We start from the raw sequence: 144,179 nt of genomic DNA on the forward strand, positions 1-144,179 counted from the left end.
CACACCTTTTCTCAGGATATGTTTGCAATGAAACAACGCGGTTGATACGAAGCCTTTATCTACACAGCACAGCATGTCGGTTTACTATGCAGGGACACGCCGGCTACACATTGTCCCGGTGCTACCGCCACTGCTGTAATCACTCTAGTGTATGTGGTGCAATCCGAATTGTCGGTGATTTCTTGTCTGACTGTAGGAAAGGTCAAAGGTGGCTGTGACATGTCTGAATCTGCTTTATTCTATATTTACTTTCTGATACTACAGATACCTTTTTGTTTATTGTATCGTCAGTATACTATGTATCTTGGCACGAGGTGTCTCAGGAAGAGAGAGAGAGAGAGAGAGAGAGAGAGAGAGAGAGAGAGAGAGAGAAAGAGAGAGAGAGGGAGAGTGAAGGGGAGCGAGAGAGAGAATATGTCTATATTGACTTTCTGATACTACAGATACCTTTTTGTTTATTGTATTGTCAGTATACTATGTGTCTGGGCACGAGGTGTCAGAGAGAGAGAGAGAGGGAGAGAGAGAGAGAGAGAGAAAAAAAAGTGAGAGAGAGAGGGAAAGGGAGAGAGAGAAAAAAGGGAGAGAGAGAATGGGGAGAGAGAGAGGGGAGAGAGTGAAAAAAGGAGAGAGAGAGAGGGAGAGGGAGAGAGATAGAGAGAAAAGGGAGAGAGGGGGGGGGGGGGGGGCAAGAGTAAGGGAGGGAGAGAGAGAGAGGAATGTGTCAACAGCTGGGGATGCAGCGAAGTATGAATGATTTAGAATAGAACACATGCTTATCTTAAACCTATCTATATATTCCGGAAGGTCATCAATAAACTATTTGTTTCTTTGTCATATATTTGAACATATATCAAATGTTAAATCTTGCTACATGTATCACAGTTTGTAGCACAATCGATCAGAAGTGTTTTTGGAATCAATGTAACTTTTGAGGAAAGGAAATGAAATGTATGAAACTGCACTTAGTGCAGAACACTGCAGCAGTGATGTGATGTGATTTACGTCACTTTTATACATATGTAGCAATAACATCTGCAGTAACTCATGTCATCCACAAACACATGCAACACATGCCACCCTCAAACACATGCCATCCACAAACACATGCAACACATGCTACCCACAGACACATGCTACCCACAGACACATGCTACCCACAGACACATGCTACCCACAGACACATGCTACCCACAAACACATGCCATCCTCAAACACATGCCATCCACAAACACATGCAACACATGCTACCCACAAACACATGCCACCCTCAAACACATGCCACCCACAAACACATGCCACCCTCAACCACATGCCACCCACAACCACATGCCATCCACAAACACATGCCACCCTCAACAAATGCCATCTACTAACACATGCAACACATGCTACCCACAGACACATGCTACCCACAGACACATGCTACCCACAGACACATGCTACCCACAAACACATGCCGACCTCAAACACATGCCACCCACAAACACATGCCACCCTCAAACACATGCCACCCACAACCACATGCCATCCACAAACACATGCAACACATGCCACCCACAAACACATGCTACACACTACCCACAGACACATGCTACACATGCTACCCACAGACACATGCTACCCACAAACACATGCCACCCACAAGCACATGCCACCCACAAACACATGCCATCCACAACCACATGCAACACATGCTACCCACAGACACATGCTACCCACAAACACATGCCACCCACAAACACATGCCACCCACAACCACATGCCATCCACAAACACATGCCACCAACAACCACATGCCACATGCAACACATGCTACCCACAGACATATGCCACCCACAAACACATGCCACCCACAAACACATGCCATCCACAAACACATGCCATCCACAAACACATGCCACCAACAACCACATGCCACCCACAACCACATGCCATCCACAACCACATGCCATCCACAAACACATGCCACCAACAACCACATGCCACATGCAACACATGCTACCCACAGACATATGCCACCCACAAACACATGCCACCCACAAACACATGCCACCCACAAACACATGCCACCCTCAACCACATGCCACCCACAACCACATGCCATCCACAAACACATGCCACCCTCAACAAATGCCATCTACAAACACATGCAACACATGCTACCCACAGACACATGCTACCCACAGACACATGCTACCCACAGACACATGCTACCCACAAACACATGCCACCCTCAAACACATGCCACCCACAAACACATGCCACCCTCAAACACATGCCACCCACAACCACATGCCATCCACAAACACATGCCACCAACAACCACATGCCACATGCAACACATGCTACCCACAGACATATGCCACCCACAAACACATGCCACCCACAAACACATGCCATCCACAAACACATGCCATCCACAAACACATGCCACCAACAACCACATGCCACCCACAACCACATGCCATCCACAACCACATGCCATCCACAAACACATGCCACCAACAACCACATGCCACATGCAACACATGCTACCCACAGACATATGCCACCCACAAACACATGCCACCCACAAACACATGCCACCCACAAACACATGCCACCCTCAACCACATGCCACCCACAACCACATGCCATCCACAAACACATGCCACCCTCAACAAATGCCATCTACAAACACATGCAACACATGCTACCCACAGACACATGCTACCCACAGACACATGCTACCCACAGACACATGCTACCCACAAACACATGCCACCCTCAAACACATGCCACCCACAAACACATGCCACCCTCAAACACATGCCACCCACAACCACATGCCATCCACAAACACATGCAACACATGCCACCCACAAACACATGCTACACATGCCACCCACAGACACATGCTACACATGCTACCCACAGACACATGCTACCCACAAACACATGCCACCCTCAACAAATGCCATCTACATTCACATGCAACACATGCTACCCACAAACACATGCTACCAACAAACACATGCCACCCACAAGCACATGCCACCCACAAACACATGCCATCCACAACCACATGCAACACATGCTACCCACAGACACATGCTACCCACAAACACATGCCACCCACAAACACATGCCACCCACAACCACATGCCATCCACAAACACATGCCACCAACAACCACATGCCACATGCAACACATGCTACCCACAGACATATGCCACCCACAAACACATGCCACCCACAAACACATGCCATCCACAAACACATGCCATCCACAAACACATGCCACCAACAACCACATGCCACCCACAACCACATGCCATCCACAACCACATGCCATCCACAAACACATGCCACCAACAACCACATGCCACATGCAACACATGCTACCCACAGACATATGCCACCCACAAACACATGCCACCCACAAACACATGCCACCCACAAACACATGCCATCCACAAACACATGCCACCCACAAACACATGCCACCCACAACATATGCAACATATGCCGTCCACAAACACATGCCACCAACAAACACATGCAACACATGCCACCCACAAACACATGTCACCTAAAAACACATGCCACCCACAAACACATGCCACCCACAACACATGCAACACATGCCGTCCAAAAACACATGCCACCCACAAAGACATGCAACACATGCCACCCACAAACACATGCAACATATGCCACTCACAATCACATGCCACCCACAAACACATGCAACATATGCCGTTCAAAATCATATGCCCCGCACAAACACATGCAACACATGCCATCCTCAAACACATGTCACCCACAAACACATGCAACACATGCTACCCACAGACACATGCCACCCACAAATACATGCCACTTACAAACACAGGCCATCCACAAACACATGCCACCCAAAAACACATGCCAACCACAAACACATGCCACCCACAAACACATGCAACACATGCCGTCCAAAAACACATGCCACCCACAAACACATGCGACACATGCCACCCACAAACACATGCAACACATGCCACTCACAATCACATGCCACGCACAAACACATGCCACCCGCGAACACATGCCACCCACAAACACATCCCATCAACAAACACATGCCACCCACAAACACATTAAACACATGGCGTCCACAAACTCATGCCACCCACAAACACATGCGACACATGCCACCCACAAACACATGCAACACATGCCACTCACAATCACATGCCCCCCAGAAACACATACTACCCGAGAACACATGCCACCCACAAACACATCCCATCCACAAACACATGACACCCACAAACACATGCAAGACTTGCCGGCCAAAAACACATGCCACCCAACAAACACATGCCACACTCAAACACATGCCACCCACAAACACATGCCACCCACAAACACATGCCACCCACAACACATGCAACACATGCCGTCCACAAACACATGCCACCAACAAACACATGCAACACATGCCACCCACAAACACATGCCACCCCAAAACACATGCCACCCACAAACACATGCCACCCACAACACATGCAACACATGCCGTCCACAACAAATGCCACCCACAAAGACATGCAACACATGCCACCTACAAACACATGCAACATATGCCACTCACAATCACATGCCACCCACAAACACATGCAACACATGCCGTTCAAAATCACATGCCCCGCACAAACACATGCAACACATGCCACCCACAAACACATGCAACACATGCCATCCACAAACACATGTCACCCACAAACACATGCAACACATGCTACCCACAGACACATGCCACCCACAAATACATGCCACTTACAAACACAGGCCATCCACAAACACATGCCACCCAAAAACACATGCCAACCACAAACACATGCAACACATGCTACCCACAGACACATGCCACACACAAACACATGCAACACATGCTACCCACAGACACATGCCACCCACAAACACATGCCAACCACAAACACATGCAACACATGCTACCCACAGACACATGCCACACACAAACACATGCAACACATGCCAACCACAAACACATGCCACCCACAAACACATGCAACACATGCCGTCCAAAAACACATGCCACCTACAAACACATGCGACACATGCCACTCACAATCACATGCCCCGCACAAACACATGCCACCCGAGAACACATGCCACCCACAAACACATCCCATCAACAAACACATGCAACACACAAACACATGCAACACATGCCGTCCACAAACACATGCCACCCACAAACACATGCGACACATGCCACCCACAAACACATGCGACACATGCCACCCACAAACACATGCAACACATGCCACTCACAATCACATGCCCCGCAGAAACAAATTCTACCCGAGAACACATGCCACCCACAAACACATCCAAACCACAAACACATGCCACCCACAAACACATGCAACACTTGCCGGCCAAAAACAAATGCAAAACATGCCACCCACAAATACATGCAACACATGCGACTCAAAAACACATGCCACCCACAAACACATGCAACACATGCCACCCCCAACCACATGCCACACTCAAACACATGCCAACAACAAACACATGCCACCCACAAACACATGCAACACATGCCATCAACAAACACATGCAACACATGCCACCCACAAACACATGCTACACATGCCACCCACAAACACATGTAACACATGCTACCCAGAACGCATGCCACCCACAAACACATGCAACACATGCCACGCACAAACACATGTAACACATGCCACCCCGAACACATGCCACGCACAAACACATGCAACACATGCCACCCACAAAGACATGCCACCCACAAACACATGCCACCCACAAACACATGCCATCCACAAACACTTGCAAGACTTGCCACCCACAAACACATGCAACACATGCCACCCACAAACACATGCCACCCACAAACACATGCAACACATACCACCCACAAACACATACTACACATGCCACCCACAAACACATGCCACCCACAAACACATGCCACCCTCAAACACATGCCACCCACAAACACATGCTACCCTCAAACACATACCACCAACAAACACATACCACCCACAAACACATGCCATCCACAAACACATGCCACCCACAAACACATGCAACACATGCCACCCACAAACACATGCTACACATGCCACCCACAAACACATGCCACCCACAAACACATGCCACCCTCAAACACATGCCACCCACAAACACATGCAACACATGCCACCCACAAACTTATGTCCCCCATGCTACCGTTCTGCGCTCGAAGCAAAGCACTTAGACTAAGGTTATCCCAGGACTCACACACACATGACCTGCCATAAATTACTCCTGGTAGGACGTATGGCGTTTGGCAAGACACCATCGTAATTACAGGCCAAATTATACAGTTTAACAATACCATGATATAGCGTTAAGTGTGGTTGTTTCCTCGCTGAACCATATTCCATTGTTTTGACTGGTACTTGTAATGTGTAGGACATAGGTATGTAGATGTTAGAAACAGTAGTCTTTGAGCCCACTATGTCCTTACCATGCTTACAAAAGTAACATCGTTGGACAAATCGTTTTTTTTTATCCATATGACAAACAATTTTGACATCTTGCTACTTTATCAATTATAGGATAGACTCTTCCTGGCAGGTATAGGGGCCGGTGAAGCAAGGGTCTCTGTTACAACCAGTGCAACTGCCATGCATCCATGTCACACATACTGTCTGTAACATGTATACATTTGTCATGCATCTATGTCACACATACTGTCTGTAACATGTATACATTTGCCATGCATCTATGTCACACATACTGTCTGTAACATATAAACATTTGTCATGCATCAATGTCACACATACTGTCTGTAACATGTATACATTTGTCATGCATCCATGTCACACATATTGTCTGTAACATGTATACATTTGCCATGCATCCATGTCACACATACTGTCTGTAACATGTAAACATTTGTCATGCATCCATGTCACACATACTGTCTGTAACATAAACACATTTGTCATGCATCCATGTCACACATACTGTCTGTAACATACATACAATTGTCATGCTTCCATGTCACACATACTGTCTGTAACATATATATATGTGTCATGCATCCATGTCACAAATACTGTCTGTAACATATATACATTTGTCATGCTTCCATGTCACACATACTGTCTGTAACATGTATACATTTGTCATGCCTCCATGTCACACATACTGTCTGTAACATATTAACATTTGTCATGCATCCATGTCACACATACTGTCTGTAACATATAAACATTTGTCATGCATCCATGTCACACATACTGTCTGTAACACATATACATTTGCCATGCATCCATGTCACACATACTGTCTGTAACATGTAAACATTTGTCATGCATCCATGTCACACATACTGTCTGTAACATAAACACATTTGTCATGCATCCATGTCACACATACTGTCTGTAACATACATACAATTGTCATGCTTCCATGTCACACATACTGTCTGTAACATATATATATGTGTCATGCATCCATGTCACAAATACTGTCTGTAACATATATACATTTGTCATGCTTCCATGTCACACATACTGTCTGTAACATGTATACATTTGTCATGCCTCCATGTCACACATACTGTCTGTAACATATTAACATTTGTCATGCATCCATGTCACACATACTGTCTGTAACATATAAACATTTGTCATGCATCCATGTCACACATACTGTCTGTAACACATATACATTTGTCATGCATCCATGTCACACATACTGTCTGTAACATATAAACATGTGTTATGCATCCACGTCACACATACTGTCTGTAACATATAAACATTTGTCATGCATCCATGTCACACATACTGTCTGTAACATATAAATATGTGTCATGCCTCAATGTCACACATACTGTCTGTAACATATAAACATTTTTCATGCATCCATGTCACCTCGTTCTGTCTGTACATATGAACACTACTCCGTAGATCGCTTAAAACGTCACTTTATTTGTGAGATAAAGTAATGTTTACATATTCCGATTTGTAATGTCCCGGGACCAACGCAGCATTATTCTCTGGATATAGTATATTTTCCTAAACATTAATATGTTGTAAAGAGAATGTGGCAGAGTGAGTGAGTGGTTTTTTGCAATATTCCAGCCATGTCACGGTAGGAGACATGTATACATTTGCCATGCATGCATGTCACACATACTGTCTGTAACATGTATGCATTTGTCATGCATCGATGTCACACATACAGTCTGTAACATGTGTGCATTTGCCATGCATCAATGTCACACATACTGTCTGTAACATGTATACATTTGCCATGCATCTATGTCACACATACTGTCTGTAACATGTATACATTTGTCATGCATCCATGTCACACATACTGTCTGTAACATATACGCATGTGTCATACATCCATGTCACACATACTGTATGTAACATGTAAACATTTGTCATGCATCCATGTCACACATACTGTCTGTAACATACATACAATTGTCATGCTTCCATGTCACACATACTGTCTGTAACATATATATATGTGTCATGCTTCCATGTCACACATACTGTCTGTTACATATAGACATTTGTCATGCTTCCATGTCACACATACTGTCTGTAACATATATACATTTGTCATGCTTCCATGTCACACATACTGTCTGTAACATGTATACATTTGTCATGCCTCCATGTCACACATACTGTCTGTAACATATTAACATTTGTCATGCATCCATGTCACACATACTGTCTGTAACATATAAACATTTGTCATGCATCCATGTCACACATACTGTCTGTAACACATATACATTTGTCATGCATCCATGTCACACATACTGTCTGTAACATATAAACATGTGTTATGCATCCACGTCACACATACTGTCTGTAACATATAAACATTTGTCATGCATCCATGTCACACATACTGTCTGTAACATATAAACATGTGTCATGCATCCATGTAACACACATACTGTCTGTAACACATACACATTTGTCATGCATCCATGTCACACATACTGTCTGTAACATATAAACATTTGTCATGCCTCAATGTCACACATACTGTCTGTAACATATAAACATCTTTCATGCATCCATGTCACCTCGTTCTGTCTGTACATATGAACACTACTCCGTAGATCGCTTAAAACGTCACTTTATTTGTGAGATAAAGTAATGTTTACATATTCCGATTTGTAATGTCCCGGGACCAACGCAGCATTATTCTCTGGATATAGTATATTTTCCTAAACATTAATATGTTGTAAAGAGAATGTGGCAGAGTGAGTGAGTGGTTTTACGCAATATTCCAGCCATGTCACGGTAGGAGACACCAGAAAACAGACTTCACACATTATACCCACGGTGTGACGAGCTGACGATTTAACCACTAGGCTACCCCACCACCCTTCGTTATGAAGCGTCATTAGTGGTTAACTGGTGCACAGTATATCATTCAAGCTTCAAATCATTGTTTTCAGCATTTGCCTATCATATCCCTAGCTTGATCAGTTCATATCTGAAGCAGTTACTGCTTAAGTTGTATGTACTCAAATCCTAAATGAATTATGTACATGTTCTTAACATATATAATAAAAACACCATGTCGTGTTACCAATGTGTTGAATAGGCTTACCGTCAACGATGACTACTAAGGGTCAAGTGATTCTTGTGTGTGATCTTGTTGTTTTGTGTGTCACCGTCTCCTGTCGGTAAGGAATGGTTTTCATTATGTTAACCATTGGGTTGTCGAAACCAGGATCGGTTATTTGCAGGACGCGAAGATATTGGTGGAATATTGTTGACGACGGTGTGCGGAAAGCAACATTCACTCGTGCACTGTTTTTGTGTGAGAACTGTGACATGAATATCGAAATGATATATTCTGGACGACATATGGTGGCAGAGGGTTGAAAGTAGGCCTTAATACGAATAATATCCTATTATATTACATGGTACTGATGACATTTCCAGTGTTCTATCCATTTTCAATCATGAATTGAATGAAAATGAGATCAGAATCGAATGACTTTTCCTTTTTACTTCTCTTCTACACATAAATTCCCGTTTGAAGAGATATTTGTAAAGATCATGATCAGTTCAGAGGTGTTTGCTTCTCCCACGTTCAGATCCGCGATGAATGCAAACAAATTGATATTTCTAAATTGTTGTTTCGTATCGAATACGACATAAAATGTAAATTCCATATTTGTCACCATTGTGCAGTTGGGATCAATCAGAATTGGTTCCCACTAACATTTTGAAGAAACATATTGTGAGTATCATATTCGCTCTTTGGTTGAACTATTGCCAAGACGATGTAAGATGTTAACTGAGCTCTTATGTGTAAACGTTATGGACTCAGGGAAAGACTTCACGGACAACCGCATTGTAAAGATGGCCTTCTTGTAGCCGTATCTGCGAAACACAAGGGATAAGTACACCAGCAAAGCATTCCTTTCATGCATCACGTTATATCTGTGTGCAAAGCTGTCTGTGAACTATCGATGCTCAGCCTACACAATGAAGTCAAACAACGTCTTTTCGGCTTTTCAAGATTTCAAAATGCATATTGATTAAATCCTCTAGACGACCATCATGATCTGAGATGAAGCTGAATCAATACAGAATATGAATATTCTAGCAATCTTTTGTTCCGCTTAAGTTCACATCCTTTTTTGAGTTTTATTTTATTGACCAGTTTGTTTTTTTAATTTATAAATCCATCTATGTACCTTTTCAACTTTATTTTTTTATACGGAATTCGACATATTTTCCGAAGGCATATATCGTTTATAGGCAGTTAACTGTCTTAGTGTTATAACTATCTTATTTATATTTTATAAAAGACAACTAAAAAGGCATTGTGTTTTTTTTTCAAGCTTAATGGCATACAAATATAGAGCGAATCCTTGAATAAAACATGTCCTTATTTTTGGAGTTTTCATAATCTTATTTTTGATATTTTTTGAAACACTGTTAAATCAGAGTGCAGTGACAAATTCATGAAAAACAAACAAACTAGAATCAGTGTAAGTATTGACACCAAGTTTTGGAAATCTGGTATTAATAATAATTGATGTTTCATACTATAATGAATATTTTTACAGTTACACGAAGTTATGTTTGTCTGCAGTTTACTGTTATGCCTTTATGTCCATATATGATGACACTCGTTCACACACCATCTATTAAAAGGGGGACCAGGTTTATGGCAGTCCAGGCAAGATTGATTGAGTTCATTCAAGGCATCATTGTTTGTCTGCTGATTACAGTTTATGAGATACATCCGTCTGGAGGTCAAGGAAAACATTGTACATATTTACATATACAACATTCAAGGCCTTAGCAAGCCTTCAAAACGTTTAATGTTAGACACGTGGACGGCATTTCCAAACTTGACGCATCGGTGACAAAAATGATGTCCGATGCAATTAGCTATTAGGACTTGTACCATATGCTCCCGTATTTATTCAGGGTAATACTTCACTTGCCTTTGCATGTGTTTGTGACCGAGTCACCGGTGGGACAGGATACGCTCACCTTTTCGCGAACACCTGGTATCATCACTAATTGATAGTGATTCATAACACATGCTCATGATACAGTCGGAATCGTGCAGTCGAGTCTGCTTTTGGTATATACTTCTTGTGAATATGGAAAGGGTTATGTCTTTATTTGCATAGACTGCATTTGGGCGTACAGTCCCACTTAAAAGAGCCAAAAAGATAATCGTTTGCCTACAGGTTAGAAAGAAGCACTCAGCTCTACGTCTTCACGATAACAATGCACAGACCCATTTTAATTAATGTACATGCACACGTTATGACGTATTGTTTCGGCATCATGTGGCAATGTCACGCCAAAATATTCTTTTTGATACCCTGCTTAATGCTCGGCATTAAGGGGATAAAACAGGGATTGGTGGCTTGGATAATAATATGTGGTGCATTCATGTTAAACTTATCACATAGAGAATATTGTACACGAGGCACACTACATACTGTATATTGCAATGGATATACCGTATACTGCATGTGTTTGAGGGTGGCATGTGTGGCATGTGTTTGTGCGTGGCATGTGTTTGAGGGTGGCATGTGTTACATGTTTTTGTGCGTGGCATGTGTTTGAAGGTGGCATGTGTTACATGTGTTTGTGCGTGGCATGTGTTTGAAGGTGGCATGTGTTTGAGGGTGGCATGTGTTACATGTGTTTGTGCGTGGCATGTGTTTGTGGGTGGCATGTGTCTGAGGGTGGCATGTGTTACATGTGTTTGTGCGTGGCATGTGTTTGTGGGTGCATGTGTTTGAGGGTGGCATGTGTTACATGTGTTTGTGACATACAGTAACTTCAGAATGGGATCTCAGTGAGCTTGCACTGGAAAACGTCATGACAAGTTCGAGTAGGCAAACATATGTATGCCCGTCGCTATGTAAATGAAATAAGTTTAACGCCAAACCCCGTTTCACCTCATTGGAGATTATAACGCCTGGTGTTCAAGAAATGAATGAGACCTTTCTATGCCGTCAGATACAGATACAACCACGTCTTTTGGACGCTCTCGGTGTTTGATATACAATATACAACTGTTATTATCGACGGTTTTATTACATGAATGTGTGAATACATTTATTTTATGCATGAATGCAAGCTTTTCTTTTACGTGAAGAATTAACCAAACCTTTATTGCCAAGTCACACACAAAACTATAACTGATAACTTTTGTCAATGACGCTCAATCAAAGGCAGCGTTTGATCCTGGTTGCAATATATATATATATGTATGTATGTATGTATATATATATATATATATATATATATATATATATATATATATATATATATATATATATATATATATATATATATATATATATATATATATATATATAGTGTGTGTGTGTGTGTGTAACCTGTAAATTACGAAAAGGGGCCGGCACACCAGTAGTTGATAACACGGGTGGCCCAGTCGTCTAAGGCGACGCAATTTGCTGTGCAGAGTTGCGTCCCTCGGACACGCCAGAAACCAATGATGGTGGGTTCGAATCCCGGTTCGCCCCGATTATGTTTCTAGGTTTATCAGCACCATACCCGTGCTCGTGGGTTTCACCAAAGTGGTAAACGTCTGAAACCTGCATCACTTCGGACTTTCCTCCCACATTAAGCTGACATGCTGTGATATGACTGGAATAGAGTTCAAAGCGGCGTTAAACACAATTCACTCACTCACTCAAAATGATCGGTTCACAATATAAACAGATGAGCTAAAGCATACTGCATACCAACAATTACAGTAAGCTATGTGGATGTCTGTTCCGCAGAATAGCTTCCCAGTACTCGTTCCAAGGTCCTATTTTGCCTTTCAGAGTAGTGAAAACATATTTTACAGCTGACGACCGAGCACGTGCATGCTATGATAGAGCATAATGATACATCTGAAAGTTTGAGGCTGATCAAATGTATATTATCACATCTTATCATACAACATTTGTAATCATATACTTGTATACGTGCAATGAGATAAATCCACCATTCCGCTGGAGGGCGTCACGCCTTAAGAGCGCCCCCTACATGGATAACGAGCAAAACGAACAATTCACTGTCGGGCTGATGATAGTCACTGCGCATGCTCGTCACAGGATACTGGTGTGTTCATGTCGGTGGGTTATCGTTATCAAAATGTATGGGTTTGTAAATGAAATATACCGGGAATATTATTAAATATAACAGTGAGTGAGGTGGTCTTAACGCCGCTTTCGGCAGTATTTAATGTTAGGGGTGCGGTGGTGTGCGGTGGTGTGCGGTGCGGTGCGGTGCGGTGGTGTGCGGTGCGATGCGGTGCGGTGCGGTGCGGTGCGATGGGATGTGGTGGGGTGGGGTGGGATGGGGTGGGATGGGATGCGGTGCCGTGAGGTGAGTTGCGGTGAGGTGAGGTGAGGTGAGGTGAGGTGAGGTGAGGTGAAATTTGATTAAACGTCATGTTAAAGATTATAGCACTCAAAACGTATTGCTCTCCTGGAAGACGCTCTACCCATTAGACCACGATGGCGGTCATGTTAATGTTAACTTAAGTGTCAGGTCATATATGTTTACCACTTAACCCTTCCAGCACTATAGCACTAGCACTAGCACTAGCACTATAAATCGGCATCAGTCCGGACTAGTACAACCAGCCACACACACACGTGCATGCACGTTACGATATGAGTGCAATAATCTTGAACGCGACGTAAAACCCAATTTCACCTCACCTTTTACGTCCAATGGTATCTGTTTCAGCAGCTATAGCTAATCCAGACCGATAATTCTCTGGCGTTGATAATAATATGTTGAATGTTAATATAATTACAATGCATTGTACTTCCAGGTAACGAATCCGAAGCAATACAAGATTTACAAATGAGTAATAACATGTCGATGATCGTTCTTAATTAATCAAAACACAATCGCCATGAACACGTAAATCGTAGGCTTCAGTTACAAACATATACATTTCAAAAGTATTATATATGGCCTAATCAGACCAGTAATGATGTGAATCGAGCTTTCTTTTTAGTAATTCATATACTCTTATTGTCAATATAAAGGTTAATGATATTTTATGATACTTAGTTAATGATACCATCTCCTGCTGTATGTCATAGAAATAGAAAAACGGTAAGTACAGTTAGATTGTTCGTAATGTTAACAGAGAAAATCAATACTTATCTATAAATAAATCCCAAAAATTCACACAAAAGGATCATATGACATTGTATTATCAGGATAATGATAATAAAGAAGAATGGAATAAAAATCCTACACCACCTGTCTGGAGTCGTGGTGTGTAAATATGCAAATTTTGTTCAGATGCTGTTGAAGATGAAAACCATTTCCGACTTCAGTGTTCTTTATACGATGATATCCGTCGTAATGAACGCCCGACCTCATTCAGTGATTGCTCTGCAACTACCGTATTCGACGTAATAAGCGCCCTGCTCTAATAAGCGCCCACGGCGGTATTTGCTAATATATTGGCTAGTGAACAATCCCAGTTAGCACCCCTTCCGATTGATCAATGTTCACAAGACTTATTAATTCACGTACAATGCGCACTCGTGTGTTATATGCACCCTTAATTATGGGCAATTAAATTCTAGAAAAATATATCTTTCGTACATAAACATTTCAGGCTGTCAGCATAAACCACGAAATGTATCTTTCAACTCTCTTTTTTTTCACCAAAATAATATTCTAATAAGAGCCCCCTATTTCTAATTTTGAGGGCGCCCTGGGCGCTTATTACGTCGATTACGGTAACTTGAATATATCGCTTAACGATAATACCCTAGTCCCTTCATTAGGTACAACGTGCTTTAAAATATTCACCCGTAGAATACATTCTATCATTCATAATTTATATATATATATATTTCATCTTTTATTATTTTTTTGTTTTTCATAAATTTATTTAATTTATGTATTTTATTTCTTGTACTTGTCCCTCCTCTATGGTGTATAAAACGCTGAGTTCTGTATATGTACTCATATCTTTTATACCATATGTGTATGTAATTTTAATGTTTTTATCAAGAATTGTTCTTGATTTTACTGTCTCTCATAACCCGTTTGGGTGGCGTCTGTAATGTGTTTTAATGTATCATGCTCTTCATCTTCTTTATGTACAAATGGTGTGCCAAAATATTCCTCTTTGTATTGCATTGTTGTCCAAAGTTAAAACTTACCGACAGAAAAACCCGTTTGTCGTGCGAGTTCTAAACGTACAAAAATTTGCAGTATTAATTGGTTCATCGATATAACGCCCGTCTGACTTCAATCAAGTCTTCTAACGTCGAGTACGATGAAAACCTAGTACACAGGGGCGCCCACACCAGGTAGGATGTCACGTGTGCCTCCCTGGGACCAATTATACCCCGATATCACGCCGGTTGGCCGATGGAGGCTTCGGCGGCACAAGCAACACCGGCTGTAACGAACTTCAATTGACGAGAAAAATCAGTCCGTTGTATGCGAAATCGTTTTTCATGTGAACAGTATTGTTAGTTTCCACGCCTTGGGATACATCGTTACAGTCAATATATCATCCGAAGTTCATGGGGATACATTGGATCGTTACAACCGATATTTCGGTACATCCGAAGTTCAATTTTCAGACAGGGATACACTGGAGCGTTACAGTTGATATATCGGTACATCCGAAGTTCGATATTTAGATTGGGATACATTGGATCGTTACAACCGATATTTCGGTATATCCGAAGTTCAATATTCAGACTGGGATTCATTGGAGCGTTACATTTGATATATCGGTACATCCGAAGTTCAATATTCAGGTGGGGATACAATGGTTTGTAATAACCGATATTTCGATATATCTCTGTCGTTACTTACCCATAAAAATCCGGGGTAGAATAGGTCTTCAACAACCCATGCTTGCCGTAAAAGGCGACTGTGCTTGTCGTAAGAGGCGACTAACGGGATCGGGTGGTCAGGCTCGCTGATGTATTTGATGCATGTCATCGTATCCCAATTCCGTGGATCGATGCTCATGATGTCAATCACTGGATTGTCTGGTCCAGACTCGATTATTAACAGACCGCCGTCATATATCTGGAGTTTTGCTGAGTGCGGCCTTAAACAACAAACAAACAAACAAACTCTATCGTCACTCTTCTTAACCTGTGATAAAGTATGAACCATATATTTCAAGAATCATTCCTGTACACTACTATTTAGTATAAAGTAACTGAGAAAACGCATAACAACATCCATTATCACAACCCAACCGTGTGCACAAGAAGCTCACGAGGTGCTTCGTGATTATACCCTGTAATTCGATAACAATGGGGGCGGTCGGGTAGCCTCGTGGTTAAAGCGTTTGCTCGTCACGCGGAAGACCCGGCTTCGATTCCCGACATGGGTACAATGTGTGAAGCCCATTTCTGGTGGCCCCCGCAGTGATATTGCTGGGATAATGCTAAAAGCGGCGTAAAACCACACTCACTCACTCGATAACAACGTATCCCGGACGTTATTAAATTTAAATAAGTATTTCAATAATCAAAACTCTCTCTATGCATTGTTCTAATACCACGACGCCAGCGTGGCAATATTTCTCTGTAAGACGATAATGTCATATTGTCCGATATTCTGTAATAATAACACTAGTTATATTATCGATATTAACTGGATATATAACCAAGGAAGTCTTCATTTCAGTTTCAGCCTTCTCAACTCGTAAAGTGGCATCTGATAGCAAGGCAAGGAACAAACTTGATGGATAGCCGCGCAATAGTCGGTTTAATTAATCAGTTCCTGGTTCTACGTTTGTACCTGTCATCAACCATACCAACCCGTCCTTCGTTAAATATGACATCCTAAACGTGTAGTCTGTGTTCATGGGCTAGACAGCATCGGTTCCATTTCGGATATAGCATCATCGAAAGATGATCAGGCATCTCTCAAGAATCATACTAATTAAATCACAAAATTCACTGCACATTCCTGTCATTTTATATCAATCAAATGAAAGAGGTACGGTCGCTATGTGGAGTTGCGTGTATGGTAATGATATTATTTACAAAACATACACAACTTGATATTGTGTATATATTCATAACCATAATATTTTCTAAAGTTTGGAGTTTGTTTTACTTATATAACGGTTTGAACCAAATTGACCCTCCGTCCGTAACGATCTACACAAACACAGGCTTGTATCATTGCAGCGATCAAGGTATGCGGCGAGTAGTTTTTATGCCCGGTCGCGCTAGGTAACCACAGCGAGCCTCGCCGTATCGTTCCCCATGTACTGTGTATAGTTAGCAAGCATGAAGCGATTAGACGTCGTATACAATAAATCATGAATGGTTGTCTACAGATTCAGTTCGAATAGTCGCGACGTAAGCGTTACATATCTGCTCCATAAACTTTTCTAAATGAAAGTATACGTTTTAATATAACCGATTCATGATCACGAGAACAAAGAGACGTGATATCCATACATGACGTTCCACGCGGTTTCTCGCAAGCACGATATTTTCTTCCCAGCTTTGTCGTTACCCATGTAGACCTATTTTTGTTATTCCGTATACATGCGAGCTTCGAAACAATAGCTTGACGCCTATGCGCTTACTCACGTCCCACGTATAATTACTGATCAATTCCCCGCCACTGGCTCGCGCTCGCTTCCATGTTTCGCCTTTCCGATTGGTCGCTTGAAGTCACGTGGCGTGTATTATTGTAGGTACCGCGAGCGACTCCACGCTTGAGAGGCTTTCAGTGTGAGGAGAGTAAACGATCACTGCTCTCACAGTAGTCGGTCAGCTAACTTGGGTCTCTCTCCCTTCACGGATTACACACGGGAGGATATCGCCAGATTCAACTCAACCAGCTGACGCTTCCTCGTCTATTCCAGATTGATCCCGCCTCAGTCGTTGAGTAGGCCGGCGTTCGCGCATGTAGAAGCGTTGGATTGACAGAACGCGGAGAGTAGGCACTAGCGTGGCACCAGAGTACCATGACAGATCGGGACCCCGATTCTTCCAGGAATTTGTTGGAAGGCAAACAGAACAATCTCCACAGAGTTAACAACTGCGCCATGAAGTCGGAAAAATATCTCGAGGACTATGAACGCTTGAGGTCCAAATTGGCCCAAATTACGTGCTATCTGTACGGTTTGGCAGCGGTTGTTGTAGCCGGGATGTTGATCCTCATCGTTATTGTAGCCGTATTGTATGGGAAACTGAGTTATGATGTGGCGCACCATTCACACCAGCCCAAGGTGGGGGAACAGATCGCCAAAATTCTTGAACGAGGAAAATTATGTTTACCGTGCAATGAACTCAGATTGGGACCAAGTCCCGAGGAAGAGAATATGCTAAACAAGTTCACACGAGAAGAACATGACAACGTGGAAAAGTGTTGTGTTGAAACCCCCTCACAACTCTTAGAATTACTCGAACTGGTAAGTCTCATTTATATGAAATACATCTTTCATCCTACACATCCACACATCCAATGTTACAACACATCCACTGTCACCGAACACCGTACAAGCATCAGTATATGTACTATAGGAGTCCCTTGAATCCCTATGAAGTACGCCTGGTTTATGTAATTCGTATATAGAATCGCGTTAACTCATTTAGATTATATATTGGCCTATGTTCTGTTTGGGGAATTGGACAATGCCGTTCTGTTCCGACACAGTTGGACTACTGTTCCACTGTTTCGATTCCAAGACGGATTCATGTCATGTCTGTGACGCATACGTATATCATGTTTCGCATATGTGGGTTGTCTGACAAGGCTTGAATGTAGACGCGGTGGTGGAACTGATTTTTTCCATAACACCGTCCGCTTTCATTCTCCCATGGAACTACAGTGCTCCCGGGGTGTGCATCTGTCCATTGCAGGAATCCCCTGCTGAAGGCGCATTCTTCCACTCGTGAAATACGATAACCGGAAATGGAGCATAACAGCCAACATGTACTTCAAACAAATTTTGATTTTAATCACAATTCGTTTCGGGTTATCCCGTTAGGAAATTGATAACGTGCTGACTGAAGCACAGAGCTAATATAATTTCCAGTGTTAGACCAGATTGAAAAATGACACTTTTTTCTCCTCATCCGTTCGTCCCGTTCTACGCGCCTTGTCCGCGAATACAATTGGCATAGTATAGTTGGGTAGCGTTTTAAATCATTATTGGAAAGCCGTGCTATTTTTGAAGGTAAAATCAATATAAACAACACATGCAAGTTGAGAGCGTTAGGCTGACTGATAGAAGTGACGTCGACTCAATGCTATCGGAATGTGTTTGAGAGACTCTCATCAATTATTGACAGCAATATCGGTAGGTAGAGACCACCTGGTACGATGGGGACATGCTTCAGGACCAATGTCGACATTTCAACACGGGAAACAGTATCAATGCAATAAGCGAGGCTAATTAGTCAAGATGGGGACTGAATACATCAATGGGTGACAAGGCACATTAATATTTTATTGCGCGTTTTCATCGATATTATGGAAATAATTGCCACAACGAAACTTCTATCATTGAAGTGTTGAAGGGAGCAGGTGGGTCAATGCGGCGCTCTAATCGATAATGTTTATCAGAGACACATGTGATTTTATAGATGTTATGATAAGTAAAAATGAGAGAGAGAGAGAGAGAGAGAGAGAGAGAGAGAGAGAGAGAGACCGAACATTATGTAAGCTACATGCGTGTATTATATGAAACATGAAACAGTTTTGAGGTACATCAGACACTATTTCTACACAGAAACAAGTAAACCACTCAACCAACCCAAAAAATAAACAACAGCGTTGTCCCCTACACCCATACGCTCGAATTACAATGGTCAATGTATCCGATTCAGAAGTTATTCTTTAAATCCCTGACGGTCAGAGACGTAATTCTTACGGAATACATGAACTAATCAGAATATGACAATACAGCTGTCGCACCCAAAACAAAGAGTTACTAGCGATCTCTACAAAACTAAATGGGTAACATAAGTGTCAGCGTCCGGTGTCATGCCAAGGCCCGAGGAACCCATCAACTGATCATAAGAGCTTCAGCTGAAACGCATCTTCTATGGCTCCTATCTCGCCCTATTTTGGTGTGTTGTCTTCATACCTTGCATCACAGTATCAAATATGGGTATAGTCAAGGAAAAGTTAGCTGACATTCGTTTATCAAACAAGGAAATTAAATAGGTGGCATTTTAACCACGTAGAACTTATTACTCATGCAGGGGAGGATATAGACGTGCCTGTTTCGGAAATGACTAAGGCCTAGCGTTGGTGCAGCCCACAATGCAGTGTCTACTATTGGTATTTTCACGAAATAGTTACATGACATTCGTTTTTCAAACGAGGATGTGAAATAATGAATTAAACAATACCTGGAAATTCTTACTCATAATTGGGAAGGATCAACGTGCGACTGTTTCGGATATGATTTAGACGTAACGTTGTCACAGCGAATATACATGTGTGTCATTCTCGTATGGGCTTGTTGAATAAAAACGCTTCACATTTGTTGCCAGTGTCGCAGTAGTCTTAACCTGGACCAGGTGTGTTTCTTGTTGCTGGGTACTCCTGAATAGAGCGCACTCCTCAGGCTATGTATATGGCTGAATATGATATTGTGGGGATTGTTAGCAATACGAGATAGAATTGATACTTGACATGTATTGAATAAATATCCTGTACATTCGTAATTCAGAACGTATTGCCTTAGGGTATAATTCGTAAAAACGATTGACGTTATAGTTCAAGATTAGAACTGAAAAATTCAAACATCCCTTTTTTGTAAGTAGCTGAGATTTGTTTTGGACTGGATTTCAATTCCTCCGCAAAGTGTCAACAGATGCAGCCATGATTATAGCGTTATTTCCATATACAAACACATCCAGGGGATATGATATCAACCGAGAGTACTTCAGCCCACGCCTACACACACTTTTTAGGATCTGTGATGCCAAATTATTTACTTTGTCCAACAAGTTTGAAAAATAGTAAGGATATTCGTTATGGTAAGCAAGTTGTAGCCTTGGTTTTAGAATTATTACTTAATATATAGGTTTTTATAAAGTATGAAAGTTGTCCGTCTCGAGTCAGCAGCTCTCCCTGTCCCAGTCCCCTCTGATACCCGCTACCCACCTGCTTGCTTGTTCCCGCCCATTGACAGGTACCTGGCGATGGGTGACACCCCTCCCGTGGGAGGAGGTTCTGTGATGACGACTATCAAACGTCACGTGACACAGGGCGGGACTAAAAGTCCCGGACATTTGCAAAGCCGCTGAAGACATCAGTAAATATTATGGTCTCGCAAGGGGTGACGTCTAACGAGATAGATTCATAAAGGCTCACATTATTTTCTGATATATTCAAGTTACAGAGGTTATTTTGTTAAGGGGTTAATTAAAATATCTTAAATCATATCAATGAGACAGACAATTTTGTGCTGTTATTTATATTTGGTTGGTACTTTCTTTCAAAATATGTCATTACGCTGGCATTGTTTGGTGTTAATGGAATTATCAAGGGGTTGGCAATTTCTTGATCTTTATTAAGGATGATTGACAGCGTCTGCTTGACCACAAGGTGTTGTGTGGCGGACACGCGAATGGATGACCTTTAGTACCCCTGACCGGTAACGTGACACGGACTTGTATCACCGTATTATCCCAATGTCTGTCATAGTTTATACTGATTAACTCTTTCATGTCCCGGTTCACAGTTCACCGTAACCTTATACAAGATCATCTTGCTTATAGATCGAATTCGACCTTCGCACTTTTTTTCTGACATTTTCATGACCAAGAGGGCTTCCGATCGTGGTCATGAAAAATTCAGTTAAAGATCAATATTTTTTAGAAAGCAAATTAAAGAGCGTGCGTTTTGGTAATAATGCTTATCAACGTCCCCTGTACTTTAATTAACAGTTAAAGTTACATTATTTATACTCGTTGTTAGGTTTATATGGGCAGTTGAATAATGCATCCCACAGAGGCTCTGTATCTTCCGATCCATTCATCGTTCTTACAGCAAGCTCACAAGCTCTTGTTTGACCCGCAATAGCTTGATCGATTTCTCACTCACAGAAAGACTTCTTAGTCAAGGGCTTTTCAGTTGTATTTTGTTATCTTCTAGACTTATTACAAAGAAGAGGCAGTTTATTTGATTAATGATAAGCTGTGAGGGTGTTATTGAATTATCAATTTGGGAATTCCTCGTTCCGTGAGACAGCTTGATTTATGTCACACATCTTCGTCAAGATTTTAAGGATATCTAAAGTTGTTGGATGCAACACAGCGCCAACTACAAGACAAAACGACGCTTTGAATGATAAATTTCAAGAAAAAAACAGACTTTTTGAACGCTTGTACCGACTGTTGAAAACAGGTTTGGGGAAACATGTAGACTTGCTTAGTTTCTCAAGATCTATTCCTAAACCAAAAATAATGTAAACTTAAAAAAGGAAAACAACCGAAAATGTTAAAAACCGCATCCGTTTTCCTTTAAGAGAATTGCATCCATCTAAACCTGCAAATTACAAAAACCGAAATCATATCTTTCTTTTTTTTGTATTTTTTTTTGTATTTTTTTTTTTTCTTTTTTTTGGGGGGGGACTTGCAGCAAGGCTAGGCGAACTATGTATTATCTTATCGTATCATGATCATTTCTAGTTTCTGTCGGATAATGTCGGGTATTGTTCTTGTCAACTCAGTGATGTGTTCCTGTAAGCAGGAAACGATTAGTGAGTTACGAGTTTCGAGTTTAATCCGGGTATTAGCGTTCCCAAACTTTAATATGCTACATTATTAATACGGCGGTTGTTGGCTATGTGTGCAGATTCCATCTGGACAACAGCGCAATGAATGCAATGTAATTAATATCACTTGATCCGATTGATCGTAGGATAAGTGAAAACCCAGCTTCACACGCAATATATGCGTCCTGCTATTTTATCCTTATTCGTTCTGTTCTTGACATTCCTTTGAAGAGTAGGATAAAATATGTAGGGCTTATTTTAGGTTTTTTTTGTAACGACAACGACGGTGACATGTAACGACAACGAAGATTACAATGAACAGTATTTGCACAATTAGTGTTTTGCCTGGCAAACGTTAGTCAGTGTTTATTATGCCCGAATTGTCGTATGAGGCGACTAACGGGATCGGGTGGTCAGGCTCGCTGACTTGGTTGATGCATGTCATAGTATCCCAATTGCGTGGATCGATGCTCATGATGTCAATCACTGGATTGTCTGGCCCAGACTCGATTATTTACAGACCGCCGTCATATAGGTTGAATAGTGCTGAGTGCGGCGTTAAACAACTAACAAACAAAATATTATTCCCACATGTTGATGTTGGAATACATTAAAGCCCACTAGACAACCATAATCTGATGATCGGGGTTCGGATCCCGGATTCGACTCAATCTAATTATGATCCTTGGTCTGTCAACGCAATAGCCATGTGTTTTAATTCTTCATGAATGATCCAGTTGTCTGAGGCGACGGAGACTCCCTCCGTGGTCTACTGGATAGGGCGTCTGCCCTGAGAGAGGAAGGTCGGTGGTTGGATCCCCGGCCGCGTCATACCAAAAAATGTTAAAAGATGGTACTTGTTGTTACCCTGCTTGGAGCAGGAGTCAGTGTACTGTGTCTGAGTGGGGTATTCATGTGACATGCGGCATGGTATTGGTGTGGGCTAGCACTATAAAACCGGCGTAAACCCTGACTAGTACTAGCACACACACAACACCACCCACACATACGCACACACAAAACACACACTACACACACACACACACACACACACACACACACACACACACACACACACACACACACACACACATACACACACACCAAACACTAGATGACCGCCTCCGTGGTCTAGTGGTAGAGCGTCCGCCCGGAGAGCGGAATGTCCGGGGTTCGATGCCCGGCCGCGTCATACCAAAAGACGTTAAAAGAGGATACTTTTTGTTACCCTGTCTGGCGGTCGGCATTAAGGGGCGAAAACAAGGACTGGTCGGCTCGGGGTCAGTATACTGTGTCTGAGTGGGGTATTCATGTTAAACTGCGGCATGGTATCTCAGTGAGCTAGCACTATAAATCGGCATCAGTGATGATACTGCAGTAATCTAGACTTGCCAAACATTATAGACTTGCATGGGCTGTATTGGATAAATTTGTTTCAGGGTCTGTATGACAGACTACACACCTCACCTACAGCGCCATAATGTCGGGTTCGAACCCTGAATCTTCGCGTTCCCCTAATGTACAATGTGTGAAGCTTATACTGCGCGTCCCCCGTAGGACGTCAATACAATAGTGCACAAGCTCTCAAACACTGCTCACGCATCCATGAACCGCCTCATTCTGTACTTGAATAACACCCGCCTCAAACATGCATTCCTCCTACATTCGGTTGAAACTCTTTAAACTTGAAAGCAATCAGTCCCAGAATAGCCCTGCTTGTTCTAGCTTGCTCGTCGACGCAGCACAGTTTGATTGATTTGCTGTATGAAAATGTATAACAGCCTTGAGGCCGATCAATGAAGCGAAACGGGTCTCACTCAGGTAACGCGTGGCGTCATCTTGATTCATTCCTGCTCAATCTGTCTCTTGCGGTATCTCATTACTAATTTAAATACAACAATACAGGACTATCCAATATATTCAACTTGATAAACACTAAATCCTTGCATATCTAGCTTCATAACGTCATGAAATAGACCAACATTGATATTCAACCCATGCATGGTCACATAGTCATTCAAGCGTGACTCAGGTGTACGTTTTATCGACGTCCGCCCCTGTATTAAGGCAACACAGAATTCTCTCTCCCGTGCCTCGTCTATTGGGAAATGTATCGATCTGTGTAAATATTAATGTGTTAATTCAAAACAGGTAATGTTTGTAGGTTGTCACCACCTTCATATACGCGTCAGGAAAATGGATGTTTGAATAATATTTGTCAGATTTGAAAATATTAGCATTGAGATTAAATCACAGCATGTTGCTTTTCTAGGTTCATTTCGTGATAACAGCCCGTGTGTGACATATTTGTGTCAATGCTTATATCATTTCAATAATTATTTTCATATATACAATCCTGTCCGCGTATTGATTTTTAATAAACATTACAATATGCGCAAACCTTAGATTACTGTGCTTGTGTTAAAGTTTGTGACATCAACCGGACTATGTCCATAATATATCCATTTGATTTGTTTGTTGTTTAACGCCGCATTCAGCAATAATCCAGCTATATGACGGCGGTCTGTAAATAATCGAGTCTGGACCAGACATGAGCATCGATACACGCAATTGGGATCGATGACATGCATTGACCAAGTCAGCGAGCCTGGCCATCCGATCCCGTTAGTTGCCTTTTACGACAAGCAAAGTCGCCTTTTACAGCAAGCATGGGTTGTTGAAGACCCATTCTACCCCGGATCTTCACGGTTAAAGAGCGTGCACAGTAATGCTCAATATAGATGTGTTAAAAATGCCCTTAAGTCTGAAGTACGTGTATGAATGTGTAGAAACTAGGTACAGCGTTGAATAAACACACCTCTACACGCCCCACAATGGCTGCCTAGCGAGGCCTTTGGTATGACACGATATGATATAACGTACGGTATATCTTTTTCAATACCTTTATTCACAGTGCTCTTAAAAGGATACATAAAGTCACTCACCAAAGCAACGACATGCTTTATACACGGTAATATATACTTTATGCTATTTTCAACCCCTTCAAGTGATATTATAGTATACTATACAAAAGAAGTTACAGAAGACCCGATTTATCATACGACAATAGTTATTCTGTCACAGCTGGTGGTTATAGCTACTGTGGGTTTCATGACTTGTTTGGGGTAGTATATGCTAACAGCTGCACGAAAGGAAATAGTTGTAAAATATTAACAATCTCATGTTTTCCAAATGGCAATTTTACTTTGGACAAAAAGGAGTCGTCGAAATGGTATAAAGCTTTCATTATCAACTTAAAAACCTTTTGGCATGTAGGCTTTTTATGTGTATGATTACTCCATTTTAAACGTGAATAGAGACTATGGGGCATTAGCTATTGACCAAATTGGGGTGTCGCGTGACGGAGGAGTGTCTGTTACTTCGCGGAGCTGTTTGTGACAGCGTTCCTCGGACAGCGTTCCCCTCACGAAGCTTAAATAATACAACTCGGGATAAATGACGCGAACACCTGGTGTCATCACTGATGCTCAGTGATCTTTTCCCACGTTTGCCTCCCACTCCCTATGGAGATTGTGTTGACAGAAAACCGAGAATGAGTATTTTCTGGCGTTAGCGTTTTGAATCCACTAAAAAATTAGACATGTCGTCAGAATCCGACGCCAACTTCTTGAGAAGACGTTTGCTAAGACGTGACGTCTCATCAACGGAACTGACGTTAGTGAGCGCTGTTAGGCACGCCATTACTCCTGTCATTTTGTATCACGACGCCCATCATTGTACATAATACAGCTTCATTGGTGCTACATTGTCTCGTCATAGTGCTCTATGATTTCGCTCTTAGCTGAAATCCACTTTAAGTCACTTTCTTTTTCATGATTCCGTTTCCTTATGACTAATATAAATCTGGATTGGACGTAACATGAATAATAAAACATATATCACTGATGTTGGAATCATGTTAATTTGCTACAATGATTGAAACATGTCACGATGAGAATGAAAAATGCATGGAATAAATAAATAAGACTTGAACTACGAGTATCCAAGACGTTACATGTATATGTACGAGGATAATAAAGGATACTTCTGTGTCCTGGGATGTCACACTAAAATGTCACCTGTCTCCTATGTCGTGGGGTAGCAAAAGTTTATATCTATACGCATATATACTTTATTTCTAACGAATTGTAATGCGAATGTTTATACCGTTATAATGGCTGCACCTGATGTACCAAGTACACCTTGATTCAGTTGAGCTGATAAACATAATGTCCATATCGCTATGCCAATAAACAACAAATAAAACAATGATGCATATTAAATTTATAGAATTGTATATCGGAATTATGCATTTACTTTCCTGTCGATTGTTGTTTTACGTCAATTGATATGAGGCCAAAAAGGAAATATTTGTTTTCCGGTAAATCAACCGACCATCATTTCACTTGCGACCATAAAATGGTTATCCCTTATATCATCCAAGGCAGCTCATAAAAGCGACGAAAACCTTTACATATTCATATATTTGTTTGTTTTTATGTTTTTAACGCCACACTCAGCAATATTCCAGCTATATAACGGTGGTCTGTAAATAATCGAGTCTGTATCAGACAATCAAGTGACAATCATAAGAAAGGTCGATTGTACGATTCCGATTATATTATGAGCATGTGTTTCTGAATCGTTATCAAATAGTGATGATACCAGGTGTTCGCGATAAGGTGAACGTATCCTGCCTCACGTGATGCACCCATCACAAACACATACAAAGGCAAGTCAATTGTGGATATAAACAATTAGTGCAAATGTGCATGTCCAAGATACCCATTCCTCCAGATATGTCACCTGAAACAGAAATATTTTATTGTTTGGGCCTGAAATGCTAAACACATCACACGAACAGATATAATATTACTCTCCCGTAACCTGTTTTAATTAAACACGCTCCACGTGTGTGTATTTATTATCATAAATAGTCTACAGTCAGTGGATGCTAAATTACCTCTGTCACATCTGGATTGTGTATTGCTATTGATATGAAAAGGGATGCTGGGATGAGTTGGGATGATAGGAAATGCCTGAATATGTGGGGAAATTTTGGGAGAAACATTAATAACTGTAGCAATATAAGCCTGGAAATATGATTGCGAGTTGTTCAATAGGAATGCAGACAGATGTCGCGAGATTGAGGTCAGCCAGTCACAATAACTACTGTTTATAAAACAATGAATGCTCCACGTTATTGCCAGTCATAATAATACACAAGAGAACCATCATCATAATACAACGTATTTCAGCTATTATGAGTCGTCAACCCTCCTTCTCTGGAACAACGGTTATGTAGAATTGGTCCTATTTCAAGGAAATACATGTAGATTTGATCTAAATTATGCAACGATATGTACGATAAATTGTCATTAATTCATTTCGGTGCACGGGTGGCCCATTGTTTAAGGCGTCACAATTCGTTGTGCAGAGTTGCGTCCTGTGGGCACGCCAGGAACCTCGGATCCTGAGTTCGAATCCCGGTTCGACCCGATTATGTTTCTAGATTTGTCAGCACAATAACTGGCTCTTGGGATTCACCAAATTGTTAAACGTCTGAGACCTGCATCTTTCGAGCTTTTCTCCCTCCGTGATACTGAATTACTATTCACAGCGGCGTTATACTCCTAACTCACTCCCTCACTCATTGGCGTTATGATCTGCATTGGCACTTGCACTCGAACAAAGGAATAATCGAAATATATTATATGGTATCTACACTTTTAGTTTAATTTTATTAAAAGAGGTTTCGTAGTAACAATTGATGTCTCGTTTCCCGTTCTCAAATACAGCTGTGATTAAAATATAAAAATGTTTCAACACTCGATAGTCCATCCTTTGTGGAATAAGAAAATTTCAGGAGAATATCCAGTGTCTCCTTTTAAGTATCCCCCACATCTCGACCCTCACACGTTGAGGACGCTAACATCTAAACACACAGACACACAGACTGGCAACTCACCAGATTGACCCCGGAGGTGCTTGGTGAAACTTTGTTTTGGGAGCATGACATAAGATGCTTTAGATATACGAACTCTTCATTGAAGGTGTCTTGTTTTGTTGACTGTCATGTGACCGTTGGTTGGCTCAGAGCATGTCATGTTTACTGTAACATGATTTTTGATTGGCTTACATCATGGCATGTTTACTGTTGTTGTCTGCTTAATTCAGCCTTGGCTAGGTGGCGTCACGATCGTTCCTCACGGGATCAGGCACATGTGCACATCTAAATCTTCGTGGACGTTTTTGCACTGAGACTTTGGATAAAACTGGATACTGACGATGAAAATATAAAATTGACTTTTAAAGATCAATAAATCCTGTTTTAGGACCAAAGGTAGTTGCTTGAACATTAAAAGGCTTCTAAGCCGATCAGTCAGAACATATGCTGTCTCATTCTCAGAGCATTCTTTGTCATTACGCACAAAGCTTTAAAAGGGTTTGTTCGTCTTGTATTTAACGTAACTGATCATGCTACTTAAGTGTAACTCATAAACAGCTTCCTTACGTTGTTAACCCTCGTACCACTTTTGTGAATTATTTCACCTAAATGTAAACATATTGTTGATATGACGATCACGACTTTCCTTAGTGTTCACCAGCTTTTAAAAGTGCACATGAAGACGTGGCTATTTTCAAAACAAAAACCCAGAATGTGGGTCACGAATTTCACATGTCACCTGACCTCTTGACATATGACCTTCGACAGGCCATTGTTAAACGTCCTTGAATCACGTATTCCCGGACAGGCCAACGACCCACGCGGTACTTCACCTGAAGGTCATATGCATAATCATTGACGTGTTTTGTTATTTTGAAAACTCAAAAATTAGGATGGGTGGGTAGCGGAGTGGTTAAAGTGTTCGCTCGTCACACCTCAATCCGGGATTGTTTCACTACATGTGTCCAATGTGTAAAGCCTATTCTTGGTTTTTCTCCGCCACTATAATAGCTAAGAGCAATACTTCCATGTTACCTTCACAAGATATTATACAAAATACGCCGTTGTCGGTTACTATGGGCAAGAAAACGCCTCATTATGATATCACCAACAAGATCCATTAACAGAAATCTCCAGATTCACATCATATGACTGTATAAGAAGGTTTTTGCACCCTCCAATGCGAGCTGCAAAAAATAATAATATGCCTGCATAGAAATTTTGTCAAACTAAATATTGAGTCATGCTTAATGATGGATTAAATTATTACTTTTGACAACCCAAGTTTTAAAGCGGATGAGAACATTTCTTTGAAGTGAAAACGATGAGTGGAGTTCTCATAGTAATCTGTAAAAGCTGGTTCGAATCATCAATAGGCCAACGTCAGACCTCGAGCTACAAGATGCAGGCTATTTCAACACATCAGGAGATCAAAACACAGTCTTCTATTCCTACATGTAAAGTTGTACAGTGAAGATGAGTTGGACAGAGAAGATAGCTGGAATCCCTGGTTGACAGAGAAGGAGACAAGCCGTTACGCGTGTCAATGGCGGAGCTCGTTTGATGTCGAGGTAGCAAAGGCGCGATGGCGCCGGTCTGACAATTGTAATGTGCTCTTCATCTCGCCTCTGATGGTACAGGCGATGGTGGCTATCGCTACAGTCGACCCATCATAAGTTTCATATTTACATTCAACCACTTGCTGAAGTTTGTCAATCAAGATTGATATGTACTTTACTCTGCATCCGATGAAGTACATAGATCTGAATCCACGTAGAAATCATTGTTTCGATTCCTTCTGAAAATGGACATCGTGGTACAAATTCGTTTTGAAGGCATTCGGGGCATGGAAATAAAAAGTTACGTTCGTTTGTTAATCATTATGTCCCACGTAATGAAATGATATTCACAATTTCTAGTTCTCTACAGCTTGAAAGCTTACTATATTTTCCAGTCATATTAGGTGACCAGGCCTTTGAAACATGAATACAATGCGTTAATTAGCTATTGAAGCGACACACATGCTATTCAATTCTGGCTCGTTATGCAATTATGCCAGTTCAATTTGTAGGATCATTTGCGAGGGAACATGGCTCGTGACATTAATTATCCAAATGAAAAGAAACTGGATGAAATCCTGTTTCGAGTCTGTACCAATTATACATCCATAGTACCTACTCACTGTAGGACCAGGGAGGAAATAATGAAAATTAGCCTTTGAAATGGTCAGCTCATAATGCCTAGCTCATGGAATTGTGGGTAATCGTTATCTAGTTCAAGCCCTTCGCTCTAGACTGTACCAATCCAAACAGAATTAACCCAAGCGCTTGTTCCTCCTGCAAAGTGTACCATGTTGAAGACTCCAATTCCAACCCGGTGCTTGTCCTCCCGCGGAGGTCTATTAGTCCTCATCGATTCTGTCCTCCCGTTTAAGACTGGTTATTACAATCCCTTGACGGATTGACTTTGCAGGAACCATTGTTGCGATGGTAATTTTCAGCTTCCAGAAAAACGAAAAAATCTTTGGAGGAAGTAATGGATCGGCATCACCGGTGTCATGAGCGCGTAACGACGTGGTCATAACGAACATACTCTTCTACAGCCTTCTGTAGCAGTTGGTGCAGCAGCGATGCTTTTAGTGGGGGACAGATAAAAAGGAAATGCCAATAAGTAAAGGTTTACGATCCTTTGAAGGGGCCGTAGATCCTACTAATGTTCTTAGACTATGACAATTCGAGAACCGAAACATTTGGTCTATGGTGGAATGTGTACTAATATAGTACCAGCTCGCCCAGAGCTGTTTATGTCTTGACTAAGGCCATGTCATTAACAATTACACGGAGTACACCTTATTCTACATCAAGGAAGATAAACGATACGTGTGTTGCAATGCTGCAGCTCCGGTATGACTTGGTATTAAAGAGACACTAGGCTGAGGCAAATTGGTAGTGCCAATTAGTTTGTTTTAAGTCACTTATATTCCGTTTTGTTTATTATTTATGATAAACCAGATCGTTGTTTATCCTATTCCAACAGATTCGCACTGGGCACTGATTACAAAGTCTACACGTAGATTGAAAAGGGATATGAACCTTAGATCCTTACCTAATAACAAAAGGGCATGCATGTGCTGTGATATATTGCGATATATGAAGATGTTTAAGCTGATTAAAGTAATTTGGCCAGGCGATGAAACTACTCTATTGGGTGATCTTATGGCGAAGATGCTCGCTCGAAAACATTGATTCTTCACTTGAGTGCACTATATTAAACTCATTTTGGTTTCGCCCTTAGAACATGTCTGTAAGATTGATAACCGATTAATATTGAAGACACGGAAGTACCTAACGCACACCCACTACCAAGTTTGGTTACTTACCACTATATGTCTTGAACACGCCCCTTATGGTGCTTACATTATTATATAACACGTGAAATATGTTAGGCAGCATCTTTCACAACAATTTATAATTACTGGCCATGAGAGCATATCCGATTGTATTGCAACAGCAGACCACGTTAGGCAAGTCTGACAATGACATCATGCTGCGCGCGCATATGTTATTTGCATAAGAACACGTGTTGCGTGGTCAAACATTGATTATTAAACAGGACGTAGATGAGATGTGATTTGATTTGGATAATGCATGTTAGTTTCCTCGTGGCGGTATTATCAAATCTACCTCTACACCTGTAAAAACAAAACATTCATTTCAACATTCCAAGATACGCATGACGATAAACAACTTAAAAATAGAAAGAACACTATGGCCCTTTTTATAGGTAAAGAAGTGTCACAGATGAATCACACAGGCTAGCAAATTATTTCTGTTTCCAAGCGCCGGAGTATCGAGTTTATTCCAGATGTACTTCGTTTCATGTCCCTTTTCTTATCACTCTCCGATACCAGAGCTGTCAGTATCTACGTATACAACCACGATCGCTTGTCCGTTTCTAAGACGCCGTGGAGGGTATGGCATAACACATGTTACAGATATGTACCCGTTGTAATATATCTGTCACGATACGGATATACTGTGACATATGGCATTACACAATGTGCATGTGGATCTGCTGTACGAGAATCCAATGTCTGCACAGTGTTATATCCTATCAATACTTACTTCTGCGTGCAGGGTGCCTAGCAATTGGTAAGAGTAACGGGGGAATAGCGGCACCCTGCATAACCACTATTTAGTGCAATAACAATTCTGTAAAGCTTTGGCGGTTAATGATCCAGATAACACGTCCCATGCCAGCAGATGTGACTAAGTGCTTAAAGGATTTGATATTGCACAGATCCAGATTTACGCGTATGTTCGATAGCGACATAAATATATAAAATATGGTAACAGTGGCTACTGAAAGGTTAACAGGCACATTTAGGAATAACAGCAAATAAGTCGATATTGTATAACAGTACTTATATCGGGGTAGTATCACACAAAACAGACCCTAAACAAATAACAATCATATTATTTTTATCAACATGAAGTGGTATTACACACAACATACACACAACGCGAAGTCATAACAGTTATAAATATCGGGGTGGTATAACACAAAAGAGACGCATAACAAGATGGAATGAACTTATCAATATGGACGTGGTATAACACAAAAGAGAGACACAGAACGAGATGGTATAACAATTATCACTATTAAAGTGGAAAACACAAAACAGACACACAACGAATCTTACATTTTTCAACATCGAGATGGTATAACACAAAACAGACACATTTACGAGATAGCACAAAGCAAGAAGATATATGTCGAGATTGTTCGGCTTCAAACAGACACATTTAAATGATGTACAATCGTTGCTACGACATGACATTAAGAAGCTTCACTGAAAGGCAACACAGCTTCTGTAAACTGCTGATACGCTTACTGATGCAATGTTAGTAACAGGGTCCGTTGACAACGCTTAAATCTAGAGGCATAAAACAGGTATTCTGTAACATTTAGATATCAGTGAGTTCACACGTGTGACATTTACCACAAGCTCTAAGTTACGCCTCCCTTTACCTTTCATTGCCCAGTTCTCCTGCAACTTGTAACTAGACATCTTATTATCATTTTATGGGCTAGGTCCCCCTTTACAATCCCCAGTTCTGTCTGTGTCATGTTCATCCCACTATTTGGATTAATGGCCAATTTGCCTCTATGAGACAGAATATTCATTGCCCATTAAAACAAGCGCTTATAACATTTCTGTCAGACTATGGGTTATGGGGGCTTCCCGAGAATGTTAACATGTACAGCTGGTGGCACCATTGGTGAACTAACGGAGAGAATTGATGCATGAATAATTAAAATGGTCTGGGAATTTCATGACTCTAAGGCTAATCATGTTCATGGAAGTTGTATGACTTTCGTCATGTCACGTCAAGTTCCTGTACATTATGTAGAGTTAATATTATCAATTATTCATGGATGTAACTTGAAAACATTTGGAAGAAGCAGAGGAACTCATAAACTACAGTACGTTGCAGCGTTGAGCAATAGACACCAGAAACAAATATGTCATGCCAAAGGGAACTGTACAGGGGAAAGAAACATACGTATTTAATCCCGGGCCCTGGTCTTAACCATTAACTTATGTTGCAAAACAATTAGTAATTGGACTCCTTGAAGAAGTATAACGGTAAAATATCAGTGGATATACGTGTACATAGCTTGTTTTAAATTGTTTTGAACCGAACAAAGCCTGGCTATATGAAATAGAAGAAGTAGTTCCTGGAACCTTTTTGAAAGCCTAGAAACTTGCACAAGATATAAAAAAAATATTTAAGATCTTTTAGCAATGTTGTCATTTTTAATACACCAATGCTCATGCGTGCCAAGAAGCTTCCTCCAGACGTTTACAGGGGTATGATTATAATAGCATCACCCTGTGTGTTATATCGGCACAATTCCCATGTTCGAGGATTCTGGTCTTCGTCAATGCTTCCGTTGAGACAGCAGTTACGACAGGTTTTGGCAACGAAGGTCAAGTTAAACTAAATTCAACTCGCCCCTGTTGTGCAACAATCGCTTTATGATCAACAGGGAAGGATGTATATGCGCATACCAGTCCCTTCCCATATGGTAGTCTGATCATCTCGCATGTTCTCGTGTGTTCTCGCCACAGGAGGATCACTAGACCGCCATTTTTTGGCGTTAGATTCCGAGTTCGTCATTTCTCATCCTCACGTTAACACATACAACAGCCGTTCTCGGTGTTCAACAAGCGGATGTATCTCACCTGACAGAACTATTGAAGTATTTCAGATTGCAACAAAACTTCAGAGACCTTGTTTTTAAAACAGCACAGGAAACCTAGATCCTCTTCTAGCGAACAGGCGTGAAGCGCGAAACCATTGTAAACAGCCAACGTCACAGAGTGCTGAACATGTATGGCTTTTTTCCAGGATCATTTTACGAAAAGTGGATTAGGATATTTTAGGACCGAGTAAACATTTTCCCGTATCCAGGTTGTGTAAAATCAAAGTAATTGAAAGTATGGTTCTGCATGTTTATAGTTCATTCCGAGTATGTGAGAGCAACACGAGTCTGTCATAACATATCACCTCGGTGTGACGTCAGAGCACGGCTGTCGTAATATAGGCGAGGGCTTAATATACATGTCTAGATGGAGGGGTCTTGTGTTACCAGCACTTCGGCCAAACTACAAACATGATTTTCGTAAAAGCATGGCAAGTGCATATTTATTTTGATGTTGGAGTCGCGGGAGAGATTAGACTTCCTTTGCTTTTAGTCTCAGTTTGTACAAACACAAATTCCGGATTCAGTTCATTCAAACAAGATACGAATCAATGTCACCTCATTGCCAGATTAAAAACGTTCATTTTCTCCCAAAAGGAACAATGTTCTTGTATTTCATTTTGTTTGTTTGTTTGTTTGTTTGTTGTTTAACGCCGCACTCAGCAAAATTCCAGCTTTATGACGGCGGTCTGTAGATAATCGAGTCTGGACCAGACAATCCAGTAATTGATATCATGAGCATGGATCCGCGCGATTGGGATACGATGACATGCATCAACCAAGTCAGCGAGCCTGACCACCCGATCCCGTTAGTCGCCTCTTACGACAAGCATGGATTGCTGAAGACCTATTTTAAGCCGGATCTTCACAGGTGACTTGTATTTCATAGCTCGGAGACAGCGATAGCTTAAATAAGTTGTCACGGGATTTATTTTTTCGTGATATAATAGTCAAAACTGAATTGATACCAAGTCTTGTTTTTTAAATTACCCACACAGCCATCATGTTCTGTAAATAAATCCATCAACCGACAAAATGGCTACATGCACACTTAAGGCAAAACATATTGACTCTGTGTTAGCTTGAACATGTAAAACGGTCTCCTTCGCGGCAAGGATAGAATGTTCAACAGTCGTTTCAAATTATGGCCGAAAAAATGATCAAAGGTAATTCGTCCAGTCGGAAAATACATTTGCTAGGATATCACTGCAAGTCTCAGAGAAGTCTCTTGATAGTTACCGAGGTGTGTAATTAAAACCCAAGTTTCCTTGTGCATGTTCCTTGAACACCTTGCACATAATACAGCAGAGATTTGACCACTGAGGTCTGACACCACTGGTGCTGCACTGTAATTGCCGATAATGGCGGACAGAAGCGCCCTCTACAGTGTTTCCTTCAAAGGTCGGCCTATGCATGTCTGTTCTCCACAGGGAGCCAAGTCGGATCGGTTGTAACACAAGGCATTGATTCGTAGGTGAACCTTATTTCCATGTCTTGTGTGGCAATTTGGCAACAAACGCAATATAGTAACTGAAATAAGGACGGTCTATACACCCTTACACGTAGAATGTGTTGGAATTTGGTAGTTGAATACAAATGATAATGCAATCGGCTTGCATGCATGGTTTGAATTTAAAAAATACATTTAGACGTTTGAGATCGTGTAATTTGCAGGTCTGATTATTAGCTAGAATTGTGTCGTGGTTGGCTGGTTGGTGTGTCAATTGGTTGATCAGCAGACTGGCCATTAGATTTATCAGTTGGTTGATCATGCCCATGGTCTGTGTGTTGACCATTTGAATGATCAGTCTGTTTGACATAGACGTCTCTTGGTTGTAGAGGGTTCCATGTCCAATTTAATAGGAATGTAACCATCAATCATTTGTACCCTTGATTATTGTTTTGGGTCCTTGACTGTTCCATTTGTTGATGACATTCTTCAGTTGGCGGTTTCCAAACGGCCAATTTGTGTCAATAATCTATTACTTGTTAATATCACTTAATGAAACAGTCAATATGTTGGTGATTAAGCTGTCTTGTTGCGGTCAACCTACATATACGCCTTCCAGACACTGTCTTAAAAGAATATGTGAGAGCAAGAGAACTGCATATGAGATATGAAATGGTACAAACATTTACACGCTAACTATGGTTTCTTCCGACCCTGTATTTCAAAAACCCATTTATCTTGATCAAATAGCGCAAATGCGCGAACTGTACTAATTAACCGTAACGTGACTGATGAGAATCTACTAAGATATTTAGCTGAATGTTTACAATAACCAGATATCCTGTGAAAAAAATAGTTTTCAAAGACACCCTGAGGAAATTAGCTTGTATGTTTGGACAGCTAGGCAAGGAGGTTCTGGTTGGCTTTTGTCTGAAAGTGGGAATTAAGGGTTGGCGTTTGACTTGTTTAACAGCGACAGTAACTCCTGCTCTCGATCATTACCTGGTGTTACTGTCGACTTGGGCATCATCCCCCACACCCTCTGATCGACCGACTGATTGGTGATAGGCCCAAGGCAACAGCCAATTAGCGGGCTCTAACACTTGCGAGCTGCACAGCAACGCGTGGTGTTGGGAGCATGTAATGAGGGCTGTTTTGGGATGTATGTATGCCCTATACAAATAAATGTTTGGTTAACAGTACCCGAAAATATTTTCTTTTAATCATCGGAATGATAAAGATAGCCTAATCACAAGTCTGTTTTTTGGACTAAGATGCCTGGCAGTATTTGCCTACATTTTCAAATCTATGATGCTTCATGAAATCATCTTCTTCTTCCTCTTCTTCTTCTTATTATTAACAACACGTTTCATATCAAGACAAAATTCAAAATGATAATGATAGTTGTTTTGTTAATCACTAATTGCAACTTAGTCCAACTAAAAAAATTATCACTGGTTTATTTTGTCAAGATTCGGTTATTTACAGGCCATCGGGGCTATTGCATTGGGGTAGAAGTTATTCAACCCTTTTCGCGAACACCCGGTGTTATCACTGAATTTCAGTGGTCCATTATATAATTTTCACAGCTATTTCCCCCTTTACGTCAAATTGAATCTGTTTCGGTGGATAATCCTGACAACGCACTACAACGGTTTATCATAATCTCATGACGTTATACGGTCTGATACGAATGTCTCAGTTGCTATATATAATGCTAGTCATAGCCTGTTTCATTCATGTTATCAATGGGATAGACACTCCCATGTTCAGCCCTATTAACTACTGTAATGACAAATAGTTTTCTTCAATACCGTTAAGTCATGCTGTTGCGTCGTCAAAACAAAACTCCAGATTTACTGCTAACATTCTGAGGCTTTAAACGCCTAGCAATGGCGCTGTACATGTAAGAACAGACATGCACGTTACACCAACCATGGCAGTAAGCGTACTTTGAACCAGCTGTTTTTCGTCTCTAATCCTTTACCTTATACCAGGTGTAATGCCGACTGCCTGCTTACCGTGTGTGTTCCCAGAGCTCCTGATAGAGGAACGTTGAATAAGCGAACTCTTATCAGACTCCTTAAATAAATCCTTGAATGAATCTTATCAGTTTATTCATGGCTGTTTCTTAAAAGAAATAAGAAGTGTTTGAGCTTTATTACCCGACGTGCGTTGAATGACATTCAAATGCTGTCAATCACAGCTGCTAATATCTTCTCCCAAACTGTATGACACAAGGATTTGTAAAATGTAGAGCCAAGCTCATTTGACTGCTCTTTGCAAAATGCATTCTATTTCAAACAAACGACAAACACAGTGCATATCCTAGAAGCACAACAACAAGCATGTTTCCATAGTTTACGTCAGCATTAATGACGTCATTTTTATAAATTGTAGGGTAACCTTCAACTTCAATGCCCTGTTTGGACGATGACATGATAGCTTTTAGGTGATTAGAACATTGCGACACTTATGAGATTTGAACCGAACATCTAAAAGATTCGCAGTGGGTGAATTTCTTGCATCAATAATTGTTGATGAGCAATTTCTCCTCTGAAAAGGAAAACTGTGTTCGGGATATTGTCAAAAGTACTTTGTACTAGGGACACGAATTTTGACATTATGTCTAAAGTTGAAGTCACATTAGTTCTATCAGGTGTAATCAATACAATTTAATTCCGTTGTCTATCAATTAGGCCTTACATTAATCTTCCAACGAGTCAGTTCACTTTTGGATGTTTCACCTGAAAGACCGACCCTTTGATCTATAAGTCGCTTTTCCATCCAGGTAATTTGTTGCAGGTACTCCAGGCCGTATAATCGTGTTATTAGGTCCAGTAATTGCTAAGTACTTTCAGAAAGACCAAACCTACACATCCATTCTGTGGCATCATTAAAAAAGAAAAGACTTAATTTATACCTCATCTTGAGGTTTTACCGGATGGTCTTTTATCGTGGAACTAGATCTCCAGACCATTAGTTTAAGTCATTATGATCCGCAGTATATTAACAAATTAAGATGTAAGCTACCCCTGATACTCATGGCGGCAGTTTGTTGTTTCCGAGTAGACATAAGTCGATGGCTGATTTAGTAGATGCAACAATATATCTCATTTGACCAAAGATTGGTTTGAAGGCATTAGTTGCAGGAGGATCATTGGGATTATTAAGTAAAGGATTTACTCGATGTTGTGTTTTAGGTCTTTGGTTAATGGCTTAAGAGCCCACAAAGCTGATGTCGATACCTAAAAAATGTCAGAAGGATGTGAATCGATTTGGCTTCCAGACTTGTAATGGAATTCTGTAATTAACGTCCGCCATACGTGAACACAAGACTGAATCGGATTTGAAAACCTATAAACAACTACGTAGCCTTAATGAAGTCTTGTCCTTTAATCAAAGGATCGGAGAGACGTTCTCGTGGTGAACAAATCTTCTTGGTTAAAAGTTGTAGACGATTTTGTGTGTCTCATCAAGTTTAAAAAAAACCCAAAGACAAATATACATAAGAATTAAGAACTGCATCTGTGACTTCTGTCTCGTCATATTATTTGGGCATTCGATCTCCTTGAACATCATCATCATCATTTATTATACACTCTAAGGGATGTGCTTATTTATACAAGAAATTGTCAATCGAATGTATATTTGGGTTTTGCCTTTGTTTTGCAAATCGAATATTGACTTGAAGGTTTTTGCTTTAAAGTTGGCATAAGAATGAAGCCAAAAGAAATCTGAATTCGCCATGCCATTTCAACAACACTTATTCAGATTATCTCGCGACAGTTCCAAACACGGGTAGACGTATATGTCCTCATATTACTTCATCATGGCTGGAACAAGTATAGATAACTATTGAAGCCTAACGTTAGACCTTGGAACTTGGCCAAGAGGAAATATGACTCGTTTCCTAGAACTGTTGTTGCGCGACCTTTTAAATATTCAGCTATGTCTTTTTGAATGCCCCAGAAGCCATAATGAAACATTTACACTTTGTTTAAATGGAAACCCGGTTTTGTAGCGAGTGTCGCCATTATATGTTCTGCCATTAGGTGCACCTGCGGTATTTGTGGTTACAGTGCCTGCGTAACGTCCAAAACCTTAGTCTGCTCGCAGCGTATATGTATTCACCAAAGCATCTTTGACGCCCGGTGTACGCTCGTCGGTGCTCCGGTGGAAATACATGTCGATGCCTCTTGATGAACGATGTCTAGCAGAGGGATTTGAATGTCAGTAAATGAGCTACTGGAAGAAAGGCAATCTCAAATAACAGACAGTTGAAACAAAAGCTAAATGCATGGGCACAGATACTAAGATTTTGTTCACTGGAATCCAAGAGAATGCCAAGCATGAATTGACTTTTAAGTAACCTTATTTGTCCCAATGCATATACATACACATACATTAAGATGTTTATCTAGTACCGATTGCTCACGGGCAGTTACAAGGGAAAGGGTTAAATAGTCAGGCAATAATGTGACCACAAATGAGAAGACTGTTCTCTCGCGTGTTAAGTTTCATTTTCCATTAAGCAGCTTCTCAAGTCAATCATGTTTTCTGTATTGTGCAATTTCCCCCAGTGCTGAACGTGGCGAAACTTTGATGAACTTAAGCCATTTCTAATTCCAAGATTACGATGTTTTCACGCATACTTGGGAATATGTTTGGTAGAAATATTTTCCTTTTTCCCAAGATAAGCTTAAAGACTTCGCACTAATCCAAGTAAAGATACTTCAATTACACCGGCTACACTAATCAGGACTAATAACCAAAGAACCCAATTTCACTCATAAAACCTCTCCCTTCGCGCCAGAAGATATTAGCGTATCTCTACGCGTCACGTGTTCTGCGTTAAATGCCCGGAGATCACTTCTTTCATAATTGTATTCTGGAAGATTTCTGTACAATTTGATCCGTGAAATTCGTTTAGCTCCGAATCGCAAATCCTAGAATAGCCACACATGCAGCCTAATTAACCAAACCATCCTTGTACAACCAAATAGGAGATGCTTCTTGTCTAATGATGCCCTGGTGATCGGGATCGAAATGCGGCATGGAATTATTTGATCCATTTGTTTACTTCTGGGCGAGAACAACTCAAATACCAATTCTGGACATCGCACTTCTCAGCATGATGTACACTCGGATGAGAATGGTAAGGCTACCTGATGTAACTAAAAAAATACCCACCGTCCTTCTTTGTATTTGTCTTTCTTTGGGGTCGACAGCGAGTGTGATGCTAGGCAGAGGGTGTAGACATGTTAATTGAATAATAACGGTGAGCCAGCGATCACCTAGACACTGAAGAAAGTTCGTGTCCTCTAGTTTCTCGTTGAATGGTTGCGGAAGGCTCACGCGTTACAGCCATCTGATACGATGCAGCCGCAGACAGACGTAAGAACTATTGATCAAAGTGCAACTCACTTAGCCCAGGACTAATTACAACTCTTTCGTGACTTCTTTTTCGAAGTATCTTGTCACGCATGTCCATTATGCCACAAAGAAGTCCGAATGTCGTGCGGGCATAAATGCTTTTCGCCCCTTTCACAACATTGTGTGCGTGATGGTGGCTTTTACTGTGTTGAATACACATAGTTAGGAAAATATCTAAATTTAATTCTAGAAAAAGATCAATTCTGGCATATTTTGGCACTGTTGCTGAATTGGATGAGCCGCGAGAATGTGCAAATAGGCCCACGTCTCTTGTTTCTCAAGAGGGTGTCTGTTCGATCGTCTTTTTCGACTTGGTCACTTCTTTTACTGATCTATCGCCATGTTTGCCAACACAGATTACGACAGTCGTTAAAGCTAGATCGAAGCGACTACCGTAATCGGGTCGTGCTTGTCGTAATCGGGTCGTGCTTCCCTTCTCGTCCCTATTGGTGTCGTAATCGATTATGTATTACTCCTTCAAACAGCTGCTAATGCCACTTCGATCCCTGGACCTCAACTCTGCTTGCCAAACTTTACCCTCCTCAGTATTAGGATGTCTCTGTCGATGGCCATGTTAGAATATTGACCTTCCCAAATGTAACAGCGACTCTAATTGGTCAGATTGTTCTCAATCCGCCTGGCACCATGGAATCAAACTGGAGTTTAGTTTCGTACTTCACTTATCTGATTTCCCTTCAATAATGACTCGAGAGCTTTGCGTTTCGTACGTAAGGTATAGGGTTTCGAGCTTTCTAAATGCTGACGAAAACTACAAAGCAAGTATTGATCAGTGTTCGTGTCCATATCTGTCAAACCTCTGAGTCATACCGAGGAGGTTGGGAACCTCAACTCACTGAGTCGGGGCTGAATATCTAGCCAGGCAGAAAAATATCTTATCCATAGAATCTCCACTCCTGCTTTATGTAATTTGGATTCTGTAACAAACCATCCCTACATGTACATGTAGTGCGTCCCCTCCCATGAGAGATAGTGAAGATTTCTAATAACGGGATTTCTGCATGGGTTGAGGTTAAAGTGACCCAAAGGAAATTCAGAACTGTTTTATGTGAGACAAAGCTATCAGATGTTTGGGGGCGGGGTCCTGCCTCATGCATTCAAAATAAGTCTCTGTAACAAGATAACAAGTTACTAAATACATTTTACTTGTATTTCTGGAAACGCTTATCGATACTTGAGGATGCATGCTTCGTTGCTTTCAGACGTGTTAAGACAAATGTTTCGTTTTAAAAGAAACATATGCCAGCGCTTATAGATGCTGCGGGGTGTTATATAAATGAATATATATGTGTTAACATGCATATCGACATGTGGATATATTTAAGATATGAATTTCACGTATACGTACACTATATTTTTAGCTGAAATATCGCCGTTGCCTCGTTAAATATTTACCCACTCACTCAGATGCATATAGATACATGGATATTAATACAAGCCTGTAGATATAGATGCAGATAGATGGATATTCTTAGCATATGATAATTCATGTATGCATTATGTATGTAGGTTTTAAAATACATTGTGCATGCCTACTGAAATCCGTATACTTCGATTTGGTTTCCATTTTAGGGGAGATCTGTTGATGTAATTGTCTAGCATGACTTGATGATCATACACACATGTAATAGACACCCAAATCTCTGTCCGTGCACTCAAATGTCGATTGTACGAGAGCACCACGACGACCGCCGTTACGTACATAACCTCAGGCAGGGCCTGTGATCGATTGAGAAGGGCCCTTGTCAAGCTACCAATTCACTAATTTCTGTACTCTCTGCATGCAGTTGATTTGAGAGTGTTTGATCTCGCAGCAGAAATAAATGATACGCTTCAAAACGAAATGTTTATATTTAAAACCGATAGGATCCATATAAGATCAATTTCTAGATGAGAGAGCAACCTTACATGTTATGATTATTGCACAACATATTAATTGATACGGTCATTGCATGACTAGCCGCCATAAGTGCCTGGTTATTGCCTACGTAAATCGCAGGCTTAACTTGCGTCCATTATGGATAATTGCTAACAGTATTAACTGTAAGAAAAAAATATTACATTATGTGAACGTCAAACGAATGGGAAGGGCATGCATATTCCATGCGTGTTTTACGTGTACTTGCACCATGTACGTCTAAGCTTATGGTGACAATGGCGTAATTACTTGCACATGATTCCATTCTAATCAACTATAAACCATGTATGTAATAAACATCAGTTGACGTGGAAAAAACACAATTTGAATATATGTTTATTCGGCTGTGTAAGTCAATAAGTCTATACATGCTCTACAATTAAACAAAACTGGACCCATACAATATGACACATTATATCTACATTCATTGTAATACGTCAAAGTTTCATTTCAGGCCGATTTTATTCAAATTTCATGCGTACCTGCATACCATTTACCATTACTGACTCGTGTGACATGTTTGCTGACTGATGTTTTAAGCGTAAAGGATTGTGCAAGAAAACGTATTTGGCCTTTTGTCAATGTACCGTAGGCATCGTCATTAAAAACTACAAACCCCTGGTAAAACATGCATATAAGGTGGGGTGAAATGGGGTTAACGTCGCGTCCAAGATTATTGCACTTATATAGCGGCGTGTGCGTGTGTGTGGCTGCTTGTACTAGTCCGGACTGATGCCGATTTATAGTGCTAGCCCACTGAGATACCATGCCACAGTTTAACATGAAAACCCCACTCAGACACAGTATACTGACTCCGAGCCGACCAGTCCTTGTTTTAGCCCCTTAATGCCGAGCGCCAGCCAGGGTAACAACAAGTACCATCTTTTAACGTCTTTTGGTATGACGCCACCGGGGATCGAACCCCGGGCCTTCCGCTCTCCGGGTGAACGCTCTACCACTAGACCACGGAGGTGGTGTTAAAACATATAATACATTAAAGGAATGCTTGTGTACTCTGTATGCATATCCACTTTATTAATGCTATAGTCTACACATTGTATCACTGTAGGGCTCTTATGCATACAAATATGGGCGAGCCGGGCTTTTAACCTGCCCCCTCTCTATTATCAGAGATGAAATGTTACAATGTTGTTTCTGTGTCGGCTGCAGAAAAGCGCACTGACTGCATCAAGCGCTATGAGTGCAAGCAGCAGATGCAGCGGAAGAGATATCAATATGTGTGCAAATATATTTGTGTGATATAACATCGATTTTACCTATCAATGCATGTTACACTCTGTTAATCCTTCGTGAAATTCCAATTTGCCATAAACTGTTTTGGCTATGACGGTTTCACCTTGAACTGATAAATGAATGTGGGTATTTGATAGATATCTGGCAGTGTGTGTCCCTGCCTGCCAACACATATGGACGTGTATTGGTCGACCCACACCTTTTGATCAGACAGAAGCAACATATGGTGGTTATAAGAGAACATATGCTCACAATGTGAGATTCATATCACGGAGAACGGCGATGTATTGATTTTGACATCTTGATAGAACAGGTCTGTTACCTTGATTTAATAAATATCGATATAGGTTGTGCGCTGGTTTAGGTTTTAATTGATGATATGGTCACAGAGGGACACTCACAATAGCGTGTGCGCACTTGACGCATTTTGTGCACAATACGGATCAATATAGCGTTATAAAGCATGCACCTTGCTTGCTGCATATACACGACGTCGGTGTAGTGTTATACAGGAAGCTGTAGCAGAGATTTCGGACGTTAATATTTATTGACTTATTCTCTTTCTCTCTATCTTCTACTTATCGTCCCCTCTCCCTGATTTTCCCTCTTTTGCCCGTCACTCCACTTTCTTCGCATCTTTTGATCTTACCTCTTCTTTCCTTCCATCCCCGTAATCGTCGATTTAATCTTCATCTTGTCCATCAATCCAGCTTTTATCCTTCCCTGTCATCGTCCCTCCGCCCATCTGTCTCTTCAACTTTTGCTCGTTCCCTCCCCCTTTCATTCAGCTTGATATCTCCTTTCTTCTGTTCTTCTCATCGATCTTCCCGGCGTCCTTTGATATATTCTGCATCTTCATCCCGCCTTCTTTACTCTCTCAATCTCCACTCTCCATCCCTACATTCCCTTTCCCCATATGCTCTCGTCTCTCTATCCCTACATCTAACGCTTGAAATAAAATACCCTCATCAATTTCCAAAACGATTTGGCGCTGATGTACCGGCCTAATTTTAAAGCATTCTGTCTTCTCCTCGAAGACCAGCGTTGGAGTCCTACAATGGCTAAAATATGAGAAGCACATTCTTCATGTCCCCGCCTTGATATTGTTGGGAATACACTGAAAGCGACGTCAAATAATACCCACTCACTCAACGCTGTATGTACACCTGACACTATGTCAGTAAAACTTCGTTTGAAAGTGTAGTAAATGCTACCGACGCTTTTTATTCCTCAACTGTTGCAATCCTAATGACATGTATACATATTCCACAACACAACCTACTTTCTGACCTGTTGTGACACACGAATGGCGCAAAATACTTCAACAATTATGAGGACATTTTCTAGCCGGAATTATGACAATCATCTCCTTCTCTTTGCATAATCACCGGCAATTCGCGTTCAAGATCGTATCCTGTTTGCTTTACCAATGGGTAAATATCACAAATTATTAGAAATGTGGAGATGGCTTGAATAGAACATGCTTTTATCGGTTACAGACGCAGTGCAATTATAGGCCGCGGTGTTAACTGTTTATGTATTAGCTTTATTGCTTTGTGAATAGTTAATCACCCGATCTTCTTTTTTGCAGTTCATCGAGAGGACGTACAGAGAAGAAATGGCTAAAGGTAAGTGGTGTGACTGTGTTCTGATTGTATCTTTTCAGACCATTGCAAATACAGTAACCTTGAATTGGGCCTCTTCAAGGTACATTTAATGTGCAATTTATTCAGACATTAGAAAAAACTACTATTCACTCAGTTCCCTTAGAACTGGAATATTATGAAACCGAACGTAGAGAACAGTAGATAAGCATTTTGTCAATGAGCTCGTGTATTTTTATCGATGTTATTGCGTATTTGAATAGCGAAATTCAGATACGTCGAATGACCAGAAGTTGCTTATTAGTTGATTGTATTCGGAACCGGGATGCTCAAAAGGATGGGGTTGTGATGGGAAGAAGATGGTGACTTAACCACACGGTATTAACGTAACATCCATCATCGTAAGTCACTGTACGTAAGTAAGATATTGTTCTGAAACTGTAAGATCGCCTGCTGAAACAGCCACTGGTGGAGCAACGATTGAGGAATTCGAAGAATTGTGTCGATGATTCCACGAACAGTTTCATCAGTCAGTTTATGACTTGCCTTTGCATGTGTTTGTGACGGGTGCGACCGGTGGAGCAGTATACGCTCACCTTTTGCAAACACCTGGTATCATCACTTTGTGATAGTGATTCATAAACACATGCTTATGTTATTCAGGGATGTCTTCAACACCAGCAAAACTTTATCAACCTACCTTCCAAGACATTTTATAATAGTCCCCGTGATAACTTAATCAGACTGTTAGGATATATGGCCATAAGAATGATCAAATAATTTGTAATGTTTTGCCGAACTCAAATACAACTGTTCATTATCATATAGGTTTCAAGCTGAACACACTCAATACCCTGCACGGCATTTAACGTTATGTTGTTACCGACATAAAACAACACGTCTACAACTGCGGTTACACACTAGAAGAAAGCTTTTTCTGAGCTCTTTTCAAACCGAACACAGCCTACCAGGGCTCTGAAAGGTAAACCTGGCCTCGCCATTGTCTATCTTAGGGATACGGTGGTCTCGAGTTCATGACCGCCAACTGCCCGTAATACAATAGTTAACTCGACCCGTAATAAACTTGCAACCATATCTACCGGCAATTGTTGTTTCTGAATTTATTTATAAATAGATCTGTATAGTGTTTACTGTTTTAATATTCGCCTGTATACTCAGTACGTAAAATAAAAAATAAAGGATTGTCTTTATCAAGTATACATATTTACATATAAATTGAAAAAAACCCCAAAAAACTGTTACAAAATCATGCATGCGTATTTCAGTAGCGGTTGTAGTGAAACGGTGCGCAGAGAGTTTTGGAATAGGATATTCTTGATCGTGGCCAGAGATAATTACAAACATGTAAATTGTGTAATCCTGTAAACGTCACATACGTGCATGTTAACTAGGCGTGGATTCAGATCAATATATGAAGCTTCAAAACATAGCTCAACATTTGAAAAACAAAAGTATAGACGCCATGCTCGCTGATGCGAATTGAAATTCTCCTTTTTGTATTCTGTTGCACGAGTAATGATTGATTTTTCATGAAAGCTATAGTGTTGAACCGGAGTGTGATATGTTTTAGCACAAGTTTCAACAAGCTTGTGTTTGTTGTTTTGTTGACGGGATTAGACCGTTGAAACTAATACGACATGCCTTGGGTTCGGTCATGACCTTGGACACAGTATTGACTCGACTTGGTAAGAGGGTTTACAAATAAATATATGTGACAACTGTAATGCTGTATTGTACTCAACGCCCAAAAGGTTATTCAGCTCAACTGACAACACCTGTACATACCATCTGTTTCTCTGGTGTTGTTAACGACTTATGAGACAGCTGTCTCAGTGTGACTAGATCTCTGAATAAGTCCCCGAATATATTTGTCTACCCGTGTCTCGATATGCCTGTCTCGATATGCCTATCTACCTTTGCCCGAATATGTTTATCTACCTGTTCCCGAATATGTCTGTCTACCTTCCCAAAATGTGTCTGTCTACCTGTCCACGAATATGTCTGTCAACCTAATTGAGTTGTCCTTTAATATGCCTTTTTCCTGTCTCTGAGCTATCAATCTGTCCGGTATGTACATGTATATCTTCTTTGTCTGTATCTGAACATGTCTTTTTATCATCCAAAAATGTCTCCAACAGGAGATATCGCTCGGGTGAGATCAAGCGATATCTTCATTGTAGATATCGCTGCAATGAAATTGAATCACAATGCTTTGCAGACCATTGTGACGTCTTTGTTACATGACGTCACAATCCAATGACATCACTAATGACGCTACTACTGAAGCTGTTAGCAGTACATTTACACTTAAGACACTGTTATAACTGTCAACAAACTGAAAAAGGTGGAAGAATGATGTTGGATGACAAATATAATCTCACCCTCCTGTCTTTTGATATCAATTATATCAACGAGTGTTGATATATTTAATATCCATAGACACTCGGGTGAGATTCACTATGTATCAGACTCTACTGACTCTCTATTTCTGACTGTGATGTGTGTAACAGTGGGCAGTGGACTGTGTGGTGAGCAGGTGAATCTGTCACAGCTTGACGCTATTAGCTGGATTATGTCTTCAACATTCAGCAGCTATGTAAATCTTCTCACAATATCGCAATCTAGTTATTTATCCATCATTGTATTTATACCGTATCCATAAACACAAATATCTGTCTCCCTGAATATCCATCTGCTGATGTATCTGTGACGATTGGAATATGAAAATATTTCCTCAAGGTACAGGGGTGGTGAGGTAGCCTTCTGGTTAAAGCGTTCGCTCGTCACGCCGAAGACCCGGGTTTTATTCCCCACATGGGTACAATGTGTGAAGCCCATTTTCCGGTGCCCCCCGCTGTGATATTGATGGAATATGGCTAAAAGCGGCGTAAAACCACACTCACTCACTCCCAGGTAGAGCAGTTCTCATTCCCTCTAGAGATCTTTACCAACCGCTACAATCCACCCATACACTCATGCATGCATCCGTTCATCCGTGCATGCAACATCCATTCATCCGTGTATTTATTTATCCATCCGTACCTTCCCCATAAATCTATTCTCCATGTATCTTGGAAAACAGAAGCTGCTTTGATTACGTCATTTGCTATTCCCTTCATCTCAAAACAGTCTGGATTTTGAAATTGAATTATACAGTAAGCTTCGTGAACAAGTATATCCAATGTTCTCTCCAATATACACGCCAATGCATCTCAACAGCCATTCCACCGAGACTCAGCTGATGACATTGACGTTAGACACTGAGCCGATAGATTAAGCGCTATCCCCCCTGCAAATAGATAAGTACTTTACCTGTATTAAGACAACACACAACATGCCGAGGCCTCCCAGGAGAATGACCTTTTGGCATCAATGAGTTTTCTTCCTGCTGAGCACGACTGGTGGGGATGCTTGTTTGGGATAGGAACGGTAGGGCCCACCGAAGTAGACGGCATCATATATGCTTTAGACTTTAACTGTAATAGAAGCAACGCAAGCTGCCTTTATGTGTACACAATCTGAAGTATTTATCATGTTTGATGAAATAACTGCCACGTCAACAAAGGAGAAATGGCGGTTGTTATGTCAATATTAGTACAAGGCATGTTCAGAATACCATTCTCGCACGAATCAATCAGATGTTTCGTAAAGGAATTGGGCAAAAGAGTATAAATCTCTTCTAAAGATCTAAGTGCCAACTGCACGTGTTATGTAGTCTCGCGAGATCTCGCGTGGCAGATTTCCATAAGAAGTGACGCGAGATCGATATTGTGTGGCGATCCGTCTGCGGTGTTGGGAATGTACACAGACAACAATGGCCTCCTCCTTTCAAAGTGACCACCACTGAGGCTGTGCACACTGTTGTGTTTGGACTAATTGACGGTCAATGCTCGGCACTAGTGGTCGGTAGCCTCAAGAGGTTGTAGTGATTTACAGCATTGTGATAGCTGTTAGTGTGTGTTGACCTGGCTGGAACGGTCATCAGTCCTGGAGAACAGGACTATCTATTGCTCTCAGCTGGATGGAATTGTTCCGTCATTCCATACCCATCTGTTTTGACCATAAAAGTGTAAATACTGGTTGTGAAGGTTGTAGTCCCTGCTGATGGCGACGTTAACCGACTTAGGCACCACATTTCCCTCTCCTATTGACACAATTTGTTTGCGTGTGTTCCAAAAGAACTGCTTCACGGGATAATATAACACCGATTTTTACATATTTCGAAAAAGTTGCCATGTGATCTATTAATAATGAGAATCACGTTTTTAGTTTTACCGTTGGTTTTGAAACTATATGTCTGTTGAGATCGGGTGGCTGTACTACGAAGGTACATTCTGATGTATGGTCACAGGTTGGCTGGACTGACCCGCATCATAACGAGATATTCATACAATATGGCAGCTCAGACACTGTATACAAGAAGGTTATCATTCTTTCCCTCTGTGTTGGAACATAGGATGGTAATAGGTTGTACGCTTCCCTTTGTTGTCCAATGGTATTGAAAATAGTTGGTCGTACCACCTCACACCTGATATAACCACAGCTGATTAAGCTACACTACAGCTGCAACTGATTTAGCTATATTTGATACAGATTCAGCTGATACAGAGCTACAACTTATATGGGTGAGGTGAAATTGGGTTTAACGTCTAGTCCAAGATTGTTGCAGTTATGTAGCGACTACAACTTTTTGTCATACATACAACGGATAACAAGATTTGATTACGTTACAGCTGATATTACTACAACGCTTAATAACTAAAGTTGATAGTGAGTGCGGCGTTAAACAAACTATATATATATATATATATATATATATATATATATATATAATTTTATTTAAAGTTGAGGTATCATAAACCAAATCGTGTTTCAAGGTTATATCGATGTTACCCGAGTGTTCCATGTGTAAAATAATGCTGGCAAAACGACTAATTACGTCACGACAGACGTTATTGTACTTGCATTGAGATTCAGCGTGAAATTCGTCTATGATGTGTGTACGTTCTATTGAATTCTTTCGGAACAAACACATACTGTTCTGTAGGCAGCGTTTTGTGTGAAGCCTTCGCAGAAAAACACTGATTTGTTGGCGTCCCGCGGTTTTAACACATGCTGAAGTTCGCCGCAGCTGTTACGGTGAAAGAAAAACAAATACAATTCGTTGTTTCCTACTTACAAGATAGGTTGTCGGTGTATTTTATCGTCAAGGGATTTTTGTAAACAGCCGCCATTGCTGGAATCTAGTTATAAAAAGACTGTTTTTTTTATTCGATTATTTAGGGGCGGTGGGGCAGCCTAGCGGTTAAAGCGTTTGTTCGTCAAGCCGGGTTCAATTCCTCACATGGGTACAGGGAGTGAAGCCAATTTCGGGTGTCCCCCGCCGTGGTATTGCTGGAATATTGGTAAAAGCGGCGTGAAAAAATACTCACTCACTCACTCACTCACTCACTCACTCACTCACTCACTCACACACTATTCGATTATTTAACTTTACAGAATCAGCACACTCACTTTGAGAGAGTTTCATCATTCATATCAAACTGTCTCCCTCTGCTATCATGCCTTTGCCCTCAGCTCGTCTTCTTAACTTGATGTTCAATATTTACCCGTTATTTCCATGGAAACAGTTAAAAAACAAGGAAACGAAGCATTAGCGTGCCGGAAATGCCCCTAAGACCCGTTTCTTGGAAATTCCCGCTGGGATGTTTCTCCAATCAAGTTTGAGATTGTTGTAGGTGATGGTGTGACAGGCCTTGACGGACGTCGATTTCTCAGATTGATGTCAGTGTTAATAGCTTATTGAGGTACTTTTTGTATTTTTAAGTTCTTTGCTACTTTGTCAAAGAATCTAAGAGCAGGGTTGGGCAGATTCTTATGTTCTGGATGATGGAGAGAGAGGATTTAATCTTTGAGATCATCTGGAATTTATGGAGGTCGGTCTCCTTCACGATGATGTTGAGGACTTCGCGAACAGCAACACCATCACCTTAACCTTTCATCCTCACCGACCGTGGACGTGGTGGTGAAATATTCGTTCTGGGCTTCTCATTGGAGTGCCCCTAGATGTAACAGAGGCGTCAACATTGGTACCAGCGTCGGCTACAAGAGGGTCGATGAATGAACAAGTTATTAAATATCGGTGTTTCAAAATCGATAAATCTTGTGAAGCTCTACAGCACTACCGGAATCCATTTGCTTGGAGGAATGGGGTTGATGTTTTATGGAGCAGGGCACATCAACCACCATCAGCAACGGCCACTGAAGAGCCGTAGTTTATGAACATCGCCGACGATAAAGGCTGCTGAAAATGTCCCTGGCAAGTTTAAAATGTGTTGTTTTTGGAACCAGTTTTACGCCGTTGAATCTTTCATGTGCATGTCGAACAACAATGAATGTTTGATGCAGCATATTTATGTCTATTGAAGACCGATATATTACTCGGGATCAGACGTTTTCATGTATAGTAATTTCCAGTTTATTTTCGCACAGCGATGCTCATCGCCCTTAATTATACGTAAGGAAAAACGAGTAGTTGTCGTTGTAGCACTCCGATCCTGTACGCTGTTGACCTCCTCTGTAGAAATATAATTCGTTTCTGAAAGTGTTGTAATATTGACTGTAATAACAATTGCAAGTGTCCCTGTTTAAAAGGCATATGGTTCGTTTTGCCTTCAAGCCTCCCAATAACCTAAGATGTTTGAAATAAGGACACATGGTTGACATTTATACCAAGCTGGGATCCATAGCAAGCTAAAGATTCATTCACAGGCGGAGTCCTATAAACGCCTTGCCTTCATATATCCACGTTGAGCCAACAAATCCTCCTTGTAATGAACCCGCATTGATCTTTCGGCAACGTCTGTATCTATCTGTATGGTGCTGAAATTTGATATAGGTCAGAGCTAAGCGGAATTTGTTTAGTAAACCAGATATGTGAAAGTCACAATGGTTGTTTACTGTATGGGTGCCCTGAGCAGACACTATGCATAATACGGAGTTAGGAAAATAGCACATGCGAGGATGGTTGTATCTGCTTCCGATGCATGTGCCATCCATGTTTATAAATACCGTATCTGTTTCACGGATCGCGTGGAAGAGGAAACATGTACATGCATAACGCCAGGAGAGTCAATATTCCATGACATTATGCAACATCCCATGCAACTGGGTCGTTTTGAGTCGCATATAACGAAATATCGGATATAACGAACCAAAACTCCGAGGCGGGGTAAGGAAAGGAGGAAACGGATGCCGTTGAGTTTCGACAGAGGGCATTTTCATATTCATCTTGGCTTCAACCAGCACTGACTTTCTTATGCATAACTGATACAATGTACTCTCGATAACTCGAAGTTGTCAACTAAAATGAAAGTTTCGAAATAACCAGAGTTATGGTTTTTTTTTAAAATAGAAGGTATGATGTAAACTCATATGAATTTAATTCTACATCGCTACATTCTACATTTCGACATAATATTTTTTCGAGATATTCACTTTGAGGTTCTATATGTCGACTATATGTAAATCACAAACATGTAAACACAGGATCGGGTCTGTTAGAGAACGTAAAACCGTATTAAGTACTGCCCTGGCTGGCTTTGTGTAAGTTCGGGGACAAATACTGATACACATCACAAACAATGTGTGATGATTTTACAAATTCTACTTCTGAAGCTGATGTATCGATTTATGTGGACGAGGGGCACATGTGTTTGACATACATACGGTGTATCCTTCTTTATAGCCGGGATTTCGCGCATTCACTATTAATAGTGATTTACACGTACAACAGGTGGCGCTATCATATATCTTTTGTCAGCATGAATATTGATATCATGACAAAAAACAGATTTGCAGAAGGTTCGGAGCCGGCTTCCCCGGAGACAACCGTATTTAATATGTGTGATTAATATGAAAAGAAACACTGGTCACATGGTCGATTTGACATGTTCTTATCGGCTTGTTTAATTCCATTAACTACCACTATCGTATTTATATTCCAATTATTACAATTTTTATGGTATATCCGTCTAGATACCAACACATGGTAATAAATAATAGGCATGTCTTTGTGGCGTTCCCTTTTGCTAATGTCAGCCATATGTAACAGACTACACTATTCTTACTATCCCTGCAGCCAGGGAGGCGATCAAAATTGATTGTTTTCTAAATCGTAGCAAATCATTCCTTTCAAATATGCCATCGTCTTCAGTATCGTTTAGCTGTGACACACGCTTTTGCAGTTATCCCCCTTTGTTTGGGTAGATTCTATAGAGCAGCGTGAGGAAGAAGTTGACGGATGCACTCAGGTCCGGCCTATTGATTGCTTTATATTGAATACTTGATTGTATGACCGATACGCTAAAACACTTTCCCGTTGTAACAAAACAGTCGATAATGATAAACTGTATTTAACTTCTCACTTGGCCTAATGGGGAAAATTATGTCTTGTCTCCATGGCAACGGCTTGCCCGGGCATCAAACCTGAAGCTAAACTCATTTAGCCACGAGTCGCTCACTTCCGGCAAGTATCGAACAGGACATTCTGCAATTTGACCGTGTTTTGACATCCCTGCAATAAGTACCGACAACAACGACTTGGAAATAGAAGAGATGATAGTCCCTGGCGGCCATTTTGGTCCACTTCCGCCATATCATACCCTGATTGCCCGGATGTGTGCGTGTGGAGGTCTAGTAGGCAATTTGCTCCATGTTTGGTTCCTCAAGAGACTCATGATGGCTTGTTACCGAGACTCCCGGGGATGATTGCGTGACCAGAGAGTCTGGAATAGGAGGACGCTGCAAAGTGGTTGGAAATACCTCCCTTGTAATATTTACATCCTGGTAGAAGCTCGGACTACTAGTCATCCGATGCCGAATCCATCCCTCGAGAGTCACGGAATTTAAACCTTCCTACTTATCTTAATATACCAGACAATTTCAAAGCTGAAACACTCTACTCCGGATCTTGATTGAAGATAAAAAGATTTTTTTTCCAATACAACTGTACCTCGCTAATCTGAACTGTTTGTTTGGAGAACCTGTCCAGTTTGGACGGGTCTGCTGGGCATTATCTTTCTTTGGTTTGATTTGAACACATTTTATTCGCTTTAAGTGAACATGATTAGGTTCAAGCCATCACAACTTCGAATACCCACACCTCAACATATTTACAATCATGTATCACAAAAAAAGATTTGACAGGAGCCTGAGAACTGAAACACGACAAAAAGTAGATATTTTCGGTTAGGGAATCATTTACGGATTCTGAGTTTTGGACAGAGAGAAAATTGCATTCATTATATGCATGAGAAAGACCAGCCTTGCCTTATTCAGATAGTTGTAGATCGATTTCAAAGTCACCATCACTATTAAACAACGGTCAAGAGCAAGCATAGCCTTCTCTTGTCGCGAAATGAAACACTTGAAAAAGAATAATGATAGATCTCGCAGGCTGAACCATTTCCTATCTTTTACTGGGGACTATGTCCTCAACTAACTGCATAGACAAATCCGAACCAATCCAAATCATTTATTCATATGAATTCGTATCATACTATCCCTGTTCCGATTTTCTATTTGTTGAGAGTATTGTCGTGATTGTCCAGAGGAGTTGTTTCACAGTAGGCCTTGCCACTGGACATTGTGTTGGGGTCATTGCAACACTCGTACTTCTTTCACACGGCTTCCCCGTGATGGTCAACCAGGCGACAAATCTATATTAGCTTCCCCCAGAGGCTAGCCACACGAGAGAGCACCAGACTAATGGCCCGTGTGGAGCATGCAGTGATATTGGCGGCAATAGCCGAGTGAGGCTGATCCGATGGCGGTCGGGAAAAGGCGACTGTAACACCATCACAATGGAAACCATTTCCAGTACGGACTGTATTAAACATTAATATGGGGTTTGCGACTCGTGACTGCCGAATATATTTATGTAAATTTGAACGCAATAATGAGTAACCAGTTCATACACGTACGAATGCTGAATAGCAGTAACCCTCTTGGCGACCCCAGTCGCCGTATATATTATATGAGAAATAGGTTCATAGGAACGTCCACACGTTATTGGCAAAGTAATTTATTGCCTTTCCAGGAGATTTCATAAGATGAAACCAGAAGTTAAGGTGACCTATTTTGAGTAACATGACATGAACTAATGGAATGAGAAATTGTTACTGATGATCTAAGGGTTTCCGGATGCTGTTTTTTTTCTATTCATAGCCTTGAAATGAACATGTAATGTACATAAACGCTACTTTTGGACCCAAAACCGAGTCACGTAGCAATTGTAGCATCGCTTTGACAGTAAATAACTAATGTGCATAACCATTGCACTGGCACCCTACTAAGTGCCAAAGGACGAAGCTACGGCACGTAGATGTTCCATGTTCAGTATTCCAAGCCACGTCCTTACATCTCCTGCTGAAAGTCTTAAGACATTTATCTGCAGTTAGACAACTGTTCAACTAGGACGGAACACCTCACAACAACACGTACCACTACACTGGTACAACAAATAGGAATTACAAGAAACGTTCAGTTTGACCACAAATCATATTCGACCTAATTTCTGTTCACATTATGAGCTTAGCTGATCGGTATTTTTGTCAGAAGAAACTGGTCGATATGATTCTGTAACATTAGATTGTGTATGGACGCTTTGCCAAGGCTGTTTAATCCAAATATCAAACATATCCAATATCAAATATCAAATATTGAAGGTACGCGGCTGTCCTACGCATAACGCTAACGCGTTCGTAACAGAATTGAAATCAATGGTTTGAGCGTACAGGGATGATTACTTGACCCTTAGATACTTTCTTTGTCCTTTTCTTTTCCTCTGCATTCTCTCCGCTCTCTCATTTTGCCATCCCTCAAGTCAGATTCACAGCTTTCTGCTGATCGATTGTTTGGGAATCAAGCACTGACCTCCAGTGCTTTAGGTTACCGTCAATTGGGACTGTTGCACGGCACCTGACATAAACGGAGTCGATCTGTTCTCGCAATTCATGCGATCCCGCGAGACTTGAATTCTGGCAGAGCTGCATGTGTTGCGAGCATGCCCAGCAAGAGTAGAATAAGTGGCGAGTCGAGGGCAAGAGTTATCAATCAGAGCTTGCCCAACAGGACTGACCTCAGCTGTCGCGAGCATTGATTGGTCATATACGGACGATGTTTTACGGCATTCTCTGGTAATATTTTCTTGCTAAATGTTCAGATGATGGTCTCTCGTCTGATCCAGTATTTAGCCATCATATTAACACAACAATAGACCAACTCGAGTTGTTGGAACTAGCGGATGGACCCTGATTTTACTGTCAACGAGGTCTATAGCTAGTGTTCATCACCGCCAAACATCAAAAAGACCTCCTTTCATTACCAAGACCTGGTGTTTGTTTTTCATCAGTCTCTATACAAATCACTCGTCGGGGGAATTAATGAATTAGAGTATCTTTAATCACAGTTCCACCAAAACCTGAATTATATAGATGAGCATGTCGGTTAGGGGAGAGGTTTTGGCACGAGCTTTTAGATTTACTGGGAGTAGGAACGTTGGCAGAGGCAAGAAGGCTGAGGGTTCGTGTAAGTGCATGAATGTGTGATAAGAATGTATATTCTGAGCCCACCCTATGTGGGTTTTTTTTTGTTTTAAGTCGCACTCAACATATTTCAACTGACGTTGGTCGGTAAATACACGAGTTTGGATCAAACCATCCAGCGATTAACATAATCAGACACGATCTACAGAATTTGGATATGATGACATGCAATCAACCAAGTCACGTAGCCTAACCTCCTGATCTATTTTGTCGCTGGTTACGATTAGCATTGGTCGCCGAGGACCTATAGTTATTCTCGGAATGACCACCGTTTATGAAGTCACATTCTATCACTGGTTGATACGTGTTAGTATCTCTACAGGGTTCTCTGTATTATATATACTACTTGTTACAAACTCGTCTAATAACTCATATGGGAACGGGTGGCCCAGTCGTCTAAGGTGCCGCGATTCGCTGTGCAGAGTTGCGTCCCTTGGGCACGCCAGAAACCAATGATTGTGGGTTCGAATCCCGGTTCACCCCGATTATGTTTCTAGGTCAGCACCATACCGGTGCTCGTGGGTTTCACCGAAGTTGTAAACGCCTGAGACCTGCATCACTTTGGGCTTTCCTCCCACATTAAGCTGACACGCCGCGATATGACTGGAACACTGTTAAAAGCGGCGTTAAACCCAACTCACTCACTCTAATAACTCATAGTGTACCATATCTGTGTTTGTGTTATTAATTTACCACTAGCAGAGACCACATGCCGATATATGGTCTCTGTCACTAGCAACGGCGTTGTAATGTGTATATGTTGTTTTTTGCAGTCTCGCTTCAGACAACATTGATGACGTAGTTTGTAATGACGTATATCATATGATGACATCACGGACTGCTGGCAACATTAAGATATACTACATGTCATAAACTACTTCACCATTAATAATGCAGACGTAATGTGACATTATATAAATGGCGGCGTCGGTGTCTAAGAATTAATAATTTAATCAAATAGCTCTCTCACAATAGTTGCTCTGTATGACAATGACTATTCACTGGAGTAGGTATCGTTTCAAGGTTGGCGTTACTGGAACGACGCTATGTACATTGTATCGTCATAACAGGACCTATATAATAAGAGGCTATTAGGCACCATCTGAAGCAGCAAGATGCGATTGCTTGATGTATCTCTAAAGCATCTTCCGATTGAAGGTTAATCATGCTGAAAACCACTGAACGTCGTTCACAAACATAAGACCCACGTGAATACTGACATTTCATCAGATAATATATTTCATGCTGCATGTTTTTATGGTAGAGATCACTCCTGTGTTTGGATGGCATTTTATGACCATCGGATCAAATCTGATCACATGCTTGAAGGTGCGAGTGGTAAGAATTTAATTTTGCGTCGGAATATAAAGATGAAATTAAAAACTTAAGTCGTAACAGCAAATTGACACCACGACGAAGCGTGTCGTTATATCGTTTTAATGACCTTCTGTCCTGCTTCCGAAGCAACAATTTTGCATCACTATAGTGTATGATATTTCACGTTGATGTGATTCCTTTGTTGGTGTTCCTAAAACCATAAAAGGTTTCGATGTGAGATTAATCTGAAAAGTTACATGTGGCGATGTGAGCGTCCAACGCCATTGTGGGTGTATTAACGTTATCCCAGAACAGCAGGACTCCTCTAAAGAAATGGACTACGGTTGTCTGGTCGACCTCATTTTATATAATAATTATTGTCAGATTTCATCGTTTATGTTGAAGGCTTCTAAGATTCGGCAAAGATTTTATTGTTTGTATTATAATTTCTTCAGAAAGACGGAGATTGCGCCATTCAAATAAAACCGACACTTCAAATCATGAGGTTGTACTTATATTTGCCCCTCATCCTCGCTTATTGATTCGTAGTTCCTCATGTAATGTGCCCTGTTTAATTATGTAGGGATCTTAACACTTCTATGTAGAACAAGATTGGTATCTTCCGTAATGCCTTATGAGAATAGTTTGATACTGGAAGATACGATGCACGCCCGGGTCGATTCCACTTCTCAGACAGATAAGGGTTCGGTACAAAAGTGAGAATCTCAATAATAGATTATTTATCTCTTGTAGCAGAGGCATTCAAGCGAACATAATGTAGAGGTTGATGAAGGAGACACTAGGTTCTGTATAATCCCGTCCTGACAGGCGTGAGTCACGACAGGCCTTTCACCGCTTGTGGTTTGAACCAGAGTTTGTCCATGCTCTTAAACAACCATTACTTTTCAAGAAGACAAATTAAAGCCAGTCGTCTACTGCACTCCCAGTTGTTACGTTGGGTGTTTTTCATCGTGCCTTTCCCATCAAAATGTTGGTGGAAAAAATCAGTATTGAATTGACATTGATAACGTATTTCTTATTCTGTTCGGCTAAATCAACCTTGTATCGCTTATGAATTATCCATATGATTTCTCACATGAGGATCAGCTTGCGACGTTTTTGCTATCAATCACCAAATTCTATGAATACTCTATGCTCCTCTTGGCATGAGGTCCGTCATATTATGTATAGCTAGATCAGCCTCTGTCACAATGCAGTCTAGCTTGCCTTGTAATTACAATAAGATGTCTCCGATAAAACTGTTAGAGTATTAATCCAGACTGTTTTTGTCGATGGAATGAAGACTCTAAATACTTAATACCCCTAATGGCTGAAGCGTTTATACCAAATTTGCTATTGACCATGGTGCCAGGACGACAAAACAGATCTGTTATGCTTGTGTTTGGTTAGAGTATGGCTTTTATTTACAAGTATGACCTGATGACTGTGATCAGTACTGTGTATAATGAGAGAATTGCATATCAATAGTAATGTTTACATATGATTAACGTTCAATCATTTTGCCTCAAGCGCTCATCTGAGAGTAAGCACTCAGTCATCCTACAGTGATCCGGATCCAGGTGCCACGTGTTTCCTTCCCTCGGGGTATTTGCATATTTAAACATTCAGTGAAGTTTGCCACCCTGAAGCGAGATATCTTCATTCGTGTGCATACACGGAACCCATTACTTCATGAGGCAACGTTTAACGCTACGAGGTGATCTGGTAAATGTCCATGCGTCATGTGGCGTTTATATTTGTCAAATAAGGACGATTACTCACATTAAAATTGTACATTATTTTGTCATGAGACCTAGAGTTTCGACCTTGGTGCATTCCCCAGAGGACCGTCATGCCGTGCTCTTTGTTTCATCTGTAGACGAAACCCAGTCAGGGACCGACCCGTTAATAGCGGTGTCGCTGGTTATTTTTTTACAGACACAAATGTGATGGATTTTTCCAGCGAATATGTTTCTCTTCTTTTATCAATCTGTGACAAAAGGTGTTTATGGACAAAAAGGGGGCACGGGTGGCCCAGTCGTCTAAGGCGCCGCGATTCGCTGTGCAGAGTTGCGTCCCTTGGGCACGCCAGAAACCTATGATTATGTTTCAAGGTTTGTCAGCACCATACCCATGCTGGTGGGTTTCACCGAAGTGGTAAACGTCTGAGACCTGCACCACTTCGGGCTTTCCTCCCACATTAAGCTGACACGCAGTGATATAACTGGAATAATGTAAAAATCGGTGTTAAACAAAACACACACGCTCACTCTGGACAAAAATCGAAAGCCCCCCAGGCACTCCCCTGAATATCAAATGGTCTGTCTCTAAATTGTCCATTTGATGACGTCATTGCTGGTACTCTTTCCCATGCCAGTTGTAAGGTGAGGTTTACGACTTTAAGCCGAGGATGCCCGACTATCCAAGTGGCGTGTTTCAAACTGCACATCATTGTCTCAGCTCTGTGATTTGTCATGTTTTGGCGGACACACATATCCGAGCACTGCAACTGATCACTGGTCTCTGTAGATCCAAACTGGGCTCTCAGAGATTAGCAACCAAGCAAGGATCTCCGGACTGACTCCGAAACGACATTTCATCCAGCTAGTTGACAGGGAAATGTATTCCAGGACTGACCTTCGTCTTAACTAGTTGACAGGGTAATACGATTGAAGACAGACCCGCGTCCGTTCTGTCTGACCGGCAAAACGAATCTCACTTTCGACGTAATTGGGACATTCTCGGCGTTGTATCTTTGATACAGAATTAGGCAGTTCTGCGTTGATACTTGAGCATGACGTGGTAACCCTCCCGAACACAGAACAAACACGTTATTAGGAAGTGGATTGACGCAATGAATGTCAATTTTAGCCACAATCAGGAATATTATAGCTACGCCGATGGTTGACAGTATGAGCAAAAATAATGCTGTCGGGATGCTATGACCCATTGTCAAATTGGTCACATGTAAACACCTATCCAAATATACCACATAAAAGAGGTTAAAGAACACCCTATTCCTTCATATTACTACAGTTAACCTGTCGGGCATAGTAATATGAAAGAATCGGTTGTTCTTAAATTTCTTTTGAGTAGTATATTGGTCGGCTCTAACGGTAAAAACAGGGCATATGGACCGATTCTACCCTGGAATTCGAACAGAACGACACAAACTTAAAACACTGATGGTTAAAGGCGCGATAAGCGTTATGTTTGAAATTCGATTCATAGCCAGTTTAGGGGCACGGGTGGCCCAGTCGTCCAAGGCGCCGCGATTCGCTGTGCAGAGTTGCGTCCCTTGGGCACGCCAGAAACCTATGATTGCGGGTTCGAATCCCGGTTCGCACCGATTATGTTTCTAGGTTTGTCAGCACCATACCCGTGCTCGTGGGTTTCACCGAAGTGGTAAACGTCTGAGACCTGCATCACTTTGGGCTTTCCTCCCACATTAAGCTGACACGCCGCGATATAACTTGAATACTGTTAGAAGCGGCGTTAAACCCATCTCACTCACTCACTCACTCATAGCCAGTTTATCAAAGAACATAGCGGATGGAATCCTCTGAAACATGAGCGGTATGTATTTGTTGACACACGTACATGATACATGTTAATGTTTGGAAAGAAAATGGTTATACTAAAGATTGTAATGCTCTCAGTATTTATGTTCTGAGGTTACAAAAACAGCGTCTCGCGAAACACTCTGCTCCGTTTGTTGATTATTGATTAATAACGATATTACAGGTAATACCCGCTATCTATAAGGCTGTTGATAATACTTGTAAGTTCCTCGTGTTCCAAAACAGATAAGCCCTTCAGAGGCGAACAATAACACAAACCCACATGAAGACGGCTTATCGAGCCGTATTTAGAAACACGTTACGTAACGTTTGTTTTTCGAAAACCCCATGTGCTTGAAGCATCTTTGAAGTACTCTGGTGATCAACTTGGGTATCGGATGCTAAGTAAAAACCTGTTTACTCTGGAGTAATTCATTCATGGCTGCAGTCGATACTCCCGTCGGTCTCGATATAACGTTAGCAGCGCCGTCGGCCATTGACGCGTGAAGCACGTACCGCTTGGGAGAGCGGTCCCTCGAAGGATGAGAAGGAACGCGATCTGAGAGAATGTGTTTTTCGGCTTTTGAAAAAAAACATCGTGTGAAGTATTTTGCAAAGGTTAAGTGTAGCTCTAAAAAGATGGTTAATTATAAAACAAGGGCAGCTCGAAAATGCGAGACAATTGATGTTGTGGATTTGTAATCTTAAAGTACAATTACAAATATCTAAAAAGAATATGGCAAGTATCGAATTCTCTTCTCTTCCGTGCATATCGATTAACAATGGGCTCCAGTGTTTTACAGAAATAGTTTATTCTGGATGCATGCAATTTATCAAGTTGGATGATTCAGGATTGGACGTGTGTTGTTACTTATAACTAACGAGACACCATCATATATCTCTTATCTGATTAAGGAATTTGTACGGAGATGACCAATGAACGACATTCTTCCCAATCAATGCTAAAAACATCACGTCTAGGTTGCCGATATTGGCGTGAACCTCTGTTGACCTTCCTATTGCCCACCTACGAGATATCCGATTGACATTTTTTTGGTTATTGTTTGGCGAATGTGTAATAACTGACCTTGTGAGACATCTTGGATGTAGTGCGGTCGTGTTTTGATAAATTAGACTAATATGATCATTATTAAAAATACCCTAACCCGTATGATAAACCGACAAAGAAGATCATAGCTTCGTGATGTTTTAGAAGTGTCAACCCATTAATCTAAGACTATTCCGTCTGACACCGGTATCAGCCCACCACTGCGACCTCAGCAGCAGGGCGTGTTATCATGTTAGACAGATTAACTATGGACACAGATGGAATCAGCTGTAAACATGGCTCCCTACACCTCACTGCCGCTCAGACTCGATTACCTGGGCCAGCGAACAACTAAAACCATCAAACGCTTGGAGGGAAGGTGGTCGTCAGTCATTCACGTTTATACCGCCATTTTGTTTACTCAATTAAGCAGACGACATGATACACGTGTTTGTCTGAGCTTCCCGTCGTCAGGGAAAGATTAGTAGAGATCTAGTTTCGAGAAATCTAACTCGCCGTACTAGAAAGCACGCGAAATTTGTTGTATGTAACCATCTGACAGGACGATTGACGTCTTCTATCGTTGATGTTATCGTCTGCTAGATGTGTATCACGTGACCTAGGCACGCGGGAAGAAGATCTGTTCGCCACGAGTCAGTATTGCCATGCTAGGGGTCCAATTACTACATATCTTAACTCATGTCTCGCAGGTCCCTGCAACACATCGCAGATGCATTTGATAAGAATCCTTCCTATAATAGGAATCTCAGCAGCACTCTGTGCGACATCAATACGTCATTAGTTTTCATTCAAACATACATGTATCCCATGTCAGCGGCTATAATCCTAACAATGAATCATCGTTCCTCATGAAGATCGTTTCGCGAAAACTTTTCCACTTCGGTCGTAAGCATCTCATTCCATCCTTAAAACTCCTTCCTCATCTATTGTAGAAAACGACTGCCAAACCCTCGCCCTTGTTAGCAGATAAGCGCCATGTATAAAGCATTTGAACCCTTCCAACTTTTCACCTTACCAGCAATGTCAGACAAACAAATTCTAACTTACCGACAACTAGGAATGTATGCCTTCCGAGCATGTGCAAATGTCCATCAACAGCTTATAATAAGCTGGGAGGAAGATGAAATTGGATACAATACAGCAAGGAAAGTTGGATTACAGTGGTCTAGGCCTATTACTGTTTGCAGCTCAGGTCATCCCTCAAAGCAGACCCTGTCTTGAAACACCCTATCGCATGTCTGGAAATAACCCTCTCGAATAACTTGGCCTTCTACAAGGGGATATACCCGCACTTATCTTTTTCATCTCTGCTTGTCTTTAACACATCCGAACGTTTGTTTGATTAGCGTGGGGAGATTGTTGGGAGATAGTGTGAAGTTAGAGGCACGGAAACAGACGCATTAGCAGGCTTTACAACAAATAATTTACTCCTGTAGACATTTATAAATTTGTGATTGTCAAGATTGCTTATTCTGGACAATACGAAGAGCAGAGATTATATATACGATATGTTGCCTCTATCTTGTGTTGAATAATTTAACATTTAAAGAATCGATATTTTCTTTTGAGTAACAAAATATACATTCTACATATAATACACCTTATCTGCGTACTTTTGAAAATTAAAAAAATGCTTTATCTTAGGATATTCTCATACAATAAACTTTTTATCACACTTTGTAAGAGATACCTTCTCATATGTCTGCTTCTCACAATAAAACTAACTTGTATTTTGCAAGATATGAAGTTTGGGACATTAAGAACATCATCTTGGCAAACAGTCAGCCTGTTGTTTTTTGTCCCAAAATACTGCGACACTTTCGGCTTGTAATTTAGCTTTCCATGACGCGTACGCTTTCATGCTAACGATGCGGAAAGTAATCGGTCGTTATCACGGTTATCTTCGATATTTAACTCCCTGCAGCGACCTATCGTGTGTACATGCGAGGGATGAGATTACACACTGTTCCGAGTTCACCCTCATCGTCTTCTCGCTCAATCTCACGAGATGAGACTTATCTCGCCCGATCTCACAACGTTCGTACTGAGAACTGCTTCTCTGCAAATAAGATGGCGTGTGGCCTGATATGCTCAATATGATGCGTTTAAGCGATGTTGTAAAAAACTCAATCTTCTTTTAGCAACATTCTCCTTATCCGTGGCACCCATGTGTGTAACTAATGTTATGCTTTGAATACGAGTATGTTTTAAAATAAATATATTTAGCATTCATATGGAGAGAATTGTGCTGTATTTACATACGTATGATCCTGCAGAGGTCCTGTTATACATAGTTCATAAACTGCATCCTCATCTCCATGAGAAAAGGGTCGGTCGGGTAGCCTAGTGGTTAAAGCGTTCGCTCGTCACGCTAAAGACCCGGGTTCGTTTTCCGACATGGGTACAATGTGTGAAGCCCATTTCTGGTGTCCCCCGCCGTGATATTCCTGGAATATTGCTAAATGCGGCGTAAAACCATACACCCTTCCATGAGAAAAATACACCCGTGCATCTGGCTGAGGTAATCGTGGCATATGAGGAGACAGTGTTGTCTAGATAGCTTTTGATATAGTAAGGTTTGCACCGAATCCGTTACAAGGGTGTTGGGGAGACCAAGTGGTTAAAGCGTTCGGTCTTCAAGTCAAAACCTTGGGTTCGATTCCACACATGGTCACAACGTGGGAATCCCATTCCTGCTGTCCCCATGTCACCATTTGCTGGAATATTGCTAAAAGCCGCACAAAACTTCACTCACTATGAACCTCTTTCCTCCCACATTAAGCCTACACGCCGTGATATAACTAGAATACTGTTAAAAGCGGCGTTAAACATAACTCACTCACTCACTATGAACCTGCATGTCTCACTTAGAGGAATAGACTAAGACCTAGTCTCTGAAATGAAACGATTTTACAGATGAATAATACTTCATAATAATATCGTAATAAACTGTAATAAAAAGGAGCCCAGAGAGTTTTTTCATCTTCAGAAACTTCAGCAACCCAGATTTGAATGGGTTGTACTGGATATATTTGTTTCAGTGTCTGTATGAGAGATAAGTAGAGTTTTGTTTTGGTTTGGTTTGTTTTATAACGCCGCACTCAGCAATATTCCACCTATATGACGGCGGTCTGCAATAATCGAATCTGTACCAGACAATCCAGTGATTGACATGATGAGCATCGACCCACGTAACTGGGATCGATGGCATGCATCAACCATGTCAGCGAGCCTGACCACCCGATCCCGTTTGTCGCCTGGTTACTTGCATACAACATACATCATTTAATCCGTACGGCAATGTTTCCACCGAGAGAATGGTACGCCAATGCGACATTACAGCTTGGCAGTGGTCGCATTTGGACCAGAGAAGCCATTGGTCGAACCTGTGAGCGATGCATCACAAAGACCCAGGATCATGTCAGACGCGAGTGGGTCATACCCTCTAAGTGTGATTCATACTCCTGCAACAAAAAATTTGATCATCAGTTCAAGCTGACTTTTACAAGAATGAGACTTTGTAGTCTAATATGGACTACCATAGAAGAAAAGTGCTGAGAACGATTTGTTCCTTCTAGCGGTGTGTTGTACCAGACATCTAAAACTTGGAAGTAAAAAAGAAATGAAATAATTTATTCCTTTTAGGTGTTAAATATTCGTGAAACTTCAGACAAGGTCATTTCGTTGAAGATAAGAGTAGAATGCCTCGGGCAAGCAATATCTGTTCAGGGTACAATTAGCATAAGTGATTCTGCCAACATGTTCGGGGTTCTGATTAACTAGAAAACGAGGATAATCTAATTTGTGTTGCTTAGCCATGAGTTATCGATTTTCTGCCACGGACTGTGTTTGTGAGACAATTTGTCTGAAAAACAGTTTGTCAAAAAACCTCATTCATCTATTCTACCACAGCAGGACCAAAACTTGACACTCCATGTCGACAATATTCACCCGCCCGTTATCCCATGCTTGTTATTATACACAGACTAAACTCTATTAGATACCCGTTTTGGTTTCTAAACATATTACAGTTATGACGATAAATAGGCTTAGGGCATCGTCTAGGAATTATGTGAAAGTAAACACGGAGCAATTGGCGATCAATGGAAACTAGAAGGCATGTACTACGAAGAAGGTTAGTAAGTCAATGAATCGAAGGAGATCAAAAGGAAGCAGAGAGGCTCCTCACAACGCCTATTCGGACAGCTATTTTGGTGTTGTGATGACTGATAGGACCCCATGCCAAACAACGGACTAGCAATCACCTTCAGTAGTGCAGAAAACGGAGCACGGATCGTTACTGCCGTAAACGCTTCGTCTTAGACCCGAGCTGTCCAACAGCCGCCATCGGTACTTCTAGGCTGGTGAGCTCCTCTGGAACAAATGTGAAAGCAATGAAGGGCGAATGTTCCTGTCAGATAACAAGTTGGGATTAATGCTGGACGAATTCTTTCCGAAAAAATAAACGAACGTGGACTTGACCGTCAAATCTTTGTGCCTATTGGTCCAGAAGACTAGCAGCGACACAAGTGGAAAACGCTGGATAAATAGTTTGCAGCGTAGACTGGGATCCGTCTTGATGATCAATTCAAATTGCCAGAGCAAACCCTTTGTCGCTCGAATGGAAATACCAGTCCTGCCAACGCTTACACAGGTCGTTGCTGTATCATAAAACCACGATGTTAATGCGTAAGCGTGGATGACATGAACACAATTCTTATCAAAATGCCTATTTACTGTAATATAATGCCTTTGTATTATAGACTGGCATCGTCTTGAAGATCAATCGAAAATGACAAAAGAAATCATATTAATCTCATTCGTAGAGAAAAAAAAACTGTTGCGCGAAAGCTTGATAATAGCGTGTCGTTTATGACACCAATATAACCTTACAATTCATGTATAAATGTCAATCTATTTACTGCTGTAAAATTCAGGACATACATAATATACAGAATATTGTTTGATTTGAATGTTAACGGTAGAAGTTAAAAACTGACACGCGTCAACAGTGACCAGTTGTCAGTTGTAACGGGAAAATCACACCGCAAGTCCCCAACCAGTTTTATTGCAGTCCCTGACAAAAACGAATAGGTAAATGGTAGTCACTGTCTCGTTGAGAGTGTCGTCATAGTCAGTAACCCAAGGCTAGGTCCTGGGCATAAAACATAGAATTAAGAGAAACGACCTTTTGACATTATCCTCTATGAGCTTGAAGGGAGTCCTGTATGTGATACAACCTGTGTTACACATTTGGAAATATAATGACATTTGAATGGCTGGGCTGGGTGTCGGAATATGAAATGAATTTTAATATAGATTTAAATATATGAGACTTGTAATGATAATTGTCTGAAACGGTAATGTTTATTTCGTTGTGCTGACTCGTATATCCGGCCATATGTCAGAGTATTAAATATCACAGCGAGGTCGTGTGTACATTATATACGTCGCAATTCTCGGGTGTTAATATGTTATTGTTTCTGGAAATATTATATATTTCCTTTCATCTAACAACGCAAATTGAAAGACTATATTTCCATCAACGTAACGTGAAACATTTCATTAACTTTGTGTTACATTACTGTAGGTAATTTATCAATTTCATATCAAGGATTGGTTTTCCGTGGCGAATACTACAAATGATCAAATTGTGTTTCCACCAACGTGAGTCAGAGCGCCTCAGGCATGTGTCTATTCAAAAAGGTTCAAAATAATCACAGGTAGATCCAGAATACTGTATTGTGGCTACGGAAATACCTACCACGCCAAATCAACAAGTGGATCAAGATAACCTATTGTTCACAGCGGGGGTTGTTTATACGTCGTTGTGTGTTGCTAAGTAGAAAATAGCAAGACATGTAAGCTAGAGGTAGCCCGCCACGATTAACGTGATAAAACGCAATCAGGTGGAACGAAGGTTTGACAAAATTCTAAAGGTATGCATAGCAAGGTGGGTATGTACGTTCTCAAATACGTAGCTGAGTGTTATTAAACGTGCGCACAAGTGTAAGAAAACCGGACTATATAACGTCCATTCTATTTTTACAAAACAAGTGACCATACATTTTTTTTCTATAACTTCTGAAACTGTTACATATATTTTGATTTACGAAATATTTTTTTGGAAATCATTATGACAATATGTAATTTTCTTCATGAAATACCAGGCAATGTTACGGATAACAGTTGTTTCTATTTCGATTTGAATACCAAATAATATCAATAAATGTCGCAACCTCTGCACATTAAGCGAAAAATAAGAAGAAATGAGTCCATTGTATGATCCGACTATATCAAAAGCATAATTATGTTTATAAATCACTATCAAACAGTGATGACATCAGATTTTGCGAAAAGGTGGCTCTCGTCACAAACACATGCAAATGCAAATCAATCAAAATAATTAAATCAAATGTGTATATCGTCAACGGAAAAGGCATAAAGAGAAAGGCTCTTTACATGTTTAACCAGAGTATGTTAAATATGTATCAGATTTTTCGCCAAGTCTCCGCCCTTTGTAGGGGGTTTTGTATTTGTGTGTTACGTGTTATCGGTGAAGGAACAGGACGACTGGTTTTCACTGAGGTTTATCAATACAGGAAGGTTTATGCTTTACGAGTGCCTGTAGGCTAGTGCTGGCTTTATTGCTGTTATATTGACGCTGGCTACAATCTGAAATCGCTACACACAAGCATAAAGGCTGACTTTGTGTTTAACAGTTCCCGTGAGACAGGGTGCATTGTTGGAAGGATATTTATTATGTGAAGCCCGCTTTCATCTTTGTTTATTAAGCCGAAACTATGTGTGCGAATCAGTTTTGTAATTTGTACGTTTTCATGATAATTAAGATAACAACATGAACGGTTATTTATAATGGCGATATATTTTAACAAGGCCCGACGTGAAATCGCTATCATTATCCGGCCACCAATTAAATTTTGTTTCATGTAATTCACTAAATTGCAACATATTACAAACCGTCATAAGAGTATATTTTTCGTTTGAATTATTTGTGCTTTTACAATTACAATTACAATTTGAATAAAGAAATAAAATATGTTTGCATTATCAATCTGTCAATTTAATGTGTGTGTGTGTGTGTATGGGGTGGGGGGGGGGGGGGGGGGGGGGGGGGGATTACAAGATCTTGAACAGAAGGAGCTGGGGACTGTCAGCTTGAAAATAACCCCTGTGACAGAATTCAGCCAAGCGTTGAGGGTCAGTCGTCTAAGGCGCCGCAATTAGCTGTGCAGTGTTGCGTCCCTTGGGCACACCAGAAACCTATGACTGTGGGACCAGTGCTCGTGGGCTTCACCAAAGTGGTAAACATCTGAGACCTGCATCACTTCGGGATTTCCTCCCACATTAAGCTGACAACGCCTTGATACAACTGGAATACTGTTAAAAGCGGCGTTAAACCCAACTCACTCACTCACTCACTCAAGTGTTGAAGTCTGGCAAAGGTAACACTAAAAATCGCTATAAAGACGTCTAGATCTGTTATGAAGAGATTACTGAAGGACAGTTACCAAGTACACATAGTGTATAAATCCTGTCTTTTGACGGTATATTGTGTAGTTCACGACAGGCCAGTGAGCTACAATACGTAAAGTGAATAGACTAAGTATCGCCACACTGACTGTTACAAATACACCTTTCATGTGATGCACTTGTCTCAGAAGCATAACGCTAGGGCGTGGCAGGACGGACAACAAAGATGGGGAGGATAAGGGGCGAAGAAGGCCTCATTAACAATCAAAGCAAGACAAATATTTCCCCATCCAGACTGTCTTTCTTCAAATTGTTCAGCCGTTTGTCACCTGAATTTTGGCTGACACTAGCACTTGGAAACCTTTGTCTGTTTGCGGAGATCCCCCTTCTCCGCCCCTTTAGAGACCCGGCTTGACCCGCCTCTTTTTCAATATACCGACAGCTCTTTGTAGGATTACAGATATACTGGGGGATTGTTAAAGATCAACATAGGATCCCCCAACCTGATGAGCAGCCACAAATTGACGGAAAGTGTGAGTTTGGGGGTATAATGCGTTCAAAGCAGCACTGCTGGCTTTAAAGGTTAAAAGATGTTTGCAAATCATGAGCGGTAAACGAGTCTTTGTGTGCTGCGCAAACATGGGTACAAACACGACTGGCAGTCCACTGCATACCTTAAGTCGTTGTTTTGTTTCGTGTGTATATCCATGTTTTCTTCATTACATCATCTTATAAGTTTGAAAAAGTTTGTATTCTTCGTGTGAAGAAACAACTTGATGTGGACGTTCTGTATTTCTATATCATTTCAAGAAGTTTTCCTAAAACTTGGTCATAGCAACCAGGTGAATATTATATTTATGCTCTATTGAGGTGTTCTGGTAATTTAAGATGTTAACACACGGAAGCAAACTCAAATGCTCTTTTTTTCTCGTGGACAAACCATAAAATATTGATGCATGGACGGTTGAGTGACTGAACGACTGTGCGCCTAATCACGAACCTCTACTGTGTGGGATTCAAGGCATTCGCCGCAGTTTTGTCCGCTTCTTCAATTTGCGTATGTGTAATTTATGACAGGCAAAAGGTCAGAAGAGCTTCCACATCTACCATCCTCCTCTGAAACGCGAGGCAAAGTTTCATAACGAAGCGCCAGACATTCCTCATCTGGAAAAGACTGTCTACGATAATGCAGGATGAGGGAAGTTTATGCGAGCCTTTTCTTCTGAGTTTGGATATAATGGGAGTTTGTTCACATTGCCACTGCTCAAACACTCGGTAATATGTCACAAACAACCGCTTTTGTTTGCTGTATCTTTCCAGGAGGTAATTATACCGGCAACATCAGTCGAGGACCCAGCCACAAAACTGTTCACTGACTGGAACTTCAGCGATGAATCTTAATTATCTGTTTCAGTTGTCGGTGTCTTGTTGAATAGGCGCTGATAACTCCGATACGGGCGTGGTTTGAGTATTTGTTTTCATTTGGGAAGTGTGATCCTTTCAAGATCTTTCTGACTGATGCGGATTGAACATTGGAAACTGAGCACAACCCACATTAATTCTCAGACTTTAGTTAAAGAAATCGACGGTTACCGTTTCATTTTCGGAAACACATACCTCAGCATTAAAAAACTATCCGGCTGCCAAACAGTCAAATTCAAAACATAAATCTTCATTATTTTCAAGTTTAACTCGTTTATGCCAAGTGATTAAACAATTTTAAAAATCGTAGTTTAGTCATGAAGTTAATTGTGGGATGTATATCCATTACTCCTGCGTTAGCCGAGAGAAGTAACCAGCATCTTATGAGAGTAATGCACTGGCGTATATCCCGCGGCTCAATTACTCTTAATAGTAACTGATCCATGTCGTAAAGCTGTTTGACTTACTCCCAAGCTGAGCGTTCTCTGGCTCAAACCGTATAATCACTCAAATTGCCTTAACTGTTAACAGTCTTAATGGACAGGAGAACTATAATCAAGGGTGATAAATAATTCACTGGTAGCTGAGAGGGATGGACAAGGAGAATGGACTTATTGTCGAGTTCATTCGACTAATATCTAGGTTGAATGGATACATTGAAATAAAATATCATATGTGGTTATACATCTGCGAGGTTATCTGTGGGATATGGTAGACTTCCCGTCCCATTTACTGTTTCATGTGAACGCATTTAAGATGTTCCCACTGTGATGTTAGAAATGTTGCTATTAATGTTCGTCCACGCGCCTTATCTTATGACGGTATTATATGGTGTAGAACAGGTTAATGGGTGTTCTTTTGATTCTGTCAATAGTTTATAGGTATGGATAAAGTCTAGCAATTTAACGAATGTATGAGTTTTCACGTTCTATTGCTGATGTCTTCGTATGCATATATTAAGTACTGTTATAGATAAGGTCAACAGTTAGCTTTGGGACAATGTGTCACGTAGATAGACAAAGGGGAATTACAATGGTGGATTTGCATAGCTGGTACGTGACTGAAAGAAAGGGTTTTGATTTAAACGTATTTATTCACCAGAAGTGAACGGGATTGGGGGACAAGTTCTTCTTACTTGGATTACTCTCCCCCTGGTATTTGCAAAATGTCACAGTTTCAAATTCAATATATATGCATACAACAGTGTAGGACATAAAAGGGTTAATTGAGAAGTATATTTTAGAAGTTATTTTATGTCTTTGTTGAACTCCACAATGTTCAAGTTAGGTCAGGCGGCTTGTAAATAATAGAGTGTGGATCAAGGAAACCAGGGATTGACATAATGAACATACAACGCCTACGGGATACGCTCTTGAAAAGTCACCGAAGCTGATCATCCGATTCATTTAAACCCGAAGAACAAGCGGGGGTTAGTAGGGAATATTCTAACTGGGAATTTCAATTTGGAGATTTTAAAGTTATCAACTGAGTTAGAAAAACGTATGGTACCAGACCGATAGAAAGAAACAGAGGAGGAGATGAGTGTGTATAGAAGATAGGGAGCAGTCAATGAAGAAGACACTGGGAGATATAGATACCATCTGTATCAACGTAAACATCTACGCTGTACCGTACAACCCCATAATAATGCCATATTGTTTCACGTTCCTGTGTATCAAAATTGGCCCGTTCATATTTTCTCCCCCGATCCCCTTCGGGTGTATCCAGGTGGATGAGTAGAGGTGACTTAGAAATGTCAGAGAGTTTACTCGAGCCGTCTTACCCATTCTTTCAACTCTCGAGAACTTAAGAGTCGACCTTTACCGAGTGCTTAAGTGCTGCACGTGCTGACAATATGCGTGTGGTAAGAGACGCCATTGTGCTCTCGCTGGTACTGAGAATAGACTCAGTCTTACGTATCGTGCCTTGCATCTTGGCCGATCTAGTGACAGACGCGGGAGCTATGTTGAGGAAGCATATCGGTTTGGGTTTAAACATTTCTCTCCTCTCTTCCAGTCTACGGTAGAGAGACACCATTCTTCCTTCGCACGTGGCCGCCATTTTGTGAAGTGCGCGTGGCTCGCGGATTGATACGCGCCATGTGTTTGTGATTTGGATGTAAACAAAATAGTGCACGTTTCGCCGATCGCTGTCAATTAGGAATGAATACACTTTGTATTTATACACTTTTACACATATGGTTAAAACCAATCTGTCAGGACAGATGACGTTGAGAAATAAATCATTGGGAGCTGGGGAAAATAAATTTCCCCACTCCACAAAAGCAAACTTATGTATAGGAGAGGTACCCACTAACATCTGTGCTACCAGTAACCAGATTTTACATTAAAACTAACGAAGATTTATATTTGTAATATTCTGTTCAATATTTCATCTCGGGAAGGCCTAGGTCAGAGTTATGGTGATATTTCATATTTCAACCCCAATACACGTTCGGTTAATAATTCTCCAGCTAGCTCCAGCTTCATCAACTTGTGGTTTCTTCTAAGAGGTAATGGGGTATATTGATTTATTGTCATTTCTCATCGCCGGTATACGCAGCTTCAGAATGAGTTTTTGCGAACTCCATCGCGAGATACCGTCGGGGAAGCAGTGTTGAAAACACATTCGCGAACAATTTGCTGATATGATCTGATGCCAATTTGGCTTGTTTGTCATTGCCTATGTTAACACATCTCCATGTACCTGTTAAACGCTATTAATACGCAAACGAACTTTTGAATGTTAGTTTATCTTTACGGATGCTAACAGCGTTGCTTCGTACGCCGACATGGATCAATGCTCATAATACTGATCACTGGATTGTCTGGTTCAGACGTAATTGTTTATAGGTCGCCGTCGTATGGCAGGGTTTTGCTGGATGCAGTAAAAAACGCTTACCTTTTTATGAGTACCAGATGCTACCGGTGAAAAAGGACATGCGTACCTTTTTTAACGAACACCTGGTGACATTGCTTAACAGTGATCCGTTCATATAATTTCATCTCTGTTTTGCATTTTGCGCTTTGTGGATCTATTTCGGCAGGTGATCAAGTTTATTGTCATTTGAAGATCTCTAAGTCATGACTTGAGCCGTCACTGTAATCACAGAATGAATGCTGTTGAGTTAACTCTAGGCTCTGTACATTCGTCTACGACCACTGAAGGAAATGTCGACGAATCAGTACAATATCATGATCCATAACGTCCCATATCTTTGTATATTCCTTTCAATACGTTTCTTGAAAGATTGTGGTCCGAACTCGATTATTTACAGACCGCCATCATGTAGCTGGAATATTGCTGGCATTAAACAACAAACAGAAAAGATTCAGATCTGTTACATGAACAGGTTATGGGTACTTCTGATAGTGCAAGTACATTATAAAGAATAGATGTGTCATAGTTGACAATTCATCGAATACATCAATGTATCGTAGCCTTATGATGCTCTACAGCAAACGGAAACCCATTGTGTGGGCCACTGTGCTGTGGGCGAGTATCGGTGCCCGGCATGTACAACAGTGAGCGCTGCGGTGTACAATACACAGAATGAGATATATTATGCAGCAATCAGGATGGCGAGTCCAGAGCGTCGAGGACTGCATAATGCCAGCCTATCAGAGCCAGCGCTTAGGCGAGACTTGAAGTAGATGAGCAGGGTGGCGTGAGTGGAGCTAAACCAACATGGCGGAGTGTCATTTTCCATTATTCATGTGATTCATGTCTCTCTATCAAAGTGTTACCTGTAATCAATCACTGCATTATCGATTACCTCACAGGTAGCGTTCGGAGTGAGATCTAATCTACAGGTAGAAATTGCATTTCTTCGTTCATACAGGCAGTAAGAGACGGCCGCCGAGAGGACAAGGAAATGGCCTTTTTGTCGTTAGGATTAATTTTGTAGCAACGCGGAGCAGTCCTTTGTTTCTAATCTTAACTGGACAGACGGAGTTTGTGATTCATCGGTGTTGGAAATTTCGACATATTGGTAACGTCGATAGGTAGCCGACAGGGATGCGTGCTTGCCGTTATTGGGTTCGATTCCACATATTTGTGAATGATGTACAATCATATTGCTGCTTAAAAGCTGTATGGCTTGAAACGGTGTCTATTTCTACAAACTCATTTTATACAGACAGGGTGAAACAATGGGTTAAATCATGTTTATTAGAAGCCCATACGCGGTTTGGGGGGGGGGGGGGGAGGAGAGAAGGGGTGAGTGTTTGTACAAGAATGCGCACCCCACATTTTGAAGCATTTTAAAAAATTCCTTGGAAAATTGATGAGGTAATTTTCCGGATGGTGATAACAAAATGCTCCCCTTCGTTTTTAATAGCTGTATCCAGGCTTGGTGTAGCTATAATGAATCAGTTACATTTACTGTTTTTCTTTTTCCAAACTTCCCCGATTTCCTGTTTTTATGTATCCATTAAACCATCATATCAAATGTTCCTCTCCAATCGTCATTACTGCATAACTCAGCACTAAGTCAATACATTTTATAATTACACCACCAGCACCCTGTCGCTGTATTGTCGTGTTCAAACACACAATCCCATTACGGAGAACCATTTTCCCCAGTTTGAAAAAGATATGCTATGTTTGATTATTTCAAATATCCCAAATTGGAGTTTCTCAGCAGGAGCAATGGCGCCTGTCACCGAGTCCTGACAAGGAGAAATAATCCCGCAGCATTTGAAATGTTTACTTGTTGCAGAAACATGAATTCTCACTCACAGCGATAGCTCAAATTTATTTCAAAACCACTTGAATGAACATGTGTCATTTCTGATAGATTGGCTCCCGTGCCACTGTGGAGATGTGGAGTGTTGGGTTTCTCCGTGTTATCCCCTTGTGGAGGCCGGATTACCTCTGGGATTACCAACAGCACTCGAGCTGAAAGATACGGTTACTTTAGTCCGCATCCTCTGTTAGGTGAAATCTCAGACAGGACCATTGCTCGGTTAATCAGTGACGTTGAGTTGGAGTGGGTTTTGTGAGCTTGGTGTGAGTTGCTTTGAGATAATGGAACTCAAGTTCGTCATCGGTAACGGCACTGTTTGACTGTGAGTGGTTGTCGCAGCATACGCTTTTAAATCAACACATCTGTAGTGGAACGGTCGGTGGAAGTGGTCTGACTCTTGTCGCTGTGAGTTTCGACCATTGCCTGTGGTGGTCGAGGTTCGAATTCCAGATCCTTGTTTAGTCAGGGCGATGCCCGTGATCGGAAGAATACGGGTAGAAACCTTGTACAGTAAACTACGTTTATAACGAACACGCTTATAACGAACTGACGGATATAGCGAACTTACTTTTTTGTCCCGACTATCTGCTGTGGTTATGCTGTACATATGCTTATAACAAACTACGTTTATAACGAACTAAAATTAGTGATCCCTTTGAGTTCGTTATATCTGTAGACAATCCAGTGATTGACACTAAGAGCATCGATCCACGCAATTGGGATACTATGACACTCATCAACCAAGTCAGCGAGCCTGACCACCCGATCCCATTAGTCGCCTGTTACGACAAGTACAGTCGCCTTTTACGGCAAGCATGGGTTGCTAAGACCTATTCGAACCCGGATCTTCACGGGTCCGGTGACATGGTAAATTAAATTTCATTATGACGGGCGGCATGCTTATAACATCGACCACTGGTTTGTCTGGACGTTATGTTGTTAGAAGACTGCTGGCTGGCGGAAAACACAAAGTAGTGTGACATACCGTCAAACATGAAGGTCACTAAAGTCAACAATACTGGAAGGCAAGCAAACTTAAACCCGTTTCGAAGTTTCACATGTTTCACATGTAACCATTACGTTAACGGGTTGTTAGGTAATATCTAATAATGTCGATAATGTAAGTCATCTTTAACAAGTAACCCATGCTTGCTGTAAAAGGCGATTATGCTTGTCGTAAGAGGCGACTAACGGGATCGGGTTGTCGGGTTCGCTGACTTGGTTGATGTATGTGGCCGTTTCCCACTTGTGTAGTTCGATGCTCATGATGTCAATCACTGGACTGTCTGGTCAGACTCGATTATGTACAGACCGCCGTCATATAAGTGGAACATTGCTGAGTGCGGCGTTAAACAAGGAACAAACAAGACAAATACCTTTAACAGACGTGCTGTGGTAATACACCTCCAGGCAGAAGAGAGTATACACCATGGTTGATTTTGACTAAAAATGAAACTACTAAGAAATGGCTGTTTCATACTGGTATCATAGTTATGTTTTGGGTGAGGTGAGGTGAAATGGGGTTTAACGTCGCGTCCAGGATTATTGCACTTATATAGCGACGTGCATGTACGTGTGTGTGTTTGTGTGGCTGCTTATACTAGTCCGGACTGATGCCGATTTAAAGTGCTAGCTCACTGAGATACCATGCCGCAGTTTAACATGAATATCCCACTCAGACACAGTATACTGACTCCGAGTCGACCAGTCCTTGTTTTAGCCCCTAAATGCCGAGCGCCAGACAGGGTAACAACAAGTACCATCTTTTAACGTCTTTTGGTATGACGCGGTCGGGGATCGTACCCCGGACCTTCCGCTCTCCGGGCGGACGCTCTACCACTAGACCACGGAGGCGGTCCAGTTATGTTTTGGACCTTGCAGTGATTCGAAGACTGTTTTCAGCCTATAACATTTTTATTATACTTTCTTGTAATTTTGCCGTCACTTTAGCGGAAACATGTTACATAGACAACATGACTATTGAACTAACAATCATGATTCCATTGAACTACTAACCCATGCCGCCTTTGAACTAATAACCTGTGCGTGCCGCCCATGAGTCTATAACAAACTCAGTCATATTATAATGTTTGGCAGAAGTCAATAGTACGATTAACCTAGCACCAAAATTGTAATTACGGGCTAATCAAAGCACAACGTTGACAGCTAATATGCACTGTCCCTGGTTCGAGATTACACCGCAATGAGTGGTCACGTCATCATTATCTGAGCACACTTAATCTCATCACGCCTCGAGAGCAATCTGCATCTATTTCACTGCTGAATGGCGGTACCGGTGTATTAAATTTGTGATTTTGATTGAAGTCGGAAACGACAGGGACCGAGACTTCTCTATCATGTCCGAATTGTATTCAAACTCACTGCCGTCCTTACTTTTCCGTGTCTCGTAATGTGGTGGAATGATTACAGCCGTGATATTCACTTATCTCCTTGTGCTGAAAGGTCTCCGATTTCAATGCGTTTGTGTAGCGATGATAGCCAAGCAAAGTGGACGTGGCATTGACAGACACAGCTCTTTATTACCTTGAACCAAACTACCAAAGTAAGGTCAAACTGAAACGTCTGGCATGTAACGATTTTGAGATATAACATGGATATAAAATTGATGTAAAATGAAAGTATTAAAAATCTGTTTGTGTCATTATTATAAGCCCGTTTGTTCCAAATAAAATATATATTTCCTGAAACGGTTCTAATTTGAGGAAAATGGTAGTTAAGTTGTTTCTTAGTCATAACTATGCATCGACTGTCCCTGCACCTTCCAACTCAATGTTAAGAGAACACTTAATAGTTGCCTTTATTCGCTCACGTGCCAATTTTCAGGAGAGGCTGTGTCTCCTTATGTTGACGCAATAGCACGTGAAGGGTCTTAAAATAAATCTAGATTAAATTTCTTTTCCACTTTGCCACAACCCTGATTGCGTCGCAATTTAAAGTCACTTGTCAAATTCTACGAGGGTATTTTCTTTCGCCGCGTGAAGTCATTATTATGCGGAAGGAGAACTTGGTCATTAAACTTGCTGGCTGCACTTGTTATAATAGCATGTCGGTACGGATAAATACGCAAAGGCGAGAAAACGTAATTAAGACTGTGTGTTTTTGAGAGTTTTGTCAGAGAATAACGTTCGTCTGATTGTGAAATTACCCAGATTCCTTTGCAGTGTGTGAAAAAGTGGTTGGAAATACAGCATTAGCACATCGCTGTTAATTGCCTTCAGGGAAAGTGAATACTCTATGATTGCATATTATAGGGAGTAAACACGCCGGCATTGCTCTAAGGCCAAGTGCTCTGATCGCGGAATGTAATCATCAAGTATTGATTGATCTATCGATCTCTCAGCTGTCGATCTTACGCCAATACATGTTAGTTTTGTGTAATAATGCCAACTTTAATGAGTGGCAGTGCTGGTGCTGATTTGTTGATTTAGCACTTTCCCAGTGTCATAGTTTTGTTTATTGCGGAGCATTTGCAACGTTCTGATAGAGGGATTGTGGCATCGTTCGGGGAAACTCCGTTGTGAGGCTTCTCTTTGTAAAATGAGGAATTGGTTGCCATGGATACTTCATGGTTTTATTCAATTTTAATGCAGGCATTGGAAAGCTCTCAATTGATTCCAATCTCAGCCTGTTGTACTCGTGATTTGATGCGAAAATAATTGATGGCCTGTATTTATTTTTAACAAAACATAAAATCTTTTGTGAGGCAATGCCTGTCTTATTCGTTTGTATGAATAATAGCTATGCACACAAACCGCTCCTTTTTATCAATATCAAAATCAAATTATCTAAAATAAAACCATTTGACTTTTTGAACTGCATTAATAAGGACTCGACTTTATCATCTAAAACATAATTTTGAATTAATAGCATATATGCAATAATTCGCACAGTGAACAAGTAAATTCCATTTCATTTCCTATATTTTTTCTTGTCCCATAAGTCAGTCATTTCAGTTCCGTTTGGGGGGTTACGGAGTCCCCCTCCCCCTCCCACTATCTCTACCGCTACAACATCATTTACCCTCACGTCGGGTAGCTCACTCGTTTCCGTGGGACAAAAAAGTCTTCGTCTTCAGTCACAATGACTCCTATTAAGGAATCAGAGATAAATTCATAAAACGATTCTTTACAATCCAAATCTGACGTAAAAACCCAATTCCACGGAGAATAATTCATTATAACGAACTGAATCAATGTTGAGCGTGTTGTTTGCCAGACTCCCGGAATCACATCATCCAATAGGAACCCAGTATCCCTTTGGGAGTCATTCAGAACAGCCAATCATAGGCACGCTCCCTTGAGATTCAAATCCGAGCAGCCAATCAGATGAAGCGATCTCTGTAGATGGCGAGCAGGGAGGTTAATGATAAGGTGTGATCGAAGCAGTATAGCCGACCTCAATCTCTGCTGCCATAGTTACATTTATCGCACATCAATTGCAGGATGTTTGGCAGTTCAGGGGAGACAACAACAATCTATGTACAGTTGAACCTCGTAAATCTGGATATCTCTAATCCGGTTTTGTTTCTCTGTCGCGAGGACGGTTCACGGGTTAGATATTCATTTGTCAAGATTTGTTCTAAAGTTCGGGTTTTCTTCATCCATCCTGTGCTAATTCCAGCTGGAGTTTTATCGTTCTCTAATACAAAATACAATTTCTATGTTTGACGAATTGCACATTAAATGTCATAACTTGTTTTAGTTCCCTTATTGTGAATGACATAAATGTATACTTGATATCTGATCGGGGCTGGTAAACAATAAAATTTCTGGATGGCATGGGAATGTACATTAATATTTTGTATGCAGAAGTTCATAACTGTACTCGGTTTCGCTGTCAGGTGATACACTGGTACTGATCGGTATTGTTGTAGGTGTGTGCCTTTGGCGCGAATAGCTGAAAAAATGCTGATGCGGCATTAAAACATTTTCACTTTCTCATCCGTTACCATTATGCAAATTGAATATTTTGCTAAAATTTTGTGCATATGAATGGATATTGTCAACAGTAACTGATATACAAACATTGTATCCAAAGCGATAAATACGTTTAGTGAATGAGTGAGTTTGGTTTTACGTCGTTTTTAGCAACACACATTGTACCCATGTGGGGAATAGAACAATTGGCTACCACACCACCCCCATTACGTTGAAGTTGATGTTCTAGATTGAAGTGAACTTACGTTTTTCTTTGTGTTTCAGGCAATATCAAGATCCCCAGCAGCAGCATGGGGTCGGCCACAGACGTGGACAGGCCTGCCGCCCATCTGATGGGGGATGTTCAACGCATGGACCAAACCCAAGGTAAACAGCCAAGTGTTGTCCCTTGTACACTGGGTGGTTGAGATGTTGAAATTAGGTGACCTGGATAGGTTCAGTTTCAGTATTCAGGAAATTCAGGCTTTGTCTACATGGAACAGTTCCTTTTGATTGGATATCATTCACTGGAATCATGGGATGATTCTGAACACTGGCATGTGTATCGTTTGAAAGGCATTTCTCAGAAGATGACGGATGAGGCACAACCTTAATGGATAACATCTTCTTTATCATGCTGTATGATCGACGTTTCGGTATAGATCCTTCTACATGGTGATAAAACAAGTTGTTATCCATGAAATTTGTGTCCACTTTGACTGGCATGTGATTGTTAAATTAATAGTTATGCTTCAAAGTCGTCTAACTTGGAATGTGCAGGTTCGGGAAAGGTGCACTGAGTCGAATTCCTCTATTAGCGTGTTTTTCCTAAATTGTACTGTACAAACTGGTATTATTTTCTCCGTGGCAATATAAGAATTATTCTGTGAACTATTGTAACTAAAGCAAATTCTTTATGCAATCGGCGTGTTTCAAATAAAATAGCATACGTAACAAAAACGTGCCAGTGAAAACGTTGATATTGATACAAACAAAATAAACTAACATAATCAAGTTAGAGTTTTAGCAGAAAAATGCTTAGTCTCTGAAAATATATACTTTTGAGGGAGACAAGCAATTACATTAATATTATAAATTGAAAAGGTAGATGGTAGATGGTACAGTGACGACATCTGAGTGTACTTGATACTCGTGGAACACACTATGGCCTGTGAGTGAGTGAGTATGGTTTTACGCCGCTTTTAGCAATATTACAGCAATATCACGGCGGGGGACACCAGACATGGGCTTCACACATTGTACCCATGTTGGGAATCGAACCCGGGTCTTCGGCGTGACGAGCGAACGCTTTAACCACTAGGCTACCCGACCGCCCCCTATGGCCTGTGAGCCAAGTCAATTATAAGTTGATGTTGAATACAATCACGTCAGAATAACAATGGGCTACAAATATTCTTCCTCTTTAGTTCCAGGCAAGCAGTTCCCCATCTCGAGTTGGATCTATTCCACAGACCTTGCCTTCAGCGACCACGTCAGCTACCGACACGGCCGCATTGTGGTTCCCACCGACGGCCTCTTCTACGTCTACAGCCAAATCTCCTTCCTCGAGGTTTTCAACGTCCGCAATGACGGTAGCAGCAGCTCCTACAGCACGGAGTCCCCCTCCCTCTCCCACTATCTCTACCGCTACAACATCATTTACCCTCACGGCGGCGAGGAGACACTCATCCAGAACTCCATCACAAAGTGCTGGGGACAGAACAAGGCCTTTGGGGAGTACACCAGCTACCTGGGGGCTGTGTTCCATCTCCGCCAAGGAGATGAAGTTTTTGTGAAGGTCTCTAACATCACCATGGTCTCGAGGGACCCTAAGTCTAACTATTTTGGCCTGTTCAAGCTCTGAGGTTGAACATGACTGCATGCTACGTCTGTGAGTTTGCGTGAAGCTACTTCTGAATGGCGTATGAGTGAATGAATATGTGTGTGTGTGTGTGTTTGAATTGAATCTAATTCTGTGGGATGCGTGAGATATTTTGAAAAAAATGCTCTATTTCTAGGTGATCTTGTCATCGCTATATGCATGTAAAAAAGTGCAAAGAGTTGACGTTCGTTTATGAAAATATTCGAATTCGAATCCATTGTAAAAATACCATTGTTTCTAATGCTCTATTATGTTGTTGATTGTTGTTCTGGTTAGCGGAGGACTAGCTAGGAGTAATACATCCTGTGTAACGTTGCCATCAGGGCTGCGGCACTCGTCAGCGTCAATGTTACAGGTCTTTGTTGAACAGGCGTTATCGTAACACAAAGCAAGGACGTGGCATCTCAAGTCAGTCATTACATCATCCCCAATCACGCTGTCTCGAGAGTATGAAGTCTAAGTCTTCAATGGGCATTGGCCAAGGTAAGAGGCCGTTGCTAGGCATATAGAAGACGGTCATCAGATTCTAAGTCCATTAACTGCTGACAATGGTGCTTGTTACTCGTTCCCAGATCCCTGTTCGCATTTTCTGTCTCCACTCTGCCAAATTACACCAAATTTGCAGGGGGATCCTTTGTCCTCTATTTTGACTCCGTACATTTGCCGGCTACCGACCGTCTGTATATTTTGTGGACGTATTTATCAGCTTCGTTAGGTCCGTGGTTGACAATGGTGATTCCTGGTTAGAAGTCCCAGCAACCTATGCAGGTCAAAATAGGCGACAAAATGGATCGGTGGTCGGGCTCAGTGACTGGGTGGATAGTGTGTTTTGTTCCCCGATAATTACAGTCCAGTCATATTGCTGAGTGTGGCGTTAGATACAACTAGTACGTGGTACTGACGTACATCGTGTACATTTTACCCTAAAGTCATTGCATTACAGGGGGAAACATAAGGATACATCATCGACGTGTGTCTAAACCTACCTCCCCAATCTGGCATTCTATTTCACTAGCGGATTTTAAGTTAGAGTGAATGTTAATTATCAAGCGAATGATAGTTATTAAGTTCCTTTGTTGGTGGGATCTGGCGTTCCTAATAATATTGATCGATAAGATTTCGGAACTGATCAGTTAAGACATAATTCCACATCTGTTTCGAATCTACCGATGACCAATTGCTATATCGGCGCTGCGGAGACTGTGTCCACAACACAATCTCTGAACTCATTTTACCACTGGCAAGAGTCGCTCCATCTTCTGTGACCACGAATGCCAGGTTAGTTAAGGAAATCACCATGTTATCGTTAAACATCAGTCTGAATCTCCCTTGGGGCATCTGTTCATATTACTTGACACACGTTAAGGTGGCCTCAATCCCCTTTTATGACGGAGAAGAAATCATGCTGTAATTTGTTAAGGCAATTCGCCCGTTCGTTGGCTTTCCCTTGTCTCTGGTCATGTGTTTAAACCTTGGACGGTAAAGCATGAGGTTCATGTCCTTAACGAAGGTAGTTTTTGTTTTGTTAACGTCAAATGTGTATTGTTATTTACATACTGCATTATGCTGTAATTCAGTGATGTACTCTCAGCATCCAATAGTTATCTGTATTGGCTGAACTATAATGTATAGTGTGAAATGATTTTTTTGATTAAACATGTGTATCATTGCTCATATACACGTTTAATCTGCCCATCGCTGCATTATCACATGCCTATGAAACAGCGATAACGTAATGTATTTTATGAAATTGTTGACTGTGTATTGTAAATAGATATTTTGTGAAATGCTTTAAAATTTGCATTTTGGTCAAGATAAAAAAATAATATATTTGAGTTGGAAATGATTGTTTGTTGAACCTAGAAGCTGCTTGTTTATAGAAAACAAATGTTTCCATAAAAAAACTACCCCAGATACCTTCCCCTATTAACTGTCATGCCCAACATTATTTAGTGTATATGATTATGATATGTATCGACCTCATTTTTGGTCAATTTAATAATTAATCAATATTTAGATCAATCACACGTAGAACTAATTGATAACGAGAAACGCATAAAAAACGTCCATGGTATACCGAAGCTTCGATAGCATCAACATTAAAACTCTATATCAGTATATCAAAGTATTCATTTCATTGGGGATTACTTATCAATGGTGTTCAAATTGATATGCACAAGTATTCATTCATCTAACGTGTTCTTTGTGTGAATGCTGCCCTGTATGTGTTATTAACGTTTTTTATTTTATAGTTTTGTAGGCGCCCAACAAAACCAATGAATCTCCTTGTCATAATAGAATGCTAGTCTACCTATAGTTCTCTAGGTGGTATTTATATCTCTCCAATTCTATTGGTTGCATTGCTCACGTGACCATTAACCTTGACATTGTAAATAACGTCGCTTCATTTTTCGCCTTGTGACGTCATATAAGATCTCCACAATGGTTGCAGTAGGGTGTTCAGAAAATTACATTCCAGCATCCTGCTCTTATAATGTGTTCCAGAATTGCTTTTATTCATGAAACCATTGTATTCTCTAGTATGTGTAATTATGGATTTATTTTGGCTACTATTCTGGTGTTTGTTACTCTAAATCCCCTTGATGACAATAGCAAGGGGTCGTGAATGTTTATTACTGCCCATTACGCATGATTTTGGTTGTTCCAAACCGTTTGTGAAATAACTATCTTTTTAAGGATTCCACAGACGGATGCGATAGCGTTCTAATTACGTTGTCCTTTGTTCTTCACGCGATTGATAGTAAAGTGTAAAGTTAGTGCTTGAGATAACTTGAGATACCGTATTCGACGTAATAAGCGCCCCGCTCTAATAAGCGCCCACGGCGATATTTGCTAATATATTGGCTAGTGAACAATCCCAATTAGCACCCTTTCCGATTGATCAATGTACACAATACTTAATTATTCGTGTATAATACGCACTCGTGCGTTATATGCATCCTTAATTATGGGCAATTAAATTCTGGAAAATATATCTGTCGTGTATCATACGCACAGACTTTTGTTTTGTATCATTTCAGGCTGTTAGCATAAACAACGAAATTAACGATCTGTTTTTTTCTCACCAAAATTATATTCTAATAAGAGCCCCCTATTTCTAATTTTGAGAGCGCCCTGGGCGCTTATTGTGCCGAATACGGTAAGTTGTCGTCAGTACTTACATGGGCGACCATCGAGGAAGACTTGTGACGCATCCTGGGAGTGTCGACTAGCTGAAACAATGCTGAAACTAACGCATAATACCCCAGACTAAAACTGTGAAGTTAAAAAATTGTTTGTCATTAAAGTGTATATCTATGCTTGGCCTAGTTTTGATGTTTTTTTGATCTGCAACATTTGTCAAAATGTTAAAATTGACATGTGATATTTTTGTAATTAAAGTCTTTGTGATATAAATCGCTTATATGTGTTTCGTGTTGTTGTTAAGAACGTGCTTATATGTTCCTGTTATAGTGTACCATGTGTGCTCTTGGACATTGCCATGAGTTTACAGTGAAGCGTGTCCCTCGTAAACGTCTGGCTACTGTTACTGCTACGTGTTTTTCTGAATTTTCGGATTGCGTCCGAGTTGGGTCCCTTGTCCAAGCCAGGATCCGATGGCAGGGGTTGATTAGGTCTTCAGCAACCCATGCTTGCTGTAAAAGGCGCCTATGGTTGTCGTAAAAGGCGACTAACAGGATCCGGTGGTCAGGCTCTCTGACCTGGTTGGTTGATTGATGTCATTGTATGATAATCCCAGTTGAGTGGATCGATGCTTATGATGTAAAGCACTGGATTTTCTGGTCTAGACTCGATTATTTATAGACTGCATAAATTAGCTGGAATATTGCTTGGTGCAGCGTTAAACAACATCAAACAAACAAACACAGCGGTCATGATCTTAGTGTAACAGCACCATTCCCGTGCTCGAAGGTTTCATCAAAGTCATAAACGTATCCGATCTGCCTCAATTTAAATTGCCCAATTACTTTGAGCTGACCGTCACAGCTTGTGTTTTTTTTTAACCACTGGGCTACCCAGCCGCCTCTGGCCAAAGGGTAAGAGATTTGGGTATGACGCATACGCTGCTTTAAAAAGAAACGTGTGTCAGTTATTCATGAGTGTGTCAGTTAAACAAATCCCTAAGAGATGCAGGCCTTGAACGTTTACCAATTTGGAGACACAAACGAACACGGGTATGCATAAGGTGCTAATGGATTTACGCCGCTTTTAACAATATTCCAGCAATATCACGGCGGGGGACACCAGACATGGGCTTAACACATTGTTCCAATGTCGGGAATGGAGCCCGGGTCTTCGGTGTGACGAGCGAACGCTTCATCCACTAGGATACCAGACCGCCCCTTAACAATACGAGAAGCAAAATCTGGGCATATCTGGCATTCGAAGCGTGAGGTTCCCATACCTGGCCTGCCCCGCTTCATCCCTTTGTTCAAATAAAGGATGCTTCAACAAGTTTGATGTCACTAATGAGGGGTGTTTCAAAACCGTATACGACTCATTGTGTTTCTTGGTTTGTCTGCACCATCCCAGTCAGTCTTGGTCAGGCAAACCAGTGTTTGATAGTATGAACAATAATCCACGATGACACGCAATAAAACCATATTAATATTGCGCCTTGTTTACACACTGGGTTATGTAGCGTTACATTTGTACCCTGGTTAACGTGTCAATGTGCGTTTCAACTGTTGTCTCAGCTCCCCGGGGAGTATTCAATTCTATCTGTGTCTTCTCGTACCAGAAGCATGGGATATGGATATGGATTTCGATCTTTAAGTAAAATATTTGCTGATTATTCGCACAGCAACGTTAACATATTCTACTGTTCCTCAGTCCTCTCATCCTCCGCCATCCCCTTGTCCTAGAACGGGAAGCCCAGCTAACTATGATGATTTCTGCCCAGAATAGACTGGCCCTTGATTTAGAAGGATGCACTTAGCTAAAGGCTGCTTCTCAATGTGGATCTGACTTGACCCCAGTTCGTATGTCCTGGAGAAAGAAGGAGACAAAGCGGGATGTGGTGCTCCTTGATGGGGATCTGTCTTCCTCTGGTTGGTATGCCCTGGAGGAAGAAGGATTCCTGGAGCTGGAATGCTCCTTGCTGGGGATCTGTCTCCCTCGGGTTGGTATGCTCTGGAGGAAGAAGGATGCCTAAAACTGGAATGCCCCTTGATGGGGATCTGTCTTCCTCTGGTTGGTATGCCCTGGAGGAAGAAGGATTCCTGGAGCTGGAATGCTCCTTGCTGGGGATCTGTCTCCCTCGGGTTGGTATGCTCTGGAGGAAGAAGGATGCCTAAAACTGGAATGCCCCTTGATGGGGATCTGTCTTCCTCTGGTTGGTATGCCCTGGAGGAAGAAGGATTCCTGGAGCTGGAATGCTCCTTGCTGGGGATCTGTCTTCCTCTGGTTGGTATGCCCTGGAGGAAGAAGGATTCCTGGAGCTGGAATGCTCCTTGCTGGGGATCTGTCTCCCTCGGGTTGGTATGCTCTGGAGGAAGAAGGATTCCTGGAGCTGGAATGCTCCTTGCTGGGGATCTGTCTTCCTCTGGTTGGTATGCCCTGGAGGAAGAAGGATTCCTGGAGCTGGAATGCTCCTTGCTGGGGATCTGTCTCCCTCGGGTTGGTATGCTCTGGAGGAAGAAGGATTCCTGGAGCTGGAATGCTCCTTGCTGGGGATCTGTCTTCCTCTGGTTGGTATGCCCTGGAGGAAGAAGGATTCCTGGAGCTGGAATGCTCCTTGCTGGGGATCTGTCTCCCTCGGGTTGGTATGCTCTGGAGGAAGAAGGATTCCTGGAGCTGGAATGCTCCTTGCTGGGGATCTGTCTTCCTCTGGTTGGTATGCCCTGGAGGAAGAAGGATTCCTGGAGCTGGAATGCTCCTTGCTGGGGATCTGTCTCCCTCGGGTTGGTATGCTCTGGAGGAAGAAGGATTCCTGGAGCTGGAATGCTCCTTGCTGGGGATCTGTCTTCCTCGGGTTGGTATGCTCTGGAGGAAGAAGGATGCCTGAAGCTGGAATGCCCCTTGATGGGGATCTGTCTACCTCTGGTTGGTATGCCCTGGAGGAAGAAGGATGCCTGGAGCTGGAATGCTCCTTGCTTGGGATCTGTCTTCCTCGAGTTGGTATGCTCTGGAGGAAGAAGGATGCCTGAAGCTGGAATGCCCCTTGATGGGGATCTGTCTTCCTCTGGTTGGTATGCCCTGGAGGAAGAAGGATGCCTGGAGCTGGAATGCTCCTTGCTGGGATCTGTCTTCCTCTGGTTGGTATGCTCTGGAGGAAGAAGGATGCCTGAAGCTGGAATGCTGCTTGATGGGGATCTGTCTTCCTCGGATTGGTATGCTCTGGAGGAAGAAGGATGCATGGGACAGCGTCATGCTCCTTGCTGGGGATCTGTCTTCCTCGGAATAGTATGCACCGGAGGAAGAAGGATGCCTGGTGCTGGAATGCTTCTTGCTGGGGATCTGTCTTCCTCTGGTTGGTATGGTCTGGAGGAAGAAGGATGCCTGGAGCTGGAACGCTCCTTGATAGGGATCTGTCTTCCTCTGGTTGGTATGCTCTGGAGGAAGAAGGATGCCTGAAGCTGGAATGCTCCTTGCCGGGGATCTGTCTTCCTCGGGTTGGTATGCTCTGGAGGAAGAAGGATGCCTGGAGCTGGAATGCTCCTTGCTTGGGATCTCTCTTCCTCTGGTTGGTATGCACTGGCGGAAGAAGGATGCCTGGAGCTGGAATGCTCCTTGCTTGGGATCTGTCTTCCTCTGGTTGGTAGCTCTGGAGAAGAAGGATGCCTGAAGCTGGAATGCTCCTTGCTGGGTATCTGTCTTCCTCGGGTTCGTATGCTCTGGAGGAAGAATGATGCATTGGACAACGTGATGCTCCTTGCTGGGGATCTGTCTTCCTCTGGTTGGTATGCTCTGGAGGAAGAACGATGCCTGGAGCTGGAATGCCCCTTGATGGGGATCTGTCTTTCTCTGGTTGGTATGCTCTGGAGGAAGAAGGATGCCTGGAGCTGGAATGCTCCTTGATGGGGATCTGTCTTCCTCTGGTTGGTATGCTCTGGAGGAAGAAGGATGCCTGAAGCTGGAATGCTCCTTGCTGGGGATCTGTCTTCCTCTGGTTGGTATGCTCTGGAGGAAAAATGATGCATTGGACAACGTGATGCTCCTTGCCGGGGATCTGTCTTCCTCTGGTTGGTATGCTCTGGAGGAAGAACGATGCCTGGAGCTGAAATGCCCCTTGATGGGGATCTGCCTTTCTCTGGTTGTATGCTCTGGAGGAAGAAGGATGCCTGGAGCTGGAATGCTCCTTGATGGGGATCTGTCTTCCTCTGGTTGGTATGCTCTGGAGGAAGAAGGATGCCTGGAGCTGGAATGCCCCTTGATGGGGATCTGTCTTTCTCTGGTAGATATGCTCTGGGAAAGAAGAATGCATGGAGCTGGAATGCTCCTTGATGGGGATCTGTCTTCCTCGGGTTGGTATGCTCTGGAGGAAGAAGGATGCCTGGAGCTGGAATGCTCCTTGATGGGGATCTGTCTTTCTCTGGTAGATATGCTCTGGAGGAAGAAGAATGCCTGGAGCTGGAATGCTCCTTGCTTGGGATCTGTCTTCCTCGGGTTGGTATGCCCTGGAGGAAGAAGGATGCCTGAAGCTGGAATGCCCCTTGATGGGGATCTGTCTTCCTCTGGCTGGTATGCTCTAGAGGAAGAAGGATGCCTGGAGCTGGAATGCCCCTTGATGGGGATCTGTCTTTCTCTGGTAGATATGCTCTGGGGGAAAAAGAATGCAAGGAGCTGGAATGCTCCTTGATGGGGATCTGTCTTCCTCGGGTTGGTATGCTCTGGAGGAAAAAAGATGCCTGGAGCTGGAATGCCCCTTGATGGGGATCTTTCTTTCTCTGGTAGATATGCTCTGGAGGAAGAAGGATGCCTGGAGCTTGAGTGCTCCTTGCTTGGCATCTGTCTCCCTCTGGTTGGTATGCACTGGAGGAAGAATGATGCCTGGAGCTGGAATGCTCCTTGATGGGGATCTGTCTTCCTCTGGTTGGTATGCTCTGGAGGAAGAAGGATGCCTGGAGTTGGAATGCCCCTTGATGGGGATCTGTCTTCCTCGTGTAGATATGCTTTGGAGGAAGAAGGATCCATGGAGCTGGAATGCCCCTTGATGGGGATCTGTCTTCCTCGGGTTAGTATGCTCTGGAGGAAGAAGGATGCCTGGAGCTGGAATGCTCCTTGCTTGGGATCTGTCTTCCTCGGGTTGGTATGCTCTGGAGGAAGAAGGATGCCTGGAGTTGGAATGCCCCTTGATGGGGATCTGTCTTCCTCGTGTAGATATGCTTTGGAGGAAGAAGGATGCCTGGAGCTGGAATGCTCCTTGATGGAGATCTGTCTTTCTCTGGTTGGTATACTCTGGAGGAAGAAGGATGCCTGGAGCTGGAATGCTCCTTGATGGGGATCTGTCTTCCTCTGGTTGGTATGCTCTGGAGGAAGAAGGATGCCTGGAGCTTGAGTGCTCCTTGCTTGGGATCTGTCTTCCTCTGGTTGGTATGCACTGGAGGAAGAAGGATGCCTCGAGCTGGAATGCCCCTTGATGGGGATCTGTCTTCCTCGTGTAGATATGCTTTGGAGTAGGAAGGATGCCTGGAGCTGGAATGCTCCTTGATGGAGATCTGTCTTTCTCTGGTTGGTATACTCTGGAGGAAGAAGGATGCCTGGAGCTGCAATGCTCCTTGATGGGGATCTGTCTTCCTCGGGTTGGTATGCTCTGGAGGAAGAAGGATGCCTGGAGCTTGAGTGCTCCTTGCTTGGGATCTGTCTTCCTCGAGTTGGTATGCACTGGAGAAAGAAGGATGCCTGGTGCTTGAATGCTCCTTGCTCGGGATCTGTCTTCCTCTGGTTGGTATGCTCTGAAGGAAGAAGGTTGCCTGAAGCTGGAATGCTCCTTGATGGGGATCTGTCTTCCTGTGGTTGGTATGCCCTGGAGGAAGAAGGATGCATTGGACAACGTGATGAGCCTTGCTGGGGATCTTTCTTCCTCGGGTTGGTATGCTCTGGAGGAAGAAGGATGCCTGGAGCTGGAATGCTCCTTGCTGGGGATTTGTCTTCCTCGGGTTGGTATGCTCTGGAGGAAGAAGGATGCCTGGAGCTGGAATGCCCCTTGATGGGGATCTGTCTTCCTCTGGTTGGTATACTCTGGAGGAAGAAGGATGCCTGGAGCTGGAATGCTCCTTGATGGGGATCTGTCTTCCTCGGGTTGGTATGCTCTGGAGGAAGAAGGATGCCTGGAGCTGGAATGCCCCTTGATGGAGATATGTCTTCCTCTGGTTGGTATACTCTGGAGGAAGAAGGATGCCTGGAGCTGGAATGCCCCTTGATGGGGATCTGTCTTCCTCGTGTAGATATGTTCTGGAGGAAGAAGGATGCCTGGAGCTTGAATGCCCCTTGATGAAGATCCGTCTTCCTCGGGTTGGTATGCTCTGGAGGAAGAAGGATGCCTGGAGCTTGAGTGCTCCTTGCTTGGGATCTGTCTTCCTCTGGTTGGTATGCACTGGAGGAAGAAGGATGCCTGGAGCTGGAATGCCCCTTGATGGGGATCTGTCTTTCTCTGGTAGATATGCTCTGGGGGAAGAAGAATGCAAGGAGCTGGAATTCTCCTTGATGGGGATCTGTCTTCCTCGGGTTGGTATGCTCTGGAGGAAAAAAGATGCCTGGAGCTGGAATGCCCCTTGATGGGGATCTTTCTTTCTCTGGTAGATATGCTCTGGAGGAAGAAGGATGCCTGGAGCTTGAGTGCTCCTTGCTTGGCATCTGTCTCCCTCTGGTTGGTATGCACTGGAGGAAGAATGATGCCTGGAGCTGGAATGCTCCTTGATGGGGATCTGTCTTCCTCTGGTTGGTATGCTCTGCAGGAAGAAGGATGCCTGGAGTTGGAATGCCCCTTGATGGGGATCTGTCTTCCTCGTGTAGATATGCTTTGGAGGAAGAAGGATCCATGGAGCTGGAATGCCCCTTGATGGGGATCTGTCTTCCTCGGGTTAGTATGCTCTGGAGGAAGAAGGATGCCTGGAGCTGGAATGCTCCTTGCTTGGGATCTGTCTTCCTCGGGTTTGTATGCTCTGGAGGAAGAAGGATGCCTGGAGCTGGAATGCCCCTTGATGGGGATCTGTCTTCCTCGTGTTGATATGCTTTGGAGGAAGAAGGATGCCTGGAGCTGGAATGCTCCTTGATGGAGATCTGTCTTTCTCTGGTTGGTATACTCTGGAGGAAGAAGGATGCCTGGAGCTGCAATGCTCCTTGATGGGGATCTGTCTTCCTCTGGTTGGTATGCTCTGGAGGAAGAAGGATGCCTGGAGCTTGAGTGCTCCTTGCTTGGGATCTGTCTTCCTCTGGTTGGTATGCACTGGAGGAAGAAGGATGCCTGGAGCTGGAATGCCCCTTGATGGGGATCTGTCTTCCTCGTGTAGATATGCTTTGGAGTAGGAAGGATGCCTGGAGCTGGAATGCTCCTTGATGGAGATCTGTCTTTCTCTGGTTGGTATACTCTGGAGGAAGAAGGATGCCTGGAGCTGCAATGCTCCTTGATGGGGATCTGTCTTCCTCTGGTTGGTATGCTCTGGAGGAAGAAGGATGCCTGGAGCTTGAGTGCTCCTTGCTTGGGATCTGTCTTCCTCGAGTTGGTATGCACTGGAGAAAGAAGGATGCCTGGTGCTTGAATGCTCCTTGCTTGGGATCTGTCTTCCTCTGGTCGGTATGCTCTGAAGGAAGAAGGTTGCCTGAAGCTGGAATGCTCCTTGATGGGGATCTGTCTTCCTGTGGTTGGTATGCCCTGGAGGAAGAAGGATGCATTGGACAACGTGATGAGCCTTGCTGGGGATCTTTCTTCCTCGGGTTGGTATGCTCTGGAGGAAGAAGGATGCCTGGAGCTGGAATGCTCCTTGCTGGGGATTTGTCTTCCTCGGGTTGGTATGCTCTGGAGGAAGAAGGATGCCTGGAGCTGGAATGCCCCTTGATGGGGATCTGTCTTCCTCTGGTTGGTATACTCTGGAGGAAGAAGGATGCCTGGAGCTGGAATGCTCCTTGATGGGGATCTGTCTTCCTCGGGTTGGTATGCTCTGGAGGAAGAAGGATGCCTGGAGCTGGAATGCCCCTTGATGGAGATATGTCTTCCTCTGGTTGGTATACTCTGGAGGAAGAAGGATGCCTGGAGCTGGAATGCCCCTTGATGGGGATCTGTCTTCCTCGTGTAGATATGTTCTGGAGGAAGAAGGATGCCTGGAGCTTGAATGCCCCTTGATGAAGATCTGTCTTCCTCGGGTTGGTATGCTCTGGAGGAAGAAGGATGCCTGGAGCTTGAGTGCTCCTTGCTTGGGATCTGTCTTCCTCTGGTTGGTATGCACTGGAGGAAGAAGGATGCCTGGTGCTGGAATGCTCCTTGCTTGGGATCTGTCTTCCTCTGGTTGGTATGTTCTGAAGGAAGAAGGTTGCCTGAAGCTGGAATGCTCCTTGATGGGGATCTGTCTTCCTCGGGTTCGTATACTCTGGAGGAAGAAGGATGCATTGGACAACGTGATGCGCCTTGCTGGGGATCTTTCTTCCTCGGGTTGGTATGCTCCGGAGGAAGAAGGATGCCTGGAGCTGCAATGCCCCTTGATGGGGATCTGTCTTTCTCTGGTAAATGTGCTCTGGAGGAAGAAGAATGCATGGAGCTGGAATGCTCCTTGATGGGGATCTGTCTTCCTCGGGTTGGTATGCTCTGGAGGAAGAAGTATGCCTGGAGCTGGAATGCTGCTTGATGGGGATCTGTCTTCCTCGGGTTCGTATACTCTGGAGGAAGAAGGATGCATTGGACAACGTGATGCGCCTTGCTGGGGATCTTTCTTCCTCGGGTTGGTATGCTCTGGAGGAAGAAGGATGCCTGGAGCTGGAATGCCCCTTGATGGGGATCTGTCTTTCTCTGGTAAATGTGCTCTGGAGGAAGAAGAATGCATGCAGCTGGAATGCTCCTTGATGGGGATCTGTCTTCCTCGGGTTGGTATGCTCTGGAGGAAGAAGTATGCCTGGAGCTGGAATGCTGCTTGATGGGGATCTGTCTTCCTCGGGTTCGTATACTCTGGAGGAAGAAGGATGCATTGGACAACGTGATGCGCCTTGCTGGGGATCTTTCTTCCTCGGGTTGGTATGCTCTGGAGGAAGAAGGATGCCTGGAGCTGGAATGCCCCTTGATGGGGATCTGTCTTTCTCTGGTAAATGTGCTCTGGAGGAAGAAGAATGCATGGAGCTGGAATGCTCCTTGATGGGGATCTGTCTTCCTCGGGTTGGTATGCTCTGGAGGAAGAAGTATGCCTGGAGCTGGAATGCTGCTTGATGGGGATCTGTCTTTCTCTGGTTCGTATGCTCTGGAGGAAGAAGAATGCCTGGAGCTGGAATGCCCCTTGATGGAGATCTGTCTTCCTCTGGTTGGTATACTCTGGAGGAAGAAGGATGCCTGGAGCTGGAATGCCCCTTGATGGGGATCTGTCTTCCTCGTGTAGATATGCTCTGGAGGAAGAAGGATGCCTGGAGCTTGAATGCCCCTTGATAAAGATCTGTCTTCCTCTGGTTGGTATAATCTGGAGGAAGAAGGATGCCTGGAGCTGCAATGCTCCTTGATGGGGATCTGTCTCCCTCTGGTTCGTATGCTCTGGAGGAAGAAGGATGCATGGAACTGGCATGCTCTTACTCGGAATCCGTGTTGGATCAAACCACAGGATATTGGCCCCAATGGCATCATACTTAAATTGAGATAATTAAAGTACTGTATTTGACGTCTTTAGTTTGATATGCATTCATTCATCTAACGTTTTCTTTATGGGAAGGCTGCATGTGTTATAAACGTTTTGATAGATTTGTAGGCGCCAAAATACTTAAGTAAAAAGAAGAATTAGTAAAAGAATATATTCAAAATCGTGTTTTTGTTTGTTACAAAAATGTTACTGCTGACGACTTCCCGTTTGAACTTCTTAAGGCCATGTGTTAAAAAGTGTACATTGTTATCACGTATTCGCTTCGAAGAACAATTAAGTTTCTGCTGCTGATACAATGGAACCATTTCAGTCCCCATCAAGACAACTTCTATTGTTAAACGACTCGTAAAGATTTTGAAAAGTAAAACACTGCTCTGAAGTAAATCAGACTTCTTATTCACTGCAGATTAGAAAGCATTACACGCGTCTGCGTCTTTAGGGATGAAAATTAAACAGCAAATGACGGCAATGGCGTTGTCGGAGATCAAAGGAAAGTTATAATAATGTCACAGTATTGTATTCTGGTTTTCAGTCCTGTTCCAGGCAGTCTGTGTTAAGAATTAATTACCTCATGACTGAGGCATCAACCCTGACGTATTTTGATTTACTCTGACCTTACTTGGAGATGGTCTGCGATCGCGACGGACACCGTAGCTTCCTTACACACCGAAGCAATTAGTTTCCGTCACTTCATGAAGTCATGTGACTTATGACGCACGCGCAAATGCGACAATGGTACTCGAGGCAGTGATATTTTAGGATCGGTTTTTGACGGTAATGTCTGGCATGTCTTTTTGTAGAAAGTGGAAGAACGAATAAATGAAAGGCCCCGGGTGCTGAGTTTGTGCTCACTGCGTCAGATTACTGCTGGAGGTCGATACAACAAATCTGGACGATAATACAGCTTTTCTTTCAAAAGGTGATCAGGCACTGATTAGATATTAGTTACTATTTTGTCTCAATTTACGTCTGGTTGTGAAGCTAAAGGGAAATGTTCACAAAGGAAAATACATTCCAAGGGAAAAAGCTTTTTCAAAAGATTGAGTTTTGTTTGTGAATCGAATTAAGCCGAAAGGGGTGATGTTTTACAATGATGTAGTGCCACACAGGACTGTGAAGAACACATTAACATGAGAAACGCGTAAACACACTATTTCCAGATTCCAGATTCGTTTAAATAAAGCGACAAAGCCCTTTCCATATTCAGCAGAAATCTCTGCATGAAGCAGAGTCGATTGTATGATTCCGACTCTATCATGAGCATGTGTTTGTGAATCACTATCAAATAGTAATGATACTCGGTGTTCGCTAAAAGGCGAGCGTATCCTACTCCACCGGTGGCACCCGTCACAAACTCATGCAAAGGCAAGTCAAATGTTCACCTGATAAAACAAGGTACAAGTCAAAATAGTATCGGATATAATTATTGTCACTGATGCGTCAACTTTGGAAATGTCTACCATAAAACTTTGTGAAAGGTTTACTGAGGCCTTAACTGTTGTAACATTGATCAAACGACTTCTGAGCTAGAGTAGTTTGACGAAAGAGTATGCACGATTGTATCTCAAAAGTTGTGAAATTTAAACGCCAAAGGTTGGAGCTGCTGGATTATTGCTCGACAATGGTCACCTTTGCTTCTAGTTCAGGTGTATAAATCAGAGGAAGGGAATTGGCTATTTGATTGTTATTGAACGATATCAGATCATCGATATACCTGAAGAAAATGTTAAACGTCTTGGCCAAATTACATTGTTATAACTTTTCCAATCCGATTCATATGCATAAAGAAACAGATCCGCAAGAAGGGGAGAACATTTGGTGCCCAAGGGGGATGCCTACTGCTTGCCTAAATGTCTGACCCCCAAATATATAGTGGATGTTTTCAATTAGGATGTCCAGCATTTCACATAGTGCTTTCTCAGTAAACTTCAGATGGCATTTGCTTTCATTTTTCACAAATAAACCTGATCCTCAGAACATAGATACGAAACTGTATCTGTGTTCACCACGTTTTGTAACAAAAGCCGCTTGGATCAAGGAATTAAGGTTTTCCTTAAGTTTATCATGTGGGCGTACAAAGTTAAAAAATTAAATGTTTTGACAGAATGGAACTTGATTCTCTTCTGAGATTGCAAAAAGACAAGCAAGGCATGTCACGGAAGGCATGTCATGGAACGCATGTCAAGCAAAGCTTGTCATGGAGGGCATGTCAAGCAAGGCATGTCAAGCAAGGCATGTCATGGAAGGCATGTCAAGCAAGGCATGTCATGGAAGGCATGTCAAGCAAGGCATGTCAAGCAAGGCATGTCAAGCAAGGCATGTCATGGAAGGCATGTCAAGCAAGGCATGTCATGGAAGGCATGTCAAGCAAGGCATGTCATGGAAGGCATGTCAAGCAAGGCATGTCATGGAAGACATGTCATGGAAGGCATGTCATGGAAGGCATGTCAAGCAAGGCATGTCATGGAAGGTATGTCAAGCAAAGGCATGTCAAGCAAGGCATGTCAAGCAAGGCATGTCAAGCAAGGCATGTCATGGAAGGCATGTCATGGAAGGCATGTCAAGCAAGGCATGTCAAGCAAGGCATGTCAAGCAAGGCATGTCATGGAAGGCATGTCAAGCAAGGCATGTCATGGAAGGCATGTCAAGCAAGGCATGTCATGGAAGGCATGTCAAGCAAGGCATGTCAAGCAAGGCATGTCAAGCAAGGCATGTCAAGCAAGGCATGTCATGGAAGGCATGTCAAGCAAGGCATGTCATGGAAGGCATGTCAAGCAAGGCATGTCATGGAAGGCATGTCAAGCAAGGCATGTCATGGAAGACATGTCATGGAAGGCATGTCATGGAAGACATGTCATGGAAGGCATGTCATGGAAGGCATGTCAAGCAAGGCATGTCAAGCAAGGCATGTCATGGAAGGCATGTCATGGAAGGCATGTCAAGCAAGGCATGTCATGGAAGACATGTCATGGAAGGCATGTCATGGAAGGCATGTCATGGAAGGCATGTCAAGCAAGGCATGTCAAGCAAGACATGTCAAGCAAGGCATGTCATGGAAGGCATGTCAAGCAAGGCATGTCATGGAAGGCATGTCAAGCAAGGCATGTCATGGAAGACATGTCATGGAAGGCATGTCATGGAAGGCATGTCATGGAAGGCATGTCAAGCAAGGCATGTCAAGCAAGACATGTCAAGCAAGGCATGTCATGGAAGGCATGTCAAGCAAGGCATGTCATGGAAGGCATGTCAAGCAAGGCATGTCATTGAAGGCCTGTCATGGAAGGCATGTCAAGCAAGGCATGTCAAGCAAGGCATGTCAAGCAAAGGCATGTCAAGCAAGGCATGTCAAGCAAAGCATGTCATGGAAGGAATGTCAAGAAAGGCATGTCATGGAAGGCCTGTCATGGAAAGCATGTCAAGCAAAGGCATGTCAAGCAATGCATGTCAAGCAAGGCATGTCATGGAAGGCATGTCAAGCAAGGCATGTCAAGCAAAGGCATGTCAAGCAAGGCATGTCAAGCAAAGCATGTCATGGAAGGAATGTCAAGAAAGGCATGTCATGGAAGGCCTGTCATGGAAAGCATGTCAAGCAAAGGCATGTCAAGCAATGCATGTCAAGCAAGGCATGTCATGGAAGGCATGTCAAGCAAGGCATGTCATGGAAGGCATGTCAAGCAAGGCATGTCATGGAAGGCATGTCAAGCAAGGCATGTCATGGAAGACATGTCATGGAAGGCATGTCATGGAAGGCATGTCATGGAAGGCATGTCAAGCAAGGCATGTCAAGCAAGACATGTCAAGCAAGGCATGTCATGGAAGGCATGTCAAGCAAGGCATGTCATGGAAGGCATGTCAAGCAAGGCATGTCATTGAAGGCCTGTCATGGAAGGCATGTCAAGCAAGGCATGTCAAGCAAGGCATGTCAAGCAAAGGCATGTCAAGCAAGGCATGTCAAGCAAAGCATGTCATGGAAGGAATGTCAAGAAAGGCATGTCATGGAAGGCCTGTCATGGAAAGCATGTCAAGCAAAGGCATGTCAAGCAATGCATGTCAAGCAAGGCATGTCATGGAAGGCATGTCAAGCAAGGCATGTCATGAAAGGCATGTCAAGCAAGGTAAGTCATGGAAGGAATGTCAAGAAAGGCATGTAATGGAAGACATGTCAAGCAAGGCATGTCAAGGAAGGCATTTCAAGCAAGGCATGTCATTGAAGGATGTCAAGCAAGGCATGTCATTGAAGGATGTCAAGTAAGGCATGTCATGGAAGGCATGTCAAGCAAGGCATGTCATGGAAGGCATGTCAAGAAAGGTATGTCATGGAAGGCATGTCAAGCAAGGCATGTCATGGAAGGCATGTCAAGCAAGGCATGTCATGGAAGGCATGTCAAGAAAGGCATGTCATGGAAGGCATGTCATGGAAGGCATGTCAAGCAAGGCATGTCATGGAAGGCATTTCAAGCAAGGCATGTCATGGAAGGCATGTCAAGAAAGGTATGTCATGGAAGGCATGTCAAGCAAGGCATGTCATGGAAGGCATGTCAAGAAAGGTATGTCATGGAAGGCATGTCAAGCAAGGCATGTCATGGAGGGCATGTCATGGAAGGCATGTCAAGCAAGGCATGTCAAGCAAAGGCATGTCATGGAAGGCATGTCAAGCAAGGCATGTCAAGCAAAGGCATGTCATGGAAGGCATGTCATGGAAGGCATGTCATGGAGGGCATGTCATGGAAGGCATGTCAAGCAAGGCATGTCATGGAAGGCATGTCATGGAAGGCATGTCAAGCAAGAGAAGTCAAGGAAGGCATGTCATGGAAGGCATGTCATGGAAGGCATGTCAAGCAAGAGAAGTCAAGGAAGGCATGTCATGGAAGGCATGTCAAGCAAGGCATGTCATGGAAGGCATGTCAAGAAAGGTATGTCATGGAAGGCATGTCAAGCAGGGCATGTCATGGAAGGCATGTCATGCAAGGCATGTCATGGAAGGCATGTCAAGAAAGGCATGTCATGGAGAGCATGTCATGAAGGCATGTCAAGCAAGAGAAGTCAAGGAAGGCATGTCATGGAAGGCATATCATGGAAGGCATGTCAAGCAAGAGAAGTCAAGGAAGGCATGTCATGGAAGGCATGTCAAGCAAGGCATGTCATGGAAGGCATGTCAAGAAAGGTATGTCATGGAAGGCATGTCAAGCAGGGCATGTCATGGAAGGCATGTCATGCAAGGCATGTCATGGAAGGCATGTCAAGAAAGGCATGTCATGGAGAGCATGTCATGAAGGCATGTCAAGCAAGAGAAGTCAAGGAAGGCATGTCATGGAAGGCATGTCATGGAAGGCATGTCAAGCAAGAGAAGTCAAGGAAGGCATGTCATGGAAGGCATGTCAAGCAAGGCATGTCATGGAAGGCATGTCAAGAAAGGTATGTCATGGAAGGCATGTCAAGCAGGGCATGTCATGGAAGGCATGTCAAGCAAGGCATGTCATGGAAGGCATGTCATGGAAGGCATGTCAAGCAAGAGAAGTCAAGGAAGGCATGTCATGGAAGGCATGTCATGGAAGGCATGTCAAGCAAGAGAAGTCAAGGAAGGCATGTCATGGAAGGCATGTCAAGCAAGGCATGTCATGGAAGGCATGTCAAGAAAGGTATGTCATGGAAGGCATGTCAAGCAGGGCATGTCATGGAAGGCATGTCATGCAAGGCATGTCATGCAAGGCATGTCATGGAAGGCATGTCAAGAAAGGCATGTCATGGAGAGCATGTCATGAAGGCATGTCAAGCAAGGCATGTCAAGCAAGGAATGTCAAGCAAGGCATGTCATGGAAGGCATGTCATGGAGAGCATGTCATGGAAGGCATGTCATGGAAGGCATGTCTTGGAAGGCATGTCATGGAAGGCATGTCATGGAAGGCATGTCATGGAAGGCATGTCTTGGAAGGCATGTCATGGAAGGCATATCATGGAAGGCATGTCAAGCAAGGCATGTCATAGAAGGTTTGTCAGGCAAGGCATGTCATGGAAGGCATGTCATGGAAGGCATGTCTTGGAAGGCATATCAAGCAAGGCATGTCATGGAAGGCATGTCATGGAAGGCATGTCTTGGAAGGCATGTCATGGAAGGCATGTCATTGAAGGCATGTCATGGAAGGCATGTCATGCAAGGCATGTCTTGGAAGGCATGTCATGGAAGGCATATCATGGAAGGCATGTCATGGAAGGCATGTCATGGAAGGCATGTCATGGAAGGCATGTCTTGGAAGGCATGTCATGGAAGGCATATCATGTAAGGCATGTCAAGCAAGGCATGTCATAGAAGGTTTGTCAAGCAAGGCATGTCATGGAAGGCATATCATGGAAGGCATGCCATGGAAGGCATGTCATTGAAGGCATATCATGGAAGGCATATCATGGAAGGCATATCATGGAAGGCATGTCATTGAAGGCATATCATGGAAGGCATATCATGGAAGGCATGTCTTGGAAGGCATGTCATTGAAGGCATATCATGGAAGGCATGTCTTGGAAGGCATGTCATGGAAGGCATATCATGGAAGGCATGTCAAGCAGGGCATGTCATGGAAGGCATGTCATGGAGAGCATGTCATGGAAGGCATGTCATGGAAGGCATATCATGGAAGGCATGTCAAGCAAGGCATGTCATGGAAGGCATGTCATGGAGAGCATGTCATGGAAGGCATGTCAAGCAAGGCATGTCATGGAAGGCATGTCATGGAAGGCATGTCATGGAAGGCATGTCATGGAAGGCATGTCATGGAAGGCATGTCTTGGAAGGCATGTCATGGAAGGCATATCATGGAAGGCATGTCAAGCAAGGCATGTCATGGAAGGCATGTCATGGAAGGCATGTCATGGAAGGCATGTCATGGAAGGCATGTCAAGCAAGGCATGTCATTGAAGGCCTGTCATGGAAGGCATGTCAAGCAAGGCATGTCAAGCAAGGCATGTCAAGCAAAGGCATGTCAGGCAAGGCATGTCAAGCAAAGCATGTCATGGAAGGCATGTCAAGCAAGGCATGTCATGGAAGGCATGTCAAGCAAGGCATGTCAAGCAAGGCATGTCAAGCAAGGCATGTCATGGAAGGCATGTCATGGAAGGCATGTCATGGAAGACATGTCATGGAAGGCATGTCATGGAAGGCATGTCAAGCAAGGCATGTCAAGCAAGGCATGTCAAGCAAGGCATGTCATGGAAGGCATGTCAAGCAAGGCATGTCATGGAAGACATGTCATGGAAGGCATGTCATGGAAGGCATGTCAAGCAAGGCATGTCAAGCAAGGCATGTCATGGAAGGCATGTCAAGCAAGGCATGTCATGGAAGGCATGTCAAGCAAGGCATGTCATTGAAGACCTGTCATGGAAGGCATGTCAAGCAAGGCATGTCAAGCAAGGCATGTCAAGCAAAGGCATGTCAAGCAAGGCATGTCAAGCAAAGCATGTCATGGAAGGAATGTCAAGAAAGGCATGTCATGGAAGGCCTGTCATGGAAAGCATGTCAAGCAAAGGCATGTCAAGCAATGCATGTCAAGCAAGGCATGTCATGGAAGGCATGTCAAGCAAGGCATGTCATGAAAGGCATGTCAAGCAAGGTAAGTCATGGAAGGAATGTCAAGAAAGGCATGTAATGGAAGACATGTCAAGCAAGGCATGTCAAGGAAGGCATTTCAAGCAAGGCATGTCATTGAAGGATGTCAAGCAAGGCATGTCACGCAAGGGAAGTCAAGTAAGGCATGTCATGGAAGGCATGTCAAGCAAGACATGTCATGGAAGGCATGTCAAGAAAGGTATGTCATGGAAGGCATGTCAAGCAAGGCATGTCATGGAAGGCATGTCAAGAAAGGCATGTCATGGAAGGCATGTCATGGAAGGCATGTCAAGCAAGGCATGTCATGGAAGGCATTTCAAGCAAGGCATGTCATGGAAGGCATGTCAAGAAAGGTATGTCATGGAAGGCATGTCAAGCAAGGCATGTCATGGAAGGCATGTCAAGAAAGGTATGTCATGGAAGGCATGTCAAGCAAGGCATGTCATGGAGGGCATGTCATGGAAGGCATGTCAAGCAAGGCATGTCAAGCAAAGGCATGTCATGGAAGGCATGTCATGGAAGGCATGTCAAGAAAGGTATGTCATGGAGGGCATGTCATGGAAGGCATGTCAAGCAAGGCATGTCAAGCAAAGGCATGTCATGGAAGGCATGTCATGGAAGGCATGTCATGGAGGGCATGTCATGGAAGGCATGTCAAGCAAGGCATGTCATGGAAGGCATGTCAAGCAAGGCATGTCATGGAAGGCATGTCAAGCAAGGCATGTCAAGCAAGGCATGTCAAGCAAGGCATGTCATGGAAGGCATGTCAAGCAAGGCATGTCATGGAAGGCATGTCAAGCAAGGCATGTCATGGAAGGCATGTCAAGAAAGGTATGTCATGGAAGGCATGTCAAGCAGGGCATGTCATGGAAGGCATGTCATGCAAGGCATGTCATGCAAGGCATGTCATGGAAGGCATGTCAAGAAAGGCATGTCATGGAGAGCATGTCATGAAGGCATGTCAAGCAAGGCATGTCAAGCAAGGAATGTCAAGCAAGGCATGTCATGGAAGGCATGTCATGGAAGGCATGTCTTGGAAGGCATGTCATGGAAGGCATATCATGGAAGGCATGTCAAGCAAGGCATGTCATTGAAGGCATGTCATGGAAGGCATGTCATGGAGAGCATGTCATGGAAGGCATGTCATGGAAGGCATGTCTTGGAAGGCATGTCATGGAAGGCATGTCATGGAAGGCATGTCATGGAAGGCATGTCTTGGAAGGCATGTCATGGAAGGCATATCATGGAAGGCATGTCAAGCAAGGCATGTCATAGAAGGTTTGTCAGGCAAGGCATGTCATGGAAGGCATGTCATGGAAGGCATGTCTTGGAAGGCATGTCATGGAAGGCATGTCATTGAAGGCATGTCATGGAAGGCATGTCATTGAAGGCATATCATGGAAGGCGTATCATGGAAGGCATATCATGGAAGGCATGTCATTGAAGGCATATCATGGAAGGCATATCATGGAAGGCATGTCTTGGAAGGCATGTCATTGAAGGCATATCATGGAAGGCATGTCTTGGAAGGCATGTCATGGAAGGCATATCATGGAAGGCATGTCAAGCAAGGCATGTCATGGAAGGCATGTCATGGAGAGCATGTCATGGAAGGCATGTCATGGAAGGCATATCATGGAAGGCATGTCAAGCAAGGCATGTCATGGAAGGCATGTCATGGAAGGCATGTCTTGGAAGGCATGTCATGGAAGGCATGTCATGGAAGGCATGTCATGGAAGGCATATCATGGAAGGCATGTCATGGAAGGCATGTCATGGAAGGCATGTCATGGAAGGCATGTCTTGGAAGGCATGTCATGGAAGGCATATCATGGAAGGCATGTCATGGAAGGCATGTCATGGAAGGCATGTCATGGAAGGCTTGTCTTGGAAGGCATGTCATGGAAGGCATATCATGTAAGGCATGTCAAGCAAGGCATGTCATAGAAGGTTTGTCAAGCAAGGCATGTCATGGAAGGCATGTCATGGAAGGCATGTCATGGAAGGCATGTCATTGAAGGCATATCATGGAAGGCGTATCATGGAAGGCATATCATGGAAGGCATGTCATTGAAGGCATATCATGGAAGGCATATCATGGAAGGCATGTCTTGGAAGGCATGTCATTGAAGGCATATCATGGAAGGCATGTCTTGGAAGGCATGTCATGGAAGGCATATCATGGAAGGCATGTCAAGCAAGGCATGTCATGGAAGGCATGTCATGGAGAGCATGTCATGGAAGGCATGTCATGGAAGGCATATCATGGAAGGCATGTCAAGCAAGGCATGTCATGGAAGGCATGTCATGGAAGGCATGTTTTGGAAGGCATGTCATGGAAGGCATGTCATGGAAGGCATGTCTTGGAAGGCATGTCATGGAAGGCATATCATGGAAGGCATGTCAAGCAAGGCATGTCATGGAAGGCATGTCATGGAAGGCATGTCTTGGAAGGCATGTCATTGAAGGCATATCATGGAAGGCATGTCAAGCAAGGCATGTCATGGAAGGCATGTCATGGAGAGCATGTCATGGAAGGCATGTCATGGAAGGCATGTCATAGAAGGTTTGTCAAGCAAGGCATGTCATGGAAGGCATGTCATGGAAGGCATGTCATAGAAGGTTTGTCAAGCAAGGCATGTCATGGAAGGCATGTCATGGAAGGCATGTCATGGAAGGCATGTCAAGCAAGGCATGTCAAGCAAGGCATGTCATGGAAGGCATGTCATGGAAGGCATGTCAAGCAAGGCATGTCAAGCAAGGCATGTCAAGCAAGGCTTGTCATTGAAGGCATGTCAGGTTAATGCCGTGTAACCTGACTGCTTAGTTTCAGTACTTCCAATGGAGGACCAAAACGACGTCACACAATATCATTGAGATATATATATTTGTGTTCAATCAAGACCGCAAGTATATACATATATATCCTATTGACAAAACTTGCGTCCCTGATGGTGTGGACTATATCTCTGTTTGACCTGTGTTCTGTCAAATCTATTTGTTCTCGGGTTCCGACAAGTATGTTTGTTTCTGTGTTCCATCATGTCCATTTCGTTCTGTGTTCCGTCAAGTCAATATGTTCCTGTGTTCCGTGACGTCTATATGTTCCTGGGGTCCGTCAAGTCATCTGTTCCTGTGTTCCGTGACGTCTATTTATTCCTGGGTTCCGTCAAGTCTGTCCGTTCCCGTGTTCCGTGACGTGTATATGTTTCTGTGTTTCATCAAGTCTGTCTGTTCCTGTGTTCCGTGACGTCAATATGTTCCTGGGGTCCGTCAAGTCTGTCCGTTCCTGTGTTTCGTGACGTGTATATGTTCCTGGGTTTCGTCAAGTCTGTCCGTTTCTGTGTTCCGTGACGTCTATCTGTTTCTGTGTTTCGTCAAGTATGTTTGTTCCTTTGTTCCGTGAGGTCTATATGTTTCCTGGGTCGGTGAAGTGTGTCTGTTCTTGTGTTCCGTGACGTCTATCTGTTCCTGTGTTCCGTGACGTCTATTTGTTCCTGGGTTCCGTCAAGTCTGTTCGTTCTTGTGTTCCGTGACGTGTATATGTTTCTTGGTTACGTCAAGTCTGTCTGTCTTGTGTTCCGTGAAGTCGTAAGTTTTTTCACATCCCAGGTTTCTCTCCTTCGAACGGCTGTACGTAATTTAGTGGTCTTCCGGATTTTGACACTTGTAAGGAAGTATATTAAAGGCTGTGGACCATTATGTCTGTCAATGTCTGTTATTGATTCCGTTGTGATTTACTTGTTCCCATACTTTGTTTGTGTATGAACATTCGATGCGGTGTCTGCAACGTGCGGGGCGTCTACGGGCTCCTGGCTTGGTACTGGCAGAAGGCAGCGTACAGTTGTCAAGACGTCCAATGACTCAGACATGGTTTGCCTCGTCGAGTGAATGAGTGTTTGACAAAAGATGGCGGTAATACGCACAACAGATCCAAGTACGTCAACTTTAGAATTTCCCATATTACCCCTTTTCGTGGATCGTTGGCGGTCATAACATATACTGATATTTCACTATCAGTTGTACACAATTGTACCCAATTCGTTCATCAGTATGACATAACTGTTAAGGTGAGGTGAAATGGGGTTTAGCGTCGCGTCCAAGATTATTGCACTTATATAGCGACGTGCATGTAAGTATGTGTGTTTGTGTGGCTGCTTTGTACTAGTCCGGACTGATGCCGATTTATAGTGCTAGCATACTGAGATACCATGCCGCAGTTTAACATGAATACCCCTCTCAGACACAGTATACTGACTCCGAGCCGACTAGTCCTTGTTTTAGCCCCTTAATGTCGAGCGCCAGACAGGGTAACAACAAGTACCATCTTTTAACGTCTTTTGGTATGATGCGGCCGTCATGAGTAAGGGTAAGGGGGTGGTACAGGCAAACCAAGTATCACAATTTGGGATTCGAACTCAAAACCCATTGTTTTTTGTCACAATAAAGGGACGCAACACAGCGAATTGCGATGTCTAAAAAATCCGGCTGTGCCCAATAACGCTTCTAAATGTACGTAGTACCTCATACAGGTTCCATGTGTGGCCATACCAAGAACGCATCACATAAATGACGTCGCCAACAACGGCAATTGCTGCTTCAACACCGTAAAATGTCAGCTTTTGACATCACTGCTCGAACTGGTCACTCTTGTGAACAAGATTTTATGCTTATAATACATAATCTGATCCCCTGGGCACGTCAGAAGCCTATGGTCATGGTTCCGAATCCCGGTTCGCCCCGATTATATTTCTAGGTCTGTCAGCACCATACCCGTGCTCGTACGATTCACCAAAGAGGCAAACGTCTGACACCTGCATAACTTCCGGCCTTCCACCCACATGAATCTGACACACTGTGATTTTACTGGAATACTGTTCAAAACGCAGTTAAACCAAACTCGAACACTTTCATCGTCTGTATTTGCGTGGATCATGGTGATCACAGACGTATTTCCTTAACACTGCAACACTGAAGCGGACCGATCATTACAATCACGAAATGTCTTTAGTTAATTAGACGGCAAAAAACAGCCTTCCCATGCTACCAGACCGAAACACGTGGATTTAGACATCGATCAATGATACACACCAGCTTTCTGTTTTTATGGCATTTCTGTCCGAGGACATTTCAAGGGCGGGAAGACAACTATCTAAAATACATCCGTAGTGACAAAAATACCGCAGTACCCCACACACCTGGGGATGTGGCTCAAGAAAGACAATTACTATTGACGTGATGCTCAACCATCTAGCTAGAAGGACCTTAGGTTGGGATAGTCAATCTATCTACAAGTCTATGTCAATCAGTGTAAAATGATATTTGACAAAACCAAATATATTCTTATAAGGCCAACAAAACTGCCAATTACCAACAGATTGAGTTTTTGAACTACAAAAAAAAGACAAACTTTTTGAGAATTGCTCTGACATTGATCATGTTACACGTAGCATGTTTCCTATAGTTATATTGTCATGTTTTCGGCATCAGGGCGTGTGAAAAGGGTAGTTCTAGGTCCGTTTCAAGCTGTTGCCTTGAACTTGGTCCATGAAGGTGATACATTATCGTTTGACATGTATTTAACGGAGAACTAAATGTTGTTGGAAGCAAGGCCAGTACAACAGGCGACTTCATGGAGCTGGTGGCCAGTATCGGTTGGGTGTTGGCGCGTCGTCGTTCCATGACGACGTGAATGCTACTCACAATATCAATCACTGGATTGTCTGGTCCAGACGCGATTACTTACAGGCTGACCCGTGAAGATTCCGGGGTAGAATAGGTCTTCAGCAACCCATACTTGCCGTAAAAGGCGACTATGCTTGTCGTTATAGGCGACTAACAGGATCGGGTGGTCAGGCTCGCTGACTTGGTTGATACATGTCATCGATCCCAATTGTGTGCATCGATGCTCATGATGTCACATATTGGATTGTCTGGTCCAGGCTCGATTATTTTACAGACCGGAGTCATATAGCTGGAATATTGCTGAGTGCGGTGTTAAACAACAAACCAAACCAAACTTACAGGCTGTCGTCATGTAGATGGAATATTGCTAAGTACAGCGTTAAACAACGCACGCACGCACGCACGCACGTACGCACGCACGCACACACACACGCATACGCACACACTTAGGTTTATATTGCTATTGACAATGGTTGTTAGACTTTTGAACACCTTGGATTATTTTAAATATATATTTAGAAACGATTTAGACTTTGTCTCATTTTGGCCCCCAAAATAGGGTCTTGTTCATACCATGTCCCATCGCAGCATTCTGTACCGTGACATTGCACCCCATCTCGTCTTTGGACGATGCGCCATCAAATGCAATGATTTGTTTGTGAATTTGTCTGACTTTGCATAGTTTAGTCAGTAACACTGGCACAGGAATAATCGACTGGGACATTGCGAAACACCAACCAAGTCTTATGTTTGAATGATGCATGTAGCGTGCGGACTGCTCCAGAAACTGCAAGTAACAGGCCGCGTCGAAGCTAATCTTTCGTGGTGCCAAGATCAGAACCAAAGTGCCAAGGTCACGTCAGGATGCAAAGATGCATTGGCGTCAAATTCTTACAACCGATGAGTTCATCTATACGTTCTGAGGAATTCCGGTGATAGACGCGTGTGGCACCGACCAACAATATGGCAACTGCACGGCAGTAGAACATGCAAGGTATGGCAGCGTTCCCTGGAGGCGGTTAGAATCACGTTGTTTTCACTGCACCGTAGGATTGTGCGTTATTCATTAGATGCTGCCAGTTATCAGTGTGTTATCGTGCCGACAAGTCCGACTAGATTAAGACATTTCTGTGACGCCTAGCTTTGCTTCTTGCCAAATGTTTGTCGCATTTGACCACCCACTCGGGTAACTTGTGACTGAAGAACATCGGACTGCTTTTGAAAAAACAAATGCAGAAAGGCAAACATTTATGAGTTAACCAGACACTTCTGTGAAACATAGCATACAGCTGTCGCGGCTTGTCACGCCCGTACAGAGTATTACAGTACTGTGATGGTTGGTCACGCTCATACCAAGTATAACAGAGCTGTGCTGGTCGGTCGTTATCGTACAGACTATTACAAACCTGCGATATTTGGTCAAGCTTGAACAGGTTTTACAGAGCTTTGATGGTCGGTCACGATCGTACAGAATGTTACAGAGCAGGTTTTTACAGAGCTGTGATGGTCGGGCACGATAGTACAGAATATTACAGAGTCACAGTAGGTCACAATCGTACACTGGCGTATTACAGAGCTGTGACGATCGGTCACATACGTACAGAGCTGTATTAGTTTGTCACGTACGTACAGAGCTGTGGTTAATTGTCACATAAGTACAGAGCTGTGGTGTTTTTTTCACATACGTACAGAGCTGTGGTGGTTTGTCACGTACGTACATAGCTGTGGTGGTTTGTCACATACGTACAGAGCTGTGGTAGTTTGTCACATACGTACAGAACCGTGATGGCTTGTCACATACGTACAGAGCTGTGGTGGTTTGTCACATACGTACAGAGCTGTGGTAGTTTGTCACATACGTACAGAACCGTGATGGCTTGTCACATACGTACAGAGCTGTGGTAGTTTCTCACATACGTACAGAGCTGTGGTGGTTTGTCTCATATGTACTGAGCTGTGGTAGTTTGTCACATACGTACAGAGTTGTGGTGGTTTGTCACGTACGTACATAGCTGTGGTAGTTTGTCACATACGTACAGAGCTGTGGTGGTTTGTCATGTACGTACAGAACTGTGATGGCTTGTCACATGAATACAGAGCTGTGATAGTTTGTCATATACGTACTGAGCTGTGGTAGTTTGTCATATACGTACAGAGCTGTGGTAGTTTGTCACATACGTACAGAGCTGTGGTAGTTTGTCACATACGTACATAGCTGTGATAGTTTGTTACATACGTACAGAGCTGTGGTGGTTTGTCACATACGTACAGAGCTGTGGTAGTTTGTCACATACGTACAGAACTGTGATGGCTTGTCACATGAATACAGAGCTGTGATAGTCGGTTACGACGTACATAGTGTGACAGATATGAACCACATCATGCTATGCAAACCGAAATAATAACGAATTCCCAAATCACCACCGCGGCTTACAAAGTGTCTGCAAAAAACCCGATATTCAGATGTAGAGTGTCAAGTTACATTAACCGTTGTCAGTAAACAGTTCGTCGAAAGGAGCTTTTCCAGCATGTCTATATACTTTTACCACATCCTATTGACATTTCAAGAAATGGAAAATGTTTCTACTTACCTACAATGCCATACACAATGAATATATTGGTTTAAGAATTTACATTTATAGACAAAAATGTGTTCTGTATTCCGAAAAACGCTTTATTAGATGGAAATTGCTCCAAAGTAAGTTGCGGGTTACTTTAAACCACATGAACATTGCCGGATAGAATTGGCAACACATCAGAACTTCTCCTAAATGTCAGAAGGTGTCTGGCATGTGACTGCTAAACACTACCCTATATGCTCTCTCAGTTTCCTGCAGTCGATTGTGTATCTTCAGGCGACGATCTAGCAGGAGCTCGGGCAATCATGGAACAGTAACATAACTCCTAAAATATTGCAGTGCAAAAATCCATATTCGTCTGAAAAGTGAATCAATGTCATCCGCTACACATTCTGACACACACACTGGGACAAACATATGGGCGAAGTATTAAGACAGACTGCTTGTCACACAGTATCAACACAGACAGAAATTGAATAAAACCTCCGTCCAGACTGTGCACACACGTCCATTATGTGACTGTATACTCATGCAATATACTTATATAGCACTCTAAGTACATTATCCACGAAGGCACCACATGTGGTGGCAAGGTTATCTTATTGCCTCGGGAACTTTCGGGTCATTCCGTCAGATATCACCGCCTCCGTGGTCTAGTGGTAGAACGTTTGCCCGGAGTGCGGAAGGTCCGGGTTCGATCCCCGGCCGCGTCATACGTTTTAACGGGCTTAAACAAGGACTGGTTGGCACGGAGTCAGTATATTGCGTCTGAGTGGGAGATTCATGTTAAATGTCATGGTATCTTAGTGGCGCTAGTCCGGACAAGTAGAAGCAGCCACATACTCACTCACACACACACACACACACACACACACACACACACACACACACACACACACACACACACACACACACACACACACACACACACACACACAAAACACACACACACACACACACACACACACACACACACACACACACACACACACGTCGCTATATAAGTGCAATAATCTTGGACGCAACGTTAAAAGCCATTTCTCCTCACCCCCGCCAGATATCATTCAGAAGTATTTACTGTGAGTATTGTCTGGTTGCGCTGGATTATCCGACAAGAGAGATCGAGAAACATATCCTAAATCCATTTTTTTAATTAAAGTGGAAGCAGGATTGTTTTCAAGGTCAGACAGAGTCGTTGCATATTAATATCTATCCAATCGTCAATTTTCCGTTGATGTTGAGCAATACACCCTCTTCATCTACAGTGGTCTATTTCTAAATTTAACACGCATCAGTGACTCTTTATTTTGTTTGTTTCAGCAATGTCATCTTGCGTGTCCAGAGATCTTATCCGAATATCTTCCGAATTTAAACACGCATCAGTGACTCTTCATTTTGTTTGTTTCAGCAATGTCTTCTTGCGTGTCCAGAGATCTTATCCGAATATCTTCCGAATTTAAACACGCATCAGTGACTCTTCATTTTGTTTGTTTCAGCAATGTCTTCTTGCGTGTCCAGAGATCTTATCCGAATATCTTCCGAATTTAAACACGCATCAGTGACTCTTCATTTTGTTTGTTTCAGCAATGTCTTCTTGCGTGTCCAGAGATCTTATCCGAATATCTTCCGAATTTAAACACGCATCAGTGACTCTTCATTCTGTTTGTTTCAGCAATGTCTTCTTGCGTGTCCAGAGATCTTATCCGAATATCTTCCGAATTTAAACACGCATCGGTGACTCTTCATTTTGTTTGTTTCAGCAATGTCTTCTTGCGTGTCTAGAGATCTTATCCGAATATCTTCCGAATTTAAACACGCATCAGTGACTCTTCATTTTGTTTGTTTCAGCAATGTCTTCATGCGTGTCCAGAGATCTTATCCGAATATCTTCCGAATTTAAACACGCATCAGTGACTCTTCATTTTGTTTGTTTCAGCAATGTCTTCTTGCGTGTCCAGAGATCTTATCCGAATATCTTACGAATTTAAACACACATCAGTGACTCTTCATTTTGTTTGTTTCAGCAATGTCTTCTTGCGTGTCCAGAGATCTTATCCGAATATCTTCCGAATTTGAAACACGCATCAGTGACTCTTCATTTTGTTTGTTTCAGCAATGTCTTCTTGCGTGTCCAGAGATCTTATCCGAATATCTTCCGAATTTCCTTTGCATGTAGTTTGAGACGGGTGTCCCCGGTGGGGCAGGTTACGCTCATCGTGTCGCGAAAACCTGATATCGTCGCTATTTTATAGTGATTTATACATAAACACATACCCATGGATAGTCGGAATGGCACAAAGAGCTCTGCTTTTGGTACAGCTTTCTTTTGATGATGGGGAAGATAGATAGCAAATTGTAAAATCATTAAGTGTGTGAGGAGTGTTTCACATCGCTCTTAGCAATATTATATACATATCTAGGAGGTGAAAGCCAGAAACAGAATTCACATATTGTACACATGTTGGAAATCGAACCCGAGTCTTCGGCGTGACGAACCAGCGCTGAAACCTCTTGGCAACTTCCGCCTCCGCGGGACAAGGTCTTTCAACAAACTTTTACAAACATAAAATCATAGAGGTAAGCCAAATATTTGATCACGAATATGACATTATTGGTTTGATCAAAAGTTGTAACAATATTTACAGTTACAAGAACGCAGCGATAACCTGCAGATTTGACAGGCATGTGTACGCTATCAATCGGCATGCTCTACTTCAGCCTCAATAACCAAGTTTCTTTAGATGAACTGTTATCTTCTAAATATTTCTGCCGTTCATTGCCTTATCCGTTGTAAATGTCCTTAGATAGCCTCCTCCTCCTGAGATGAGCACGTTGAGTGCCCTACGATTCTTCCGGGCGTTTGCAGTGGTCATCCACTTCTGTTGACATCAATAGTCTATACAACTGCGCCAGTGGCATATCCGACCTCCTACTGGTCTGGAGAACTTCTTTCTGTACTAGACGGCTGAAGACGCTTCCTGCTAGCTGAGCCTACAGCCTTGTACACGTTTATAATGTCGTCATCCTGAAAAAAAACAAGGGAGAAAACAATTTCCTGCATTTGGACGGGCGACGTTTTTTTTTCAAGAACCATACGTTAGTAACCTCGACCTTCAATCGAGGACCGTGTTACTTGCTCTTGTGATTCCTTATAGCTTCCATTTCATTTGACAGAGATGAGAAATATTTAAAATGACAAAAGTGGAGAAAATCTGGAAATGCTTTTCCGATGATGACTGCCAATATTTATTTCATACAAATGTCACCACCAAGGACAATGTACATTCTATGGAAAATGTACACTCTATGAAACATGTACATGTAATGGAAAATGTATATTGTAAGGAAAAATGTATATTATATGGAAAATGTACATGATATGGAAAATGTATATTGTATTGAAAATGACTATTACATGGAAAATGTACATGATATGGAAAATGTATATTGTATGGAAAATGTATATTATATGGAAAATGTACATGATATGGAAAATCTATATTGTATGGAAAATGTATATTGTATGGAAAATGTACATGATATGGAAAATGTATATTGTATGAAAAATGTATATTGTATGGAAAATGTACATTGTATGGAAAATGTACATGATATGGAAAATGTATATTGTATTGAAAATGTATATTACATGGAAAATGTAAATGATATGGAAAATGTATATTGTATGGAAAATGTATATTATATGGAAAATGTACATGATATGGAAAATGTATATTGTATGAAAAATGTATATTGTATGGAAAATGTACATTGTATGGAAAATGTACATGATATGGAAAATGTACATGATATGGAAAATGAATATTGTATGGAAAATGTATATTGTATGGAAAGTGTACATGATATGGAAAATGTACATTGTATGGAAAATGTTTGTTGTATGGAAAATGTACATGATATGGAAAATGTATTTTGCATGAAAAATGTATATTGTATGGAAAATGTACACATTGTATGGAAAATGTACATGATATGGAAAATGTATATTGTATTGAAAATGTATATTACATGGAAAATGTAAATGATATGGAAAATGTATATTGTATGGAAAATGTTTATTATATGGAAAATGTACATGCTATTGAAAATGTATATTGTATGGAAAATGTATATTGTATGAAAATTGTACATTGTATAGACAATGTACACTGTGGGGGAAAATGTATATTGTATGGAAAATGAATATTGTATGAAAAATGTATATTGAATGAAAAATGTAAATTGTATGAAAAATGTATATTGTATGGAAAATGTACATTGTATGGAAAATGTACATGATATAGAAAATGTACATGATATGGAAAATATATATTGTATGAAAATTGTACATTGTATGGAAAAAATATATTGTATGGAAAATGCATATTGTATGGAAAATGCATATTGTATGGAAAATGTACATGATATGGAAAATGTATATTGTATGAAAATTGTACAATGTATTGAAAATGTACACTGTGGGGGAAAATGTATATTGTACTGAAAATGAATATTGTATGAAAAATGTATATTGTATGAAAAATGTATATTGTATGGAAAATGTACATTGTATGGAAAATGTACATGATATGGAAAATGTACATGATATGGAAAATGTATATTGTTTGGAAAAGTCCATTGTATGAAAAATTAACACGATGTAGAAAATGTATATTGTATGGAAAATGTACATGATATGGAAAATGTACACGATATTGAAAATGTACATAAAATTGTTTGTTTATTTGTTGGTTAACGCCGCACTCCAGCTCTATGACTGCTGTCTGGTAATAACCGAGTCTGAACCAGACAATACAGTGATTGACATCATGAGTATCGATCTACGCAAATGGTATACGATGACATGCATCAACCAAGTCTGACCACCCGATCCCGTTAGTCGCCTCTTACGACAAGCATAGTAGCGTATATTATATTGAAAGTGTACATTGTATGATATGGGAGGACAACATTCAGTAGAGCTTGTGTTATGAACAAAAACCACGAAGAACGAGTGCTGTTTCGACGTGTGTATGCAAGTCCGTAACCAATGAAGCCATCTTAATAATAACATGTGTATGCAAGTGATGCTGATCGTTCTCAGCACACCTACAAACGATGTACAGTACATCTGTAACATTTTATATGTATTTAGTACAATACAGTCTATTATTATAGGCTTCATTTGAGACAAATACACAACCAGGTAGCATATTTCTGCAGGCATCAAAGTGACTAGATATTCTAACAGTTGATAAAAATGGACACTCAGCTACAACGCTGTCATCAAGTATCTCCAACCGAAATCGCTGAAAACTCCAACAGTCATCCGTACGCACATTGTGTCAACATTAGGAGATGCTCCTTCCTTTGCCTCGGTTTACACGTGGTCAAGAGGGGAAGTTCGAATTCAAGACGAAGTTCAAGAGGGGAAGAGAGAGCCTCGAAGATGATCTAAGATGAGGAGACGAACGGCCACCACTTAATAGTGAATGGAAAATGTTGATAAAATACATGATATGATTATGGACGATCGAGCTCATCACACGTCACACAGCCAATAGAGCAGGCATCTCTCACTATAGAGTTGAGAACATTCTGAGGAATGAACATGTTTTAGCCCGCTGGCCATAAGCTTCTGGATCCTGCCCAGAAACGCTGCAGGTTCATCCTCTCTCGTTCGAATTGGCTTCGTTTGGAAGCACACCGAGGTGATTATTGTTGTGCATTTGCAACCATGGATGAGTCTTGGATTCTCCACCATTAGACAGAGACTTTACACCAGTCAAAGCAGTGGAAACACCTACGTCTCCCCCGAAGAAGGCAAAGTATCTCAATCAGCTGGCAGGGGGGTGGCTTCGGGTTTCAAAGGGATCCTATTGATGGACTATCTCCCGAAATGCAAGATCATTAATAGCCAATACTATATAATCTGTTTAGGCAACTCCGTGAGAAGGCTAGACGTCATGGAAACTAACTGAAGATATGTTGGTCCACAGGACAAGGCGCCCGTGAATAAGTCTATTGTCGCCATTGTCCTGTGCATGACTGTGTCTCATTGAACATCCTCCACAGTCACCAGATTTGGCACCGTCAGATTTCCACTTGTTCCTAAACTTGAAGAATGAACTGTCTGGCATTTATGCAAATGGTGATGGCATCATTTCCACTGTGGAACACATTTTACTTCACCAAGAGGAAGCCTTCTACACCAGTGGGATCCATGCAATTTAAGGATGAAGTGCAAACAAAAATATATAATCTCTCAACTCGTCTTTAGTCACACAATTACTCACTTCCAAAACACGCTAGCTACTGGCCACTTGACACATAATTATAACATTATTCTGCTATACGACGACGGCTTTAAATAATCGATTGTGGATTAAACAAAACAGTGGTTGATATTAAGAGCAATGACACGCAATGAACAAGACACCGAGTTTGACCACCAGATCCATTTCGTCGCCTCTGAGGTGGGGACAAATTCTACACACGAAAGTCCAATAGTGGTCATTGCTTTTCAGGACAAAATCTTTACGGTTTACCTACTATGGAAATTGTCAGTTCTAGATGGTCAGAAGGGTCCTTAGTATTATCTTTATAAAATATAGACTTTCATATGTGTTTATAATACATAGGCAGACCAGAAACACAAATAACATCGGAACAGAGAATTCACGAAACCAAAGTTGTGAAATGTCATGTAATATGTCAGTGATTTTTTTTACGCCACTGTGAACAGTATGTTAGTTATATCACAGCGTGTAAGCTTGATGTCAGATGCATGGCTGCTGATATGTTTCGTAATGCATATGAATTATAATACCTGCTCGTATTGGCAAAATCAAACAACGAGGTGTAATTTTAGCTTCAGGTATACTGGTGGTATGTTAATATGTAATAAGATTCAGATTGACAATAGGGGCGGTGGGGTAGCCTAGTGGTTCAAGCGTTCGCTCATCACGCTGAAGACCCGGGTTCGATTCCCGAATGTGTGAAGCCCATTTCTGGTGTACCCCGCCGTGATATTGCTGGAATATTGCTAAAAGCGGCGTATAACCACACTCACTCACTCACTCAGGCTGACAACAAAGTATCCACAAGACTGAATGACAAGAGGGATGACTTCAACTTTCCAGTAGTCACCTTCTACCCCTTAACATTGATCAATATTCCAGCAGCTCCAATTTTTGGTGTCTACATTTCAAACCTTTGAGGTACAATAGAGCATGCTCTTTCTTGAACGATTTCAAAGAGCGTCATGCAACTATTGCTCAAACGTTTTCCATTAGTGTTACAATCAAGGCCTCATAAAAGCTTTAAAAACGTATTATGGTAGATATTAATAGATGTAACGCATCAGTGACCTAAATAATGTCCGATGTAATTTTCCCTTTTGACGTGTACCATATTTCCCGTGTTCGTTCATCCGAACACTTGCCTTGACGTTGCATGTGTTTGTGAGGGATGGGACAGGAACACATGGTATCATCACTAGTAATTCATAAACACATGCTTCTGATATAGTCAGTGAAATTGTTTGCGGTTAGGAAATACCTTTATTTAGACGTTTACCACTTTGCTGAAATCCACGAACTCGGGCAGGGAGCTGACAAACCTGGAAACATAATACGGGCGAATTTTGCATTTAAACTCGCACAAATATGTGTCTGGCACGAACATACTCATCACATTGTCTGATGCGTTGGTAGAACTTGAGATAAGATCCCCATGTGTTGAAACACGACACGTTACAGTACACTCAAATAGCAGTTATACGTTATGGCGTTGAAGGTAACAAGAAATAATTGTTTCTATTTCCCTCATCCTCGTTTGAAGTCTACTAAGAGCAATATAAACCAAGATTGATCTCTACACAGCAGTGTGCTACGTGAACACCTTGCTGCGTAGAATGGTTACACTTGCAGACATATAGCTTGGATGCAGTAGATTAACGCTTGTATTGACACTATATGTGTAATTATCATTTCTTGTTTGCCGATCACAGTAGTCGTCCATACATCCTGTGGCAGTCACGGGATCACATTGACGTATGTTAAGTCGTCCTGGTTTTAGAAGGACCGCCTCCGTGGTCTAATGGTAGAGCGTCCGCTCGGAGAGCGGAAGGTCCGGGGTTCGATCCCCAGCCGCGTCATACCAAAAGACGTTAAAAGATGGTATTTGTTGTTACCCTGTCTGGCGCTCGGCATTAAGGGGCTAAAACAAGGACTAGTCGGCTCGGAGTCAGTATTCTGTGTCTGAGTGGGGTATTCATGTTAAACTGCGGCATGGTATCTCAGTGTGCTAGCACTATAAATCGGCATCAGTCCGGACTAGTAAAAGCAGCCACACACACACACATACACGTGCATGCACGTCGTTATATAAGTGCAATAATCTTGGACGCGACGTTAAACCCCATTTCACCTCACCTCACCTGGTTTTAGAGTTACCGTCAATATGTTCACTTGATTACTAAGAAGGGGTATAGTTTCAGCCACGTGAATGGTAGGTCGTTGTACTGAAAATATAGAGCAACATCTAGTCCCTGCAATAAACTTATTTTATAGATATAAACAGTTGTTAAATTAAAGTTAGGAAATATAAGACAAAGGAGCCAAGAGATTCTCTTCATTTTCAGATACTGCAGTAATCTAGACTTGCCAACTATTAGACCTGCATAGGTTGTTTTGGACATATTTGTTTCAGGCTCTGTTTGACAGACTACTGAAAATAGGGAGAATAGAATAAACATTATACTATGCTATAGATAGATTGACGTTAGTTTGCTAACGTATACATGTATATACATATTTTAAAAAATGCATGTGATCCCATGGCATTTGATTGACTTAGCAATATTTTTTGTGTTCCTGTTTCAATAAACAATAGGCCACGCCCCTAACGTATCGTCGTTTGCAGTTGTTTATGTCAAGGATGAAATAGCAATCTGTGAAGGTGTTATTGTTGACTTGTTTATTTATAGAAATTGACTTAGCTACGCAGCTTGACAAAGAGTGAACATCGACTTTTACGTTTGCACCTCCATAAACGTCAATTCTGGAGTTATCATCGTTCATAAATTCTTTACGCTGATTGGATATCACGTTAAAGAGCGTACCGTGTTATCTCCATTGTACATGTTTATCAATGCTGCTGAAAAACTTAGTTCCACCATGGTGGAATCTTGCAAAAATATACAACGGAATCGTTCTCGGAGAATCAAGGAAACGACACGCCATGCCTTAGAAAAGATTATTGGTTCTTCGTCGTATTTGACATTTTGCACAGGGCTGTATTATAATGATGAAAACATAAATGTTTGAAGTCCTCACCCAAAACATCACACCGAGAAAAAGGCCAGAGCTGCATGCAACTAATAATAGCTTTTGATGTTGAGAGGTGAGGGTAGGTGGAAGCGGCAGGGAAAATATACAATCCCTGCGTACTTCCTAACCCCGGAGAGAAATCCTCAGGGTAATACCTTGGGGTTGTTTCAGACACGATGGGGGAGAATGTGGATTTTTGTGTATACATCTTACTTACTCCGCTGGCATCGTGCATGTCTTTGTGACTTGGGTTTATGTAAGACTTGGTGATTATATCAGGAAAACCCCTTCCTGGTTAATCTAAAATATATCTATGGGTGATAGTTATATGCCATACACCACACATGGATAAGAATAACACTCTTGTTCATACAATATCCAGCTTTTACATTGGGCGGGTGGTTAGTCACATGACCAATAAACTAGCGTGTGATCGACATCCAGACGTTTCAGTCCTTCTGTCGGACTTTTAATGTTTATATGATCGTGGAATAGTCTTGGTAAATCACATATCAGGAATTAGTATCGAAACAATGAGACCGAAACTGCATTAACGCTTGTGGCTATTCTGCAGTATATAAATAAGACATGACAATGAATGCTCCCTTGCAAAGATATACGGGTTGCTCCCTGCCGGTCGAAAATACTGTTTGGTCCTCACTGTACTGCATGTGTACACATTAAGACCTCGTAAAGTATCCTCATGTGTGCGCGCGTGTGTGGGTGGGTGCGTGCGTGCGTGCGTGCGTGCGTGCGTGTGTGTGTGCGTGTGTGTGCACAAATCCGCACATGAGTACAACCGGTAATAGTTTTTATGTTTTGTGTTCGAAGTTGAACTAGAAACTGAACACCACGCAAATATAATCACATTTAAACAACTAAATCCAAAAAGCAAATATATTTTTACTTAGTTAAACATGTATTTTTCTGGGTTATCAGAGGTAAAAGTAATCGCAAGGGTAATATATGTTTTGCTTCAGTAAAACTATTAACGAATTATTTGGTGATTGAAAGTAAATAAATCGTCCCTTTAGCCATAATATTGAACAAGACCTCAACACTATTCCCCCAGATAATTTTTGTGACGACATAAAGCAAGAGGTTGGCCCGCAAATACTGTTACGACCATTGTTTTGAACTATTGTATTTATTACTAAGTTTAACTCAACGTGAGGAAATTACATATGGTTGATCTACCAATGACTTTCAATATATCTTTTACTTTATATAGACCAACCTTAATTTTCAATTATCCACCATCACCAATTATCAATGTATCTTTATACGATTCAAATTCAACAGACCGCCTCCGTGGTCTAATGGTAGAGCATCCGCCCGGAGAGCGGAAGGTCCGGGGTTCGATCCCGGGCCGGTCATACCAAAAGACGTTAAAAGATGGTACTTACCCTGTTACCCTGTCTGGCTCTCGGCATTAAGGGGCTAAAATAAGGATTGGTCGGCTCGGAGTCAGTATACTGTGTCTGACTGGGGTATTCATGTTAAACTGCGTCATGGTATCTCAGTGGGCTAGCACTATAAATCGGCATCAGTCCGGACTAGTACAAGGAGCCACACAAACACATACACGTGCATTCACGTCGCCATATAAGTGCAATAAACTTGGACGCGACGTTAAACCACATTTCACCTCACCTCAAATTCAACAGTCTGAAAAATTGAAACTTATGATAACCACCAACCAGCCACTCATGTTAATATTTACAGAATGTTTTTCTCCTTAGTTAGAAGCCTCAAGACCTCAGGGCACTCATATTTATATCTCTATCCAGCATAATAAAAGGGACAAATTCATCACCCACACTCGGGAATCTTCAAAAGTAACCATCCCTTATAAATGCAAGGGGCACATATATTAAGTCAAAATGTTAAATATTTTGCCATAAGAAGTTCATGAGGAAAGACGTCTACCATGGCACTAGCCAAATACCTGGAATATTGCTGAGCGCGGCGTAAAACAACAAACCAAACGACCAAAGACGAAAAGATACTTGTAGGTTGTCTCATGGTGTTTTAAAAAAGAAAATATTTTCACAATGTCCAACAATGGTATACCCAATGAAATATATGTCCAACCAGTATGACGTGATACAAGATGAAAACGTAACTGTCTTGTATACAACGGTCAGTTGTCGATACATGTTTACCATCGTGTCGTCGCCGTACACAAACACACATCAAGATGTTTTATGATATTTTGGACAACAGAGGACACTATAATAGGCTCGCAAAGCCATATTCTGCATTACATCTGTCTCTGGGCTTTCTGGGCAGTCAACAACATGTTATATTGTCACATCCAGTTTGGATCCTTGTATCACCCTGCCAGGTCTTCGTAAGCTTTAGGGGAAAGATACATGACAACTCTTCTTCTGTTGAGACACTTCTATCACATATGTAGTATATTGCACCAACATGCTGAGGATAACGACGGATTATCCGTCTCCCCGCATGACTTATATCAGTACGGAACATATATCCCGTGTGAATTAATTTTGGAATCCTATTGTCCTATAATCCGTAATTTCGAGTTTCAATTGGGCAACTCTAAAAGCTTCTAATGGTCTCCCCATTGGAATTCCGGGTTACAATTAGCCCACAACAACCTATTATGGTCGCAAGTGGCGAATTAATTAACAGGGCAGTCAGGCTCGGATGATTGTTTGACACCGCAAACCGACAGCGAGGACCGTTGCTCGTCTATTAATCACTGGATCATCTGGTAGCTATTTGATTATATACATCGTCGTCACATTGTATAAATTTTGCTGAGTGAAACAACAACCAGACAACAGCATTGCATTGTTTCTTTTGAGATTCAGTAGACGTTCAGTGGAATATTATGTGATGTTCAAGTGACACTGGACTGATCTGGCATTGTGTGGAAAGTTTTGGGTATAACTACATGTATGTCAGAAGCTTGACCACTGTTGCGGCGAGGTGATTACTATTTCCATCAGTGCACTAATTTGTATGGATTTTTTAACCTTGTTAATTTTGTAAAAGCGATGTTGATTGTATATCATTTGTTGGTTGGTTGGTTTCACACTAAATTCTTTTACGTACAGATTTCTGGTTGACACGTAACATAATGTGATAATTGTGTACAGTATCAACTATTATGAAATCGTCGGTTGTTTCTTGGGACAATAAATAGATGCGATGAATCCCTTCCCATAACCGTAAGATTGTTTGTTCGTTTGTTTGTTGTTTAACGCCGCACTCAGCAATATTCCAGCTATATGACGGCCGTCTGTAAAATAACCCATTCTGGACCAGACAATCCATTGATTGACATCATGAGCATCGACCCACGCAATTGGGATCGATGACATGTATCAACGAAGTCTGCGAGCCTGACGACCAGATCCCGTTAGTCGCCTCTTACGACAAGCATAGTCGCCTTTTACCCCTATGTCACAGATTTCATCATTCGGTTAACACTCGAATGCACTCACACACCTATAGCTACGGCTGTAGCAGTTTTAATTTAGGCACATAAGACCGAACATTATTTTAATTCCTCTAATGAAACTTCAGACATTGATATTAAGGTACTGTAGCTTTGTGGTATATTAGATACAAATAACGTCTTGTTTGTATAACAGAGGCTATGTTTGTCATAGTTTCCACACCAAATAAACCCCGTCTGGGGCTTGGCTTTAATTCATGGTAGCATGCACTGTACGGAGTTTGTCCGACAGCGGACAAGCACCACGCTGAAGGAAGATTGCGTCTATCAAATGATATGCCACAGGCTCCGCAAGACTCTAAGTGGATTAATCCCGGACGACACTTCCTAGAGCGAATAATATAAGTTATTTAATCCTTTTACGAGGGTACAAATCTAATTTCTATACACCGCATATGAATCAATGAATACCACCAGAAGCTTCCTACATGGCAAGTTAGACAAGGAACAAGTATTCCCTCAGTGAGTCACTTTTCAAAATTAAGACTTTACCAGCGGTAGTGCTTTAGCCACTTAGTCTGAAAGTAGGTGGCGGGAAAGGAGTCTTAGAGACTCTTATATTGGGCGGAACGGTTAATTTGCACGTGCAAAATCTCCCTGGGATTCGTGACGAGACTCTACGAGATGTCAAGCGCCATTTAGTGCTGAACTGAGATTTCAGGAAATTTGCCGGATCCGCTGATGTAATTGTATTAAATGATTAATTCCACAGCCAATTTTGCCTTTGCACTTTAATCCTGTGAATGATCCTTCACGTTTGCGAGTCTGATTGGTGGTAAGTGCTTTCAGGCACATATTTCGTGCCGAGGAAATCCCCCTGGCCTCGCGGTTCTTCCTTGGGGGGAACGATAGAAGCATATTGGTATAAGAGTGCATAAAAAGAGTTGGACTGCAAAAACATTTAATTAAGTCAGTAACAATCACATACATTCTCTTTCAGGCGTTTAGAAGTGATTAGCGTCTGGGATTAACAATTCCATTAAAATAGATATATTAAACGTGAAATTAGAACATGGATGTAAGTAACATACACTCTTTCAACGTCTTGCAGAGTCAATAAATCACAAGGATGTGTACATTAAGTCAAAAAGCAGCGAACAAGCGTCGAGGATTATTAATGATAATTCATGCACATCGTATGGTTTACACATAGATTCAGAGAAAATGATAAAATAGGATGAAATATTAATAGATGGCCTAAAATCACCATCTTGCCGTAAGCAATTTCTTGCCCTTAGATATCCGAATATCTTGTACGAAAATATCAGAATATCATATAAGCAATCCCTCGAGCCGTACCTAGACAAAAGATATCAGATGTCAATGTGAACACATATTACGGTTCCAATATGTTCAGGAATGACCGAATATCATTTTTCAACAATGCCACAGCTGAGATGAGTTTGTGAAAGTCTGTTGCCGTGTTTCAATTCTATTACAAAGCGTAGATCTGATAATCATCCTATCGTCTCTAGCCATATGCTTCCGCCATTACACATAACACTGTATGTTTGTGGCTTCACAAGGCACTCGACGATAGCGATCATAATAGCTCTACCAGCTTTCTTCCTTCGGAACAACAATACTATCTTCACTTTAAAGAGAGAAAGGTGGAATTAGGAGCTCTTTTTAATCTATTTGGGGTTAAATTTGGCAGCTTCCGTCTTTCATGTAAGCAGTTATGTATAGTTATTACACAATCAGTAAACAGTTTGAGTGTGTTATATAATACCTATTTTCCATAATTTATTTTTGCAGTAACAATAGCCAGCAAATAACGCCTAAGTTTGTTATCATTCAGTTTATCTTTCAGAAGTTTGCCAGATCGCCGAGTTAAACATATCTTGAGAGAAGGGGTTATTTGTTTAGGTGGATGGTTATGTTTCGTGCTGCAGTCGACTGACCTCGCCAATAAAACTACATTACCGTAAAAGTGATTCGGATTTGAGTGTAAACGAAATGGAAAGGAAACAAAAGGAGTAATTATTCTCAAGGTTTCCATTTGCAGTTTCCTCAAAATGTTCATAATGCCCATGACTGCACTATAAATCGGACGTCCTTTATCACCGTATAAACATTCGTGACGTGTATTTTAGAGTTTTTGACAGTCCATTACTGCCGTTATTATTATTCATTAAGTAAACGTAAAGTTCACAGTGCCGCTTGAAAACATACAAATCACGTTTACGACCATGGCATGCTGAAATACACTTTAGGAAATACTGATAAATCGAGTATGATTATAACCATTTGTCATTGGGATTCTTTCACAAAATTAGTTGTCAAAAGAAAACCGTTATTTTGGGTTATTAGCATGAAGGAGGTTGCGATCAATATCGTCCTTCCCTGTCCCTCCTCTGGGACTATATTATCGGTTACGGATTCACTAGCAGCTGAATAATACAACAATATTTTACAGACATTTACAGATTGGTGTATGTTAAAAAATATGTGTTTCGGCATAACATGCCAGAGGGAAATGTAAAGTGACATTGGTTATATCAAATGTTAAGTTATCGTCTAATGTTTGCATTGATGACCATTTTTGTCAGGACCTCGCCTAGCTTTTGTGAAAGATTTCACTTAAATCCTTATTCAGATTCGTATTGCCATTCATGGCGTTTTAAACTAAGTTGGTCACAAATACAATTGTTATGCTTTTTCACGTCAAATATTCGAGCCCCGCATATATCAGAATTCGCATTACTAGAATATTTTGTCGTCCCAAGAACTTAACATTAACATTACATTTATTCCAAACATTGACGGTTATTTGTAGAATTTCAATTTTACTGACGTTAAATATTCACGTTGAGGATTTGAGCAAACAGGGAATATGATCTTCAAGTAGCCTTGGCGTGGTTGGGTACGTAGTTAAGTGGTTCAAACGTTGCCTCACTACACCAAACACCCTAATTCAATTCCCCTATATTGGTACAAAATTGAAGGTAATTCTTGGTGCCCCCTGTCGTCATATGACTGGCATAATGCAAACAACCCACACACTCACTTAATCAGATTCGCAAAAAAAAATGGAATAATATTATGTTCTTTAAAAGTTTTCTTTTTCAGACAGACATAAAATATAGATGTAAACCAATGTGATAAGGTGGCAAGGTGTGAAGAGCGTAAAGGCGTCACTTGTGATTGACACGAACATTTTGTTTTGTCCCAGGACTTGATTGTCACTAATTGTTTTCTTTGTGTGGAGCTTTGAATATCAACCTTTGCTGTCCACAACTCCACCGCGGGCATGGCCATCCACCAATACACCCATGGTGTCTTCGTGACTGCGGAGAGCTTTGGTTGACACCAAGAATCCAATCTTGTCCTGAGCTCATGCAACCATTTATTCTTTAATCAAATGTCTAGCACCTTGCATGTACGTCCCCTCGGCTACAGGCTACTAGACCGTACGGTCTATTTGATTTTCGTTTTTCGACAATATGCAGTGTTATTGAATTTTCACGTCCATGCTAAAACAAAGCACAATGCTTTAACATAGTGATGAGATACTAAATCATTTATGCCTCCATATGTCGCAGACGGGCGAACCATCTCCGTCAGAACAGATAAATCTGTCCCTTTCTTCGCTCAAAGGGACATCATCCTTAATTAGCTTAAACCAATCTACCATCTAAAATCACCTTTGTTTTCTTTGTGTTATTTATGGGATGGAGGCATTAACATTGATTGTAACTGTCCAACAAATAAGTGTTTCAAAGAATGTGAAATTCAGCATGAACGCTGGCGTTCGATCGCTTTGAAAAGTAATTGGATACCTCGAGTATGATGGCTTCTCAAAAAGCATGTTTGGGAGCTCAATTCTGTTATGGATAAAACCTGTCTGAAATATAATATCACTAAATTATTTTGAAGTTTTTGGTCTTTGAAGAAGGGGAAACGCATAACAAGGACGTATCTATGTCTTTAAGCGAATAACATAGCATATGTGACACCCTAGTCACCGTAATCAAGCTGGAATATTGATGAATGCGCCGTAATACAACAAAGGAACAATGCCTATTTAGAAGATTTAGCTTTTGGATGATCATCAGGTGAGTGAATGAGTGAGTTGGGTTTAACGCCGCTTTTGACAGTATGCCAGTTATATCATGGCGTGTCAGCTCAATGTGGGAGGAAAGCCCGAAGGGATGCAGGTCTAAGACGTTTACCACTTCGGTGAAACCCACGAGCACGGGTATGGTGCTGACAAACCTAGAAATATATTCGGGGCGAACCGGGATTCGAACCCACAATCATAGGTTTCTGGCGTGCCCAAGGCACAGCGAATCGCGGCGCCTTAGACGACTGGGCCACCCGTACCCCCACTGATCATCAGGAAATTAAGGAAACTTATTGAATTTTTGAAGGTTAAGGTACATCCCTGTGACCAGGTCTCTTTTGACTCTTGTTATTTAATGACGCAAGATTAACCATTAATATACGACAAGCATAGTCGCCTTTTACGGCAAGCATGGGTTGCTGAAGACCTATTCTACCCCGGATCTTCACGGGTCCCTTGCGACCAGGAAGATATCCTAGGAAACGTACTGCTACCATAATCCACGATGCATAATCAGTTCCGGGTGAAATGAAATACCGAAAAGTCGGTTATATCGAATTAAACTCCCTTAGCTGTTGGGTCTTAGGGTTAGAATACGTCCTAAACAACATACCCTGGTCGTTAGAGGCGACCAAATGGATCGGGTTGTCAGGCTGACTGACTTGGTTGATACGAGGGCTGGTAAAACAATTTCTTGTCTGACTCATTTTCAGCTATGTGCCATGACAAAGTGAACTAGTCAATGTAGTACATTTTTTTAGTAGTTCATTAGAAGTGTATTTATTCTGTTGAGGCCCTTTGTATATTGGTGACAGTCAGTTGAACGTTATAGGGGTCCAAATGGACACAGAAATGGAAGAACAAGTACCAAGCAGTCATCAAGTTTTATTTACTTAAGAGAAAAGTACTCCACAAGAAATTCATGACAGCATGTCACAAGTGGGATAAGTGCCCTAGTAATTCCAGCAGCTTAATTTGGGCAGCTATGTTTAAGGCTGGAAGAACAAGCCTTGATTATGAAATTAGGTCTGGACGTCTCTCAACTTCCATCATTCGAGATTCACGAAAATCGTAGCCCGACTACGTGTACCGTTGCCTACACTATCGATCACTGGATAGTCTGGCCCAGGCTCGATTATTTACAATCCGCTGTCAAATAGCTAGAATATTGTTGAGTGTGGCGTTAAACTACGAACAAACAAACACAAACATAACAGTGATGCATAATTGTTTTCGTTACAATGGAATGTGAGATACGGCGAACGCCTGCTAGGGGCCCTGCAGAGTTGAGTATAGTTTAATCGTGATCAGAACACCCTTATAAATCCTGCTGTAGTTCAATGATAAAGTGAGCTATTTATCCTTGTTAGGACCTATGTAGCTTAGAATACAAAAGCTACAAGAATCCAGTTGCTCATACAAATGTATTCCACAATAACGCCAGAGACCCGTGAAGATTCCGGGGTAGAATAGGTCTTCAGCAACCCATGCTTGCCATAAAAGGCGACTATGCTTGTCGTAAGAGGCGACTAACGGGATCTGGTGGTCGGGCTCGCTGACCTGGTTGATGCATGTCATCGATCCCAATTGCGTGGATCGATGTTCATGATGACTATTGTTAATCACTTGATTGTCTGGTCCAGACTCGATTATTTACAGACCGCCGTCATATAGCTGGAATATTGCTGAGTGCGGCGTTAAACAACGACCCAACCAACACAATAACGCCAAGTGAATATCAAATTGACATCTGATATCCGGATATTCGAGAACCGCAGCTGACGGCAATCAACATGTGATGCCATTTTACTGCTAAGTTATTGGCGAGCAATAAATCTCATATAAACATTTTATGTCTTACTTTCTATGTGTAACACACATGTACCAATTCACATTTTTATGATATACACAATCGCATATTAATTGCTTGAAGGCACTAACACACTACCTACGTCAAAATCGCAGATAAATAACTCATACCAACAGGTGTAGCCGTCGTGTTTCGCACCAAATCTCACGAGCTGAGCTTCCCTGTGATATATTTCAGAAGATATATTTGATAGTACACAGGAATGTTAATGAGAGCAACAGATTGCTGTAAGTGTAAGCGATAATGAATTGAAGTGCATTTTCTTTCGGACATATTTAGTAATTTCACACTTCGCTCGAATAACCGCGAACTTTCGCGGGTGGTCAGGCTCGATGACTTGGTTTGATGCATGTCATCGTATCCGGATCGATGCTCGTGATGTCAATCTCTGGATTGTCTGGTCAAGACTTGATTATTTACAGACCGCCGTCATATAGCTGGAATATTGCTGAGTGCGGCGTTAAACAACAAACAAACAAACAAACAAACAAACAAACAAACGAAACAGAATCACATGCAAGGACCTTTAAGAAAGGATGATTTTGCATGTCCTGGGTTTTTTCTTATAGGCTGACACTCTTAAATCATATATAATGATTCAGACAATCGCTCCGCAACAGGCTTGTAGATAACTTTGAACAATATGCCTGGAATGCAGCAGCTACGTCAAGCTGGGCATGCTTTGCAAGAGAGTTTGCACTGATGCCGGGAAGAAACTTAACGCTGCAATCACTTGCGCTAATCAATTTTCATTCCATTTCATTGAAGGGGCGGTCGGGTAGCTAGTGGTTAAAGCGTTCGCTCGTCACGTTGAAGACCCGGGCTCGATTCCCGACAAGGGTACAATATGTGAAGCCCATTTCTGGTGTCCCCCGCCGTGATATTGCTGGAATATTGCTAAAAGCGGCGTAAAACCATACTCACTCACTCATTTCATTGACATACTGCAACAAACATAACTGATACATGATTAGTTATAGAAACAAATGAACTAGTGTTACACTAGGTCGACAGGAAACAAGGACAATAATGACGTTGGTTGGTTGGTTTATTGTTTAACGCCGCACTCAGCAATATTCCATCTATATGACGGCGGTCTGTAAATAATCGAGTCTGGACCAGACAATCAAGTGATTGACATGCATCAACCAAGTCAGCGAGTCTGACCTCCCGATCCCGTTAGTTACCCCTTACGACAAGCATGGGTTGCAGAAGACCTGTTCTACTCCGGATCTTCATGGACAATAATAAACACGCTAACCCCAAGGGGGTTCCAGATGAGAAACGGTCCCCAGCCACTTGTAAGAGGTGAAAGAAAGGGTGGGATGGTCAGCCTTGCTGGATATGTCGAGTGCATGTAATCATATCCGATGGCATACACTCGACATATCATATCCGATGGCACCCGTGAAGATTCCGGGATAGAATAGGTCTTCAGCAACCCATGCTTGTCGTATAAGGCGACTAACGGGATCGGGTGGTCAGGCTCGCTGACTTGGTTGATGCATGTCATCGATCCCATTTGTGTGGATCGATGCTCATGATATTATTTACTGGATTGTCGTCCCGACTCGATTATTTACAGACCGCCGTCATATAGCTGGAATATTGCTGTGTGCGGCGTTAAACAACCAACCAACCAACCAATCAATCATATCCGATGGCGTGCATCATTGATCACAATGTCAATCACTGGATTGTCTGGTCCAGGTTCGCTTATTTACATGCCGCCGTCATATAGCTGACTGCGTCATCGTTAAGGCATCCTCATAATATCTATCACTGGCTTGTCTGATTCAGTATTCACAGGCTGCTATCATGTAACTGTAATATTACTGATTGCGGCGTTGACAACATTCGAACATTGCCGTAAAAGGCGACTATGCGTGTCGTAAGAGGCGACTAACGGGATCGGGTGGTCAGACTCGTTGACTTGGTTGATGCATGTCATCGTATCCCAATTGCGTGGAGACCCGTAAAGATTCCGGGGTAGAATAGGTCTTCAGCAACCCATGCTTGCCGTAAAAGGCGACTAACGGGATCGGGTGGTCAGGCTCGCTGACTTGGTTGATGAATGTCATCGATCCTAATTGCGTGGATCGATGTTCATGAGATCAGTCCCTGGCTTATTTACAGACCGCCGTCATATAGCTGGAATATTGATGAGTGCGGCGTTAAACAACAAACCAACCAACCAACCATTTGCGTGGATCGATGCTCATGATGTCAAGCACTGGACTTTCTGATCCAGACTCGATTATTCACAGACCGCTGTCATATAGCTGGAATATTACAGAGTGCGGCGTTAAACAACAAACCGAAACCAAGTCGAACAATACCACACAACGCGAAGATACATTAATAGCAACAGAATACGAAACTAACAACTCTGGCTCCCGTTTGTCTGCTCGAGTTTTGAGAAGACTGACACTGTGACTTCCAGACAAATAGGAAGTTGTGTCTGTACACTATCGCAGTTACAGTGATAAAACACATATAACATATCAACTGTCTGTTACAAACCGACCACACTGCATAATGAAGGAAGACAAGACGTCACTGTTCTGGTTCAATTTCACAAAACTAGTTTAGGGATACATTGATAGGCTGTGTCATAACATTGGAAGGCATTCTTTCAACATCAGTTTGTATCGGTTAAAATCCAGCTCTTGCGTTGAAGAAGCCAATCACGCTCGATACTTTCATCACACACGCAGTGTATTTCGTCTGACAGGATCAATGGACACGCCGCCCACCATAGGCTCGCCCACAAACATGATGAAAGAATATTCAATTATACTTACAGACGGCGTTGCGAAATGAAACTGCGTACATATGTTTGTTTGGTTTGTTTGTTGTTTATCGCCGCACTCAGCAATATTCCAGCTATATGACGGCGGTCTGTAAATAATCGAGTCCGGACCAGACAATCCGGTGATTAATATCATGAGCATCGATCCACGCAATTGGGATCGATGGCATGCATCAACCACGTCAGCGAGATTGACCACCCGATCCCGTTTGTCGCCTCTTACGACAAGCATAGTCGGGTGAAAATCTCAACACCGTAACAATTTCCCACTTGACCTGTACATCAGTAGTTTGTTTGCAGAAATGAATTTTAAGATATTTGATTTCCTTTTCAAGACTATTCATAGGTAGATTACCTTTCTTCAAATGTAAAATGCTTAAAAAAATGTACTTTCAAGGTAATATTTGTTTGTTGATAAGCAAATATTTTTCTGGATTTACTTAAAACATGGCTGTCCCTCAGCTGCACCATAATAAATAATATTACCTAAACTATATCTAAATATTATAAAAATGTAACAAATTTTGTCTTTCACACTCTCAAATGAACATTAATGACATGAATCCTATCATTATTATCTAAAACCTAATTGGAAAAAAAATAAATTAGGAAAAAAAGATGTCACTCAAAAGGCACTCAATCCGTTACAACGTACCAATACTCAAAAAATAACTGCGCTGGGGGAGATAAATCTCATACGCTTCCTCATTTGGCAACATGTGTATGAAGATCATCTGCTGGTGATAGATCGATGCCACATTTATGTACAATGTTCAAGCCAATGACATCAAGATGTCTCTGTAAGTACAGTATGTTTTCTAAGCCTCAACTCTGTTACACTGTCTATAGATCTATATCTCATTCTAATTTACTTCACTTTTCCAAGATAAATTGGTTAGTAAGACCATGATAGCAATGAGTATTTTAATTTCCATAAAAAGCAAAGCCTGGTTGGATATGAGCCATATAGTGTAAGGTTTCTCAACTCCGTTACACTCAACTCTGTAATGCTGTACAGCGTAAGGGATCGGACAGTGTTGATGTTATGATTGATCTGGAATTTGATCTTTACAATTGTGAGTTTTGTAACTATATTATAGTGATCTACAATGGCATAAGCAGCTTTGTGCTTATTTATTTCAACGTCTATACAAAGGGTTGAACATTACTAATTTAGAAAAAACACTTTTGTATGCCATTACTGCAGTAACTGGCTAATAAACCATGAGTACCAAAGTCCTAACAAGTAACACAATACAGTGCATGTATTTTCATATTTCATCTCAAAAGGGATGAAAAGGTTGTTATTTCATGCTACAGAGCAATAACAAAATGTATGAGTTACAACTCCGTTACAACAAACTCAACTCTGTTACGTCAGGATTTTTTAATAGATGACTTCTTTTGACAATTGACAAAAAAACTTTGTTGTTGTAATGAGTTTTAACATCAGATTATGATTAATGATAATATATGTTGTGACAAAAGATGAAAAATGCTATATTTTGGATAGCGTCTTTCATGTAAAAGACTTTGTTGTCTAGGCAAACTTTTGAAATATTGCGGTAGCACTTACAAATGTCCAATCATACATTATATTTACCCAGTTTCCATTTGTATTAACATTGAATTGTATTTATACTTTATGTTAATTGTTGAATATGATATTATATTTCAAAGCAACCTAGACCAAGCGCTATTAAAATTACTTTCCATTTTGTGATCCGTAACGGAGTTGAATGTCCTAGCTGATTAGGCTAATTCATTAATTATTTTCTAATTAATTAAACACATCAATGTACTGCATTGATCTAGAAAGTACTTCTCAGGTATCATATTCTCTAATATCAAGTGAAAAATTATATTAGGGACACTTTTTTTTTCGCAAGTTGAAAATCAGAAAATTTGTCGGTTTTGAGAGTTTTACCCAATCGCCTTTTACGGCAAACATGGGTTGCTGAAGACCTATTCTACCTACGTATGTACCGCCCTTATGCTTTGTTTGGTTGGTTGATTGTTTTACGCCGTACTCAGCAATATTCAAGCTATGTGACGGCGGTCTGTAAATAATCGGGTCTGGGCCAGCCTAGTTCGGCAAGGGTGGAAACTGGACTTTTAAAGTTGTTGTTTAACGCCGCACTCAGCAATATTCCAGCTACATGTATATGGCGGCGGTCTGTAAATAATCGTGTCTGGACCAGACAATCCATTGATTGATATCATGAGCATCGATCCACGAAATTGGGATCGATGACATGTATCAACCAAGTCAGCGAGCCTGACCACCCGATCCCGTTAGTCGCCTTTTACGACAAGCATAGTCGCCTTTTACGGCAAGTATGGGTTGCTGAAGACCTATTCTACCCCTATTGTAGATATACTTGACTTAACTACCGATTCATACAAACAGTCATGTACATATCTACCATTTTGATGTATATACTTTCAATGTATAGTTTGTAATATGTTGCTGTTGTACCTCCGGTGGTAGTATTGATCTTTTAGATGAATCTGAATCTGAACTTGATAACTGACTGGCTTCAGAATCTGTTCAGAAGAGAGATAACAGTGTTTGACTTATCAAGTACAAGTCCCTCGTACACAGTTCCTGGAGTCGGGAGTCAGGCATGATGAGGCAAAGGCACGCGTAGTTTCACGATAGGAGTGCCAGTTTTATACCCGCCGTCACTCACAAACCATCATAGCTGCATGTATTCATTAAGGCTTCCAGTTCCCAAGGGAAACACCGTTCCAATTACAAACATAACACATCAGAAGCGATAGCACAGCGACGGAGTTGAGGGAAGCTGTCAGTCTACAGACCTTACCTGCAGGACAGATGGAAACTCCATCACATTGGAACAACTGTTGAAATGGGGTGTAGGAAATCAGTTTGATATAGACACCATACATGACATGTCAACGCCGGGCCAGATTTGTTAGAACATACATATCCTTCCATGCCTATTTCTCCAGGCGTGCAACAATATTGATAAAGTTATATGTCAGCGGATATTGGATCCAGATGAAGCCTACACGGTATTTGTGTTGGTGGGATGTATTCAAGGATGTGTACAGAGCAGTATGAAACATGGATGTGTAAAGCGACAGATGTAGATGCTTACATAACGCTCATCAGAGATGATCGTCTTTGATATAGGCTGTGTTGCGGAACTAGAACACCGAATTTGTTTTCCTATCTATGGCGTCTGTGCGCAATGCCGTGTAAACGCGTTATGGGAATAAATCTGTAGCCTCTAAAGTTGATATTTTTAAATTTAAATTGTTTGATAGTGACCTGAATATTTTGTCTATCTAGTGAAGATAAAATTTGCTGATTTACATAGTAATTAAACCTGTTTGTAAATAATAGATAGATAGATAGATAGATAGATAGATAGATAGATAGATGGTAATTTAACCTGTTTGTAAAATAAGACTTTCATCCCTCCCCCCTCAAAAGAAAATAATACTAATAGATAGATACTCCCCCCTCAAAAGAAAATAATACTAATAGGTAGATAGATAGATAGATAGATAGATAGATAGATAAATAAAACACTTTGTCCCTATACTGAGTGTGATCAGGTGATGGCGAGGCCCAGTGGTTAAAGCCTCCCATCCTATTAACATATGTTTGCAGTCAATTCGCTGTAACAAGATTATTGTTGAGTAAACTTCGTTCACTGACAAAAATACCTCGTTCTAAAAAGGCAGCCCGCTTGAAATAATATTAAACGAGGACCAATGCCCCCTCAAACGTAATATTTTTTTATAAAAACAAATCATAAACTAATATTATTATTATTATTACTTAAATGAACAAATGCAGCAAGGAGGCTTTGGGTCATCCTGGTACAGTCAGGCTGGTTAGGCTCATCATCAGCTCAGGGGCCTTGCTCCCTCTACACGCAGCCCAGACAGCGAATGGAACTTCTCCCAGGAAACGCTGCCTAGTCAACCAACCAAGAAATTTTCGGAGAATGTGAAGACTCCCCAACACTGCAAGTCCTCTGCATTACCCAGATTGTCAGAAGGGCTGTATTCCTGGTAGCAACCCCGGGTACTCTCCCAATGTCAGATAACAGATTGCGAGGTACCAAACCTACTGTTAGGCACCGAGAACGACTGGGAGCCTGGCAACGTGGTACTTGTGATGCAGTCGTGACATTTTGAAAGCTAGCTCCGCATATTTGCTATGTTTTTCATGAATCTTGTCAATCACATTAGTGCCAAAAGGGACAGAGAATTCAATGATATAAATGACTTCATTTGATTTATCAAATAGGACAGGATCAGGTTTGTTGGCCTTGAAATGTCTGAGGCCGTATACGTGCATCTTCTTTTGTATTTGTCATTTTCCATGACGTCGTCTACATATTCAGGGTCGTACCATGGATGGACCTCTGTGTCAAAACACACTGCACATAAACTCGATGCAGTAGTCCTTCAGATAGCCTCTTCTTAAAAAACTAACTGAGCCGATTCAATATTGCACTTGGCTTGGCTGACACGTAATTCTGTACCGTCCAGCACCATCAACAAAATCAACACTGACATTGAGATTATGTCCCGCATCCTTCGCTCGCTTACGAAACTGTGGAATGCCTTGTTTTTCCTGACATGCTTCACAAGAGGATCATCAGACATATACATGTGTGCAACAGTGCTCAATACAATTATTATTATTATTATTATTATTATTATTACAGGAAGCAAACAATATTACCGTGAGTGGCCCAGAACTTTTTGTCCATTTCAACGGTGTCTTGGATCCTTAGTCAAAAATAATAAATTGGAAAATACCAACCAGCTCAATGTATCATCGTCGCTTATAAAAAAAAACACGACGGGGACTAATTTATAACCAACAGCAGGTACACTCTATGAGGTTCACATTACCAGTAGTTGAAAATGTGCACAGAAGAAAAGTAAAAGAAAGAAAATGATTCCTTAAAACCCGTATTCCCAGAAGGTAAGCGTTTTCAGATTTATAGCCTCAATGTCAATCAGACAAAAAAACAAGCCAGTGTTGTTAGTAGTTTTATGTCTTAGTGAAGGCTTAATTCATCATTGTTTCACATAAACGTTCCAAACCACGTCTCCTGGGAAGATTCCCCTGCAGTAAAAAGATAAACGACGCCATCTTAAAGAGTTGGATTAAAGAAAAGGCTCTCGTTGACCAATGTTGCTAGCGTTTGTTTGAAGTTTCCAGAGTACACTGGGGTAGAATAGGTCTTCAGCAACCCATGCTTGCCGTAAAAGGTGACTATGCTTGTCGTAAAAGGCGACTAACGGGATCGGCTTGTCAGGCTCGCTGACTTGGTTGATGCATGTCATCGATCCCAATTGCGTGGATCGATGCTCATGATATTAATCACTGGATTGTCTGGTCCAGACTCGATTATTTACACACCGTCGTCATATAGCTGGAATATTGCTGAGTGCGGCGTTAAACAACAAACAAACAAACACACAAACAAACCAGAGTACACTGAGGATGGAAAACGTCTTGTTCTTTTCACTTTTGATTATTTGCGTGCGTTTTCTATGAAATATAATATATGGATATGCAGTGATAATGGGATCCTACAGTCTCTTTAAACCGATGAAGGAACAATTAAATATACTATTTTTTATGGATGTTGTAGATTAATGACTCTTCCATGGCCTATTGCAGCTTTTATTAACGTTCATGTACTGACTGAATGTGAATTCTACCATGAATATGGAATTTACTCGGTTCTGATTGGTCAATCAGAGGCTATTAAATCACAATAAACCCCCTCTGATTGAAACAGCTGGTTTGACGGCCGCATCACCGCGGAAGCATATATTCATAGAATAGTACTATTTTCAGTCATTGTCGGTAGGCATATTTAAATAATTATATCTACAATTACAGTTTACAAAATGCACAGATGCGGGTACTACAATATTCAAAGGATGTGTGGCAATACATTTCGTGCTGAAAACACGATAGAAATCTACAAAGGGAATCGTTTTAGAGACGAGAGAGCTTGGAATTTTGGCGCTTTTCTATATACGACTGTGACGTCATATCTTTTGAGTCACAATGAGCGATATGACGTCATAATGGTGACGTGCGATGGGGAGCGAAAGCCTTGCAAAGATTGCTTTGTTTTCTTTAAGTATGCCCACCCCATGTTAGCTTACCAAGTTGCCGTGCTTATTTGCTTTCAATGCCTGTCATATGTTCGAGTGAAGTATTGCGGTGTAAACAAACTGCTTGTGTATATACAGCGCCATATTTTGTTCGGTGATTCCGTAATTCAAAACACTGGACTCAACCCATGCCGCTTCACTCAGTATATTTGCTAACACCAAAGAGTTCGCGTTTTATTTTGTCATGGTAGAATGGAGATAAACATACTGTGTTTTCAATGTAGAGCTAGGTTACCTGGAGATTTAACCCCGCTAAATTGAATTTGGAACCGAACGCGCAGCGTGAGGTTTCAAATGTTAAATTTAGCGCGTATGTTTATCTCCTAAATATGTGATTACACAAAAAGATGTTTCATAGCCCGATGATATATTTGTATATGTTTACATGATATTTTCCCATAAAATAAAGGTCGTTTTGATAATTTACACGACATAAAGAAATGTATTTTCATTTTACATCCACATAAAATTAGTCAATTTGCGCCCCGGAGAAACATCTGTGATAGTCTTTGCTTGGTTAGGCTCAAAGCAATTATCATTTAATCACCATTTCATTATTTCAAAGCAACGATTGTCAGTGCATTCAGATAAATATATCAATTTACAATGAAAAACTAATTAAATACCCTCAGCGTATATACGCTATTGTCGAAAACCAGAAAGTCAATCAAGCTTATTTTGAAAGTGTGGAATGCAGATCCCCAGCATCCCATGATTATAGTAAGAGTCGAATTAAAAAAGGACAGGGTGGCTGTTTCATCATACCGGCGCAGGACGGACTATATCAACCATTGGTTCAATACATGTATGTCTGCCACTGGTAAACAATTCCTTGGAACAGTTCATTGCTGGAAAATATATGCCAGGGGCACGCTTGTAGTCCGCTGTTTAGCAAACATTCCGGCAAATACCACGGCAGATTGACAAATGGGCTTCACGCACTATCAAACCCGAGCCTTCGACGTGACGAGCGACTACTTAGTTAACCACAAGGCTACCCAAGCTCCCGAAGAGCTGAAGAGAATAGCTCTGAATATGTTTTGATTGAAAAACCTAATGGTGACCTTCGGTGCTGTTACTGTCTTACGTGATGACAGCTCTCGAAGGTTGGTATCAATGTCAACAAGGGAATATTTTAACTTGTCGATGCAATGCCGCCGGCCTGTGGAAAACTGCAATGCATGAATAATTCGGCCTGTTTATACCATAGATACTATTCGGTGTGTCTAAGGAATCGCGTAAGGATGGCGGACTGTCTATTATTACCTAAATGTTTGTTTGTTTCTTTGTTGGTTAATGCCGAACTCAGCAGTGTTCCAGCTATATGACGGCGGTCTGTAAATAATCGAGTCTCGACTAGACAATCCAGTGATTGACATCATGAGCATCGATTAAAAGTAATTGGGACACGATGACTGCATCAACCAAGTCAGCGATCCTGACCACCCGATCCCGTTAATCGCCTCTTACGACAAGCATAGTCGCCATTTACATAAATGGCAGAAGACATATTTCACCCCGGATCTTCACGGGTCATTAAGCGCAATAATTGACTACCGTGACACAATCACACTTTCCTATTAAGGCTTATTGGGAATTCACACTCATAGCTGAATATTACTGTTTAAAAAGGTATCATGTACTAGTATTCACATTTTGAAAAATGGTCTTTCATTGGGTCATTTGTTCTAGATCTGAACAATAGATCTTACTAAAGAAATAAGTGAAATATTCGAAACTAAAAAGTATACTATATTTGAACTGAATACCGTAAATTAAGAACTATTTAGACATCAAACATAATATATTTACCTATTATTATGTCATGTACATATTACATATATATTTATCACTATACTGGAAATTGCTTCTATGTATTAAAACAACGCCGAGCTTGTAACTGCAGATTTCTGTCTGCTCGTTTATGTGTGTTATCGAAGGGCATGAAACATAAATCTAAAAACAGCTTTATTTTACTATTCTTTTGAACCGGCACCAAAGACAAAAAGCAAGAATTTAATAGGTATCATGGCGAAACCCACCGTTCAAGTTCAACATCTGGTTTATTTATTCCCTATTTTATGCAATGAACGGTTAAACCAGAAACTAATGAAAACACATATTCTGGAGAAAGTTTTTGCTTTTCTCGTTTGATCGAATTATAGCCGTTCGATATCTTTTTTAGGAAATCACTGCGAAACAGTGAAAAAATGTCCTTCTCGTGTCGTTTCTGCTAGGGTCCCCAGCAGAGTCACTTAAGCCAATTTCACGCGTATGAATCAGTCGCTTGGCAACAGCAAAACATGTAACGTCAATTTCCATACATTTCCTTATATTTTTATCCATGCAATCAACCCGGCCTGATCGGTGGGGCAAATAGCTCCACGTGGAGGCTATAACCTGCATAATAGTTCGAAAATCTGGAGTAATATCGTTGAGGAATGCTCATTAAATAGCAATAAATGTGCCTTTAAATGGTCATATGCATTTAACTCTCGCG

At 41.8% G+C, this 144,179-nt stretch overlaps 1 protein-coding gene across 1 annotated transcript; it reads left to right on the forward strand.

Annotated features, from left to right (window-relative positions):
- The first annotated feature begins 18,275 nt into the window (after positions 1-18,275).
- LOC124110683 (tumor necrosis factor ligand superfamily member 10-like) lies at positions 18,276-88,690 on the forward strand. Its single transcript, XM_046470024.2, has 4 exons — positions 18,276-18,993; positions 47,201-47,237; positions 83,672-83,773; positions 84,814-88,690. Exons 1-4 carry the CDS (start codon positions 18,547-18,549, stop codon positions 85,248-85,250), a joined length of 1,023 nt encoding a protein of 340 aa, XP_046325980.1. The 5' UTR covers positions 18,276-18,546; the 3' UTR covers positions 85,251-88,690.
- The last annotated feature ends 55,489 nt before the right edge of the window (positions 88,691-144,179 follow it).

This window comes from Haliotis rufescens, unplaced genomic scaffold, assembly GCF_023055435.1.
Source record: "Haliotis rufescens isolate VD_foot unplaced genomic scaffold, xgHalRufe1.0.p SCAF_67, whole genome shotgun sequence".
NCBI classification, from domain to species: domain Eukaryota; kingdom Metazoa; phylum Mollusca; class Gastropoda; order Lepetellida; family Haliotidae; genus Haliotis; species Haliotis rufescens.

Coding starts and splice junctions, on each gene's coding strand:
- LOC124110683 (XM_046470024.2), top strand. CDS start 18,547: ATGACAGATCGGGACCCCGATTCTTCCAGGAATTTGTTGGAAGGCAAA. Junction 18,994..47,200: donor TCTTAGAATTACTCGAACTG/GTAAGTCTCATT, acceptor TCTTTTTTGCAG/TTCATCGAGAGGACGTACAG. Junction 83,774..84,813: donor ACGCATGGACCAAACCCAAG/GTAAACAGCCAA, acceptor CTTCCTCTTTAG/TTCCAGGCAAGCAGTTCCCC.